The 144179-nt window shown below is 33.8% G+C and overlaps 1 protein-coding gene and 1 pseudogene across 1 annotated transcript; one reads left to right on the top strand and one right to left on the bottom strand.

The window, feature by feature from the left end:
* Positions 1-18689: 18689 nt before the first annotated feature.
* Positions 18690-80610, bottom strand: LOC128558111 (probable methyltransferase-like protein 24). Its single transcript, XM_053546957.1, has 6 exons — positions 80356-80610; positions 67909-68027; positions 43391-43519; positions 41520-41594; positions 21689-21827; positions 18690-18971 (listed from the first exon to the last, which is right to left on the bottom strand). The coding sequence occupies exons 1-6, from the start codon at positions 80482-80484 to the stop codon at positions 18690-18692; spliced, it is 873 nt and encodes a 290-aa protein (XP_053402932.1). The 5' UTR covers positions 80485-80610.
* Positions 80611-127100: 46490 nt separating this feature from the next.
* Positions 127101-128605, top strand: LOC128558160 (uncharacterized; annotated as a pseudogene).
* The last annotated feature ends 15574 nt before the right edge of the window (positions 128606-144179 follow it).

Raw genomic sequence — 144179 nt, forward strand, 5'->3', positions numbered from 1 at the left:
GTTTTTCCCCTATTTCTTCCCCTTTACGGGTAAATTCGGGATCCCGTAACCTCCCTTTATTAACTCTTTTTTTGGGAGTGAATTTTTGCTTACCTTTTGGTATAAACCCGGTATTTTTTTTGTCATTTTTTTTTGGGGGTTTTTTAACAAGCTTTTTTGGGCTTCAATAGCTTTTTTTGATGGAAAATGCCTTAATAGGCCGTTAAATATTGTTTTTGGGGGGGAAATTTAAATTCAATTTCACAAGCCGGGGCCTTTAAAATTACATAGTAAATATGAAAAGGGGAATTTTTTAAAACAGGGTGGAAAGTTATCGTTTTTTGTGGGAAAGGGGGTTGCAATTTAAGAAGTGTTACAAAAAAAAAACTGAAGTCCCTTTCGGGCCGGGAAAATTTAAAATGCTTATAATTCAAAAAGCATTTTAGCTAGAATCACCAAATATTAATTAGCACATGATCTTTACTGACAAATAGTATTATGCCCCTTGACTCAGTAAAAGCATACTTTTCCTCCTAACTTGGTAAAAATAGGGATTTTGACTGTATCTAAGTAACATATTGATGGATCCTCATAAAACTTTACACACATGTGGATCACTCGAAGATGGTGGTGCACATGCAGCATGCAGCTTTTGTCAGGCATCTTCAGTAACTGCACAATTATTGCACTTTGTTTTAAAATTCACACATTCCCACTAAACAAAGGAGCCCGTTGATGGATCTTCACGAAACTAAGTACAAATACAGACCACTATAGGGCAGAGGCTTCCTTCTTGAATAAAAATAGAGATTTTTTGACTATCTAATGACCTATTGATGGACCTCCTTTAAACTTTACATAAAGGTAGATCAGTATAGGGCGGTGGGGTACTTTCCAGTTTCGATATGATCTCTTCCCAAGCAATATTTGCACAGGTTGAGGTGTGAGGCAAACATTTTTGCCAAACAGCCCTTTTAGTTTTTATTTTCTATTACCTTAAGGCTAAAGTTAAAATTTAGACCTAGATTGTACGTTTGTCCTTTACCTACCGACCCAAGTTCATAACCCCAACTCAATTTGTATTGCCTTGTCAGAAAAAGAAACGTTTTCTAGCGTGTAACAATTGTGATGCGTATTATTCAAAACAAGGTTGGTTACAATAAAAATTCATATTATGTAGAATTTGATTATTAATCTGAAAGTTTTAAGAATTTTATAGTGACCTAAAAATACATACATACTACAGATCTTTTGCATTACCAACTTTAAGTAACATCTTTAAAACCGATAGAGCGGGAGAGCTTTACCTAAGAACAAATAATCCAATATGTCGATTTCCGTACTAAGTGTTGTTGTTGTAGTAACATGGGGGTTGGGGTGGGGTGAATCGATAACTAATAGGGAATCGATCTTACCGATTTTCGTCGCGAAGCGACGAAAAGGGGGGGACCCGAATCCAAAAAAAGGGGGTAAAATACGGGGGTTTTATCCAACAACACAACTACCAAATAAAAAAAAAATGGGATTCCGGGTTTGACCATGGCGTGCGAACGCCCCCGTTTAAATTGGGGGAATCCACGTTTCTTTTAATGTTAATAAGCGCCCGTCAGATCATAGGCGAAAGGGGCCCAATATCCGCACAATAAATTTTTGGGCAAACTCAAAAGAAAAAAAAAGTAAGCTTTTAAATTTTTGTTGGGGCCAAAGCTAATCACCCGGTAAGGACTACACTGATTTTAATTTGTGATACAAACATGCTTTAAATTCAAAACTGATAGCTTTTTAAAACCCCGGCGACATTTTGAACTTTTTTAAATTTTTAGATTTAGAGGGGAAATACACTACACTACCCGCCAAACATTTTGAAAATTTTGGAAACAAAAAAAAATTCCCCAACGATTCTTCACCCGGGGGAATGAGAAAATGATCACCCTTTTTGTTGCTTTCAATCTTTTTAATTCCTTCCCGGAAATTAAAGTTTCTTTAAAACTTCTTTTTAAAAGCCAAATTTTGATTTTTTAAAAAAAATTAAAGAAATCCCGTGATTTTATTTGGCGGGGCCAAGACTAATTAAGGGAAATTTAAAATTTTTTTTTTTATATAAAATGGAGGGCACCCCTTTTCCCCCAGCCAAATGTGGCATGGCTGGACCTTTTACTTTTTTGGGGAAACGGAAAAAGTAACTAATTTCCCAATTGTTTTAATAAAAAGTAAAAAAACACCCCCCCCCCAATAAAAAGTTTAAAAATTCCTTATTTTTTTATTTTTTTTTATTTATAAAATTTGAAAAATGGGCCTTTTAGTTTAATTTTTTTTTAAGGGCTTACTGCATGTAAAACCCCAGATTTAAAAGTTCACTTATGATTTGGAAAACCGGGTGCCCCGGCCCCGAAAATAACTTTAATGGGGAAAATCAGATGGGTTTTTGGGAAAAAAATAAATTTTTAAACGGGGCGGGGAACATTTCCCCGGATCGAGCTTTCGAAATAAAAAACGAAAAATTTTTTTAAAAATAGAAAAAGGATATTTCTTTCAAACTTGGTTTCATCTTTTTATGACAAAAATTAAATAAAAAAAACTTGGTTCCCTTTAAAATTTTTCTGTTTGTGGTAAAATTTTAAATTTTTCCCCTTTTCAGATTTTAGGATGCATTTTTTTAAAGTCCTAAAAATTGTTTAATCCCAAAACATTGGCTTTTGGGGGTTTTTTGGATTTCCCACCCCTCTTTTGGACACCGTCCCAAATTGTCAGCAGTGAGATAGCAACTTTGATAAAAACAACTTGGCGCGACATGAAATTTCGGTTTCAACTTTTTGGAATATATGAAATACTTTTTAAAGTGCCCTATTGATAAAAAACCCCCCAATTTTAAAAAATTAAATTTTTTTTAAAACCATTAAACTTTTTAAAAAAATTAAAGTCATATCTGACCCCTAAAAAATTCGAAATTAACCAAATACACCCCTTAGGGTTTTTTGAAGCGGCCCCGATTATTTGGGTCAAAAATTATAAAGGAAGGGAATTTAAAACCTGTTCCATAAATGAAAGATTTTAAAAGTTAGTAAAACCCAAAATCAGAAAGGGATTGTAATTACTTTCACAAATCACGGGGTTTAAATTTTTTTGGGACTCGCTAAAAGCAATCAGTTTCAAAGGAAAAAGTTAAAAAAAAAATTTCCCATAATTTTTTTTGTAAATTTACGAAAATAATATAAAATTGTTGCCTTTTTTTGTTAATTTTTTTTAATTCGTTTTAAATTTGGGGGATAACAAAAACACAACTTTTTTTTTTTGGTTTAGCCATTTTTTTTTTGGGAATTTAATTAAATTGTTTATAAAAAAAAAATGTAGAGGTCTACTTAAATTAAATCTAAAACCCCAGGCTATTTTAAATTAATTCTTTAAGTAATTGTATACATTTGGAATCGCATTTAAAAATTTTAGGTATGAAAAAATTTGCCTTCCCGTAGTTTCACCCAGTATTTTAATTTTACCCCATAAATGATTGCATTCCGAATTACTTTGAAGGTCATTTGATTTAACGCACAAATTGAACCAAGGAAAACCGGAAAAAACAATATTGAGTTCTAGCATGATTTTAGGATATTCTAACTTTTCTTAATTGAAAGCTAAATTGCAAGTAGTTTTTCAGATTAACCAAAAAAAAAAAAAAAGCTAAAAGCAAAAATTTGCAGTACGTTGGTAAAAAAATTTTTAAATTGACCCTCTGCATTGAAAACTGAACCCCGTAAACATTATTTTTGGTCCGATGCATTCAGTTCCTTTTCCCCCTTTAGGAATCCCAAGTCGGGGTTTTCCCAAAACCCTCTAAATGAAGTATTTTGGGGGTAGGGAGAAAGACCAGTTTTTTTATGATTCAAAATTCAGCTTTAAGTTGGGCAGGGAAAAATTGGTGTAAAGGCTTGGGAAAATTTTCTATCGGGTTGCCAGCAGGTTATTTGAAATCTAAATGTTGCCCTGCCCACATACTCAAATACTTTTAAAATTAAAAACGTTTTTTGAATCATGACCGTCAGATACCAAAAAAACCATTGTACCTTTTTTGGCCCGGCCCCTTTTGTTCATACAAATTGAGGAAGACAAAAACAGATTCTTCGGCTTTTTTTACCACGTTTTTTCCCTTTTCATGATACGCCAGCAAAGTGAAGGTCAAAGACCACCAATCAAAAATACCTTGGAATTCACTGGGTTAAATTAATGTTCATACCGTCAAGACACCCCGCTTTGGGGCCATGTCCCGGGGTCAAAACTGGGAATTTTTTCTTGAGCCACTCCCCTTTTTTTTTCCGGGAAGTTTAAAAATGACCCCAAAAAAAAACCGGTGATAGGGGCCCCCTTCCCTTTTTCAGCCTTAATCACGCTCACACGCCTAAAATTCCCAAGTTTCAAAACCCGCATTTTTAAAGAAATAAAGCAATCAATTGTTTTTTTTTGTAGAAAATTATTGAAAAAAAAACATCAAAGTGCCTTTGAAACCTGTTTTTTATCCCGTATAATACACCCTTTTACATTCACCGGTCGACATTTTATTTCTCCCCGGCATGAAAAAACATCAAAAAAAGTAAACAGGGAGGGGGGGATATTCAAAACCAGATTTTTGGGGTTTTAAAAAGCCTAAATTTTTCTAGTGAGGGCTTTTAGGGCTTTTAAGGACCCCCCCGCCTTCAACCCTCACGGGGGAAACCTTCCCTTGGGAATTTCCAAACAACCGGGCCTTTGTGGACCTTTTGGGCCAGCTTGAATTTTTTGGTGTTCGGGGTGGCCCAATTGGTAAAAAAACCCTTATTTCATACAGTGACTTTTCATTTTTCAAAACTGAATTTTTTAAACCCGAAATTTACTTTTTTTAAATTATACTTTTGACAAAATTTGCTTTCTTTTTTTATTTTCAAAAAAAAAGGGTTTTATTTAAAAAATTTTCTCCCCCCCATCCCAAAAAAATAATTGGGGTAAATTCCTTGTTTGGGCCCATGAAAAGATAAAGCAGAAAAGGATTTAGCCTTAGCCCTTTTAAAAATTTCAAAACAGCGGGTTTGTCCATTTTTCTTAATTTGCTCACCTTTCACAAATTTCGGGCATCTTGGTCTTTTATACAGAAAATTGTGTACTGCCCAAAAGTGCTTTTTGACAGACGAAACCATTGTTTCCCGGCTCATAAGGTTTTTTCTTTTCTTTCTGTTCTTTTTTATATATTCCCGAGTGCACCAGGGGAAAGCTTTTTAAACCCTTAAAAAGGGCCATGATATCCTGTATAAAAATTAGTATTTTGTGGTGAACAAAATTTTTGAGATTGATTTCAGGGGCCTAAAAAACAAATCCCAAAGGGAAACTTTAGGCGAAACCAAAATTTTGTATTTTTCCTAAATCCTGACCTAAAAAAATTTTTTGGGGCCCCAAACCCTAAATGGACGGCCCGTCCGCCTTTGTCTTTGAGAAATTTTTTTAAATTTGCAAAATTTATCCCTTTTAAAAGGGGGAAAGTGATGTTATAAAAAAATTAAATGATCCCAATGGGGCCCTAACCCCCTTTTTGAATTTTTTTTGGGCCCACAAAAAAAATTTTCCCAAAAAAGTCTCCCTAAAAAAATTTTTAAAATAAAAAGAAAAATTTTTTCCCCCAAACCCTACCCAAATTTTTTTTTAAGCATTTAAACCAGAAAAAAAAATTTTTTTTTAGCCCTTAGAAAAAGACCCCCTTTTAAAAATTTTTCTTAAATGATAAACCTTTTCGGGGAACAAACCCTAAAATTTAAAAAAACATGAAAGGAAAATTTTTTAAAAAATTAAATTAAGTAAAGCACCTTTTCCGGGTACAAAGAGAAAAATTTCCTATTTTCCAAAAATTTTAAAAAACCCTTCTTCAAAAACCACTTCGGGGTTTTACACCAAACCCCACAGAATGATAGGGGGTTTGGTCCTTTTTAAAAATTTCCCCAAAAAATTTAAATTTCCCAAATATGAACCACCAAAAAGAAAAATTTTTGAAAATGATTTTTGTAAAAAATTGTTTTACCCGGGCAGGCTTTTCACCCTTTAAAGGGACGGGCCTATATTCAGCCATTTCCCAAAACCCAAAAAATATTGCATTTTTTTCCCCCAACACCCAAAAAAAAAATTAACATTTCCCAAAAATCAATCAAAAATTTTTTAAATTAAATTTACTTTTTTAGTTTTTAACCGGGGGAAACGGTTTTTCCCCAGATTTTGATTTTTCAGCTCCCCTGTAAAAAAAAGTACCAAGGGAGCTTTTGTGAAAGGCGGGGGCCCGTCGCTGTCAGTGGGTCGATAAATTTTTGGGGGGGCCTTTTGACCACTTTTTTGGTACTTTTTTTAAAGGGGTTCTTTTGAAATTTGGGTTTGGGGTCTTTTTCCCCCAAATTTTAAAAATTTTTTGATTTCTTTTTTACAGGTTCACTTTTGAGAGCAGGCGCTAAAAAGGAAGGCAAAAAATCCAGAAAACCCGAAAAGCAAGAAAAAAACACAAAAAATATAAAAAAGACAGAAGAAACAAAGGGAAACTTTAATAAAAAACTTTTTAAGGATGGAATTCAGGATTTATTTAGAACAAATTTAATTTTGAAACAGCAGTGTTGACTAAGCCTGTTACTTTAAGAGATAAAGTATTATAATTGGGTTTTTTTTGTCGAGCCCGCTTGCCAAAAAAGCAAAGTATAGTTGGCCAAAAATCTATTTTTGGGTAAAGGCGTGCCCTGCTCCGTCCGGGTTTTTTTGTCCGGACCATAATTTTGGGCATGCATGGGGCCAATTTTTGTTTAAATGGGGAGGGAAAGTTAACCCCAGTGAACGGAGTGTTTCGCAAAACCCCCGGTTCCTTTTCTCAAAGGCAAGACAAAACTTAAGGTCAAAGGGAAAAATTTAAAAATGCCCGTCCGGGGCATTTCTTTTTCATGCATGGAGGGGGTTTTTATGTAACTTGGGACAATTGTTTACCATCATGAATGGAGTGTCTTGCGCAAAACCAGGCCCTAGGTTTAAGGTCAAAAGGGCACACTTTGAGGGCAAAGGATAAAAAAGAAGGGCAACTTTTTCTGGAGCATTTTTTTTCCCCGGAGGGGCTTTGATGTAAAATTGGAAAAATGTTCACCACCAAAAGGGGGACCAGTGTCATGAGGAAGAAACAAGGTTAAAAGGGCAAAAGGGCACACTTAAAGGTCAAAAAAACAGGTACAAGAATGACTTTTTTTGGGGCATTTTTTTTTATGCATAGAGGGGTTTTTATGGGAAATTGGCCCAATTGTTCATCATCATGGGGGACGGGGGGGTTTGCATAAGGAATTTCCCCGAATTTCTTTTCCCCTTTGGGTTTTTTACTAAAAATAGCTTAAAAATTTTTTAAATTTTTTATTACTGGTCTAGGGAAAAAAAACAAAACCACTTTCTGTAGAAAACAGCAGTTTTCATCCAGTTTCCCGGTTTTTTTGACCTTCTCTGCTCTTGTGGATTTATATGGCCTTTTGAAAATTTTTTTTAAAAATATTTTTTTTATTTTTTTTTTTTTAAATTTTTCTTTCCCCCTTTTTGTAAAAGTAAATAATTTTTTGTAAAAAATTTTTCAATCTCTTTTTTTTGGCCCTAAATGTTAACCTCAATGAAAAAGGAGTGTCATGCACAAATCCCCGTCCTTTTGACAGCTGGGGGGAAATTTAAATTTGCCCGTTGGGGATCATTTTCCTATTTTTCATGAGATTTTAAAAAAGGAATTTTTTCTGTTTTTACCCCCGGGTAAGCTTTTCGTCTTTCATTTATAGGTTTTCATGGTTCCAAATATAACTCATGAAAAAATTGACCGATTTAAATATTTTTTGGTTACATAGAAAAGGGGCAAGTTCGGGCTTTGGGGGAAATAGGCAAAAGGTTCCCCGATTTAATTTTTCAAACACTTTGGGGCCCGGATCAAAGCTTGGTAAAACAGGTTAACATATAAAAAACAGGTTTTTTTGAAAAAGAGGTCAATAGATTTAAAATTTTACAGTGATTTTTAAAAGTTTAACCTTTCCCAATAAAACTTTAACCTTAGCCTAGGATGATAAAGTTTGGTACAAAAGGTGTAAAATCAAAATAAAGGGCCCAAATTTTACTTTGAGGTTAGTAGGTCAAGGGGCACATTAAGGCAAAACAGTAAAAAGTTTTTCAGATTTAATTGAAATCTTGAGCCTAGGGGGATGAAAAAGGGTTTTGGGGGGTTTATTATGACCAAAGGGGACCCCTAATGATGTTGAGGGCAAATAAGGGCACAAGGGAAGGTCACACGAAACCCGGGGGTTTTTTAGTGATGCAAAGGGGGGGCACCTGGGGTTTTTCCTCCACTATTTTTAAAAATTGGGGAAAATCGGGCCCTTGAAACCCCTTTCCCGTGGGGCGGTGTGATGTTAAATTCAACAAAAAAAAAACAGTTTTTTTAAAACGGGTTTTGGGCAATAACTTCAGGATGGGGATTTAGAAACACAAATTTTTTACAAGGTTTTGGGCCTTTAAACCCCAGATTTCCTGTAAATTTAAATTTTGAGTTCCAAAAAGTCAGGGATTTACCCCAAAAATTTTTTTTAAACCTTTTTCCCTACAACCCAAAATTTAGGAAAAAACTTGGGGGGAGGATCATGAAACTATGGAGATTTTAAATTTTAGGTCCTTTGGTCATAGCCCCAAGAAAATGCTGCTTTTTTTAAATTGGGTTAGTTTTTTGATAAAGGGCCCTATTTGGGGGGGGGGTATAATTCGTCACTCCCCGGACAGCTCTAGCATTTTGTCAAACCTTACCAAAGTGCTCAAGGTGATTTTGTGATCGCCCCGTTCCGTCCCTCGCAGCAATTTGGGCTCTTAAAAAACTCCCGAGGGCACCCAAATTTTTACCTTAATCTTTATGAAGGGTTGGTCAGAATTTACCCTCAATAAAAACTTTGGGGAACCCATTGATGTTTGGGGCATCTTGAATCCAAAAAAATAGGTCACAAAGCAAAAAACAAAAAGGAAAAAGTTGTTAAAAACTGTAGAGGTCACTTTTTGACTTTTTCTTCATGAAACTTGGTCCGAATGTTAATTTTGATGATTTCAAAATCAAATTTTGAAAACCCGGGGTATGTAGGATTAAAAACTACGTCACAATGAAATCAAAGGAAAAGCTAGTTTACCCCTCTAGAAGCCCAAATTTTTTACCAATTTTTTAATGAAAACCCTTTGGTTTAAAGTCTAATATTAAGATCCATGATCATTCCCAAATTAGGGCAATGGGGGCAAAAACTAAAAAACCCCACAAGGGTCCCAATCAAGGGAAAAGGTTGTTAAAACTCTAGAGGGCACCCAATTTTTGGGCCCAAACTTAAGAAAATGGTCTAATGTTAAACCCCCAATAAAAAAATTTGGGCAATTGAAATTGGGTCGTTTTTAGGGGCAAAAACAAAGGTAACCGGTTTAAATCAAAGGAAAAGCTTGGGTTTAAAATAGTGGCCACATTTAAAGACCATAACTTTAATTTAAACCCTTTTTTCAGAATTTTTTAAACTTGGTGATCTATAGGCCCAAGGTTTTAAAACTAGGGTCAGGGGGATTAAAAAAAAGGGCCTAGGGCAAATCAAAGGAACAGCTTGTTAACAAATCCAGAGGGCCCCATTTAGACTGCATCTTCCCTAAAATTTTCCAAATGTTAAACTTGATGATCTTTTTAGTCAAGTTTGAATCGGGGCCCTGGTGGGGTCCCAAAAAATAAGTAAACCCAAATCAAATCAAAGAAAAATTAGTTCCCCCTTTTAAAGGTACAATTTTTGATCATATCTTAATGTAACTTGGTCAAAAATGTTATTCTTGATGAAAATTTAAAGTCACATGCCCCGGGGGAGCGATACAGGGGCCCCCAGGCCCCTTTTTTTATTTGTTTTTTGTTGGGAAAGAAATTTACATTTTTAAAAATACCAAAATTAAAAGCAGAGTCACATTTTCTTTTTTTGGGGCAATATTTTTTTCAAAAGCCGACAAAAGCAACCCATACGTTATTAAAATTTTATTCAAAAGTTTAGGGTATATTTTATTTTATGGATAAAACAAATTATGTGATCGTTTAAACCTTTTAAAAAAGGGGATACAGAATTAAAAATTAAACATGGAACAGTTTAAACCCAAAAAAAAAGTGTAATGAAAAACCCTTTTGATGTTATATAAGCAAAAATTTGGATTTTTTTTTACGAGGTTTTTTTCAGGGAATTTTCAATTAACAAAAATAGAAAAAAAAAAAAGCCTGAAAAAGAAGGCAAAAAATGGTCCCCCAGACTGGCTCCTTTAAACCCCCGGGGGTCAAAAAAGATTGTTAATTTTGTGTCTGTTAAGTCTTTTTAAAAAGTGAGTTGCAACTGTAACCCTTTTAAAATTTGGGATGAAATTTTTGCTTTACCCGGGGGCCCCAGTTTTGAGCGGTTGTGATCACCTTTGTCTGTCAAAGTGTTCCAAAAAATTTGCCTGTTATTAAACACCCTAATTTGACAGTTTTTTTAAAAGTTTAAAAAGGGGTGGTTGAATCTAAAAAATTCCCCATTGAGGCAGTGCTTATTTTATATTAGCTTTGGGGCATTTTAATTTTTCTTATGCATTTTAAAAGGGGAACGGTTTACTAAAAAAGATTTTACGGAAAGAAGTTTAAATTAAAAAATTTAAAATAAATGCGGAACAAGTCGAATTGTATTTTACTTTATAAAAAGGGCAAATAAAAGTAAAATTTTTAAATGAATATGGATCTAAAAAATATTTAAAAAGCGTTACAAAATTTTACATCCTTTAAAAAAAATTTATTTTAGGACCATACATTAACAAACAATAAGTTAAATTTCTCACTTTGTCCTTTTTTTTTTAAAACGATTTAAAACGGACAAAAAATGAAAAATTTTTTAAAAAAATAAAGTTGACGATATTTCCGAAATTTACTGGGGATTTTTTTTAGTTTTTCTTTTTTACCCCCATTTTGCAGCTGGAAAAAACTTCAAATATGACCACAAAAATCTTTTTTTTTTAGCAGGGCGCCCAAAAGAATGTACTTAACCGGGGTTTTTTAAGTAGCGTTTCTATAAAACAAAAATTTCGGCAAAAAATTTGGGTTTTGGGTTAAAAAAATCTTCCCGATTAAATTTGTTTAATTTTTTTAAGTCATAAAGGAGGCAAAAAGATTTGAATGCAAAACACTAACGTCGAGTTTCCCCCCCCAAAATTTTTCGTTTAAAAACCCCCTGTATTTTTTGAAAAATGCCCCCATTGTTTTTAAAAAATTTTTAAAAAGGGTTCATGATTTAAACTATCATTCCAAAAATTAAAAAAAAGGAGGGGAAAAAAGGAGGGGGGGGGGGGGGGGGGGGGGGGGGGGGGCGGGGGGGGGGGGTCACAATTTTAAAAATTTGATTTTATTTACCATTGCGCTTTCCCCCTATTTTCCCGTAAAATAATTTATTAAACCCTTTAAAATTTTGGGGGAAAATTTTGGGGAAAGGGTCTTTACTATTCGGAATTTTAAATAATTTTATGCAAGTTTTTAAAGTGTCCAAGGGTGGTAATAAATTTTTTACTGATTCCCCCGTTCCCTTAAAAAGAAATTTTTGACCTGAAACCCCCAGAAGGGAAAAAAAAAAGACGATAAAAAGACAAAAACAAAAAGTATAAAATATATTTTTTTTTAAACCCTTTTGGGCAGAAGAAAAGGAAAATGAAGTAATTACAATGCAAAAAGCATAAAACCATAAAAAATCCTATCACTTGTGAAAAATTGGGGTTTTCAAATTTTTATGGGCCCGGTGAAAAAAAAACTGACCGGATATTTCTTATCCACAGGCAAAAATTGTAAAAACACAATTTAAAAATTTAAAAAGGGGGATTAAACATTTTACACAATTTTTAAATTTTAAATTTTTTTAGTGAAAAGTATGGGAATTTGGGGTTAAAATAAATTTTAAAAAATAACGCAAAGGGTTTTAAAAAAAATCTAAAAAAAAAAGGGAGGCCCCCCAGATTGGTTTGGGGCCAAAAACAAAAACATATATAATTTAAACCGTGCCATGAGAAACCAAAAATTTTTTGTGGGTTTTTTCCCAAACCCGCAAAGGTCGAGACCAAACCCGCGCATCCCGGGAGTCCCGCTCAGGGACCAAAGGGTTTTTGCTAACTTTTTCCCAATTCCAATACTTTGAAAACGAAAAAAGAAGGATTTCCCGGAACCCGGGCTGCACGGATGCGAGGTTGGTCTCAATCCTTTTGGGTCCCCAAACCCACTATGTTTGGTTTTCTAAAGGCCCCGGGATTATATTCTTTTTAGATATATGGGAAAAAATGGGGATTGCTAAGTTTTTACGGGCAGCAAAAATGTTGCCCGGGAAAAACAGGGGAATGAATTTTTTAATAGGGTTTTCGATAAAAAAATTTTTATATTTAAAACCCCATTTAAAAACAAAAACCCTCAATTTGGGGTTTTTGGGAACGAATTTTGGGCGAAAATATTTTTTTTTCCCCCCTGCGGTCAGGTTCATTTCCCGGGGGCGACCATCTTTTTTTCCCATATATGACAAATTTTTTAAAAATTTTTAGAAAAAAAATTCCCAATTTTAAAATTCAAAGGGGACCAAATTTCACAAAAAGGTTCATTGATGAACTGATAATTGCTTTTTTTTCGAACCCTCCTTTCAAAATTTTACTCCGGAGATGGTTTATTTGTAGAATTTTATCGTCAAGTAAACCTGTTTCAAATTTGGGGAAATTGATTAAGGAAAATTTTAAAGGGCCGGGTTTTCCCAGGGTCATATATTTCGAAAAAAAAAAAAGGAAAAAAAAAAACCAACTGTGAAAAATAAACCAAACTTTGCGGGGGAAAGGGCTATCTTTGCATTCTACCCCTTTTTTTTTACTTAGCCAGGCCTGTTCGCGAGCAGAATAGAAATCGCCTCGTGCCAAAAAACCCAAACAATTTTGAAAACAAAAGTGGGGGGCCTTTTTTAGGAATAAATCGGGGGTATGTCCGTAAGTCGACTTCAACATTCAATCAATCTAGTTTCCATTTTCTTTAATTTTTTAAAAAAACAGACAAGTATACACGGGAAAATTTGGCAACTCTAAAATGAAATAAATGTAAATTATATTTATACTCTGATTTATTTTTTAAAAAATTTTAGTTAGTTAATCTATGAGATTTGGGGTAATTTTAAACCCAGATTTACCGGAAGTTTTTTATTTTTATACTTTAAACAGGATTTCCCGAAATTTAAAAAAACCCAGATGGATATTACTTGAACATAAAGAATGAGGGGCGGTTTTTGATGGAAAATTTTCTTGGGGAGAATATTAAACTGACCGCCAGATTGGAAATTCCGGAAAATCTTAGGGTTTTTTAACCCCAAATATTAAAAAAAGTTTAGAGGCAAATAATCGTTCAGAACTTGTTTAGCACAACGTTTAAAGAGATTTTTTTGAAAAATTTTTAAAAAAAAAAAAGCTTTAAAAAACCCCGGGGCCGTTTTGTCACTCTGATACATTTTAAAAAAAACGTTAAAAAAAGATTTATTGTGCATTTTTTAATAAGTTCTAACACGGAGGATTGCGTAATGGCCCGGGCAGGTTTAAGGGGCCCCTAAATTTTTGCATAGTTTTCGTTAAAAGCTAAACGGGGTTTGGGTTTAAAATTTTACCGGGCTGTATTTTGGGCATTTTGGGAGGAATAAAATGGGGAAATGGTTTTTTGATCCCATTACCGCACCTTATGTGCTTTTTTAAGTTTTGTGGGCCCGGGAAAAAAAACTCTTAAAAAAATCTCTCCCGTACTTAAGTTATTACTGTAAACAGTTTTTAAAAACAATCCATCAAAATGAGGGAGGGATTGGGGCCCACAACCCTGTGACGGCACTATGAAAAACCAAAGCCCTTTTATATTAAAAAAAATTTGGGGATAGATTTTTAACGTTTAAAAAAAACTATTAAAGCAAAAATAAAACACTGTAGATTAAATTGTTTTTAAAATATTTAAACCGGGGGAATTCAATGATACTAATTTTTTTTTCGCGACGAAATGAGATGGTGCGTTCTGACACTTTTAAAAAAAGTCGTAAACCCTGCCCACATTTTCATTTTATTCATCATAAATTTTCCCAAACATTTTAAAAGATTTTTAAAAATCAGGGAGCATGAATTTTCAAGAGGGCCATTTTATAACTTTTAAAAATTTTTTTTTCCAGGGTGACACAAGGGTTGTTTACGGAAACAGAAAACGGGAAAGCTATTTTTTTTCACGGGTAAGAAAAGTTATGTGTGAAGTTTCTACTAGTTTTAAACAACCCGATGCCGACAGACACCCCGGAAAGAGCCATTCGTTCTCAGTGACATTCGTAACAAAAGATAAAAGCTTATATTATTGAGATAGGGAAAAAAAATATTTTCCATGGGGTTTTATCATTTGTAACCTCTTACATAAAAAGGTTCCCCGCACCCGAACCAACATGGGTCTTTTTAAAGCGCTCGTTTTTTAATACATTTTCGGGCATTTTTAAAGGGGGGTTAAACTGGGTCTTTTTACAGACGGCAAATCGAAAAGCCTATAAGGGGGGAATTCCCAAAATTCAGGGAATAACGAAACCATTAACAGAACCGTAAATAAAAAAAGTGATAAATAAAATGTTTGTTGAGTTAACGGCGCCCGAAAAAAAAGTGCGAAATTGTAGTTTTTTTTAATTGAAATAACATTATTAAAAATGCTTGATGTTTTGATTTACCCCATTTTTAAAGCTGTTATTTTCATTTTTGGGCAAGAAAAAGAAAATGGTTTAAAAAACGTTTTAAAAACGATTTAAAAAATATTTTTTTAAAAAAATGTTAAATTTTAAACTGACATGTCTCCAGTTAATAACAATAGGGAATTTTTTTTCAAAACCCTTTTTCTTTTTCTTGCTTTTTTTCTAACATTTCGTATTTTTACGGGAGGTATGACGACAATTTATTTTGTCAACTTTCAGTGTGGGCCCAAAATACAAAAACAGTTCCCTAAAAAAAAATACGGGTTTTTTTAAAACATAGAGCAAAAAAGTGAAAGTCTGGTTTAAAAGTATATTTTTGAAATACGGCCGGGGGAAATTTCCCGAAAACGAAAAAACCCCCTTTAGTCTAAATGTGGGCAAAATATGGAAAATTTTATACCCTCATATCCTTTCATAAAAAGGGAAAAACCTGGGCCCCTATATCAAAAACTACAGGTTGATATCCCCGTATATTCGGGGTTTTTATACATTCCGTTATACCCAAGACCGGGGTCCATATAGGGGGGTTAAAACCCTGCATTGGGAATAGTCCGACCCCCTTTATAGTAAAAAAAGAAAAATTTTGTATATTCCCCCCTATATGACACAATACGGGTTCCGTAAAGGGGTTACCCCTGCATATACGGGACTAGTCCGTAGCCCCTATAACAAAAATAAGTTTCGTAATGGCCCTTAAAATGCAAAAATACCGGGATCCCATACTTTGTTTTATCCAAAGCGTAAACGGGAAAAAGGGGGAAAACCCGTTTTATTTAAAAAAACAATCCCGGGATATGCCCCATATATTTGATCCATCACAGTCCCTAATGTACAAAAATTAGGGGGGCCGTTCTATAAAAACCCTTTTTTCGGAACACAGGCTGGAAACGTGTTCCGTATTTCTTAAAAAATTTCGGGGAAAAATACGGGAAAAAAAAATCTCAAAGACCCTTTGAATACATAAAAATTAAACTTATGTTAAACAGGCACCAAAAAAACTATTTTAAGGGATGTTTTTTTAAAAATTTTGTATATTGGGATATATACGGGGGAAAAAAACAATTTTTGGGATATTCGGCGTTTAACCGGGCCCTTTTATGGGTGACAAAATCCCGCTTCCCGTATATAGAGTTCCGAACGGAAACGTTTTTAGGTCCTATAATTTTAATATACATCCCCTACACTCCCCTATTTTCCCAAATATCGGGACCGTACACCCGTATATTGACCCCTTTTTGCAGGCTGCCCCCTTGGGACTATTAGGGCTATCAAATTTTAGAAGTTGGAATTTTCAGATATTTTGGGGGTTTTTATCCTCCCTTTGGGCTGGTAAAAAAATATTTGTAAATGATTAGAACGATAATCAGAAAGAAATTAAGGGAAAATATATAAAAAAAACGCCCATTTTTGTGGGGGTTTTAAGGGTTTATAGCTTATCAAAGGAGTTCTGACCCTTTTTTCTTCCCCTCAGTCCTACCTTTTTGTGAAATTCTAAAAGAAATTTAAAGGTTTTTAACTTTTTTGTAACCTTTTTTCAAAAACTCCGCCTCTTTTCACGATGGGTGGGTTTTCAAATAGACCCCGGTTTTTTATCTACTAAGTACTAGGGAAACCCCCAGGACCAAAACTCCCTTAGAAAAAAACGCTTACTTTTATGTTGTTTCATTAAAACCCCCTAATATTAAAAAAGTTAGGCATAGGAAAAAAGAGATCAAAAATAATTGACATTTTAAAAAATCCTACCCGCTCGGGCTTACCCCAAGTGCTTTTCCCTTGTGACATTTTTTTACAAGCAATACTGTAAAATTTTGGGACTAAAAATACATACGCATTTTTTATTTTTTATGGGTTTTAAAAAAGGGAAAATTTTTTTCCCCCAAGTAAACTGACAAAATCAAATTAAGGGAAACAAAGGTTTTTAAAAGGGGAAATCAAAAAACATAGAATAAAACCCAAAAAGTTTTGTTGCCCCAAAAAAAGGGTTTTAATTATTGGTCTTAAAAATGTTTTTTTATTTTCCCACTCAATTTAATTTTCAAGGATTTCAAACTATGGGTATCTCTGCTTTATAAGTACTGGGGCCCAAGGGAAAAATTTTCATTCTTTGGGGGAACAACAACCCAAAAGTTAAATATTAAAACTTCCCCGGGTTTTTGATTTTTACCAAAAATTTTCAAAAATTTTCATAAATGAAAAACCTGTTTTTTTATTTTAAGGGCCCCTAGAAATCAAATTTTAGATTTTTAAAGTATTCTATCGTCTAAAAAAGGGTCAATTTAGTCGATTTTGGGGCTTTAAAACCCTTTTTCCCCAAATTTTTTAAATTTTCCCCTTTGTATTTTAGTTTTTTCTTTCCCTACGAATAAGGGCCCTTTTACTGGTTTAAATTTCCTTTCCCGGGGGTCAAATTTTCAGGGGCCCCTTAACCATAAATTTCCCTTTGGGTAATATTTAAACCCTATTTTTTTATGCCAAACGTTTAAACCAAAGTTTTTCACCGCTGATTATCAAAAAAGCGTTTACAAGCCCTTTCCTGGTTTACGTATAAAATATTAAGAATATCAACCCTTGTATGGGAAAATTTAAGGTATGACCCAAAGAACTCCAGAATACAAAAAAATTTTGTTTTAATTTCGTTTTGTTTTTTAATAGTTTTAAAAAGCTGAAAATTGACCTTTTGCCCCAAAAGGGGTTTAATTTTAAAGAGGGAGGTAAAAGGGGGGGGTTTTGCCAAAATTTTATATTAAAGTCAAAGATTCGATAAATACAGTAATTACTTTTTTAAATTTTTAACCCCCATTTACAACCCTTTAAAAACCTGGGAAAATCGGCTTTTGGGTTTTAAAAATTTCCTTTTAACTACCCTAAAAAAGAGCAGTTTGGGTGCTAACCTTTTTAAGTTGATTATATCATTTGAGTAGGTTGGGGGATTATATAGTCTAATCAAATTCCCTCCCATGGGTTTTACCAAATTTTTAACAAAAATAAAGTTCTAAGAAATTGGGAGCCTTTAAATTATCCCCAAATGTTTTTGGGTGGCCCTCTCCCCCTGAATGCCAGGTGCTTTAAAAAAAACTGAAACAAAATTGGATAATTTTAAAGGGTTTTTTAAAACAGAAACCTTTTTTTTTTTTAGAATTTTAGAAGAGGTATAAAAAATATTCAAAAATGCATGAGTGTTTAAAATAGTTTGGGGCAAAAAAAGCAAGCAATTTTAATAAGGCCCAAAAACATTGCCTGAAACCTTTGAAAGGGAAAAGCGCCAAAAATGCTTTAATGAAAACAAAAGGGATTTTTTTTCCCCCTTTTTTCCGGACAAGGCCTTTTTTCAATATAAAAGGGGAAAAGCCCAAAGGAAAGCAAACAGTAATGACCGCACCCAGGGTGGCCCGAAAAGCGAAAAATTTTGGGCATAGGGACATTTAGAAATTAAAAAATGTTTAAAAAGGGGGCCCCAAAGTCTTTTTCTTGTTGGAAAGCAAATTTTTAAAAAAGATTCCCCTTTGGGTACGTCCCGAGTTTTTTACAAGGGGGCCGGGCTTTGACAATAATAAAATTTAGCCAAAATTAAAAAAAATAAAAACTGAAAAAACGACCCCATTTTTTTAAATGCAGTATTAAAAAATTTAAAAGAGTGAATAATAAAAAAATGGTGTTTTCTAAAGCACATGATTTAAAATTAATTATTTATCTTTAAGACCCGACCGAAAAAAATTAGAAAAATAAAAAGTACAGAAGACAAAAGAGGGGCATAATTTCCTTGTCACTTTTTTTTTTTTTTTTTTTTAAAAAGGCAAGGCCCAAACAAACCCGCTAAAAAAGGAATAAAAGGTTTTCTAGGGTTTTTATAAAAAATTTTGGCATGTGCCAAAAAGAATCAAAAGTTATTGCCCTTTTTTTACCCCAATTAACCCCCATTTTGGGTTAAAAATCATTGATTTTCATTGAAGTTTTCCCAAAATTAAAAAAAAATGGTTTTTCGTAAATGCCCCGGGGGCCTTTTGGATTATGTTCCTGCATAAATATACGGAATCCGGCTTCATATAATTTTCTCAGAGTCTTCATTTGATGTTTTCCCCGTGCTTTATCATAGTGTATTTCAATACTTAGTTGTTTCACTCTTTCAAGTACTCCTGATTCAAGCATTTCTGGTAATGTATCCCATTCTCCACTTTCTATATCAATTTTCAGTATATCAATAACTCTCTGTAACGAAAAGTTTTAGACTGTTTTTATAATAACATTGACCAATACTTTATTTGTAGAAAAACTTAAGTTCTTGGGCTAGGACTTATATTATTTAGCTTCCATGTAATGTGCATAGATAAGTATCAAATACCTTTTCGTACTTGTTATAATACCTATTCTTAAAGATACCTGCAAAATGATTAGGACACATGAATTTGTTGGTGAATGTGTTTTAGTAAGTAGGCAGGTAGGTATCCGGCCGTGGTCGTCAGATCTTATAAAGGTAAAAGTAAAGGTAAAAGGTAAATTTTATTTACCGTCGCTTTGTGAAAGAATTAACATATATAAGCTCTGCAGAGCTTTTGAGCGAGCCTTTTTAAGGACAGTTAAAACCATTTATACCTTACCCCCAGCAATTTGCTGGTACCCATTTACAATTTGGTCTACTGAGGCAATCGTGATAAAGTGACTTGCCCAAAGACACACCGCAAAGGGAGTAGCCAGGATTCGAACCAGGGGCCTTCACCTCCGTAGGAAAGCGTCTTAGCCCTCTCGACCAATGTGTCCACTTATAACATGCTTTTTCAGAGACTAATTGGAATGAACTTTTGATTTTATAAATTATCGTAACTGATAAAACCTTATAACGACAATATTAGCAAAACTTAAGGTCTATTTGAAAACCATTTTACCTGTAGCATAATATCCCAACGCTTATATTTAAACATCCCGTCTGTATGACAACTAATCAATCGTCATGAAAGGTCATGCAATGTACATTAACAACTGGATCTACACTGATTTCAGAATGATATTGCTGACATAGCTTGTCAAATTTCATACGAAAAAGGCTTTTACTAAGATAGGTCTATGTAAGCACATATTGGTGACTTCCTTAATTCAAACAAATTTCACAAACCTTTCAATTTGTTTCAAAGCCATTTCGGAGGTCATGGTAAACAGGATAATGATTAAATTGTCGGCAGGATGTAATAACGCCAACAATTTAATTATAATACTCTTCACTATAAACCTGAGCTGTTAACGACGTATTCAAACAATGGTTAATAATCACACTATATCATCAAATGACCTAATTTAAAAAAAAAAAAAAATTATATTTGTTCGTTCGGTAGCCAGTGAGCACTTTTGCGTAGTCAAACGCAATATGTAGACTTAGAACAAATAAACAGTACAGAAAAAAATTACATAATGTCAGTAGTTTTGTTTGTCTGACTAGGAACAATCGAAAATTAAAAGCACGCGTTACACTTTTAGCAGGTATGACTCGACAGAGAAACCAAAGTGTTGTACCGTAGGATAAACCCGATAAAGCAGTTTTAAAACGTTGAAACAGGCACAAATACTACAGGTCTTACACGATTTCACATGATAATAGTCGACAGGATAGGGGCTGTATCGGTCAATACAGTCATGTGGATTTATATAAGATAGCTTAGCATTTGGAAGTCAGAACGTCAATGCAGAATGAAAAATGATAAGTTTTAACCACTGGCATTCGACCGATACGCTGACACCCAAAGATTTTGCCATAGTCTAGTCGTCACGTGAGAAAGCAACCGAAGTGACTTGTGGTTCCACCTTTTATAGAAATAATGCCTGAATATGGTCGCTTGAGTTCTGCCCTAATCATTCAAAACCTAAAGGTTATTATGTGTGACTTAAACACCAAACAAAACAAGGAAACATCCAACAATCGACGATGAAAGCAATACAAAACCATAAACGATTCAACGGATCTGCACCCAAAGTTCTAGGCTATGTAGCAAAAACACTAATCTTAATATATGATCGTAATTACACAAACATGTTTAAAATATCATAAAGTTTACATTTGCTCAAGGAACTTAAATATAATCGTGAAAATACTATATATATATATATATATATGGATTTTGTGATCCGCAGAAAAGGCGTATCTTGATAGTTATGCCAAATAATGCCAAAAGATTTATTCAGAGGATGAATGACTACGATTCTGCACTCTTCGTAGCTAGCGTCAATAACGGTAATGTCAGAGAAATAAGCGTATTAACGTATTAAAAATATTTCTGTCTGCTAATATATTCTTTCACAGTTAGTCCATCATTGCACAATCTTATTTTTGCCTGTCATTATCTATTCCTTAAGGCGAGTTATCCATCGTTGCACAATGATCATTTCCATTCTTTATTATTTATTATCTAAGACAAAACATCTATTTTATATTCAATTGCAATTTTTAAAGTTAATGAGTAGATTGTCCACTGAAAGAGGTTTTGTCTCAAGCTGTAAATTGAAAGGACATCAATAGAAAACCGTGCGATTTAGTTCCAAAAAGTTATTTCGGCTAATTTCCGTACATTCCTATTGCCTTCCATGTATTTTGTCTAATGATTTTTGTAAATATTCAAACTGAGATCATATAAAATATTTGTTTGGACACTTTGATGACGTCTGAAAGATAGCACATTGGAAATTTAGGGAATTAATTCATATTTTGTAAAATAGAAAAAGTGTCAAAACACAGGTCGCTAGAAAACAAGAACAAAACTTCTTAGACAGATGCGATAATATTCTGTTTAAATGTCTTTTGTTACGAATATAATTTCATATTCATCTGATCCTACGGTTTAATTATCCTTTTCTATCACGAACACGGCTATTGATACTACAGTTACTTATGCAACCCTCAAATTATAATATCATTGAATAATTTCAAAAAGACAATTTACCTCAGTATGGTTTAGTAATTTCTTCAGGGTAGACAATGTCTTCATTTCCCAACCTTTGTTGTTAATACTGTTTTCACCAGCTAGTCCCAAAAGGTGAAAGTTTATCCCACTTGGAATGGTCCTCCCTTGTATTGGTTTACTGTAAGTGTGTAAAAAAGCTAGGTTTACACAAAATCACTGCAAAATAGAACTTTGTTTTTCATTTAATAAAGAAATAAATTTTGTACACATATATTCAATGTTTAAGGTATAATGGGCAAACCGATAAACGCACCTAAAAATCTGCCATTTATTTTGTTAGCATGACAATTGCACTCAACAATGTATATTCATTTATCTCGCCTCCTACAAGATTCTTGCATTTCTATTGGTCAATAGACGTCACGTGGAGACAGGATATATTTCATATCCTGCTAGTACATTACAGATATGAATTTTGATTAAAAACAAAATGGCTACCGCATCGCTAGGGTAATTAAAACAAGTCAGATTATAAGTTCCAGCTATAGATATCATTTCCGAGATAAAAAGTTTTAGTGTTTTCTTGCCGCGGTCATTTGTCCTATCTAATTTAGGTTCGTGAAGTTAGTGGAAATTATATATAAGAACAGTAACTCTGTATGGCACGGCCGCGATTGACAGGTGGAAATGTTTTTTTTAGTTAAATCATCGTAAAGCAAAGGAATTAACACATTTGTAAGACAGCCGTTTGTTGTAGGATCATTTAACCTACCATGTCTGTCTACTATAGTTTTTTTTGTTCAGAACAACAACCTGGAAGATTTTTTTGGCTTCTTTCATATCATACATCTCAATAAACAGTAAAGTATTATTATTTTAAACTTGGGATACTAAATCTTTGCAAGTAAATGCATACATATCCCGAAATAATGCATTTTTTTGCGATTGCATAAATTGACACTTATTGCACTCATTCAAGTAATTAATGTATTTTGCCTTTCATCTATGATCCCTAACTCCCCGTCCGGATTGTCATGCTATGCTTTTGATGGTCATCTATTCTACAAGGTGTCTGTACTTACGTTATACCCAGGTAGGCACCTTGTTATCATTTTCTTGTTAAAACCTAGAGCGTTATCACATGACACGATATATTCTGGTGTACCTTAAACCCGTTAGAAACAGATTTATTTTGGAAACCCCTTTATTTATTTGTTTCGCATTCGACACCTACAAAAATATGCATATGCTTATCATGTGAACTGGCTCGGTTTTTAATCAAAAATCCGTTTTAAAAAAATAATGGATGCAGAATGTAATTCAATAATATTATCTTATATGAGTTGTTTTTGGTGCGCGCCAATCTGTTGGCATAAATGTGAAGATATCAAAAGGCACATTAAACTTTTAATTCAGTGGAGAAATATTAATTATGGATTGTTTTGTAACCCCATTTGACTAACATTTGCCATTTTTGTTGATGAACATTTGGCCTCATTACAAAAGTGCAAGCAACTCGAAAACACTTGGACTAGAGAAAGGCAAATATTGAAACGCCCTCGAAGCTCACCATTACAAATTAAAGCAACAGGATTCAAGTACCTTTGAAAACATATCGGTTGGTTCAATTATTGAAGAATTGAAGAGATTTAAGTACATGGATATAAACCTTTACAAAATATATTGGCATTGCAGTCAGATGGAAATTGCTCAGCATTTGCTCTGAACAATTTATTTGCCATTTTAAGATAGAAATATTATTGTCAATTTCACAGAAATATTAGCCTTTTCATGCCATTTCTTTGTCTATCTTACACTTTAGTGGAGACATTATAGGTCCTTCTATATGTACAGACTTAGAACTGGTACAAGCCAAGTTAATGCGAATACTTTCACATGTTTTATCTTACACTTTAAAGGAGAGTGTGTACGTTCCTTTTCATGTACATACTTAGAAGTTTTACCAGATTTATGAAAAGAATAAGGAGTGTTAAGCGATCAACTAATTTGTCCGAATTATATGGAGAAATAGGCAGATTGCCATTATTTATTATCCGTAAAATTAAAATAAACAATGAATTGGTATCCCCCGCCGATAGGGTCTGTGGTGAGGAACAGCAAAAAAATATACCCAGCAAAAGGTTAAGAATGTTACAAAGAAGCAAATAATTTCATACGTCAAAATCAAATTAGCAGAAAATGAAAATGTTTATTTTTTTTTATTTTTTTTTTGGGTGGGGGCGGGGGGGGGGGGGTATGAGCTGGAAGGTTGGAGGGGTAAGGGTACAAAAGTTTACATGTTGATTATAAATATTGATGGAAAATTAAAAATGAAAAAAAAATTGGAGGGGGGGGGGAGGGGAGGGGGGAAGACAAGGTGGCGACAAGGTGTGGGTACACAACTTCACATGTTTATTATAATTGTTCATGGAAAAGAATGAAAGAAGTTTAATGAAATTCTTCAAATTGGTTGGTTTGTTATGTACAAATCTGTGCATTTTTAAACAATTAAAGGGCACTAACTGTATGGAAAATAGAGCGATAAAAAAAGAAAATGACGGGCATCATCAAAGTATGTTGGTTCATATTTATTTCAAGTTTGATGAAATTCTACCTGCTAGTAACTGAGAAATGGCTGCGGACGGGCATTTTTGTGAATTTTTCATTAAATCTAGGGCAATAATTCTAAGGGAAATTGACCAATCGGAAAAAAAAAAACTTGAAGGGCATCATCACAGTATCTTGGTTCATGTCTGTTTCAAGTTTTATGAAATTCTACCTGCTAATTACTGAGAAATGGCTGCGGACGGACATTTTTCATTTAATCAAGGGCAATAACTCTTACGGAAATTGACCAATCAAAAAAAAAAAAAAATGGCGGGCATCATCGCAGTATGTTGGTTCATGTTTATTTCAAGTTTCATAAAATTCTACCAGGTTGTTACTGAGAAATGGCTGCGGACGGACGGACTGACGGACTGACGGACGGACAAAGCCATTTCAATACCCCCCTCCCGATTTCATCGGCGGGGGATTATTAATACTGGATAAAACTTCTTACATTACCGGCGGACAATTTGATATGTACAATTTACAAAATGATCAAAGATGACATTGACAGTTGTGGAACTTTAAACATAAATGTAAAAAAAACAACTTAGACTTAATCAATTCTTGGCTTATCAGTATAAGTTAGAAACCCATTAATAAATTGTTAAAATAATTCAAAAGATAAAGATACGGGTAGATTTCCCGAAAGCACAGAGCACCCCAAAACACCGCTATAGAGCCATGCATCGCAAAGTAGGCCCACAATAAAAGAGAAGCTGTAACGGAAAAATATAGAAGAGGGGTTGTTTCAAAAATCCAACAACAAGTACATTATAAATATATGCAAAGTACAGAAAAAGGGGGCGGGGAGGAGAAAGTGGTAGATAAAAGGGACGGGTCGGGCACCGCCTAAGGACGGCCGGCGGACAAAATTATGGTGGGCATGATAACTTACTCATGGTTAAAGGAGAGAGGCAACAAATGCAAGGAAGCGTAAATGCAAGGGAAAGGAATTGGACGGGACGATGGAGGTAATAGGGGTAGTGAGGCGAAAGAGGAAAGAAATGCTAACAACAAACAAGACAACATACAAAACACAAAGTACGATATGGACGGAAAACAAGTTGAAATAAGCCAGCTTACCCCATATAGCTAATTCAGACATTATTATTGTTTCTAACAGAATATATATGGCACTGAAACAATGAAATACTAAACAGCTCTGTCGAAATTTATAATTTCCTTTCATGATTTCGCCATTGAAACTGGTCAATACGACAACGTATATCTTTATTTCTCATACTACCACCGCAAGAGAATATAATTTTCTCCTACTTTGCCCTTTTTACATCGAATTAAAACGAAAGTACATGAGTCAGTCTTAATGTCATTGGCCAATATAATGAAATCTTATGTCCACTCAATCACACAACGATTGCATATATCACTGGCAAAATATCTCGCTATGCTAAGAAGACAAATGTAAATTTGTAATTTTAACTGCCTTTGAAAACGAATAAGCAGTTTATAAATATTTTTTTTTTCAAATACATTGTGCCTATGACAAACTTTTGCAATTTGTACAATTTTTAACTGTTTCATTTGTCCATCTTTATTGTATCGCTGTTGACAACTTGCAGGCACTGATTTTAAGTATATATTTGCGTGTGCTTAGTTGTATATGCCGAAATAAACTATATATTGGTTAATGCCAAAATAAAACGCATTGTTCCGCATGTGACATTTTTGATTTTAGTAATCAACAATTTTCGCGGTGAATTTCCTAGACTCTAACTTCCTATTTACTTCTACTTTATACTGTTTTCACTTACAATAATTAAAAGACTTAGTACCATTTAATTAGATCACAAATGTCAATCCATAAAGGATAATTCGTGACAAATTCTACAATGATCAGTAGCTCATACGTAGGCATCGAAGCCTCGCTACTAAATAAAAGTGAGGTTTCACGCTCACATTTCAGCAGCGACAATAAGACGCTATCAAAATGAAATGGCAAGGACAACAGTGTCATTTAATGTTTTAAGATCTTTTCATACTGTGTGTATTTCCTAGTTCTGTGAACCTCACTGACATTGTTCAAGTGTACATGTACATCTCGGAGAGTTTTGATAGTATTTACGCATTTTGTCTTGCCACTATATATATCACTGCTATTAAACACTAGCTCCAACACCAAAATGTGGCGATAAAGAAAGGAGTTGTCGGCCTTTCCATGGTGCAGTTATCGCGGGTTTAAAAATGTAGATTTCATCTTAAATGTATTGATAGAACTTTCTTCGAAAATATAGAATGTAGTTCCGTGTAACATTGTAGCTATATGTTTTCTGTATTTTCATTGAAATAGTACATCAAAATGTTGTCATTGGTCATTGGATTTTCTCCTGATTCAGACGTTTGAACATTTTGACATCTGTCAGCTACATTGCGATGAATATCCACACATTTGAAACGTTATCGTACATGCAAATGATCAAAATGTGTGTGATATTTATACAGGCAAGTACTAAAATTAATAATATATTCCTTAAAAGAGATTGGACATCTCCTACAAACTCAGGGGAAGAATAATATCTTGCCAAGTCTTTTTCTCCAAGCTATGTCATAAAACTGAAATCGACTTCCTTCCAAACAAAAGAAAATATTTGACAAGTCATTCAGTAATAAATCAAGAAACACTTGAGGATATGAGACGATCCTAGTAATGATAATGACTTTAAAACATTCTTTAAAATGTTCGCGAAATGGAGAAATATGGCACTATTGTTATTAACATGTCATTCCCAATTATTTTCACTGTTTTATTTTTTGATTATATTTATATTGATGACTCATTCTATACCGGTAAAGCCTGTTCTAGCTTTGAGACATCAAGTATGCCAATAAGTTAATTATAGACTATGGCTTTCTAGAAGATTCTAAAAACTGAGAGTTTACAAAGTCTGGGTTATTCCGAATATTTCCAGAATCTTCTTTTTATTCTTTGTTATACAGGTAGGTGCTTGAACCTTCAATGATGCATTAAACACGAAGCTTTCTGAGGACAGGGCACAACCTACACTAAGATCTGATCGAAAAACTTTCATTTATTTCTTAATAACAAAATATTGCCAATTTGGCCATTCAAGGATTTAATTAATATTATGGATTTAAACATTTCCCTATGAATAGAGGATTTATATTCTATGGATACACTAAATTCCGTTTGGACTAATTGTGAAATATTTTGGAATTTATACTGATCGTATTAAAACTTGACAAGGATATGATTTTTAATATTATTGCCTATTAGATTGGACTGTACAGCTAGTTAACAATTTTAAGGTATTTGAATTGTTTCTTTTCTTAATGAATGTGTTATTGTTTATAGTTGCTGGTTTGTTAAGTATTCTAAGGAACAAGCAATTGATACCCTTATACGTAACAGAGAAAGGGGGCTCGTCCGGGATCAGCCATTGAATGCTATACGTTTTAATTCTTATTTTGAGACTTTTCAGCTGAATGTTACAAACTATTTTGTGTAAAAATCTTCTTAAATTCAATTTTGGTATGGTACTCATTCTAACTATCAATATGTCGTTTGATAATGATAAATTTGTGAATGAGCTACCCCAGGAGTAGTTCCAGTTAGCTAGGAAATCTGATTTACTCCTACTTGCCAAGCATTATAACATTTCTGAAGTTAAATCATCCTTGGTCAACCAAGAAGTAAGGAAAATATTGTTCAATACTTCTTGAGAGAGAGAGAGAGAGAGAGAGAGAGAGAGGAAATGCAATTTTAATAAGAATTAAAAAGCCAGAACTGGCAAGCAGATGACCAGAGCCTTCTCCAAGTTCTTCTTACTTTGATGCCACTGACCATATAACGTTAGTTTCACTTTTTCAAGTAAAACAGTTGATAAATATTTCATCCATTTTGAAAAAAAAAATAACAGAAAATCTTTAATGGCCTAGGAAAAATGACGTCTTGCTTTACAAAGTGCTCTAATTGGCATAGCCCATGAAATTTATATACATATGACTGTGGGACAAAGCTCAGTTTATGATGTTGTCAAAGAATTAATCTTGGAAGGTTCTTGAGGCATACAGACAACGATTCCGAAATTGCAGAAAAGATTCAGACAAGTACCATTTGAATTTGCCCGAATTAAAGAGCATTTATTAGATAGGTGGCGTAATTCAAAGAAGATAAGAACTAGTAACGATACGCTGAGGTAGCTAATTATAACTGAAGAATCTTAAAGGTGTCTTGGCACCGAGGTTAAATTTTTAGTGGATGAAAAAACGGTTGAAAGTTTAGACGAGGCTGCTACATTGGCTGATGATTGTACTTTAACTTATAACCTTTCAAATGTTTTCAATCAGAAACCCTCTTTAAAAAAGTACTTCTATGTTCTCATTTGGTAATAATTTTTATACAGGAAAATGTCAAAATTCAAAATGAACAGGTAATACAACCGAAAAGCCATTGCCTCAACATACTTGCAGCTATTGCTAGAAACCGGGACGCATTATATCTGAATGCATCACTCTAAAGAGGAAGCAGAAAAGAAATAAAGCAAAGCCGACAGGCCTTACCTCTCTGAGATCTAAACCCCACTCTTGCACTGACATGTATATATTGTTATATAGGTCACTGAGAACGATTTATCTCTAATAGTTCTGTATCACTTATTGTTAATTCAGCCCAGTCTACTCCTAATAATTCGTAAGGGATACCGGAGCTTCTTAATCTCTTATTCATGCAGATGTCCTGTCCCTTTTTCTGAGGAGACTTCGTCTATTACAAATATACTTATTCAACGGGAGGAGTGTTGCTTTCATCCCATACCCCACCAAAATATTTGCGTAAGCTTAGATTTAGATTCTGGCCCTGAGACTGTGGCTATTAGACCTGATTTACTATTTATAGGTGTCCATTTACTATTTAAAAATGACCTAGCTGGACAAAGCTTGTTTGGACCAAAAATTTGATTCAGCTGAACAGGAAATTTCTAACCTTTACCCTTATGTGCAGTTACCCCTTCTATGGCTTAGAAAGCCATTGAGAGTAATCTTGTATCAGACAGAGATTTGTCTGATATTATTATCAATGAAACATTTAATTCTGAGACAGAAAGGTATGTTTCTTCAAATCTGTCTCACTCAGACAACTTTTCTGATCATTGTCTTTCAATTACCAAGTCATACCTCGCTGTCAAGGGCAAAGCTTAATCAGAAGTACTCAATATATACGTTTTAGTACTAATTAGTTTTTTTTCCGTAAAACATTAATATAATGTAGGCGTCAAACGATTATAATATTAGCCGCCTTGTCTGCTGGAACTAAAACTTACTTAGAATGAAATTCTCAGATTTTCTTTTTCAGATGTTTAAAAGTAAACTTGGGTTTTGGTGGAAGTAGGTGCTCATTTGTTTTATAAAATTTAATACGAGAATCGACAATGTTAACGATATTACGTTTCTAAGACGATAATGCATTTGAATTAGCATTCTCACGACGGCACCATTTAACACAAAATTTCTCAGTGGATTCTGCAATCTGACCGCATCAATACAAAATCAATACTTGAATGAATTCTGTATTTAGGCCCTTTAAAAAATAAATTATCAATTCGCTTCTCTTTGATAATATTTTGATTTTTCATAATAACAGTAAGTCGGGGTATGTGTATGTCCATCTTAGTCAGAAACTTACAGGCGTTTTATATTTATAACATAAAATACGAACATCAGAGTTTCTGAAATATTAAGGCAAAGAATCATGCCGAAATGTACAAAGTATATCAATGAAGTCAATACCTTTATTCATAAAATATATCTTAAGGAAATGTCTGTCATGGTCAGATTGAGTGTTGATATGTGGACGGAGAATATGTTGTGTGTAACTTTAAATAAGATATGAAACAGTGTAAAAAGGACCCCTTGAATAACATACTGGTTCACTTCCTCGTCTAGTTGTCCAAGGGATTGAACAGATAACGATGAGAGACGAGCAAGCATTGGTGTTTACAAGAGTGTGAAAGAATAAGTCAAGGTCTGCAACAGACATGTTGACTTTAGATTTGCGCTTAATATTACCAATACGTCTTATTACATGAGACCTAGATGTACGTTTTCTAATGTTTAGATAAGAAACGATGTCAATATCGTTTTTTAGAGATATTACCTTCTTGACATATATTATTGGAATCGGTGTCTGATCAATCTTTCGGAATTACGTAGTGTTGGTATAAAGAGGTAGTAAACTTGTTCCGATCACGCAACGCGAAAACCATATTTTATCGATCGCTCAGTTTTACCAACATACTGCATACCACAAATGGGTGCGTTTCACGCCAGAACATAAATCATGCGTGATGTATTTCAATCAATTGCAGAATTTAGTTGAATATTAAAAGTTCTGCCATTAACTTGAAGTGATAGTAGACCTGTGCGATAAATGACGCAACAATCGCACCTCTTAGCATTTCATTAATAGAACGATACCCTCTATATCTCTGTGGAAAATTTGTATGTTTTATTTAATATTTTTTTAATACAGTAGAGGTTAAATATGAAAGACAACATCGCAGGTTATTACGAAATATAGCTGTAGAATTTAAATGTGTACGATGAATATATAGTGACAGAATGAAGCTTTAATGGAGAAAGGCTGATTAAAGGTATATGTCTTTAAAAAGTCCTATTGCCTTTAGGCAGATGCACAGAAGAGGCAGAGTGTAACCGTAGAGGTGAAGGAAGTAATTTCGGAACTCATTTGTTTGTTTTGGGTTTAACGCCGTTTTTAGCAGTATTTCTGTTATGTAACGGCGGGCAGTTAACCTAACCAGTGTTCCTGGATTCTGTACCAGTACAAACCTGCTCTCCGCAAGTAACTGCCAACTTTCCAACATAAATCAGAGGTGGAGAACAAATGATATTTCAGACACAATATCTTTTATAAAACCGTCACGGAGAACATACGGCTCGCCCGAGGATCGAACTCACGACCCCGCCATACCGGCATCTGATGAACCCTTCAGACTGTTTGTCCCTCGCATACAACTAAATGAAGAAACCTGTATTTGTTGACAATTATGTGTGCTTCAACAAACAACATTTTATGAGGAAACATAGAGTCAAGTCCATTGTTAAGGCCCTAATTATACTTTTTCACATTTGTTGGTTTCCAAAAGTCTGTACAATCTGACCGATGCTCTGATTTTATGTCTGAAATATTCCAACAAGTACTTAATAAGTTAGGCATAAAGCAGTACAAATGTTCAGCCTATCATCCGGAAAATCAAAGTGCCTTAGAAAATTGTTTATCAAGATTGAAAAATATTATTGGAACATATATGTTTTGATACAGAGAAGGATGGGGATATAGGCCAGAACGTCTATACAAGAATCACTTTGCTTTAGTCCATCTGAATTAATGTTTGGTCACTCAGCAGATAACACTTTGTTTCTGATTTCAGAGCTATGTTGACAAAAGTTTGTGAACTGGCACGTCCTAATTTCCAATCTCCTTAAAACAACAAAAAAAAAAAATCAAGACATGATCAATGTGCCGAAAACAGAAGTTTTTATCCAGGTGATAGAATTTTGGCACTTTTATTTGTTCATGGTTCATGATAAACGTGTCATTGATTCTGTGCCTAAATATTTCAGTAACTCCGAAGTTCCTATTATCTGTTATAAATATAAAACGCCTGTAAGAAATGTTATATTCAATAAAATTGTTTCCGACTTAGATGTTCAAACAAATACCCCTTCTTACTGCGAATGTAAAAAGTCAAAATTTTCCTGTTCAGATGCCGTCATGTCATCACTGGTAATTTCGATATTATTAAAGACGAACGTATTCGTAATTTATTCTTTAAAGGACCTAAATATAGAATTTCTTCAACTATTGATTTTGATGCTTGTCTTGGTCAGATTGCGGAATCCATCGAAACTTTTTGTGTTAAATGGCGTCGTCCTTTGTTTGTTCGTTTTGTCCTAATTTGTAGGTTTATGTGTGTGTGCGCGCGCGCGTGTGTGTGTGTGTGTGTGTGTGTGTGTGTGTGTGTGTTTGTGGTGTGCGCGTCTGCGTGCTGTGGGTTTCGTTTTGGGGAGGCTGCGTTTTTGGTACGTGGCATTCCCTGTTTGATAGTTGTTTTTTGTTGTTTTTTTACCATTACAAGCTATATAATATTGTCCTTATACTGTTGAAAAGAAATCACTAGATATTATTAATACTCCTGGAAGGCACAAGCAAAAACAGCTATGTCCTATAAATATGTTTAAAAAGTACATGGTTTCAGTGGCTTGTAGATTTCATTTTTTCATTCTTTCAGGACTCGAAGGACATGAGGAATATATTCACGATGCCATCATATACACTTGGCAAAGTCATTTGCAGATGATAAAGGATTTATTGAAAAGAGTCTGTGAGGCAAAACTGACAGTTTATCTTTCAAACAGTGAATCATGTAAAGCTTGTGTTATTTTCTGAGGTCATATTATTGGACAGGGTCAAGTAAAGCTCATCGATGCTACGGTTGAGTCAATCACTGATTTTCCAGTAAAAGACAATTTATGCATTTTATCGGTATTGTTTGATATTACTGAAAATTTTGTCAATTCCTTTCTTCAATTGCTATACCTTTAACAAGTTACTTACTAAAATGTTCAAATTTATCTTTAATGATAGAATGATCAATGTCAATATACATTTGAAAAAATGAAGGTCAGTTTTTTTGGCACCAAACAAAAAACATTTCAGGAAGCAGTAAATGTCAGTGATATTGGTGCTGGTGGGGTATTCTTACAAGAAAATAACTCTGGAAATAATTATCTTGTCTGTTACTTTCTGTTTAATAAACATTAGACAAATTACTTTATCATTGAAAATTAGTGTCTAGCACTTATTCACTTTTAAGTATATTTCAGTGATGCCATGTTTTCTATTGTTGCCTTCAATGACCATAATTCTCATTAACAAAATGGGGAAAAATCAGAGATTGTTGAGGTGAAGTCTTTTACTCCAAGAGTATAATTTGAATATTCAACTTATCGAGGGCAAATATAACGTTATAGCAGATGCCTTTTCCAGGATTTTAACCAAGTGTCTGCACTTCATACAAAATACTGTTTTTAATGTATGTGTTATAAATATGATATATTGAAGCATTCAGTTTCTCTTTCATGTTTCACGTGCGTGTCATTTATATAATGTATTAAGATTAAAAGAGAGTGTTATTACATACAACTCTCTTTTCCTTCAGGTCGGGAGGTTTTTTGTACATATCATTCCCAATTACAGGGGTTCACTGTATAATTTTATATTGATGCCCTATTATTAACTGATAAAGCCTAACCTAGTTTTGAGACAGCATGTATGTCAATAATGTATTTATAGACACTATTTCAAAGTTTTGGTTATTCTGGATTTATTCTAGAATCATCTTTTTCTTCTTGGTTATACAGGAAAGTGCTGGAACATTCCATGATGCTTGAAATACGAAGCTACCTGAGGACAGGGCAGAACCTTCAGTAAGATCTTTGATCATTTTCCTATATTTCTTAGTAACACTTTCTATATTTCTTAGTAACAAAATATTACAAATTTGGACACTAAATTTTTAAGGATTTACATTAACATTTGGGATTTAAACATTTATCTTTGAAGAGAGAATTTATATTCTTTGGATATACTAATTTCAATTAGGATTGTGTTTGAACTATTTTGGAATTTATACTGCTTGGATTTAAATTTGACCAGGACAGAATTTTGACTAATCTTGCGTATTAGATTGAACTTTGCGTTACGTAACACTTTAGGGGTATTTGAATTGTTACTTTTCTGAATAAATTTGTTAAAAACTTACAAAGATTTAAAAACTATCACCTGCTGTTAACGCATATAAAGCAATTACAATAAATAAATAAATAAATAAATAAATAAATAAATAAATAAGATAATAAAACAATGCCACGAAGTCTCTGAAATACAGTGTTTTCTTGAATACATCAAGTGATTTACTTTTGCGTAGTTCTAAAGGCTGTTCATTCCACAGTTTTGGGCTAATAGTACAGAAACTTTTATCATTAAATGTTTTGCACTTGTTGTATGGAACAGCATAACGGCATTCAGAACCTCTTGACGATCTCAAACCTTGTCTACTAGGAAGTTACTCTGTAAGCAATTCTGTAAAATACATAGGTGCTCTGCCAATGTGACAGCTATACTTTAAAGAAAATATCTAAAACTCAATCCTTGCTCTCACCGGCAACCATTGTAAGTCATACAATGCTTGTTTGGAACTGTCAAATTTCCTCTTGTTAAGGACATGTTTTGCGCACATGTTTTGAATACGTTGCATCTTACGCACCTCACCGTTAGCTACACCATACAGTATGACATTGCAGTTATCCAGATGTGAAATAATTAGAGACATAACTAAACTTTAAATGACTGCTATTTCGGATGTTCTTAATTCGTAGGTAATTCAACCTGTCTGTTCGACTTTTGCGATTTAAATGATCTCTAAAGTTCATGGTTTCATCATGAAATGCACTAAAATATCTAATTGTGCTTTCACGTTTGATAACATCACCAGCAATGTTAATCGAATTTGTAGAACATTTGTTCAATTGAGGTCTGCAACCAAACTTAATAAATTCAGTTTTTGAAGTTTTCATTTTCAGTTTGTTTTCACTGAGTGTGTTTCCTCGTTTTACGTTTGATTTCAAAATTGAATTCGTTTCTTACTGCTTTATACGACTCAAACTGTTCTGTTTAACCGTAACGCCTCCTAGTACGCACAGACTTTCTAACGTGTTGTTTTAGACGTTGCAAAATTTTATTGAACCATGGTTTGGGTGCTCTCAGAGTTATAATTTTCTCTTTTATAGGAGGTACTTATTCAGGACATCCTCCATTTCCGATTCAAACTCATTTAGAAACGTGTTGATATTCTGTGAATCATCGTTTATTGCACTTAGCTCTGATTCGTTCAAATTTTTGAAGTTTCTAAATGATACTCTCCTATTAGTAATATTCTCATTTTTAACATCTAAGTAAACCTTAACAATACAGTGATCAGATAAAAATGGTCCAGGCTTACATTTCTCAACATGAACACCATTAAGGGATTCAGGTATAACTAGATCCAAGCTATGTCCTCCTGTATGAATACTGAAATCGACATGTTGTTCCAGGCCCATTGCTATTAGGGAGTCATTGAAGTTAGTAATATCACTCGTGTCACTGTTTATTTGCAACTTGAAATCGCCGATTATAAGTAAATTTTCATAATGTGGTAAAATGTTTTCAATGGTGTCAAGTAATTCAACAACGAACTAGTTACCAGTCGATAGAGCGAGGGGTCTAAACACATCCACTACCTGTATGGTCAAGTTTTTGAAAATGAATTTCCAAATACCATATTCAAAGCTTCGAACAGTACCGTGTGTTACCTTTCGCATATTGATCGTGTTTCTACACCATCACCTTTTTGATTTTTTTCTATTATAAACACTTAATTTATATCCATTCTTTGCTGCAAGACAGTTACGTTAGATCTTATACTTGTATAATAGCGAGATGCAAATTTGACTGATTAATTAGAAGTTGAAAAGCAAACGGGAAAAGGGGAAGGCGGTGAAGTGATATAATGTTTTCTGTCTAAAATGTAAATACTTTGGTTGCTGAGGAAATTCAGTTCTGTCTAAAGTAGATGACCTGAATAAAATACAATAAGATTAAAACCAAAAATATGCGTCTTTTAATTGTAGCAAAATCGTCATGTCTGTCAAGGTAAAAGGAACATACTCTTCGGTATTACTTTGTTAAGCTAGAATAAACAGGGGTAGAACAGAGTCTGAAATATGTTGATTATTAACTTTCAGACGTTACAATTGAATCGCTATTTTAGATAGAAGTATCTGCGAAATGAATCTGTGTGTTAAAAGATAAGAAAGTTTATTTTTTCATTTTAAGCTATCTCTGTATGACGAATAATGTTGTAGCTTTCTGTTCGATGTATGTGTATGCATAAGGTGACAAACGAAGGTAATTTACTCACCCTTATTGATGTTATTGATGCCTATAGGTTGTAAGGTTCTGAGATGACGGATCCAGTTGGTTTCTTTTTGTTTTCGTTGCGTATATGTCCAACTGTCATTTAATTCAATGAAACAAAGCAGGATATCCGAAAAGGCGTGACCCTCCGTGTTAAAATGTTCAGCTACAGGCGACCGATTGAATTTGCGTGTTTTCCAGTCAGACCTGTGCAGATTAATTCGCTTATCATAGTCTGTTATGTTTCCCATACATACTTAATGGTGTACTTTTCGCATGTCATAAGGTATATATAATTTTCTATGTTGCAATTTAGCCATGGAAGCGTATGTTTGGCATCTTGGGGCAGCGCAGGGACCTGACTGACATTGCAGCTGATTTGAATTTGGCCCGAACAAGAAAATTCCGCAGACTTTTGATATTGGTTTTTGTCTGTGGGTTTCTATTAAGCACAAGTCAGCAATAATCTTATTTACTTCATGTTACGATAGGGTGTCCAGTAACACATACTTTTCATTTGAAACCTCGCTGGTGAAATTAATAGACGGATGAAAGTTATTTGCATGGTCAGAGAATGTTTGGAGAGCGTCCTGATCATGAATCTATTGCATATCTACATCGTCTATAAAGTGCAACCATAGGTGTGACCGTCGAATGTAATTGCCCTTTTCAGACGACCGGCCTATGATGGCGCCATTTGTGTTCCCATCGCTTTTCATTTAACTTGAAGGTAATGTTTGTCATTGTACACATAAGTGTTACTTTTAAGATCCAGTGAGCAATTCTAAACGCATTTCAGTAGATGGATTCTTAACGTTTCTATTGGCCCATACTTCTTTGCATGCTGCAATACCGTCCTCATTCGGTATGTTGATGTACAACGACGTGATATCCATTGAGACAAGTAATGTGCCGCTAGGGCCCTGCTGAGAATCTATTTTTCTCCAATAGTCAGTGTTGTCTTGTACGTAGGACGATAGGCTGTTTTAATTTGGTCTGAGATGCATATCAATAAATTCTGATATTTGTTCGTTATAGTGTCCATTGGCTGAATCGATTGGACAGACAGGATTTCACGCTTTATGAATTTTTGAACGAAGATAAATCCTACTTGCCTTGTGGTTTAGTACTGTTAGATCTTCTTCAATCGGACAGTTTATTAAGTGATTTGGAGACAGCTGTAGGAAATTCTTCTGTCGGATCGTGATTAAGTAATTTTTAGAATCTGCTGTCACTAAGATGGCGATCGGCCTCTGACAAATAATGATCTGTGTCTATAATAACTACTGCGGAGCCTATGTACGCTGGCTTGATAACAAAGTTGTGTCTTGTTCGCAATTTCAGGGTTTGTGTATCAGCTTTAGTGAGGTTATATTGACATTTCGAGTTTGGTTTAAATTCTAATATGTCAGATTCAAAATTTGAGATGAACTATCAGAATGACTCTCTGTTGGTCTTTTCCCGTATTACCGTTTAAAATGTCGATATCTGATGGACTGTTTAACAATAGCCTCGACATTAGTTTCATGAGTAGTATTTGAGGTTTCGAGACACAAGGCACGTAGCTCTTTTGTTTTGTTGTAAGTAAGTTTGCTGTAAGATTTTTTTTTTAACTATTCTGTATAGTTGCATTGTATGTCTGTCTCAGTTGTGTTGTGTAACTCTTGTGAGATGTCGTTGATTCTTATTTGAATTTGTTTTATATAAGGGTTCGGAACGGTTTACATTGAAAAATGGCCTTTCTCGCAAAGTGCTAAAATTGAATTGGCAAAAGTATAATACTTTTACAGGATAAAACTAGAGAGTATATTAAGAAATCTTTAATCTTGTTCCTTCTATAAGCCGATATTCAACCCCACTATCTAAACGAAAATATACCTTTATGCACCATTTTGACGTTACGTGAAACGTTATTCAACCTTTTGTATATTGGTGGATATATTCACGGCCGTGCATCATTGCCGTGCAATATCTATTTGCGGAGTCGATACGGCTCGCATGTATTTATGTGAAAGTATCAATATAAATTTACTATCTTAAAACAAAATAAAGTTGATGCTTGATATGTGTACGGGTACACGTACATGCAGGATATCATTCCTTATTTCTATAAGCATCTTAGGTATCAAAAGTTTTTCAACTTTTATATAATTAAGCCGTGCAATAAGTTATTTCAAAACATATTAACTTAAGCGTAGGGAGCAACCTAATTACATTTTTTTTTTCGGACAAAGATTAGCAGTCGTTTATTATGACGTATGGATGCTAAGGTACAACTATGAAATCTTATTATATCTATTGAAGAATGCTTGAACTTCTGTATGGAAAAGATCGCTTTAAGAACAAGAAAGAAACTCCATTAAATTTATATATGTTTCCTGAAGCAGTTTTCTTTGTTACTTATACAAATATAACTAATTTGAATTATTTTAACAAAATCCCAGTACGTCGATGTTTTTTTCCGTCTAGTGAATAATTTACTTTCTCTTTTACAAGTATACGTTTTATTATTGTTTTGAATTAACAAGGAACAAACATACATTTATCTGTAAACTGCCCAAGTTTACTTGCAGTTCGATCAATATTTCTGCATAAGTGTCTAAACCATTCGGGTAAGCTCTCCTTGTAAAGCACAACGCATTTAAGTTACAGCTCGCAGGTTTGATTCTCGGAAGAGGAATTGTTTTGCCGTGACATCATTACTAAAGATGTGATTCATTATTGGAAGCTGTCGGTTATTTTTGGAATAATTTCAACTGATAAAAATCTAGAAACTTCGTGCAAAACATTGGAAAACAAATATAGGCTGGTTATTTTAACTTTTGGGATTGAATTTATTCCAACATAAACTTTTCGGTGTGGGATAAGTAGCATGTAAGGAAATGAAACGAAAAAAGCGTCGGGGTGTCACGATTCAGAACATGTGTCAAAGTTCATAACAGAATTTCTAACCAAATTTATACAGACATATTTCTAAAACATATTCAACATGTGTATCTCAAAGTCGGAAACAAGAAAAAAAATCATAGTGAATTCAAGAAACAATGTATTCACAATGTTACTGCAGATGGGTTGGGTACTTGATAACATCAATTATTGCTCAAAATTTATAAATATTTACGACAATTATTTATGTTTCATGAACTGCTTTATTATGTAATGCATGCATGTGAATCAAGAAATAATACTAAAATTTTGCTTAATTGATTTTATTTTAGATAGATTTGCAGTACTGTGTAATTAATATCTAAAGGAATCTGCCCTTAAGTATTACCTAATTTTCAGAGTTTGGCTTGGATTTCTTTTGAGGACATTTTTCCTGTATTGTTTACTTAACTAAAGATTATAAATAAGCTATAAACTTCATGCTGGAATTAGTGTCAGGTTCTGTCATTTTTCTAGTGATATAATCGGCCTAATAAAGTAAATTTCATCAACTGTCATTATTTCATCCCTGAATGTCCGAAGAATGTCAAGTAAATAAAACAGTCATGTTACATTCCTGTAGATGATCGAGTCTGTCCGCTTTTTTGTCCATGAAATTGGTGAAGTTGCGGATTTTTTTGAACTCTTATTAAAATCTTCTTATCAACTTTTCTCAGATATTTTCAACGAATGTCCGGACTTTATGCCAACTCAGATATCAAACCATAGTACCGCCTCGGTAGCCTAGTGGTAGAGCGTCCGCTTCAAGTGCGGGAGGTCGTGGGTTCGATCCCTGGCCGCGTCATACCAAAGACGCAAATAATGGTACTAGCAGCTTCCTCGCTTGGCGCTCAGCATTAAGAGGATAGTACATGGACTGGTCAGTCTTGTGTCAGTATAATGTGACTGGGTGGGGTATTATGTCATGTGTCTACGGCGTGATATTCCAGTGAGACAGCACTATAAAGATGGGCATTGTGCTCACTGCTACAAGTAGACACCGTCGTTTATATGACTGAAAAAAATGTTGAAAAAGACGTTAAACCCGAACACTTACACACACACAGATATCAAACCATTATCACGTTCGAAAGGAAACCTAATAGTGATTGGGTGATGTTGCAAATTCTTAAAAATGATCTTCTCGTAGCCCCGTATACTATCATTATGTTTATGATGGGAGAAATTCACACAATCTAAATTTGTTTTCTCCTTCACTTAAACGTTTAGGTATATATTAAGAAATACACTGCAGACATACGTCTTTTCTCTATATTTTATTTAAGAATAACTCGGGCGGTAATACGTCGTCCGAAATAATTTCACTCTGGCTGCGCCCTCGTGAAATCATTATGCCCGACGTATAACCGCCCATTGTGTATAAATAGTGATAAAGCACTGTTTTGCTATAAACCATTTCGATTCTAATATGTTCTTTATCGTTAACTTTATATCAAATTTGATGGAACTGTTTCTTCGCGCAAGCATGGCGCCAATAGTAGGTCTTTGTTTATACACGCCAGGACCGGAAATGGTAACACGTCTTGTGGCAGAGTTCAGTTCGGGCGAAAATAATTGAGAATTATTCAGCAAAGCGAATAACTAACTCAGTATGTTTGTAAATTAATCAACACATTTGTGCAATGTGACATTTCGTTTAAATCAAGTTATTAAGTAAACTATTTCATGAAATTTAAAACCGCTATTTCTTGATGCGTACATGGCGCTATATATCACGTTGACATGACGTCAACATAATATCGTTGTGATGATTAAAGCATAGTTAGTCATATTAGAATTATATTAATGTATTTGTTTGCCAATAAATTAGATAAGAAGTTAAATATCATATTCGTGTACGTAGCAAAGTAAGCACATAATATACTAATTGAAAACATACACTTAAATGGTTGATTTAGGGACGATATTTATATAGACATAGACAAACCATTGATGTACCTGTTAACAATCTGAATATAATCAAACCATTTGCAATAAAATGCACTTGCATAAAATAGACAGATGATTTACTCTGACTTCTCGACATTGCGAAATAAATGTCCGATGCTTACGGAATGTAATACATGAAATTATTACATACCTAGAATTATTTTCCATTGAGTTTCAATGGACCGCGGTCGTGGAATATTTTTCCATATTGACGTGGAACGCTTTCATATCGAACATTGAATGTTTTCTAAAGTCGCGCAATATTACTGCTGCAGAACTCGCGCATATATCCACATACAAAGTAAATAACCTATAAACATTTTTAGGAAATATAATAAAAATTAAACATTGAAACTTAAATAATATTTTTACCTTGGATCGAATGTGTGAATTTCACAGTTGATGTGTCTAATAACTGCTTCTTCAAAATCAAACCTGAAATTTGATCTGAAATGAAAACGGTTTTTTACACGTTCATCTCCAAAGAAATGTTTACATTTGCATACAGATATATTTTTTTCAATATAAAACTAATTGAAATTCTGGCGTAGATGTTATACAATTATTTCTTGCATACCAGACGGGGATTTCCGGTATATTTACCGGTCCTTGAAAAATCCATCTTACACCCTGGGATGTAAGATGACTCTCGTGCTTTAAATGACGTATTACGAACTACATATATGTAGAAGATTTCTGTAGTTATTTATATTTTATTTCGAAAAACGGAATAAAAATCCAATACCTTGACAGTTCGTCTTTGTTCCTGATAGTATATTTCTCGATTCAAAACACGTTATTTTATCAAAAATTCATAACGTTACGCTGGAACTGATAAAACAAAACCGGAACTAAATATTGTTATTTGTCTTTGAAACGTCATGACGTCTTTCCTGTTTACGGACGTTGATTGCCTGCGCTTTGTTTAAATACGCTGCTATAAGAAATAGTTCTAAAAAGAAAGCCTTCGACTGATTTTATTTTTATTTTTATATCTTGATATCGTGTGCAAGAAAAAGATTCTGTCACTGGATATAGGTGCAGATGGGAATATCCGGCTCTCGAGTAACTGTTTAGGCGGTAACTCGTTAAGAACCTCATTACCGCCTAAACAGTCACCCTTGAGGCCGGAAATTCCCAACTGCACCTATAACCAGTGAAAGAATCTTATAAGATTTTTCCGCTGTGTAATATTATGAGTTATGCGCAAGGAAAACCGTTACTATTTTATATATGAATAAACTTATGTCTATTTGTCAGAACCACTACCATTCAAACCAAAAATGAATATTATATTACACGTTTTGAGTTCTTCCTTGTGGTATATAAAGCCTAGAAATAGAACTTTGAGTTTTCTTCATTATACACTTTCTAAATATTCTACTGGTTGGTTCCCAGTATAGTCCAAAAAGATGAAAAGTCCCATTCACAACGTATTGAGAATTTACTTTTTCAGAATTCCTCACAATAATGTTATAAAAATAACAGTACTAACGTCATAATCATGACGTTACATTTTACAGAACTATTCACATTTTGACATTTTTCTATCTAATAGCTCAAGAGTCCATAATTTTATAATACTATCCAAAGCATTAATACAGATATATCTTTCTGGTGCATATCAGATCATATTGCAAATCTAGAAAGTTCATAACAGTTTTATTTTACGAAGTATAAATATATTAATTATGAATGAATATTCTAGTAACTGGGCCATTTCGTTTCACTCAAACGAGGATGCGCCGGACACGTGAGCGGGAAGCAAAACGTTTCGCCGTTTTTATTTTAAAGCTATTTTCCGGCGTAGGTAAATTCCAATTTATTATGATTTTCTAATATGTCATGTTCCCAGCAAGTAAGCAAATCATTAAATCATTAAAGAATGTTTCTACCTTAACTGCCAGTAACCTGAAATTTCCAAATGCTTATCTGAATTTATATCGCAGCGGTAGCGGAACGGCGTACCCGCAAAAGAAAAATGAATTGGCCGATTGTTAATATCTCAATTTTAAGCACCATTTTTCAGTAACGTTTAACGTCATACTTAGTGAGTTCAGCGTCATGTTTGAAATTGACAGTTTATTTACAATAACTGTGCAATATTGTGATTTTATGCAGGTTTTTATCTTTAAATTCTGTTATTTAAACTGCAATATTGTGTGGAATTTTGCTCAGTAAGGAGAGGGTCCATCGGAATTTATTTATTAAAATTCATATGATTAATAATACATATTCTTTACCCAAAAGAATAGACGAGGCAATGTTGCTTTGGTATATACAATTCATCTAGACATATTTCTTTTCCTCCGTCTTCAACGTTACCAAATCTCATCTGGTTATGACAGAGCACTTGAATCGTATTAACATATCTACAGGAGAAGCATATTAGTTACCACATATTGATATGCATTTTCAGTTCGTATACCTTTTTAAACAGTTAATTTTATTTATATTATTTCCAAGGCAATAGTTTGTTAAAATTCTATAGAAATAATTTGATTGATCTTATTCTGTAACAACAGCAGCCGGGTATAATACACAGGTTCCTTTCTTCACAGTGAATCCAGTTCCTATATATGTATTATCAAGGTCGGTGAGCACGTGTTTATTATCACATTATGTCCACCTCAATGGCTGCCATCATGTCATAGAAGGTTTCCGTGATTTTTAAACAATGTCTTGTCATATTTAAATATAAAACTATAGAACATAATAGCAGAGATTTATCATACAGCGGACTCAATTATAGCTAACATTGGACACTAACACTTTTCTTTCTCATTTGTAAAATGAGTGATTCGTGTATAATGACCAGTTCTCTTTTAATAAGAGTATTGATCAAGTGTAGACTAAATGTTATAAATACCTTATAATGCAACCTGCTGAAAACATATCAGAAGCGTTCTTTTTCAATGATAAAACACATTTTTCATGTACATTGTTCATATTTGATGGTTGTCTTTGTAATTTGCCATTAAAATGAAAAGTACCACTTACACGAATACTTTTACAAACTAAATGTTTTGAAAGTTTCTTACAAAGATACTATATTAGGAAACATGAACAAGCAAAATGCAACCCATTTAAAGTACCATTATTCCTCTGAAATAGCATTATTTTCCTGAGAAAGAAGACCACGAAACACTGTCAAATTGTAGAGCTCCCTAAATGGTACAGAACAGCATATATTTCGTCTATGTTGACACTTTATCCTTCGAAAAATAATCGCCGCAAAACGCCATTTAGTATTTTGCATGGATGACAAAATACTGCTAGTGTTTACATATTTAATCGGCGGGTCTTTCTGTTTTTATCAGGGCCGCGGGTTCGCTCCCTTCTGAGGACAACCTTTTATTTCTTTTTTTTTGGAATGATTTTTAATCCTTGAGATTATATCATTAAAAGAATGTGAAAATAATTCAAAAATGAAAAAAAATAAATGGAATATTGCTTGGACGAACCCGCAGCCCTGACAAAAACAGAGTTTTTTGAAGCAGTGCCTTAGCTCTCTCGGCCACCGCGGCAGTTGACTTTTATAGTGAGTATTTTTATTATAACCACGGATGATATCGTCTGTATATTTGTTTACAAAATTGGATCGAGCACGAAATGTGTGCTCTGTCCGTTAAGTCAAACCCTTATGCGGCATGTTGTTAACTATTATGATGCAAGAATTGTAAATAGCCATTGAACAGTAATTACCTTAAATACCATTAGTTTTTCGTAAAAACACAACAAATTCGTAATTAACTTACTGAAGACATTTTCTTCAGTTTACGAGTGGTTATTACGTCTTCAATATTGGGTACGCACTTCTCATTTGCATAAATCAACGTTCGCGTCACGGAGGCAATCGGTACTTGACGGAAATCGGCTCGGCGAAAATAACAATAAACACAACTCTGTATGAAACTACCAGAATTCTTAGATAGTAGGTTGTCAACCTGTTGTTGCGAAGGTGAACAGGACTTCTAAAACCTTCATGTACACACGACAGGACATTAATTTTATGCACTAATTTTATGCTGATTTTAAGATTTAAAGGGACTTTAAGTAACACAACAAAGAATTTGCCATGAGGTTGTGTGACAGGAAAGGCCGTACCGGCGACAGTAACCATCAAAACAAATCAAAACCCTTTACAATATTTACAGATTTATTTACATAAGATGATTATTAACAATGAAAAGATGATATGAAAAAAAAAAACAACAACTGATTATAAGAAAGAAAGAAAAAAAATCAAAGTTCAGTATCACCAGATACAAAGTTCTTACAGTTCCATTTTAAAGTGACGTGACACAGTTCTTTAATTTAATTGCGAACTTTAAGTAGCACAAACAATATCAAAACGTATCTTGAAATAAAGTCCCTTTAAACCGTGATTACGTTGATTCCGTATTGGCTCCCTATGGTGGTAGGTGATTGCATCCCTGAGCTGACTTCAGAGGATAACAAAAATCAGCGTCTTTGCGGTTTACGGCACAACCATGGGACGAAAGCTCTGCTCTGGGAATATCACATCCAGGCGAGTGAAGACAAGTGAACCTCGGGCATTGTACTTCCGGGTTATGACATCACCAGGTAAAATCGTCTGGCGGAAGAAGCTAAAATATATAACATATCGTAAGCACCATAGCAAAAAAACAAATAAGTCAGGGCATATAACTGCTCCTTTGGGTACACCATACCTCCGTAGGCTCCCATAAATAATACGTGCTACTTATACAAAATATATGTGCTACAAAGTTCAGACGTCACGTGATTAAAATACGTCACTAATTACTTCCATTATTACAAAGATTACTTACTTAAAAGACTAAAGTTAAAGTATGAAAAAGATATGAAAAGTATATGATGAAAAATATAGATACGGAAATGATAAACTGCAGCTATTATTTACAACTACAAATTAACAAAATTCAATATAAATCAAACGTTATATCATAGTTGGTATCAATATAATATCTAATGCCATACACTACAACGGACATTAATTAGATGTGCTATAGACTGGCACACAATTACAAATTACAATAATATATTACATACATGGTACTAGACTTGCCATACAGATTTATACATTACAGTGCAATGCAGTGATGGCGTTCCATAACAACGAAATGTTTGACATAAAGTTTTGAAACAGAGTACAATTATCATGATACAAATTTCAGTATAAATCTTACATCTTATATAAACGAAACATTTTAGATTCCTCTTTCTAAATAATTTACAAAAGTCTGAAAAATTTAATAAATTATCCTGACATACCGAAACTAGCCAAAATCACATGCCGAAAAGTAAATGTTACAGAATTCTGTAGAATGCACAAAAATTTACCAAATAAAAATCGTAATGCAAAAATCATACAAAAATCTAACAAATAAATTTTTTACCTCGATCGAGCATAAATTTCTAACAAGAAAATAATTCAGACATAGATTCGTCTATAATGTCGGAATGTGGTGTGCGCAAGGCATATCTAGTCCAGTCTATTTAAAGGGTAATGTCCCGCCAAATACTAAATTTCATGGGATTCACGGCCTATGCGTAAACTCTTGACTATTTGTATTTCCACGGGATTCACGATATAGCCGGGAAATCTAACTACTTTGGCGCGGATTGAAATTGACAATTTGAGGCCCATTATAGTGGTTTTGGGGATAAAAACATGAATTACTGGAGTTTATAAAATATCAACTTTCTTAATACTGAACCGAATTTAATGAAATGTACATGGAAATTTAAGTTATGAAATACAGAAAAACATTAGAGGTATTTTATACGTGAAATCTGACATTTATCTCAATAACTCAAAAATTTACAAAAAGATGATGCAATACCTGCATTTACAATACAGATAAAATAAGGCCCGTATGTCAATTTGTGACAGGTTGTTCAACTTAAGCCAGTACCAGGTTGTTCATGCCAAGGCTGTATTTGACATTTCCATTACCATTATTGGTTTGTAGAAAATAAAGATTACATTTTGTTAAAAATTTGAGTTGCAAACATATCCAAAAGTGTTTAAGAGTGTACGAGCATTTTTTTCAGGATATCCGCCATTTTGAAAAATGTTTCTTCAAATATTTCTTTCTAACAATATTTTTATAACAAAAATAATCCTAAATAATTAAATTATGGCTAATTATGTACCATTCATGCAAACAGATTCTACTTGTTGCTAAATAAAAATGTTACACTCTCATATTTGACTGACATTTATCTAAAATTGATGTACAAAGGTGTAGTGGTCCGTAATTTCAAATATATATTAAAGTTGATCAGGTTTGGTTATGATTTTTCTGACTGACATATATAATGATAAGCTATAATTCAAATGAAAAGTTTTCAACATAGCTCTTTATATTATCTAGGAAATATAATTTATAACAAAACAAACTCAAAAACTAAAAAACTAAACACTCATTAGTTTTTCAACGTTTCATTTAAATAAATCTCTTAGATGCATCGTAACCCTAACTTTTTTCTTTCCCTTTTTTGAAGCATTTTTGTGTCATTAAACTCTTAACGGAAGAGTTAATTTTGTAGATTTAAATATGTTTTTCCATTGAAAATATAGTAGTTGGGGTTATTATGTCAACATGTAAAAATGAAAGAGACTTGTTTGTGACATTAAGCTTATATAATACTGATATCACCGTTTATTCGTGGTAACCTGTAAGACCTAAATCCCTATAAGATTAAGTGGGGTATTTTGTGTTTTATAAAGAACAACCATTTCTTCAATTGTGCAAAATGTCAGAAATGTTTAAACAGTTGGTGAATAAAATGCCCAATAAAATCAAAACAAGTTTTGTGACCTGTGCTTTTTCTTCTCTTGTTTGTCGTCTAAGAATATAATGTTCTTGAAGCTCACAGAGTATGAAAAGAATCCTAATGGTAGAAAAACGATCCTACATCCTTAAAAGGTAAAAAGGAGGAAAAAACAAGATTTAAAAATGCGGTTTCGGTTGGGTTTAAACGCATGACCTGAAAACGTGTAACCTTATTACTTCAAAGTCGTATCATCGATCTCGGCCAAAGAGACAAATGATATAATATTATGAAGGTCTAATAAATCACATTCTATTAATGGCAATCAATTAATGGAAATCTTTACAGCTATTTTATATTTTGTATACTGGCGTATGACGACATTTCCCACTTATGTACACAAAAAAAAAGAATGAGTTCTTCTCTCAAGTTATATTTAGAATATTTAAACCTCAAATCAAAAACTGCAAAATACACAATGCATTTATTAATATTATGTTCTAACAATCATATTTGTCTGTTCCATTTTCTAATTAACATCATTGAATAAATTAATAATATCTGGATTTATATTTTAAAAGTGCAACCAATAAAACTTGTATTAATCATATTAGAATTCTTTAATATCCACTATAGGGTGTACAATATTATGTGTCTTTTTTGTCTCGGCGTCTTACCAGATTAAAAAGTTTCAAATAACATTCAGAGTATATATTATAACACAAATACTTTTATGTAATTCAAGTGTTCACATTGTACTTTTATATCTCTTGTCATTTTGTTTATGTTACATTCAACCCAACTAGCACTGGTTAGCGCCAATTTAGGCGTGTGTTTAAAGCAGAGATACTGGGTATGTTTTATGAAAAAAAATCATAAACTATCAACGACGTCAAAGATAAGAAAAACGTATGAACTTAGGGGACATTATTTCCAGACTCTTCTTAGTCAATAATGCATCTATATAGGTTGTAGTAAGTAAAATAAAATGTTGTCTATTTCTGTTCTAGCCATGTGGTACCAATAAGATATTGGTTGACCCTTCAGTAATTAATATTCTCATAATCTTCTGATTATCATAATCTTCTCAGTACCATGAAATCAAAATCAAATGCTATAAAATATGTATATACCAAAAGGTTCATGCTATGAGATGCATTGAATATACGTATATTGATTTCAGCAGAAACGGAAACTGTTTTTATTTATTAATTTGTTTTTTGAATGGTTGTTGAAAGAAGTTCATGACAAATCTCTGCAGAGGTAACACAGAAATAATATTGAAATAACAGGACAGCTTTTCTCCTTTAGGATAACAAGACTATTTGTACACCGTCCACAGATGCAGGAATTGTAAGAGTTTGAATAGTCATTGTGTATAATTCTATAAACTGAACTTTTGCTACGACCTTTATTTAATCAGAAATAAGATAACATTCATAGGTGCTGCAAGTGTTGCGCTAACTGACACTATAAAAGTATATTACCTGTAAAGGGTTTTGATATATGTCCTTGTTTTTTAGGTATCACATTAGTAAAAAAATACTAGATATGTCACTCTTTTCTGATAGCTGTTACACATACCAAGGCCCGTTTAAAAAGAAAACTAAACTAGATCTAGCCTTATGGGCTTAAATGAACCATAAAAAATAATACGGGTAGATAGATAGATTTATTTCGGTAAGTAGTGCACATACATGGACAATTAACAACAACATGTATAGCAATTACAACATAATAACATAATGCATACATGAAATTAAAAATAGCCATGACAGGCACACCGTCACCAAGGATTACACAAAAAAGAGAAAACTTTTATTTCCATTGTGGTCCTTTGTGTTGGTTGCATGACATAGAGAGGCATAACAGAGTTTACAGAATTTTGTGACTAGATGGAAATTGAAGTATGTGTGACTAGATGGAACTTACACAGCTATATCAAATAAAGAATTATGTGACTAGATGGAAATTGCACAACTATATCAAAAAGTAAAATGCGAGCTTAAATTAAAATGTTCATACATTGAAGGACATAAGAATAGTTATTAAAACACATTAAATAGTTATTAAAACACATTAAAGTAATTATGCTAAACTGTCTAGTAAATAATTCTTTACTAACGTTTTAAAAACAGGTAATTTCTCAGTCTGTGCTATACTAGCAGGCAACTTATTCCATAGGGAAATACCAGAAAAGAAAAAGGACTTTAACCCAAAACCTTTGACCTTTGGAACAGCAAAAGCACCTTTGTGACTTAACTTTGTCCTATATGAATGAACAGTATCCTGTGGGATAAAATTGTCTCCCATGTAGTCCGGGGCTAACCCATTTTTTATCTTTAAAACATGACACAGGATAATCTAGTCTACAAGTTTGTTGACTGGTAACCAGTTGAGAGATTTAAAGTGCTCTGGGCCAATGTGCGACCTAGCATCAAGGTCCAGAACAAACCTCATTAACTTATTCCGTGTGGTTTGGAGATTGGATTTAAGTAACTGAGTCAGACTATGGTACCATATAGAACATGCGTAATCAAAATGATATTTTAAATGTATGTTGTTAAAGAGAATATTTGTCTAACACTATGGAACATCTTCCAAACTCACAGTTAAAATGTGGGTATGAACACATGTGTAGTAATGTGTGTTTTCAATTCTATATCAGCAAATTGCTTCTTGAAAATGCTACCAAAATGTCAAGTATAGGTCTACAATGAAATAAAACAGGTTCTGGCTTACAAAAGGCATGAAAATCGCACTTTAAATGGGAAACGATTGAGGATGTTTTATATTCACTATTATCTGACTAGCCCGAAAGTGCTGTTTGATTACCTGTTTATTATTATTACTCGTATACATTGAATGTATGTCAACACTAAACACTTGAAAAGACCTCATTATAGAAGACTGGAATCACCTGCTATATACACGATTTTCTAAATTTATTGGACACACTGTGACCATGACATTTCTCTTGAATTACTGCACATGTATGTGAAAATTGTCTTGAGTGTGTATTAGTTGCTTGTAAAGAGGTTGATCTAAATAGTTTTGTGAACTATTTGCACTTTGTTTGTATTTTATTTTTCAATTTATTAGTGTCTTTTTTTCAGAATTACGTTGAATTTCTCAATCGATTTCTCTTCACACGTGTCAACCACCAATACAATAGACGTGAACTACTTTATATTGGAAAGTATACCCGGAGGAAAATCCAGGCCTAATGTTACTCTTTTAACTACAATAAAACAGTAAGTTATTTTAAAATACAGAGGAACAAGAGGGGGTAAATATAGAATTAAGTCAATATGGGCTGTCAATGAAAGGTTCCATTTGTGTAATTGACAAGTACTGCCTCAAGCAATCACAATTATAGTTCGACCAAGAAATGCAATCTTTACAAATATTTCAAATTGTATGGATAGTCAAAATATTGAAACTTAGCAGTATAACATCAAAAATGTCACCAAAATTAAATATGAATCTATTACAACAGGAAGAAGTGAGAAGAAAATGCGTGTATGCAGTTTTAACCCGAATTCTGTCAAAAGTAAGACAATTTCCCTGTGTGATTATACAGTTTCAAATGATTTTGAATTGGAAGCACTCACTGAGAATTAGCTTGGAACAACCTTGATAAAACGTGTATTGGCGAACTTGTACAGTGTGGTTATTCATTTAACAATGTTGCACGGTGCAGCGACAGCCGTGGAGGAGGTGTGGCTATCATACATAAATCTGCATTTACTCTTCGTGTTATTGCATCTAGTCGTGACAAAGGTTTTAAACAAATTTGAAACCATGGATTTTAATTTAAATATCAAAGTATTATTTTCTGCACGAGGGACATTGATACATAGACCACCAACAACAAAACAAAACGGTTTAAAGATTGGTTTGTTTCCAGAGTAATAATTACCTACCTTCCTGATATGGTACAGTTGATAAAGACATAATTTTTGTGGGAGACATGAATTTCAATCTCGATATTCCATCAGACCGATATGCTGTCATATTTACCAGTGTACTTCAGTCATGTGGTCTGCATCAACATGTGACTGAACCTACCTCGTAGTCATACATTAGATGTTGTTATTACCAGGAACGACAGCAGAAATATATCAGGTGTCAAGGTCACCGATTCAGGTCTTTTTGTCAATACTGGTAATATGTCACAAGACCATTATGCAATTCACTTCAACGCCTGTGCCAAAAACCAGCTCTGGAGCGGAAGATGTTTTTTCCCCTGAAATTATGCTCTATTGACGTAAGTTCTTTGAAACAAGACATCTCAGCGTCCTTGCACTAAATACATTTCCAGAAGGCATAGACGAGGATCAGCTAGTTAGTGCATATACAAACCACTACTGATAGATAAACATACTCCCCTTAGCACAAAATCTGTCGTTCTACGACCTAGCTGTCCATGGTTTACAGACGAACTTCATCAGGCTAAACAATTTAAACGCAAGCTTGAGCGAAAATGGCGTAAATCTAAACTAATAATCGGCCATCAACTTTATAGGGACCAATGTGACACGGTAAATAACCTCCTAATTTTTGACCCGAAGCAACTACTTCTCTGTTAAGGTAAAGTCGTGTAGGCACTGACCACACAGGTTTAGCCAAAATAACGAAAAATCTATTAGAAAACAGTTATGATGCTGCCCTTCCCTCCAACTGATCCCCAAAAGAACTTGCGCAGAAGTTTAGTGAGTTTTTCATGGCAAAAATTGAAAACATTAGGAATGACATTATTCGCATGGCCAAACTGATTGTGATTCAAGAGACTTGAATTGTTCAGAACATCAGGAAGTAGCAAACGGTCTTGTTAATTTGGCTTCTGCAATGACAGAAGAGGTACAACAAGACATACAAAAATCTCCAAACAAATCATGTGAACTTGACATGGCTTTTGAAGAAATGCCTTGATGAGCTCTTGCCGTTGATAACAAATATCAAAAATACATCAATGGAATTAGATGTATCAAAAGAGTTTAAAAATGCGAGGATAAGACATCTGCTTATCAAACCAGGTCTTGAACAAAATATTAAAAAACAAAACAAAAAACAGGCCTGTGTCTAATCTCCCTTTCATTTCGAAGTAGATGCGCGTCATGAGCGGCACTTGAGTAAAAATAAGCTACACGAGGGACTGCATTCAGCGTACATAAAGTTTCAAATTGTCTTTGATAAAGGTACAGAATAATATCATCACATATCCTCCCTACCAGAACTATATAACGAGCTACTCGATCTGTCTGCAGCTTGCGACATGATTGACCACTAAACAGGGATCAGTACTTGGTCCAAAGAACTATATCATGTACACTTAACCCGTTTGTACCATATGCAAACGTCATGGACGTCTTATCATTATCATTTCTACGTCGATGACTCTCATTTATACCTGTCCTTTAAGCCGATAGAAGCTGTGACTAGAAGTGAGGCTTTGCTCGGCATTGCGAATTGTCCGACTGAAATTGTCTCTTGGACGCATTGTAACAAGCATGATGAAGCTCAATGCTGATAAAACGGAGGTAATGTTATTCACATCAAAGCATAACTCTAAGCACATTTAGGACGTCTCGGTGAAGGTCGGTGACTCTGTGATAAAATCAACAAAATATGTTAGGAATCTTGGTGCAGTATTTGACAACACTATGGATATGGAACAACAAGTCAACTCTGTGTGCCAGGCTGGATGTGCACAACTTCGCAGAATAGGTCACATCAAACGTTATCTTACCAGTTATGCCAGAAAGACCCTTGTCAACAGCCTGGTTGCCTCACGGTTAGACTACTGTAAAGCCTTGTTAAGTGGTATTCCAAACAGCACACTTAACAAATTGCAACATGTCCAGAACACGGAAGCTTGCGTTATCGCTAAGATGCCCCGTCGCTATCATATACAACTGGTATTGAAGGGTCTCCATTGATTGCCAGTGAAATACAGGGTGCAGTACAAGGGTTTGACCCAACCCTTTAAGGCTCTACACAATCAGCTCCCTGCCTATATAAGGGATATGATAGAAGTGTATAGACCGGTCAGAAACCTAAGATCACAAGACAAGCTCTTACTGGTTATGCCAAAAACTAAAACCGTGATGTATGGCAATTGCACCTCCTTTCGTTCACTGCTCCCAAGCTTTGGAACTCCCTCTCCGTCAAGATCAGGGAAGCTCATTTTAAAAGCCTGCAAAAACCCCATTTCCTTGTATAACATTTCGTTAACTGACCATTACATGTTTGTTCTTTACATAACACAGCGTAGAACGATATTTTATCCTAGGGTCACTTACATACCTTTTAATATGTATATGAAATGCATTTTTTGTCTGTGTTGAATGCGTTTTTTGTTTGTATTGTTTGCATTTTATTCTGTAAAGCACCTCTGAACGTGTATATGTGCAAAGAGTTCTTTATAAATATGGTATGATATAATATAATGTAATATATATGGCATAATGTGACCATTCAGACATGTATCACTGGAACATAATAGAAAACATGTATCAACACTTACAATTCGTGCGTGAAGCAAATACTTAATCGCACTGCATTTTCCAATAACTTATACCAATAACACACCTGTTGAAATACATAAAATGTCTTACTTTTAATTTTAGACTTCATGTGATTACACTTCTTATAGAATAAAAAATCACCGCTTCGAAAATATCTGCAAGGTAAATGGAAAAAGGGCAACAGCCATATTATAGAATTATACATTGATCGTGGCTAGAATATGATTGGTAAGATATATCTAAATACGAAAATATATAGTAGAAATAAAGCGAAATACCTTCAAGCCCATGGTAGAGTGAGCATAATGTGATGTCAAAACAATTGACATGAATTCACCCACCCTGATTATTGGAAGCAAGCATGTAATCAACATGTATCGCCTTCACTTTCTTCGTTTTCGAATATATACCAAACAAAATAAGTATCTTCTGCTGTGTTTAAGTGCAGATATACGTAAATATGAAATAAAGGGTTAAACTATTTCTTTATGTATTACAAGACTATTTCAATGTGAATTTGTGTGGAAAATGGTATCGATCTACGTTTACGGAAAACTGATTAAATGGTTGATTAAATGTCGTAGGGGTCGTACACCCAAATCACACATTAATACAAGGTATGGCCACCTTGAGCTTCGAGGACTACCTTGCGTCGGTGGCGCATAGAACCAACAAGTGCGTTGATTTCGGCCTGTGGAATGTTGTTCTACTCCTGAATTAAGGCTTGAGTTAGTTCATCGACGTCCGGCGGTGGAATAAGACAACGTTTAACACGCTGGTCCTAACATTTCACCAGGTGTTCAATGAGATTCAGATTTGGGCTTTTAGCGGGCCAGTCATTAATAAATGCAATGTAATTCGTCCTGCGAAAATTCACAGTATCTCTAGCTGTATGGCTTGTGGCATTATCCTGCTGAAACAGAGTGATATTGGCATTATTTTGAAACAAAGGAATGACGTGCCTAGAAGGAATCTCATCTCGGTAGTATTGGGCATTCAAGTTCCAACCGATCACGACGAGAGGTGTGCGATAACAATGCGCAATGCCTGCTAAGACCGAGACGAAACCTCCACATCGGTCTCGTTCAATTACATAGCAGCCCGCATACGTTCATTTCTTCTACGGTATACTTGAACCCTGTCATCACTTCGATGTATGGAAAATCTCGACTCGCCGGAAAAGAGAACGCTATTCCATTGTTGCCTTAAACAGCGATGGTGTGTGCGTATCCAATTAACACTATTTACGCGGTGAAGTCGCGTCATAACACAGCCAACGTAAGGACGACGTCCACGTAAACCACCCACGTGCAGACGAAGAAAAAAAATAAAATTCAAAGTATTTTTCTTATTGACAACACAATCTATAAAATCAGACTATAAGGTTTAATTTTATAAACACGGATTATACTGGTCAATGCATGAACGAGAAAATCGAGTTAAACGTTTTCTTTTTTCTGTAATGCGGACAATACAGTTTTAATTGGTTTTATTTGACACATAAGCGTTCGCCCTAACATATGTAGGTCATTTGACATGTTCGTTTTTCTTTATAAAATTCAAAATATGTATAAAAATCTGAAGTTTCTTTTTGTTCAGTATGTATAACAAAAATTAACCTTTAGCCTTCTAAATTTCTAAAATGGACTAGTCCATCATTCAATTAGGACAGTACAATTTGTTATTAGAAGGGGTGTTCACTGAAAATTTACTGACTGAATAGCAAACACTGCAGACCATAATCAGCCTGCACGGGTCTGCACTGGTCGCAAAGGCAGAATCACTGAACAATACGGATAATTTTGCGATAAAAAAGATTGAACGGGATGCCTTTAGGTAACATATAATTTAAACTTAAGTGTAAAATTATGACTTAAAAATGTCAAACACAATCGCCACTACCACTGATCTTCAGGAAAATGTTAATAATGACGTTGTCAGGAAACGACGTTACCAATAACGACGCCGTTTATGTAAATACTTAAAATGGGAAAACTGCCGTTTGCATCACTCGAAAAAACACTTAAATCTTTCGTAATTTATTGTTATTTTCTTTCGGTCTGTAAAATGGAATAATGTGGAATTTCGCTAAACGTTGATTTTTGTTTGTTTTTTGTTCACATCTTGCGTACTGGAAGTATCGCAGTATCTACTTGCATAAGATGCGTATCATTAGTATCATCCTGTTTCTTAGACTGATAGTTTTTTCTATATAATTTTCCTTACAACCAAACCAGCGTAACACATATACCTATGGAGACTGATCTCTGCCGACGTCGTCTTTTCGTTCTGTCATTCTTTCACGGGTGTTTTCGTCGTCATTTTATTTTTCGTCCTTTCATTCTGTTGTTGTTTCGGATGCAAAAACACGAAAAAACGACGATTTAGCGCGCCGTTAACGTCGCGGGAAACGCGAAATAACGAAATGACTACAGTGCTACGCGCCGTCTGTTGTCTCTTCGGGGCGAAACAACGAAATAAATAAAAGTCGAAAATAGAAGTGTTGTATTTTCGTTGTGTCGCCTTCCAGTAAATATGCCCAGTGCGAACTAGTACATGTAAATATAGGATGTTGACGAGAAGCAGAATTATAGTGCGGACACGAAAAATCACTGTTGGCATTTGATCTCAAATCTCGACCTCTGCCTTTGTGTTAAGGGTCTGTATCTTGCACGTAACAATATTTTCTTAGTACGATGACTGTCGGTGCATAGCTAGTCGAATATTAATCAATCATTTCATGGCAGAGTTATTTACAGGGCAGGGAAAATGACTAAATCTCTTTCACTAATAAGTGTGACCTTCACCTTTGAACTACGAGTCTGGGTTTTGCTCATGTCACATTGATTGTCTCTTCATGGTTATCATTTGTTTGAAGTATATTATACAATAGGGTTTTTATAATAATCGACCGATCTGGGATGCTGTATTCTAACAAAGTTGGTAGAGGACCATGACACAATGATACATGCCAAATATCTACGCTCAGGGCAGGATGTTTTTACACAAGAAGATATAAAGCAGGAGAACCCCGCATTATTTTACCTGTCTTAGTAAAGGACAGTTGTCCTTTGCTACGTGTCAAATATCTAAGCTCTGGGCCGTGTAGTTGTGATAACAATGACTGTGAATATCACGTGTGCCGTTTTGTCATTTGTCAAAACGTCGTTCTTTGGTTGTTTTGTCATTTGTCGTCCTCTCGTTGTTTAGTTGTTACATGGGCAGTTACGAAACAACGAAAAGATGACAAATTTAAAGCGCCGTTATAGGCACGTAGTATATATCCTCTTTCGTTCTTCAGCCCATAAGCGTTATTATTTCATGTTTTCTCGAGCGGAGAACGAGATAATAAAAAGTCGAAAAAACATAATGTCGACAAAAAATCATATTTTCGAAAAGACGACAGAACGAACAGACAATGTTTTCAAAAATCAGCCACCATATTTACCATGTTCTTAATTTCGCAAGTTGTTAAAAAACCTTGGTTTTCAAATGTTTGCCACTTTTAAATTCTTTTGTAGAAGATGAGGACATAACCCACAGTTCCCTACTCCACATTTCTTAATTCGGTAATCTTGTCTTGTCTCGTCAAATTTCGTGAGTGTTAATAATTTCTTTGGATTGGAGGGTTGCCTTTTACTTTCAATTTATTTTTGTTTGTCTACAATTAATTGGTAAATATTTTGTAACCCCAATACACACAAAAGAAAATATTTCGTTCCGTCTTGCAAGAAAGATAATTGTGTGCCATAGCTTAAAATACATTGTATCGTAATTACTGACTTTCACAACTTAGAAAATAACTTAAACTTCGCAGTTACCGTTTGTCATTAAAATTTTGTTGAAAAAGGCTTTAGGCTAAACACGAGAAAAAGTTAATTCAGTAAAAGAAAATCAACACTCAACTAGAGAAACACAGAGTTTTTAGCGTCATCAAAAAGATCTACCATTTTCTTAAAATGATGAGGAAATGAGAGATATTATAGAGGTAAGTAGTTAAACATCTCCATTGAGATTGTTTAAGAATTGTTCCAGAATTTCTGGGTCTTCAGTAGAAAGCGTCATAAAATTCAGAAGAAATATCATTATATAAATAAAATGTGTTTTCAAGCTAATAAGTAGTATAGCATAGACTGGTGCAAATTTTGTCCCCTATAGAATTTGCCGTAAACGTAGGATGTATTATTTATAATAAAATCTGTAAAAGAATCCTTTGGAAGCAAATAATGCAACCAAAAAGAGTAATAGCAGACTTCGTTTGATTGATTCTGTTCATGAGAGGTAATGAAATGTGCAACACATCTCACGCCCCCTAGCACCGGATTAAGCACACATTCACATATGCTGAATGGACCAGAAAATATAACAACACTGAATCCATAAGTTTTAGTTGATCGCTGTAATTCCTCTAGCCAGACCTAACCCGTGAGGTATATTAGGATACAGAGATTCAACATCAAAAGACGCTAGAATTGTTTCTGTTGTAATTCTTTCTGGAAGGGAGTTTAGACAATCTGTACTATCACGTAAATAGCTAGGATATTTTGTAAGTCGTCTTTGTAAAAATCTGAAACATTACTGAGTCTGTGGGATTGACACTCTTGGCCAGCAACAATCCATCTGATTTGAGAGTTCTGCATATTCCTTTTTTGGCCTTTGTACACAATTCTCCAACTTGGTTACTTTTATGGGCATTTTGTAGACCGTAAAAGTTACTTGTCTTTACTTTAAAGTTTCGAAGATACCCTTATCTGTAAGGCAGTTATGAAATTCGACGGTCAGTTTGTTGTGTTTTATTCTTTCAGGTTTTGAAGGATCACTACTAAGTTTCTCATAATAAGACGGATCATATAGTATAGTTATAACCGTTAGTTTATAATGTTCTTTGCCCAGTATTACAAAACCACCTTTATCAGCGTCTTTATTATTATAGTAGCATCATGTATTACTTCTTAAGAGCATTGCCCTCAAATGTTGATATCTAAGATTTCGCATTTTGTTGGAAATTTATCAATACTTTATATAAGTTGATCTAAAAATACATTTCTCTTTTTGGGCGGATCAGTCTGGTTCTGTTCCTTATATTTGATTCAGTATCATCCTTTAGTAAATTTCTGAATACCATTTTCGTTTTCTTCAGTAGTTTGTTTCTTTGGTATGGTAATGACTTTTAAACCTTTCTTTATCAGTCTATATTCATGTTCATTTTCAAATTTTTTTTGATATATTGATTACCTAAATACCTACGGACATTGGTTCTCATTTACGATTATCCTATTCTAACCTTTGAGGCCGGTCTTTGAAATAACTAGTGCGTGTATCATATCGAGGAGTGTAACAATTATCCAATTCTAGTTGAATTTGTCCTCTGCGGACCATTAGTCCGTGTTTTCAGATTGTAATCGTTACAAAGATGATAAACTTTATTCCTTGCATTTCTAGAATTGATTTGCAGTCGTTTTTGGTCGCGATTATTGTAAACTATTGCCGTGGCGAACAACGTATGCTGTGTTTCCATCAATTCAAAACGGAAGACCTTTGTTATATTCTTGCCTGGTTCCCTTCGTTTTTGGGTTATTAACAACAGAAACGTATGTTGGTCATTTGTTATATTGGTTGCAGTGAGCACATTCATCAGTCCTGATATTAGGAGTTTCAAATGTTGTATTAACAGTCCTTTTCATTTAACAATTAGCCTGCTGGCGGCAAGTGACTTTGCCTTTGCGACCAGTGCAGACCAAGATCAGGTTGATCATGGTCTACACTGTTCGCTATTCAATCAGTTTTAGTGAACACCCCTTCAAATAATAATTGGTATTGCCCAAATTGACTGTTGGACCAGTCCATTTTTTAAATTTAGCAGGGTAAAGGTTAATACTGGCTGGTTTTCAAAGCCAATCTTGTCAATTTTGATAAATTAATATTTTTTGTGTTCATACTCAATCTTTAACGAATTTTGATACATTTTAAACCGGGTCATTTCTGTCCTGCCATCTTTTAGACGATTTTTTTTTTCACGACTACATTCCTCTTTCCAAAGATGTTTTAGAAATTATTTTCTATATCCACCTTTCTTCTGACTTTTTAATGCAGTCATTTCTTCATCAATTTGTGTTTGATGGTTGTGCCGATAGTTGTTCTGTTTGTACATTTTTCGTCATGAATTTCACCACTCTCACTTTTGTCAATGTCTGTAATATCTTGCATAGAACTTTTGATATGTCCTCTATACTTTCTATACTAAATCTGTTCCTGAGAATAATATTAATACTTTGTTATCCTCGACGTCCATTATTTATTTCTTAAATGGCACCTGACGACAGAAAAACATTTTATTAAACCGTCTCAAAAGCTACATAAAAATTACCTTCGATATTATGTATTTGCAGAATCTACGATTCATTATTTCATATTTTTTTGCTTTTCCAATGATGCAAACGACAGTTTAACTTTTTTCGTTACATAAGAGACATATTTATTGATCCGTCGTTGACTGACGACGACGTCATTATAAACATTCTCCCGACGATTCATGTTTATGGTAAAACCGGTCGTAATTTTACACAAAAATTACTTCTTTTTCCGATGTATAAATATGAATGTAAAATATGAATGTAAAATATGAATGGGATTGACATTTGAAATAAACAAAAAATGCTTTCAAAGACTTATAGACGAAAAATATGTAGTTTCTTTTGTAAATTGTAAAATGGTGACAGAAAAGAAAGAATGTGCCAAGAAATATCTTATAATGTAAAACGGAGATAATTTTTATTTTCTATCAACAAACAATGTAAATACTGTATCGTGCACTTGTGTCGTTGACGTTTGAACTACTAACCCCAAAAACAAATGAGATATTTCTTTATATGTAGCTAGTTATGCTTCAGAGTTTGAAATTTGTAAGTGATACACATCCCCCAGGCCCTTCGGTACGTCTCTTAATGCTTTGTCCTCTTCAAAGGCATCGAACACTTACGTTTCGGTTCCTAAGGTATGCTTGATGTAAATTAACAAATACATTTTTTATGTTTTACAAGCAGTACCTTCTGGTGCCATCATGTTTGTTAGGGACCCATCTGGCGGGGATAACTTAAATTATTACTGTCCTTTGATTCTGGAACATGATTGGCGTCAGGGTGAGGTAAGGTGTACTATAAAACGGTTTATGCCCCAGAGTGGTGTTTTCTATTCGAAGGCATTACGTGATTGTAATCATTTATTCGTTTTGTCCGCGTACATTTACTGTCTGTCTGTCTCTCTCTCTTTCTCTCTCTCTCTCTTTTTCTCTATCTCTCTCTTTCTCTCTGAGTGTATATGAGTGAGTGTATGTGTATGAGTTTATGCGTGCGTATGTTCGTGCGTGCAAGCGTGCGTGCATGCGTGAGTGCGCGTATGTTCTGCTGTTTGCGATTTGGGCACGCTGCATTTTTGGAACGTGGTTTTCCCTATTTGATATTTAATTTACTACAGTCTGGATACAGGAAAGATATTTTGGCTGTTTGTGACCTTTAGGCCAAGTACCCAGACAATAGGGATATACGTCTAGCAATTCTGATTTATTTGTACAGTTTAAAAACCGTAGCTGTTTATCGATCTGAAACAGGGCAGCAATAGAATTCTTCACAAATGGGCCATTGACCTTTGCGCAAGTGGCGCAAAAACTAGTAAGAATCATTCCTTTGTCAGCTATAGGTAAACTTTGTCAAAAAAGGAAAAGAAAACGGATATACAGGCATCAATAATACCGTAACATACTGTTGTTTAAAAAATGCGATCATTTTCTACGCCTATTAGAGACAAAGAGCCAAACGAAATTAAACTATTCAGAATCATAATTCTAAAAGTATGAACCTAAATTAGTATTTCTCTCTCTCCTCTGTTCCAAGAAGCACGGTATCCTTTGTTCATAGATGTTTCTTTTACATCCAAGCAATAATTTTCCGCTTGAGTCTGCAAATGTTTTAAATATATCCTGACGAGATAAAGAAACGCCTTATCGAATGTTGGCGTTATTTTCGTTATATAGCTTAAGTTTGTTGGGCAGAAATGTACATGACCGACAAACACAGCCAATAGAAACTCGTACGATTTAATTCAGCCCATTGTTTAATTTATGTACATTCTCATGATTTCCTCGTGTAAACCTTGTGTGTCAACCATGTGGTGTAATTGAGCGAATTTTACACAGGTACATTTGTTAGTCGACATACCGCCATATTTTTAGAAAGTTTCTGAGAATTAATCAGTTTTTGATTGATAATGCCGAGGCTAAATTTCGCAGAGAGGGCCCAAGTTCTATGATCGAATGTGGGCGAACGCGAAAACAAGTCGCTAGACGTTTTAACGTGTCCACGTTCAACAATACTGCGTTCTGCTCGATGTGTCATAGACACGGAAACACTTATATAACCCGTATAGCGGGTTATTTCTGCAGGGGTAATATTTCTGCGTTTCTGCGGTCTCTCGGTAGAATCGCAAAAATATTTCCAGCAGAATATTCATCCAGCAACAATTTAAAACGCAAAAAAAATCTGCATTTTTTTTTCACCAACGTTGTTTCACGCTATGGTACCCAAGGTAATCCGAAGTTCACAATGACCTGGACTAATTATTGAAAATTACCGTTACCATCTAACAATTACCGATAATGGTATAATCATCATAATTAGGTCTGATAGTCAAACAAAGTCCTAACTGTTAATCCCTCAGAAAACGTTTTTCTTTTGTGAATGAAATAAACTGAGTGAATTTCACTTGTGTTGTTTATATTAATCCCTTGTGGCAATCTTCCGAACTAGGTATACTTTAGTAACCTTTATATAAGTGTAACCGTTATATTTATACCGTAGTTTGCAGTTGTTATGCAATAATTTATTGTTGATGGATTTACATTTTCTCATTTCGCAATTATTATATCCTACAATGTATTCATTAAATGCAAAGTTACCAGTAATTTAGTTTATTGATTTCATACGCTATCATTCTCACAACGTCCGACCATGCGAGGAATTACCTCCTCCTTGGCAGAAACGCAGAAATTTCTCTTCCGTTTAAGTGAAAACGCGGAAATTAAACACGCAGAAATTTGTTTCACATTTTTTGGGACCAAAACGCAGAATATTTTGACCGCAGAAATAACCCGCTATACGGTATAGGCCCCTTTCGGGTAGACCGCGTACAACGTCAGTACGGCAGGACAATTACACACTTCAACACCATTTGCATGACAGATTTGTGACTGCTGAATCCACGTCACGTTTAGTGGTAGGTAATCGTGGACAGCCCGTAAGTCGACATACAGTGAGAAATCGGCTTAGAGAACGGGAAATTATCTGCCACAGGCCCTACTGTGGTCTAGTCCGTACGCTACGTCACCGTCACCAACGTTTAATTTTGGCATGCAACCATTGCGGTCAGCGTTGGCAGAACGTTTTGTTAAGTGTTGAGTCACGTTTCAACTTGTAGAATGCTGACGGACGTAAATATATACGACGTCCTTACGGCTTGGGCGGAGTTATGGTCTGGGTAGCCATCAACCATAGGTTTAAGTCCAACTCGTCATGTGCCAATTTAAGTTCTTAGCCAGGCGTTACATCTACCAGATATTACGTCCTGTGGTTGTTCCTATATTCCGTCAACGTCAAGACTAGGTCTTCAGCATGACAACACGCGCCCTCACGTTACACGAATCACCAGGAACATTTTATAGTCGAGCAACATGGACGTTTTGGCTTGGTCGGCATGCTCACCGGATTTCAGTCTGATTAAACACGCCTTGGATAACTTTTGACGCAGCCTGCCAACCTCCAGGAACTGATAGCAGCGTCCAACAGGAGTGGGCCAGAATCCCATTGTATCTGCTTCGTAACCGGTGCGGGTCCGTTGGGGCGACGTCTTGCTGCTGAGGTTGCCAGTAGAGGTGGCCACGCGCGTTACTGATTGTGTCTGTGAAAAACCTCTGACTAATCTACTGAAATTCATTATTTGAAGAATAATGCGACCATGAAATGGTGTATGATTAACTATCAATTATTTTTAATCATCAGATTTGCGAATGGTATTGTTCTTTTCTAATTATTAATCAGTGTTAAAATATTATACAAAGAGTTTGAATGAGGCTTTTTTGTACTTGTGTATACTTGCCATATACATATGTACAACTGAAAATTGCAGTGCTTATTTTTTCAAGCATTTGGTTAGCACAAGAACAATAAATTACAAACAAGAGATTCATGATGACCATGGATCGAGCATTATGAGCTACATATCATCAAAAATAAGAAAGTAGGTAAAAAGGTAAAATATAGCATAGGTATTGAAATCTTTGTGAAAATTTCAAAAATCAAACTGATGCTAAAATATTTAAACAGTAGGTCAGTAGATCATATACATGGTCACTGAAAGTCAGTTTTAAGATATGTGTGCAAAACGGAAAATGTTATCCAAATTTCAAGGCTGTATTTAAAAAACAACAAGAAAGTAGGTCAATAGGTCAGGGTCACAGTCAAGAGACCCCTAATTACTTGGGATCATCAGGTAATTATAATTAAACAGTCTAAGAAATATGATCAGATAATTTTTGAAGTATTTTTTGTTTTATAACTCACATAAAAACTAAATGACCCCGGGGCGGGGCTTTAAATGGACCCTGGGTCATGATTTTAACAATCTTAGTAAAGGACCATTAGACAATGCCACAAGTAATATATCTTTGCTCTGTGCCTCTCGGTTTCAGAGAAGAATATTTATTATGCTTTTCCTATAAAACTCTATAGAAATTTAAAGGACCACGGGGCGGTACCAATATTGACCCTGGGATCGTAACTTGAACAGTCTTGGTAAAAGTCCACTATACAATGTCACATACCAAATATATAAGCTCTAGGTCTTAAGGTTTCAGGGAAGATTTTTGAAATTACAGTTAAGCCATATAGGGAAAAAATAAGCCCCGCCCCCTGGCGGTCATGCTCATTAACGAAATAGAATTAATGAAGCAATTTTGAAAGAAAGTCACATAGAGATAATTTCTACAAAATATGTTTGAAATCCGGTTAAAAGATTCCGGGAAGATTTTGTAATATTTACGTTTCGGTTGCCTTGGCAACCACAGTTCTGAATGGATTCTAATTGTTTGTGCAATTTTAAAAGGGGGCCAGTCAAGGAGCATTCCTGTGAATTTTGGTGTAAAACTGCCCAGAAATTTTGGAGAATATTTTTTAGAAATTGTTGACGGAAGTACGACGGACATCAAGCAGTCACAAAAGCTCGCATTGAACCTATGGCTCAGGTGAGCTAAAAAGAAGACAATGATATGAAAAATCATCCGAAAGGTGCAATACATTTCTGAACATTTTTTCAAGATAGAAAATAAACATTTACGTTATTCAATAAAAGCTGTGGTTAATGTTAAAAAAACGCAAGACAAGACATAAAATGACAAAAACTATTGTTTTACCTTTCACCTATATGCCATATTTAATATATTTCCGTAACATTGACTTCGTTATCCAGTAATAACGACCCAAATATTTTACGTACATAATATCATATCAACCTACACCTATAAAAGCAAAGGATGTCCTCAACACACCTTTTATAATTGTTAAAAATCAAAATGCGTATTTATTTATGTGTATTATAATGCTTTTTGTTACTTACGTCCCAACATTCGTTTGCATATTTGGTCACTAGAGCAATCAAACATCGGAAAGTGGCGTGCACTTGAATGACCTATTACCGCGTCAGCTTTCTAATTCATATTGCGATCATCTCTCTCTCTCTCAATATATATATAAAAAAATGTTACATTTGTGTACTAGTACACTGATGAGCCGATAGTCGAAAGTAGTTTATATTTTGTTGTTATTTATTTATTTATATAAACTAGTTTCGACTATCGGCTCATCAGTGTACTAGTACACAAATGTAACATTTTTTTTGTAATTGCATATTGTCAGAAAGGCAGTCTTTTTCTCTCTCTGAAAGTTAACTGGATCTTGAGGGTACACTGAATATATAGGGATAATTTGCATTAAGGGATATAATTAAATTCAGAACATATGTCAGATAGGATACAAGTTCGTATTATAAATTATTATATGATAGAGAGAATTTACTCGAACTAAATCACCGTCATAACAGAACAGCCTAATTACGGCAACGCGCCAAGCAGTAGAAACGAGCGCGCAAATGCTTCAGCAAATACACTAAACCAATAAGATTAATTTCGTTGCCGCTTTATATACACAACCGAATTGTACTTCACATTCGTACTGGTTCAACATTTGCATATATACTCAAATCTCTGTTTTCATGTCTCACAAATCAGCAGTGACAGTTTAGTCTTTTTAACTGATAAGGCCCAGAGCTTCTATATTTTCTCTCTCTGAAATTGAACTGGATCTCGATGATACACTGAATATATAGAGATAATTTGCATTAAGGGATATAATTAGATTCAGAACTGTTGACTTTCCAATTCGTGAGATCAGCTGGGATACAAGTTCGTATTATAAATTTATTTATGAAAGAGAGAATTTATACGAACTAAATCACCGCCACAATATACCAGACCAATTACGGGAAAGCGCCTAGCAGTACAAACGAGCGCGCACATGCCACAGCAAGTCGACTAACCCACTAAGATTAGTAGCGATGCCGCTTTATAGACACACCCGAATTGTACTACACATTTTTACTGGTTCAACATTTCCATATAAACTCAAATCTCTGTTTTCATGTCTCACAAATCAGTGGTGACATTTAAGTTTTTTTTACTGATTGGGACCAGTGAAGCTATATTTTCTCTCTTTGAAAGTTAACTGAACGAATGCAAATTGACTTAATTCATGAAATTATGTATATACTTCAATATATTTTAATAAACAATATTTCTAAACATTGTTATACTGAATATTACTTTTGTAAATTTCTTGACGAAGTTAAAATATAAGAGGAAAAAATTGTCCCTACAAAATGTTGTGAAATTTACCAAGGTTAACGCGTTTGTATTAATAAAGAAAAATATCAAGTAACCTTACAAAACCAAAATATAACTGAGTATGTGCTAATCCATACACAAATATTCAAAACATTTGCCTTAAAAATAAATATAAATATGTTGGATGCTGATTTAATCGCTACAATTATTGTACGCTATGTTATTTTGCTTATTTATGGAGAAATTCAAACTGCTAAATTACTAAAAAAATAACTTGACCTACTTTTAATCAACTTTAGGTTAAAGACTGTCCGACAAAATATTCAATGGTAGAATATTTTAATACAATTTTGAGCATCAGTTTATAATTCCGTATGCTTCGTTGTTCCAATATTAGTTCCAAATATTAAACAGCAATAAAGAGACACTCGGTTAATTGTTTCCAACAGTTGATTCAGTATCTCTGTAGGTTTTGAAATGTACTGTCATATTCTTTTTTACTTACTTCCAATAGACTACGTCGAGGTCATCAGCACTCATAGTATCAATCACTTTGTCGCATGGTATCAAGTACAAATCATTGTTGTGTTTCAAATCATCGTCACCACAGGTTTTTTTAATGAACTGTTGACCATAAAAGACAGCAAAATGTTACGAGTTTTTCAATCAAAAATTTATAACCGAAAATTGAACAGTTATTAACACTGGACGTTGAATTTAAGTATGTGTGTCGAATGTCATAATTTCATCATACGATGAAAACAGCTTTTTATTTTCATGACTATTTATGTGACTATTTATTTTCTATTAAACTGCAATAATAATAATCCAGCCGTCAGCTATTAAACTAATAATGTTTGATACTTTTTTTGTAAGTAAAATTATGATTTGTAGTTGTTTCTGCTATATGTTCAATTAAGATGCATAGATGTTGAGGCAGACTTAAAATGTTTATTGAGATCAAATAATCTGTAATTATGTTAATTTCTTTCTTCATACTGATCGACATTTTCTCAGAAATTCATTTTCTCTCTAGGCTCTTCTCAACAGACTTATAAAATGCGATTGTGAGGTTATATAAACTCATAAAGAGCAATTAGTACCACCTGTCAATAGCCACGCTAAACTGACCAACAACAAGATTAATTGAACTATTCCTAATTACCTGTTCAAGATGTTTAGTTTTTCTCTAGAATTGAAAGATAAAACATTGTAAATTTCCTGCAGTAATATGTTTAGGTACATTTATTGCTGCTGAATAGCTGAACACATTTTTTATTATTCACGTCCTTCAAAATGTTATTTTTAGTTGTTAACATTATTGCAGGCAATATCACAGGAGTTTATGTTTTTATTATAATATCACTAAAATTGTGTTTGAAATCACTAGGTTGATTTTATGAAATCGTTATAAATGAAAAGTACTTTTTTAAAAGAAGAAAATTGATGTATACAATCAGGGTTGCCCTAACAAAGTCTGCCTTTACCAGTTAGTAAAAAAATAATTAAAACTACTTATAGTTGCAAAATACTACTTACGATTGACTAATTTAATTTGCAAAAACACAATTTTATTTTTATACAATCAATTTCTTTTTTTTAGTTAGTAACATTGGCACAATCTATGTAGCAAGACGTTCTATGCAATTTATAAACTCAAATAGATATTCTGGTATAACCATTTCTGTTGTCAGTTAAACATGGAAATGTCTTTAGAAACTAGTACACTGAGACGTATTTGATGAAAAGACAAGTAATACGAAATTTTACCAGAAACAGTGTAGGTCATATTTTGGCATTAAATGGTAGAGGAAAACCCTAGGTGCACTTCCAGGCATTGTTTCAGGCATGGGCAGACATCAGAGTGTAATCATCAACATTCCATAAAATAGAAAAAGTGGAAACTCCACAGGTCGCTCAACACAACAAAAACGAAAATGTTGCAGGCTCGGTTTGATTGAGCCTGTTCATGGACGGTAGTTAAAATACATGCTACCTTCCACGCCCTCAAGCCCCGGGTTGAGCAGAAGCCGCCTAGACAGTTTAGTGCATGAGGAATTCAAACACCTTATGTGACGTTTTGAACCTTAGGTGGTGAAAGGCAAGTAATCTTAAGTCAACTACTGGGACACGGAGAAGTATTATGATTAAAGTATTTCATGAAAGTTACTAAATATACTGACCACCAGCTATTCTTTTCACTGTGTGATTTCATCAGTAATTTTCTCCTATTAAAGATGTTTCCGCAATTATTTCTAGTGAACAGATTTTTTTATAATTTTGCATATTTATAGATTGATGTACCACAAATTAAGATAGAAAAGAAAAATATGTTTTTGTTTTCAATAATCAAAGTTCATTAGGAGCACCAAAACTGGTACAGTATCTGTTTCTAAAGCATGTTTTTTACATAACAATAAACTTTTAATATGTTCCAGTTTAAAATAGTTTAACTCTATCATATTTTAGATTACTGATATCTATTGTATTTACATTTTAAAGATGATACAATTATGAAAGGTATTAAATGTTAAGCTGATTTACACCTCTCCTATTCATCTGGTAATATAAAGGACCCATTGACAAACACTTTGTTATTCAGACTATTCAGACTTTGAAGTCAATTAAGGATTCTCTGATTTGCACTTGAGTCAATCAAAGGTTATGTTACATCATGACTACATTTGCAGTGGTTTCGGATTTCAAGGTGATTTTTAGCCTGGCAGAATTCTGTCAGTGTTCAGATCGCATCTTTCTAGTCATTAGAGACAGAGATAAGAGATATTGTTTTGTTTTTCAAGGAAGAGCTATTAAAGAGGATTTTATGGTAGAGGTATTTGTTTTGAAGGACTCTGACCACGGATGCCAGTCTAATGCTGAGACAATAACTTTCTAAAAGTGTTCTCTTTCACTTGTTAGAATGAATATATTTCCAAAATAAAACATGCATTTGTTAAAGATATGTTAGACCCTTAATCATACTTGAAAGTATGTAAAATTACGTCATAGTATCTCTCCAAATATGAATTCACAAAATTGTGAAATAAACAATACAGGTTTAAAGTGGTACACACTTACTTAATACATATATAGCAAAGAATGGAATAAATGTGTACCACAACTGAAAATCGTGAAGTTATTTTAACACCAGACCTTGGCAGTTATACATGACATTAAACTATGACTGTATCACTACAAACACAGTTAAATAACATTTCAGTTTAGTTACATTCGTTTAAATTTCTTTATCAAATGTTAATATCTAAAAAATACTATTCTAGTTAAAGACGGAAATTGGATATGTGTAAGTAATATTTTACGTCTGTGCAAAAGACGCAGACATGAACTTAAAGCCACTGTTGTGTAGTCAAGTGCTGTCATAAACTGCTTAAGATGAATGCCGCTGTTAATACATTTAAAGATTTCTAAATATTAAACGTATCCAATTTCAACTAATCGTGAGCTCTGTGTACTTTACTCCGAATCAGATTTTGTTTGCTTTATATGTTTCAAATGAGCTGAAATGTGATATAGAAATAAAACAATGACATTGCACACATGTTCCTACAAATCAAATTAGAATTAGAATTAAAATTGCAACACTGTTTTTCAAACAAATATTTATTTTGATAACGCATGCGATATTTGGTCTATTGCACTATAACATTTATTGCAAAACAGTCTGATGTTTGTGCAAAAAAAACAAGGATGAATATCCAACAGGGAATGCCACATAGCCTCCCAAAATCGCAATTCATAACACGCAGATGTGCACACTACCAACACACACACACACACACACCCCCCCCCCCACACACACACACATACATGTAAACGCAACCAATCGGGGATGTAAGCTATAAACCTACCAACTGGGAACTTCTTTATTACTGTAGTTACAGTTATCATATTTCTATCAACTCTTATTCTTATGATCTTAAAATTATCCAAGGCTTTAGATTAAAGCTATCTTCAATTGTTAAGCAATGAGATTTTTCACATTCAGAGCGGGGAATTTTGTGTATAAACCAACTGAGGTGAGTGTGTAACAAACCGGGTGTTTGTGTATAGACGAAATGTGGAATTGTGTGTTTCAACAAAACGGGGAGTTAGTGTAAAGACTAAATGAGGTACAAGTGTATAACGAACCAGGTACGTGTGTAAAGTTGAAACGAGGATCTAGCTATTAAAATGGTGAATGCGGAAGCTCCTGTTACATATCATATATATGAGAAAAGACAACCGAGGGACTTAATTTGATTTGATGGGTTTTACGCCATTTTAAACACTATTTCAGTTATGTCAGGTGGGCAGTTTACCCAACAATCTTACATAAAGAGACCTGGTCGGTAGCAAGGATTGAACCCATGCTCCTTAATCAGTGAGTACTTACGAGTGATTTTAAGTCAGCGATTCTAACCACCCGAAAACAGAGGCGGTCAGACAATAGAGAACGTTTTATATTCTGTATGTAGGTACATGTAGCACGTCAATCATTCGACATTCAATCAAAAATTATCTATGTCAAATGTTAACATTAAAATAACTGTTTATGACAAGACATAGAATAATCGAAGAACAAACCAGACTCATGATGCAGAGACATAATAAAGCACAAAACAGTATCTGGTTTTATCAGTTGTGTGCTTAAATTACTTTCCATTGCCTACAGCAACTTTTGAACTTCGATATTATAAGATTCTTTTCACTATCAAATTTTTGATAAAATAACGTGATTTGAATCGAGAAATATACTATCAGGAACCAATAGGAACTGTCATGGTATTGAATTTTCATTCCGTTTTTTTTAAATAGAATATAAATTACTTCACAAAACGTTTACATATATGTAGTTCTTATACGTGATTTACAGCACAAGAGTCATCTTACACCACCCCGGGGTGTAAGATGGACTTTTCAGCTCCGGTAAAGATACCGGAAATCCCCGTCTGGTTTGCAAGAATAAGTAATATTGTATGTTTTAGTTCCTTCTTTATGTTTTAACTAAAAATTTTAATTAGGCATTCACAAATCTCAGGGCGGGTACAGGATTTGGTGTAAGGGGTGCAAAATATTTGTGGTAGAACAACTAGGAGGGTCCGTGGGCATGTCCCCATCTCCCCCTCCCCACCCCACCCCCATCGCAACGTTTCGAAAACAATAGATCCATCTTGTGCATTCTTAGCGTTCTGAGGTGCTTTTTTTGGTATTGAAAAATGACAGGTTTTATGATAAAATCAACCCAAATAACATGCTACGTATAGTCCATGTTTAATGACTCGTCAGACTTATTCTTGCTTAAGTATCTCGGAATGGAATTTCTAAGCCCGATTTCTAAGGATTTTTATGGGGAGGGGTTACTAAAGTTTTTTACCGTAAAATAAAAAGCTTTATAGAAGCTCATGCAAATTTGTCGGACTTTTATTGTGCGAGCGTAGCGAGAAAAAAATGCATTGTTTTACCCAAACAAAAGACAAATTGCCTATGCGAGCATAGCGAGCGAGAAAAAATGCATATTTATATTTTCACCCAGGACAAATGATGAATTAACTATGCAAGCGTAGCGAGCGAGAAAAAATGCCCCAATCCCTGGATCCGCCCTTGAATCTGTGCTAAGCAGACAATTTATTTTTCCTTCAATTCTACTCGTTCAAAAGACAGAATTAACAGTCAAACATATAAGTGTGGTTCCTTTAAAAACCATTCGGATTAACGAAATCATGCATACAGCAAAAACACAGACAATTTATTTGGATAATCTCCTAATCGGCGTAATATTCAGTGTATTTTTCAGTTGTTGTGTTCCTACATTTGAACTGTGTATTATTATATTTACATTGCATACATTATCATGATTTAAACTATAGTACCGTTTGCTATTTAATAATGATAAGTTTCAAAAAGTTAAGGCATTACAAAAATGACGTTCCCAGAGTAGGATATCAACTCATGATGACTCGGGCTTGAGACGAAAACAATAGTAGTAGGTAATTAATTTGAATAAGATAGAACTGAGGCAAACACTTTACTCTAAATCAGGCAGAATGACAGAAACAAAGCATTTATTTTTATTTGTGCTTTTCTCTCCGATAACAGGTTAACGAAAACTTGATTTTTTTTAGGAAAAAGAATTTTGCGCTTATTTAAATGCAAAGTAAAATCTTAGGTTCGATATGCGGCAACAGGAAATAAAAATCGGGGAATCTTAATTCAAACTCCGCAATGACTCGCAGTCCCTGACTTTGCATGAAAATCGTTATTTCTTGCCCGGTAAAATAACAATCAATATCAAAAAAGACTTAAACAAAGTTTACAACATTTCAAGTCATAGTTATTTTGTTTCCAAACTATTTTCCCATATAAAGGTTTTGTTTTTATCTTTTTTTTGTTTTTAGAAAACCAGGCTTCAGTAAAACGTTGACTTTACATAGTTAATCGTTCAAAATTTGTGAAGGTCGTGTGTTCGAATCCCACACTCGGAAAGTCTTGTTCCCAATTTTGTGAGGATTTTTCCTTTAGACTCTGAACATGATTTAATTGCAAACAAAACAATCTGGAGTTTCGATCATGAAAATGTATATAAAGTAAACATTACAAAGGTAGGAGAATGAAAACGGAAGCAACAGCTGAATTTACCGCAAAGTTTATCAGTACTCTTTCAAAAAAAAGTACATGCAGAAACGGAATAATCGTTCTGATCAAGGAAGATTAAAATGAAATCAGTCATAGGTATTTTAAATTCATGATATTGTTGTTCTAATCAGAACATTTATATCGTAAGTATTTTTATGATTATTATATATTTTTGTTTCCCTTAATGCTATTAATACCAGTAAATCATATGTATGCCACGGTCAAAACTAAAGATAAATATACTTGCACCCATAATAAATACTGTGTTAATGTGTCACCGAATAGGGAAATGTCTTATTTTGTGTCGGTCAGTTTCATGAGTGAAGTATGAAATAACCATATATGTAACAACGAATAATATCGTTATGTATTTAAAGGCTTTATATTCAATAAAATCCTTCAATCGCAATAAAATTTCTCTGTTTTCAAGTTTCAATCAAACGATTAGTACATGTATAATAAGTTGTGAATTCATACGATGCGTTACATATTGTATTTTCTAATACGTCGGGAACTCATCTGTCAGTCCAATCATCAATAATTTTCGTTCTTTTTTTCCCCAAAATACCACAGAAAATGCTACCGCAATAAACGCACGGTGTGATATATCACTGGATGAACAAAACTGATAAGCAGGTGAGTGAGGTCGTTCCAACCCCGTCCAACAAACAAAATTTCTTAAAACGTTGTTTTGATCAAATTGAACTTCTACGGACCTGACGTTGAAGAAAATATCATGTGCAGATGTAATTGTATGTCATATTCATACTTATTGTAGAATGATAGGAATGTTAGTGACAGAAAAAAACTCCTATTGGTTAATGAGCATATGCATTGTAAAAATTACCCTTTGTATGTCAGTAACGCACTGAGACTTTGAGCTTTCAAACTTTACACATCAATATTTTTTTTTGTGTAACAAGTTAATAACTTTTTTAATGCTAAAAGCGACAGTTTATAAAGATAAGACGCTTATTAAAATATAGCAAATTTATGACATAAGTTTTAAAATAGTGTGCTTCAGGTTGCAGAATCTGGGCACAATTTTTCTGTAGGATATATCTGTTCGTTATGTGAACATCAAATTTTATTTTATTTTATTTTTTTGCATGAGAATTGTTTTGCTGTGATTCCCATGTGTTTAATTGATGTCTCACGGTTTCTATATTTTCTTGCCAAATGATCCTAAACCCGTGCAGCCGCAGCATTATCATTTTTTTTAACCGTCGTAAACTACAATTATTTCGGACATGTACAACAAACTTTATAGCCTATGCTTTGTTGAAACATTTTTCTATCATGAATTTCTAGACTTGGCGATCGCTAAACAAAAATCGCGCAAAAATAGCATGAAATTCCTGTGTTAAGGTAAATGCACGAGTTAGCTATGATCTAGGCTTTAGAATTTCCAAGTGTTTAAACAGATTTAAGAATGTATTGGAGTCAGATCCTTGTGTCATTTTCTTTGATGTGTAGTAGATAAAATCAATCAGATAATGTACTAATGTTATGATTAATGTGGTCTCTAAATTTGACAAATACTTAATAAAATAAAACTGTATTAAACTATTTCGGCTTTGTAGTATCTACTACTCTTCAACACACGTAGATAATTGCGTAACAAGTTGACAGCTGCTTATACATGTATAAACATCGTAGGAGGTAATGACATAACAAATGCTGTTTCAAATGCAGCACAGGTTTTTGAGAGGTATTAGTATCTTTTTTACTTTTGGGACATTTTTACATCATAGATTTCAACACATTGCGATTGCTGAACAAAATCAGCGGGAAAATAGCATGAAAATCCTGTGTTAAGATAATTGCATAAGTTAGCTACTGTATGATATAGGTTTTATTATTTTCACGTGTTCTTAATCAGTATTTTAAACGTACTGGAGTCAGATCCTCATATGCATTTCTTTGATGTGTAGTAAATAATATCAATAAGTTAATGTACAAATGTTGTTGTTTTTTTTTTTTTTTACAAATAACGAAACTGTATTAAAATTCTCTCGCTTTGCTGTATTAATTACTGTTGAATTTACATAGGTAATTGCATTATGAGCTGAATATATGAACATCTTTGAAGGTAATACTACATTTATTTTTTCAAATGCAGCACGGTAATTCAAAAGGAATTAGTACATTTGTATATTTCAGCACCGCGCCTGAAGTTGAAAGTTTGTTAAATGCGATGAATATATATAGAATGTATATTCTGAATAGTGTTCCTGTGTATTATAATATTTTCAGTTTAACATTTGTATTGTCAAATCAAGTCATTAACTTAGCAATAAAAGCGCATAACACAATAAGCCGGAAAAGATATGCGGTAACATAAATATATAATACTGTCTTGTGAACGTAAAAAGATATTTAATTGGTAATTGATGAATTAATCAACATAATCTTTTCACTCATAAGCTTATAATAACGAAAGCATTATGTTAAATTAGTGAAAATAATTTAAACCTTTGTGTGTATGTACTACGAGTTGTATAAAGGTAAACTGGGGAACTGCGGTAAATGGCGAAAGATACACACCGTTGTAAAATTCTGATTGTGTGTGAGATATGTGTATGACCAGAACCGGCGTACCGGGGAATAAATTTCTATCGCTCAGAATCAGCTCAAATTTCGAGATATGACTAATTTGAAGGTCAGGAATAACGTGGTATTGTTAAAATGAACTGGGGAATTCCCCGGTTCGAGGCGTATCCCCAGTACGTTGGTGTGTATTCATACGAAATTACCCAGTTGGCAGCGTTTACAAACTCACACACACACACACACACACACACACACACACACACACACACACACGCGCGCACACACAACAAACACACGATAACAAAACGAACAAATAAAAGAACACGGTTGAGCACTGCCTTGTCACTGCAAATGGCAATAACACCAATAGGGAGCGTAACCGATTGATGAAGCGCACCTAACATCACTCTTATCTGCACCATGTTCCAAAGTCACGGAACAGAGTAAAAAAATAGTAATCTCCACCAGGTGAATCTCAAACACATGCAATGGAAACAGAAGGCATTGCATGTAAAACACATTGTCAAAAATGTTCTTGTATAATTATGTAAAAATCATTTATTAAAAACAAAAAATGCATGTACTAAATGCCTTTGCAAAATATAGAGCATCTAGAGAAACGCCTTTAAGGGCCCGACGAAACAGGCAAGAAGACAGAAATCAAAACATTTCAGTTCTGGTGGGATTTAATAACTGTTTGTAAGAGAGTCACCCCCTTTGAGAAAGCAAACATTTAGAACCAAAAGTACATGTACTCAAGGACGTTGCAGAAGAAAGAGCGCCAAGAGTAACACCCTCAAGGGCCTGACAAAACAGGCTGATAACAAATATCAAGACAGCTTAGTCACAGTTGGATTTAAAAGCTGCCTAAAATAGGATCTTCTGCCTGTTCGTCAGCTACAAATAAAGAGGAACGCGTAGCGTCCAATTTTAAAAGGATTGAACAGTAAACAATAGGGCATTCTAAAAATAGTTGAGTCATAGCCTTTTTTACTTTAACTTTATCAAATACTGTTTGAAAATAACCTTATGCATCCCCATCAAAATCAGATTTTGTTATACCTTCTCGCAGAGCTTTCCTAAAAATTCTAGCTAAATTTCAAAACCAAATCTGAGCAACGATTGTTATTCTTTTTAAAATTATTGCAATTTATAACAATAACGACTGAAGATACTTGTCTGAATTATTTTGGTTACGATTTTCTTAATCTTCAACATGACTACTCGCTTTAGTAAACCGAAATGATTCAGAGATATATATCCCATAAGATGTTGCCGAGGGTACACCATTTAAATAGTGGTATCCGAATTGTAAGTCGTATTCAACTGAAGCGCATGGGGACGTTATAGTATCCACCAATTGAGAAACAAAAAAATGGATGTTCCATATTAGGTATGTCGTCCATATAGCATGATGCATTGTTAAATGCAGAAATAATATCCACTTGTTGCAATAAAAAGGCGTACAATCTTTGGCATAACAAGATAAAAACAAATCTGAGACAGGGATGAACGATTCGTTCCCATGGGAATACCTATTACTTGTCTGGAGACTTTAATTCCAAACCTGATGCAAATATTCTTCAATGAAAGGGAAATGGCTTTACAAACGTCGCCACAAGTGCACATAATATATTTTGAAAACTGCAACCTTTTAGAAAGCTTTGAAATGATATGCGAGAAACAGTCTACTTGGCAAGTGTCTTTGAATTAGGGCGGTTACATGTAGTGTGACATTTTTAAAATGTGTTTAAGTGGTATATAAAGTAGAGAAACCATATCTTCTGACTGCTAAAACCTTGTAATTAATCATTTCGAACTGATGTAGGATTTCACCTACAAAGCAGTTTTCAAAAGGCCAAATTGTTTGCCCAGACATTTTCGTACATATTTCTTCGCAATTTCTGTTCACTTGCACTTTTACAGCAATAAGATTTGATGTAAATAACAAAGTTTTATTTGTTGTAGTAAAAGAGCCAGAATAAGCGATGACATATTTTTGGAACTAAGCATTGTTTCTGTTAAATTTTCATTCCTGTTTTTCATTCATGTACGTAAACAGAATGTTTCTATTTTTAATGATTTTAGTTATAAAATGCCAGTTATATACCTTCAAAATATAGATAACTTCAAATTGAATCAGATAGTCATTCGGTATGTAATAATATCTTTTGATATGCTCTACTTAACTTAATTTTAATTAACTTTCGATAAGTTCTTAAATAATCTATGAAATGCAAAATTTCTTTTGTTAAATATTTCTCATGTTTGTGTACTAACTAAAAAAAAAACTACTGTCACTATCTAATACCCGGGCTTTAACCCTGACTTTGAATCGCTTTTCCGTGACCGATGTGGGCTCGATCCTCTTGGCGTTGAATTCTTCATGTGAGAAAAACATTTAGCTGTCTGACGGAAGGACGATTTCGTCCGAGGTGCTGACTCGTGTTGAAATAATGCAGGACGGGGCACATGGTGTCTTTCTCCATCATCAAAGCTGGAAAGTCGGCAGATGACCTAAAATTGTGCCGGTACAACGTTAAATCCAACAAAAACAAAAATATCTAACGTCATTATTCAATTGGTAGTCTACAGAATATAAATGTTTTTGAAACATATTTTTGAAAATATACACAATTTTTCCATAATTTAAAACTCTTTTTAGTTATCTAAGCTAGCAATATGTAGCCTGATTGCAAATGAACGTAACTGTTGTCGTAGAACAAATATGGTACTGAATAAGTATTGCCTTAATTTGAATTAATGTTGCTGTTAAATTGCTTTTTTTTTGCTCTCGTAACACTCTCGTAACATATCTAGCGAGGGTTAATTATCATCCTAAAGCAGAACTTACAGACAACGGTACCATTATATATCACATGCAAAGCAAGGAAAAGGATCCAGTGCGAATAGTCCCATATGAGTGTTTATGTATAACTAAAACACAACAAGGTCAAATCAAGGTGAAAGCAAACACATTAAGGAAGACAATGGGTTACCACCTAGAAACAATCATGGGAAAAAAGACTGGAAGATTCAGCCGGTTAATTGCACGCAAAATAACTCTTTATCCCAACCCTGTTAAAAAGTTACATAAGAGTGTATATTAAAGGTATCCCGCCATGCGAATTCTTAACATACGTATTAGAAACTGTATTATTACATGTTAACCACAAAACATGCTTGTATTAAAAATATATTGTGGAAACCCTTAAATTAACATGCATGTGCAAAAGCTATAAAACTCTAGTAGTAATCTTTCAAACATCATTTCAGTCTAGTAGATCATATCAAGTGATCAAGGCAACTCCTAGTAACTCACTTATTTTTTAGAATATTATTTTTTTTTATATTTTTTTCTATATGTTTTCAAGGTTTGATATATATTATTTATATATATATATATATATATATATATATATATATATATATATCATGTATAGCTGATGTTCGAAAACATCATATGTATTCTTAACAACATGAATGATAAATTTTATTATCAAACACTATTACTATTGTATCCTCTTGATATTAAAACAGTTGTTTAATGCTTGTAAAGTTCGTTTATATGTATTTTATTGTTACATTATTTATTAACTGGTAGTGATTTGTTTATAAACGAATCTAGTAAAACTTGCTATTACAACTAAATGTGTAAACGAACTGATCTGTTAATAAGTTATCACATTAATCAAAGATATAAGTTTCATTACTTTGACAGTATATGTATTTCATCATTATGTTATTAAAAAAATGATTAACTTACCTTTTTATCGTCATCCTTCATATTATACACACAATTGTCTTTACCTTTTAATTTTTCACTTGTAAAGAAATAGACGAAAGAAAAAACTGAACAGAAAATACTAGGAAGGATTAATTGATGCTTTTTCATTGTTAGCAAAGCAGAAATTCCGTTCTTGGATTAATTACACAAATGTTTCATTAACTATTTATTGTAAGAAGCAGATGTTACGCGTACGAGGATATCAGTGTTACGAAAAAGTAAGATTAGAAGCAATATGTTGCAAACACGGACACTGTCTCGTAAAACACATTTCTTATTTAGATTGAACTAAAATTTGCAATATATATTGACGATTTTTTTCTTCTCAATATCAGCCAGAAAAGAAAAGAACACAACTTCCCCTTTTAAGTAACTGGTATCAGTCTAAAACATTAGAAGTTTGGGAAAAATAATAATGATGCAATGTTTTTATAGATAGGATGTGGAGATAAGATGTATATTTTTGTTGATTCACTTTTAATTTTGGTTTTCAATGTTACCTTAACGAGAAAGCCCTTTCAATCCAAAGTTGGAATGCTATCATGTCAATGACGAGAAATCTTTCGATGGTTTTAGTCTTTAGAACTTCTGTTGTACAGTTAACCCTAACTATATTGAAAAAAAAAAACAACACAGCTAACCCACTTTTTTTGCTATTTTGCTAATGCTTTATACATTACTAAACGTGCGTTTATGTAATTAAGAATTCATTTAGGTAAATATCTTGTCAATAATATATCAAAATTTCAAAATATCTAGTTAGGCAAAGATAAATTTTCATACAGTTTACTTCTACACTCCAGTTTGTTTTACTGTAACACAAATATTATTAAAGTCGTGTTTAAGAAAACGAATGAAAACATCCGTAAAAAGAGGTGTAGTGTATTACCTTTTACTAGAAAATGGTTTAATGTAGTACACATATCAATTTTTGTTTTCGATAGGGCACAAAAACGACGTTTCTTTTTTGTCGTTGTATGATTTCTTAACTACAAATGTATATTGAAATAGTATCAACAGTATAATGTTCTGCGGGTAGTACTCTTATTATACTTTAAACAAATGGTGGGCTAGTTGTTTTGTTCAGTATATATAAGTCATCTAATTAATTATCAATTTTTATTCGTTACATTACCAATTTGATTATGTAAAAAAAATCTAAAGCAAATTGCATGTGTACTTTTAGTGCTTGTACGTTTTAAAGATATGCTTCTTCAAAACTTAATTGACATATACCGTATCAAACATTTAATGCAAAATTATATATATTAAGTAAAAAACAGATTTTGTTTTTTTATGTAGTTTAAGGTCACTAAGTATTTCAAGCATTCAATTAAAGTTACACGAATATCCATTGGAAACATAGAACGCAACCAATTTAAGCAATATTAGACTCAGTTAAATTAATTAAGTTAAGGTGTCCGACCCACAAATAGCGCATATTATTTTAGTCTAGTAGATCATATCAAGGGATGAACGCAACACTGTAGTAACTCACTTATTCTTGTGAATGTTGTTTTTTCTATTTTTTCTGTTAAATCTTTAATCATAAATTAACGATATGAAAACAAATCTCAATGTTTGGTCAAAAAAATAAAAAAGAAGAAATAATGCAGCATAGCAGCCAAACTTATTTTTTTTTGTTCTCAATGTTAATACCTTGGCTTACAGAAAATTTGAAATATTAAAATGTAAAATGTATATCCAACAATGAGAAATGACAAAAACGTTAAATTTGAATCAAATTTTTATAACAACATAGGTAGACTGTTATTATATTCGCCATTTCAGTTAATCATTTTAAAAGTGTTTCTTATGCCTTACTCATTTTGAAGCATTTCTGTTCTGGAGTACTTTGATCAAATAATGTAACACAAAAAGTAACTGTCATCAAATGTAATCACAACATTTTAAGGTAATGTACAGGTGATGACTCTCTGCAATTTCCATGTAATTATGTATTGGTAAGCAATTCGATATTCTCTGGACGTAACTATAGCTTAACACAATCATTGATTACCATGTGTGTACTTGTTCAGTTGTTGTAGCATGTGAAGTGCTTACTTTAGTCCAAATAATTGTACTCCAGAGTTGAATATCTTTATATTGTTTTTGATTGGTCGATATCTGCCTCCTAGTACAAACCAGAAAAGGTAAAACATGTGGTAGAAAGGTTTTCTTCTTTGTGTATGTAATCCCCTACGAAATCCGCTGGGCGAGAATCACGTTAAAAAATAAAATACAGCGACGGATAAAATAAAGAAATACTTACATAGAAAGCGTTTATTTTTTCCTTTCCATAACAACAATCACAGGAAAGGTAACTCTTGCAAACACCTGAGTCACTATTTCCAAAAAATGTGACCTCCAAAAAATTTAAACGCTTGAAAACGCTTTTTAAACCTAGCTTATTGTGTTACATAGAAGGTATCCTAAAATACTGTATGATTTGTAAGACGGGAAAGTATGGAGATTGTAAATTATACACTGTTTTTTTTTTTTTCAAATTGAAAGCACCATGTATTTGAATGGAGCCAAAATTTTATTTTCATTTTTTTTACTGAATGGCTATATAAACTCTCTAAAGAAATTAGGAAAATCTTCCTTTGTTATAGATAAATAAGTCATATTAAAGTAAATCAATTACATATAGGACAAAATATGCAAATAGCTGCGGTCATTTTTGCTATAAACACTGAAAAAAATTGTAATGTGTCAAAATCTAGGACATGACTTTTAACACCTAATAAAACTTAATCAGTAAATCTTTTGTTCAAAAACACAATTGATTTGTCTTTCATACACATATAAGAGTCCAAAAACATAATTTTCATCTTGTAATCAAAACCAACAAAAAGTGGTGGTTGTTGCTACTTTCCAATTATGTATATATTATCTAGATTTTTAAAAAAAAACATTCAAACTATGGCAGTTAAAAAAATCAGAGGTTTAACACGCACGTACTACATATATACTGGAAAATGGCCGATCACAGGTAAACACATGCGCACGGTGTAGAATTATTGCGCTGTAATGGAACCAACTAAATTTCCATAAGCCCACATTATAATGTTTCCGATCATGGGACTTTCCTAACAATTAAACGTTTGATGACACCTACTCAGGTTGAAAGAACTATCCAAGAACTATCGTAAAACTGCAGTAAATATATATGTTGACCATCACTTTAGGGCACTTTTTTATTCTCTGAACTCGGTTACCTATAAACCGGCAATGATTTTATTTAATTTTTCATAAAAATGCCCTACTGATAGAACATGCATATTTCTTAAACAAAATGCACCATTTCATATTATTTTAGCCAGTAATCATGGATTACAGCTTTATTTAATGAAATAAGGTAGTTTTCAAACACATCCAACATATTTTGCACCAATGGGAGATCACTTCACATGGTAGATATATACTGCAGAATACCATATACTTTTTCAACCAGTCAGAGGCCTCGTTGGTTACTTCCCTTTTAACCACGTACTAAGCAGCGTAACTTGTGGGAAGCGGATAGCTATAAGCCTATATTTAATTTTTACACCCTGCTTACATGCCGCTTGTCTGCTTTATTATTTTTCAAAAAGATTTTGTTTTATGTTTGCGTTTTTTTTTTGTTTAACGCCTGTTTCAACTGTATTTCAGTCATTGACAGGCTGACTTTTTATTTAACCATTGGTTCTGGGAAAAACGAAATTATTTGAGATCAATAGGAGAATTAAGTAGATTTAACACGGTGGCGATACCCTGGGTATGCAGGGGTGCAAAATGGCGGCGGAATCTCTCGATTCAGGTAACATGTCTTAATACTTAACCAATTTTAATGAAATAAAGACGAGTGCCCGCTCATAAGAATACTACACCCTCGGCTATAAAGCTAGGGCTCCCGAGTTTCGTAGTTTTTGTGAAAAGTGCAACGGCGCATTCTGACGGAAAAAATGCAACTGCTATGTAGGGGGCATTTTCTGAAAATGACTAAATCAGCTATCCCCGTGTTTTCAAAAAACGGCTTGTGGGGCGGAACCGGGCTTGACATGTTCCAAAACTGTTGTAGAACTTTAGCGAGTGAAATCGCCAGTTTTCGGCAATTCCGGGCGATTGAAAGGAAATGCTATGTAGGGGAGGTGTTTTCATTATGTTATGTGGGGGTGCTTTTGAAATGTGGGGGTGAACTGCTTTGTGAGCGGTTTTATTACAGTATACATTTCAGTCATCTGAAGTTGGTATTTCATATTCATTTTAGCTGTACGTTTACGACGCTGGCTATTGGCATTTAACGTTACATTTGATGAGCACTTACTCTTCATCTTTTTTTCTATACTGTATCTGAAACATAAACCATTAATTCATCCAATTACTACAAGCTGCCTATTCTATTTTCATGAGGCGTTTATTTTTTTGCATAGTGAAGCTTCAATATATAGATCTACTGCAGATTTTATAGCTGATTTTTACAAAATAACCTTTAATTTCTAAATTCTCGAAATTCGCAAACCTCTAGTTTTTTAAAATCATAAAAAGAGAGGAAGGTTTAACTAGATATATTTATGTTTAATTTCTTCGTATTTTTTCCATCATACTAAATCGTTAAAAGGATTTGTACATTTTATAACCATGCCACCCCGAGTTTTACGTGCAATATAATTTGATTTTGATGAACGATCGGGCAGTTTGTCACGGGCATAAAAAATTATAAATCAACTTTGCAGAGTTTCTCGCAGAAAAATAATTTTCATTTACTTACTCTTTCATTTTTGTACGCACGATATATTATTGTTTCATTGTTATGGTTATCATGCATCCTCATAATAGCAAGTGCATCCTATACTGCTATTATACGACAAAGATTGTCTTCATTTAACGAAGAAAACGCTTTACGATCTCCTTTACCACCGGTGCAAATGTCATGTGAGAATAGTAAAATTTAATTTGAAAGTCAAATGCTGTTTCAATAAGACTAACCCGACGTATATTACTAAAAACATATTATATCTACGTTGCCACTGTTGGATTTTTTGCGAATTTTGCGGCCGGGGTTTATATCAGTTGATCGGCTGCATCTCCACAACCAGGAACAGCGATGCTGACATTCATAAAAACTCTTTTAAAGAAATTTGAAAAAGATATTAAAGGTGGCATTAGAAGTTGCATTGTACTGATATATAGTCATGGCAGTTGAAACATAAAATATTCTATGGTTCTAAGTGGTAAAGCAGTCGTCTAAATAACGATTTTAAACATTTTCAATATCACTATCTTCCTCCTTATTTTAAAAAGAAACTGCACGTAAAACATAATATTATTGAATAGAACCTTTCAATTCTTTTTTTTTTTTTCAATTGCAAGAACCATGTTGGCCCGTTTAAATTTACTGCTAGTACGAACAATATTTTGATGGGTCAAACTCTTTCACATACACAGGCTAAATTTATGTCCGGAACAATTTACAACAATTCGGTTTGAAATATCATGCTACGATTTTGACTTTCACTATATATTTCTGTTTACGTTATAATTAATAAATATACTAAAACGTTCTTCTTCATTTTTTCCAAAGTTAAAACGGTTAATCAGAAAATTAGATAAGGAAACATTGCTGCCACGGCACTCGTAGCACCGAAAACAAAATAAAATATTTGGTAGGTGGGGCATGGAGTACGCTAGCTGGCTATAAGTATATGAGAAAAGTAAGAAAAACAAGATGTGTTTTTGAAGCACAATGCCCCCGTTGAAATATGAGGCTGGAAAAAGAGCTATGTGCTTGACGTGTAAATATGGCAAAACGAAGACCAAGGTCAAATGTTTATTTACCAATGTAATGGGCATGTACAATGAATGGGATGTGTGAATATGGAAGGATTTCATAAAGAAATTTGCCTCGAAAAAAGTTATCTTGAATGCCGAGTTCATATTTTAAAAAGAGAGAGAGAGAGAGGGGAGAGAGAGAGACCAACAAAGATATTGTCCCCGATTTAACGGATACGGGGATAAAAACACAGGGAATATTATCAAAATACAAGTACGAATCTGAGCGGACGGAGTTGACAATCTGTTCCACATATATGTACCCTAATGTGTCCGTAGAAGGCATTAATATGTTTACTTCATATCCACCTTCAAAATAAAAAATCCTTGAAAAGGTTTTTTTTCCACTGAGATAATTTCTATCCATATTATATATACTTTATGTATCAAATGATCATATCACTGCGTGCCTGTAGCAGCCTAGCAGCCAGTTAAGTCACCCCCACATGTCAAAAGCTCCCCCACATAACATAATGAAAACACCTCCCCTACATAGCATTTCCTTTCAATCGCCTGGAATTGCCGAAAACTGGCGATTTCACTCGCTAAAGTTCTACAACAGCTTTGGAAAATGTCAAGCCCGGTTCCGCCCCACAAGCCGTTTTTCGAAACACACGGGGATAGCTGATTTAGTCATTTTCAGAAAAATGCCCCCCTACATAGCAGTTGCATTTTTTCCGTCAGAATGCGCCGTTGCACTTTTCACAAAAACTACGAAACCCAGGAGCCCTAGCTTTATAGCCGAGGATGTAGTATTCTTATGAGCGGGCACTCGTCTTTATTTCGTTAAAATTGGTTAAGTATTAAGACAGTAATAATGAAACATGTTACCTGAATCGAGAGATTCCGCCGCCATTTTGCTCCCCTGCATACCCAGGGTATCGCCACCGTGTTTAAGTGAAGTCAAGAATAAAAGGAATAAAGCAACAAACTGTTTTATACATATAGAATATGTTTAGTGAAACTGTATATATTTGCTTTTTTTGCTACAATTTGCTACTTTTGGATTGTGAACAAGATAGAGACCACATTTTGCAATCAACTTTAATCAAACTTGCACACAGCTTATATTGGCATAATATCTCGGTTCCTTTCGAAAACTGGCTAGATCCCATCATGGGTTCTAGAGTTATGGCCCATTAAATGGCCAAAATTTGTTATTTTGGGCATTTGCAGCCATATAGAGACTCCATTTATGGTCTGATTTGAAACTAACTTGCAAAATATCTTCAACAACAATAAACCTTGGATCCCATGATAAAACTGTCAGATCCAATCATAGGTTCTGGACTTACGGCCCCTGATTGACCACTGAAAGAGCCAAAATTTGTTAATTTTACCTTGTGAACACGATAGAAGTGGCATTTTATATTTGATTTTAACCGCACCTACACACAACTTAAGTCACAATAAGATCTCAGTTTCTTTCGAAAACCGGCTAGATTCTATCATGGATTCTAGAGTTACTTCCCCTGAAAGGGGCACAGTTTTCTATTTTGGCCCTTTCAGCCATACAGTCTATATTCAGACTCAATTTTCAAAAAAAAGAGACAAATTTCAAATAATTTTTTTACAAGTTATATCATGCCCTTGATGAAATTCGCATTTTTTGCCCGATTGCGAAAGTCGCGAAAAATGTTTCTAAGAATGGTGACTAGTTCTCTTCCTTCGATTACTGGATATCTTGCATATCTAGCAGCAAGTAAATCGCCCGAGGTAGTGATTTCGCGCTACGTCGTAAAGTGAAAGTTCCGTCAAATGTTTTGTGAGAATTAAGAAATTATTGAATGTTATTCGGTACTGAATTTGGACTACTACATTGCCTTTATTAAAAATATGTATCCCGGAGGAACACCAAGCTTTGAATAGTTGGTTTCCCTCACCAGAATTTGGGGTCCTTGGGATCCCAGTACACCGTTAGTGTCGAGGTCTTACTATCGTATATGGATATAAAAAATAGATCTACGTCAGTCATAATATTCAAATAATAAATTTTATTCATGTCTTTATTATTGTATGAAAAGTACGGAATTAATGGTAATCTAGGTATAACTGATATTACTGATAGCAGTAGAAAAGTCCATTCATCTTTATAATATTAATGAAAATATAATGTGTGCAACTGTTACATTGTTTAAGACAGGTTATGTGTATGCTCTTAACAGTGACGAGATGTTTCCCGTGTCATTAGATAAGGGGTTAATTAACAACTTTTGCCGATATATGGTCACGTTTTAGAAAACGATACACGTGGCAAAAAAGAACGTTTTCTAAATATTTTATTAGTTAAACATTTAAAGTATGTTTTTGAAGTTATCATCAACAATAATGACTTAAGCGGTTTATAAACTAGAAACTATTTATTAAAAGTGTGATAATCTTTTCCACTAAACTTAAAAGGTTATTTGGTGTTCAAATTTACTTTGATATAAAATATTCGTTACATTTCGTATAGTTGAGCTACAATGCCCAAATTCCTTGAATCCCTGCTCGACCAAACAAAATTTCATCAACTTTGAGTATACCCATCTTGTATAGGAGATAAACCAGACGTTCATATGCAGAAAATGATGAAAAAAAAAATCACGCTTTCTTTTGTGAGTGAGCAGTTATAAAAACATTTTAAAAACATTGAATTTTTATATTTTGGTGTGAGAATCAGACAAACAGAATATCAATTTAGTGTGGCCATAACATACCTACACACAATTAACAATCCATAAACAAATTGATATCTGTTTAAATATAAATTTTAATAATTTGTGTCCAAAATGGCTTAAATTTTGAAGATGGATGGCTACTATAATATATCTTTTTCACTTTTAATTAGTGTTCGTATGACATACACCGCTGCTATATAATGGTTATTATTTGCACAGGGTATAGAATATGTAGATCATATAATAAGCCATATCGATATAAATTTATGAGATATTGAGATTAGTGTCAGATTTCACGTTTAGAATCACGTGCATGATTTTCTGCATTTGATAACTTAGATGTCCATGTAAATTTCATTAAATTCGGTTCAGTATTGAGGAAATTGAAAATTTTGACACAGCAATTTATGTTTTTATCCCCTTAACCACTGTAACGGGCCTTAAATTGTACAATTTACTTTCGCGGATGAATAGTCAATTTCACGGCTCTGTCGTGATACACGTGCAAAAATCAATATTTTGGCGGGACGAAAACAATACATATTGACAAGTCTAGATATGTAGCGCACATCATATTACCGACTGACAGAATGTCACTCTAAACTATTCTTTGCAGATATTGTTTTCGCTCGATCGAGGTTAGACTTTTACCTGTTAGTTTTTGTATTATTCTTGAATTGTGGTTTCGTTTAGTATTTTTTTTTTACTATTCTAAAGGATTTTGTATTTTTTTTTTCTTTTCTGCAAGCTATTAGCTGGTTTCGAGTTGTCAGGCTAATTTTTTTCCTGACTTTTTATGAATAGTAAGTGCTTTTCACACAAACCGTATTTGTCAATATTTTTGTTGTACCCTATGGAACGCCAGTACTGCATTGTATTTTTCCATGTATCATTCTGTATCCCTGCACCGTATATAAACGTATGGTTTGACTACGTTGGTACCGTATATTCAATATTTAATTGCAATTTAAAGATATTGTGTGCGTGTGTGGTGCATGACCATCAGGTTGTCCGTTTTCTTCATGGTAGTCGATAATATAGAGCTATCGTACATACCGGCTATTGCATTACGTTGATTTGTTGTTGTGAATAATAGCTGCAATTAAAAATACTCTTGTCTTTAAAAGGAATTTGTACTTATATGATTTGTCATCATTATCATCTCACATCCTGATCATTCTTTAACTTTAGTTAGTCCAGTTAGTAATTAACTAGATAATTGATAGTAATACTAAGGGACGGATTGTATTCAAGTGACGTATGAACTTAATAGCACGTATACTTTGTTGTATTACTGACAAGTAATATTTATGCGAGCCTGCAGAGGTATGGTGTACCAAACATAGCAGTTTGTGCTTTTATTTGTATTTGCTTTGGTTCTTACCATATATTACATATTTCAGCTTCTTCCATCGGACGACATTTCGAGGTGATATAACGACCCGGAAGTTAAACACCCGTGGTCAACGTATCTCGCCTGGATGTGATTACTCAGAACTGAGGATCTTAGTTCCATGATTGTGCCTTAACCGCCAAGTTTTTGATCTTTTAACACGACTGACACCGCTCAGTGATACAAACACCAAGTATGATGAGCCAGGATGGTGTCGACGTCTTCGCAACTTGATGGGACAGTATTTAAGTTGTGTAATTCTTTAACGTGCTAGTTTATTGGAGACTGAAACATATGTAACGTCGCTGTGGTAACTTTATAAGATATCTCGGACTGAAACATCTGTAACTGTGAACTCCATCATAAGAAATGAGCTCGTTATTCATTTTTTTTTCCTTTCTTAATTAATTAATTTCCTCTTTTTTTCTTTAATCATTTGTAAATATTCATTCATGTAAATAAAATATTGTAACGAGTGTTGAATTGTTCAAGTAGGTTCTCTTCCCTGTTCGACCATCCTATCACAAGATAGTTTTCTGTCAAACTATTGACTTACTTCTTATTTGCTTTATTCCGTTTATTTATGGATATAAACGGAAAATGTAAACAAGTAATTTGACAACATGTTATATCACTATGAGATGCAATGATCTGCAACAATATTAAGGGAACATCTTGATAAATATGGACCCTTTCTGCAGGTGCGCCCTTTATGAGGTCCCTTCTTATTATGATACCGACACATATCACAGTGACAAAAGAGTCTGGTTTCTGTCATTCCAATGTTTTCTTGGAATATTACTTTTCAGTGTTTAATACATCTAAAGAAAATTTACATAAAATTAAATTGAGGTAATTTGTCATAAATTTAGTCAATATGTATCTTCAATAATTGTCCAAGTCCATCTGATGGCATTTCAGTTGCGGAGGATTTTAATTTGAAATAAAGGGAGTTAATTTGACATAAAATCAGTCCATAATTATCTACCATGATTGTCGAAAAAAACAAAGAAAAATATCAAACAGGGAATGCCACGTACCAAAAACGCAGCCTCCCCAAAAGGAAACCCAAGTCACGCAGACGTGCACACCACAAACACACACACACACACACACACGCGCGCAAACACAAAAAAGCCTACACATTAGGACAAAACGAACAAATAAAGGAACTCACTGGGGCACCGCCTTGGAACGGTCAGTGACTAAAACACCACAGGGGAACTTAAACCGGTTTATGGTGCGCACCCAACCTCACTCTTATCCCCACCATGTTCAAAAGACACGGGACAGTGTAAATAAAAGCAATCCCCTCCAGGTGAATCTCTAACACACGTAATGAAAACAAAACGGCTTGGCATGTAAAACACAAAAATGCTCGTGTACAAATATATAAAAAGCAAACCTTTAGAACCAAAAACGTATGTACTCGATGCCTTTTCAGAAGACAGGGCAACAAGAGAAACACCCATAAAGGCCCGACGAAACAGGCCAGAAGACAGATATCAAAACAGTTCAGTCCTGGTAGGATTTAGAAACTGCTTATCATAGAGTCCTCCCCCTCTTCCGTCAGACACAATCAAAGATGGGGGAAGCGTAGTGTCCAACTGTAAACGGGTTGAACACTAAACATGCGGTATGTCTCAAAACAGTTGGGTCGTAACCTCTTTTAATAAAACGTTTTATAATTTTACCAAATACATTTGAAAAATTACCATGACCCAAGATCTTACGAAATTTGTAAACCACATCCCCATAAAAAACGGGTTTAGAAATACCTTCTCGCAGAAGTGTTTTTAAATTACTATTGAATTTTAAAACTAAATCAGAATTACGATAGTAAAATTTAGCAAAATATTTACGCAATTTGTAATAACGGAAGCCTTGCTGAAGAAGTTTACTTGTAATATATTGATTACGTTCATTGAAATGCTTGACATGGCTACACGCTCTGGCAAACCGAATTAATTGAGAAATATATACCCCATAAGATGTAGCCTGAGGTACCACCATCCAAATGGGGAAAATTTACAATACTAAAATTAAAATCATCCCTCTTGTCATAAATTTTGGTTTGTATAATATTGTCATAAATAGAGAGATGTAAATCTAAAAATGGAACATCAGTATCCGAATTGTTAGTTTTAATTAACTGAAGCTCCCTAGGATAAATAGTACTCACCAATTGACTAAAAAACGGATTATCCATATCAAGAATATCATCCAGATAGCGTGATGTATTATTAAATGCAGTTATAATATCTGCCTGTGTATCTGGAGAAAGGTTCAACATAAAGTCCCTTTCATAACAATATAAAAACAAATTTGCGACAAGGGGTGCACAATTTGTTCCCATGGGAATACCAACTACTTGTCTAAAAACTGCATTCCCCAACCTGATGTAAATGTTGTTCAATAAAAAGGAAAGGGCTTTACAAACTTCGCAACAGGTCCACATTGTATAATGTTTAATAATATTGCTAGTAAAAAAGCTTTATCAAAATTGCAAGCGAGAAATGTAGCATTCTCTTTGGCAAAAGTCTTTTGAATTAGAGAAGTTCGTTTGTCATTTATTAAGTTATGTGGTAAAGTGGTATACAAAGTAGAAAAATCACTACGTGACAGATGAGCTAAAAATGAAATGAACTCACTAAAAAGCTTAGTTAAATAAGCTTAGAATTATATTTTCACTGAAAAATGTACCCTCTGATGTTTATGGGCCTGAAAATACTTATTTATTTATCATAGTAGTCATTTCCTGAAAGAAAATTGAAAAGTCGATTATCTAATCTGTTGTTTCTTTTGTTTCATATTGTTAAGGATCAGTTCAAGACCGGAATATATCTTTATCAATGGGAGTGGAGTATTTTTCTGTTCATATTTAGTGGATACTATAAATGTAACATTAATCTATTATTAGCGTGTAACCTCTAAATGTAACATGTATACACATATACACAAGTATTTATGCATGCATGCTAATTTCACTGTTCTCACGGGCTTTTAGCTTACTGGAATTGAATGAATAAAGTTAAACTTATACTTGATATAGATATGTATGTGAAACCGTACAGTATCATTAAAGATGTGAAAAATGTCATTTTTTTTTGATATTTCTTTTAAAAAGACAGCATGAAATATAACATTAAAACTCAATAATCAATATTATCTAAATTGACATTTTATGACAGACAGCAGTGATATTATACTTGCATCAAGTTACCATTTAGAGTAGACTATGGTGTATCTTTTTTACATTTTTATTATTCAATGTTGTGAACTCAGCCAGTCTATATCCTTTTTCAAATTAATTTTAAAATATGATCAAGTACTGCAGTGGCAATACAGAAGTCCCCTACCATTATAAAACACTTGCTTTTTAAAAGGTGACCTTTATCTTTGACTGACAACAAAATTAGTAATGTGTACGACACATAGTCTAATCATGGGGAACATTTCTGTGTAGTAAGAAGAGGGCCATGATGGCTCTAGGCCGCTCACCAGAGTAACACAACATAACAAACATGTTTGACCTAGTGTCCCAGTTTTTGAAACTACATGACCCAGTTTCAAACTTGTCCGAGTTTTTAAGGAGGAAAACATTCTGACCAAGTTTCAGGATTATGGGGCCGGCCCCTTAAAGGTCCAAAATTTGCCATTTCTGGCTTGTGAACATAATAGAGACCACATTTTGCAATCAACTTTAATCAAACTTGCACAGAACTTGTATTGGCATAATATCTCAGTTCCTTTCTAAAACTGGCCAGATCTCATCATGGGTTCAAGAGTAATGGCCCCTTAAAGGGGAAAATTTGCTATTTTTTGCTTGTGAACATGATTGAGACAACATTTTGAAATCAACTTTAATCAAACTTGCACACAACTTGTATGGGCATAATGTCTCGGTTTTTTTTTTTAAAACTGGCCAGATCCCATCATGGGTTCCTAAGTTATTGCCCCTTAAAGGTCTAAAATTTGCTGTTTTTGCTTTTGCAGCCATATAGAGACTTCATTTACGATTTGATTTGATACAAACTGGCAAAATATCTTCAACAACAATAAATCTTGGATTCAATGATGAATCTGTCAGATCCAATCATAGGTTCTGGAGTTATTTTATATCTTATTACCTCCCCTGATTTTAATCAAAATGGATTTATATCAGTTAGTACGTACTACTTATAGTACTTATTTCATTATTGACATAAGTTGGACTTGGTAGATAACTATGGGCTGATTTTATGTCAAATTACCTCCCTTTATTTCAAATTAAAATTATCCGCAACTGAAATGCCATCAGATGGACTTGGACAATTAGTGAAGATACATATTGACTGAATTTATGACAAATTAGCTCACTTCATTTTTATGTAAATGAATATACCTAGCAGCTTCTAATGAGATTGGTTTGAAACATTATTTATGTTTTCCATGGTAAGAAATTTCTACTTTTACTTACGTTTCTAATATATTGTTGTAAAGGCTTGTTGAAGATTGAATACTGCTTAAGCCGGTGCTAGGGGGCGTGGGCAGTGTTGCATTTTCCATTACTGCTCATAAACAGATTCAATCAAGCCGAGTCTGCAATTTTCACTGTTTGCCTTGTTTTCGGTGCTTCCAAGGGATCTACTTTTCAGATTTTATTTACTTCACAACAGCAGGTGTTAAGTGCTGTGTGGCGGCCGTAAAAAGTCGCCCCGACTTCATCTCGTTGTTGTTATATTTTCTGGTCCTTCGGGATCATTGATTTCAACTCATTTAGATTTGAAGATTGAATACTGCTTAAGCCGGTGCTAGGGGGCGTGGGCAGTGTTGCATTTTCCATTACTGCTCATGAACAGACTCAATTAAACCGAGTCTACAATTTTCACTGTTTGCCTTGTTTTCGGTGCTTCCGAGAGATCTACTTTTCAGATTTTTTTTTGTACTCTATATCGTCTGCATGCATATAATGATGCTAATTACCTTCCTTGATTTTATTAAAAATGGATTTATCTCAGTAATTATTTATAGGAATCATTTGAAATTTCATTGTTGTCATTAGTTAGACTAAGACAATCAGGATAGACAACTACGGACTGATTTTATGTCAAATTACCTCCCTTTGTTTCAAACTAAAATGGGTGTATCACAGTAACCAATAAAGATATTGATTTGAAATGTCATTTATGCCATCAGATGGAATCGGACAATCAGGGTAGATAACTTTTGACTGAATTTATGACAAATTACCGCCCTTTATTTTATGTAAATGAATATATCTCAGCAGCACCTAATGAGATCGGTTTTAAATTTTATTTAGGTCTTCCAGGGTAAGGAATAGTCGTGCTAATACAAAAAGCAGTATTTTAGCCGAGGACCCTCAAACTTTGTATAGCAATTGGCTATTACTAGTATGTGACCCATAGGTCAAAAGTAACTGTTACAAGAAAATATTTATCCTGATTATATTTGAAGTGTATGCCTATGTGATCTATGCCAAAACTTGATTTTATCATTAAGAGCAATGGTACTCAGGTGAGCGATATAGGGCCATCATGGCCCTCTTGTTAGATACTCGTCACCGAAACAAACGGTGAAACATATTTCATTTTGAAAGAAAAATATCTCTTTCTACACTAATAGACATCAATTATGGATTTCTTACTTTTCTTTGGGGATTAATATTTGAGATGAGATGTCATGTCTCCAGAAAAAAGCAAAATAAAAAAAAAAAAAAAAAAACACACACAAAAAAAAAACCAAAAAAAAAAAAAAAACGTTTTATAGTGACAGTATTTTATGATTTCATAGTATTTAATATTCTTACCATTTTTGTTTCAGGTATACTCCAGTAAAAGATTTACAGCAGTTTTCAGCATCCAAGGAAAACCAGTAGCCATTCTAAAACACGATCAGAAAAGTTGGCAAGATAACAGATCTTTGTAAAGTGTGGTGTTAAAGATTCAAGTCTGGAGATATCTGTGAAAGACCTTACACTCATTTATAGTTTTTTTTTAATTTGTAATTTACAAAATGATTGTGACATAATCATACATTTATAAAGTTTTCAGTAAAGACAAATTTCTTGACACTTGTATTTAATTCAATATATCAAGGTCTAGAAAGCAATAATATTAGAGAAAAGTTTCATTTCAAAATAGAAAAATTAGGTTTTTATTGTTCATAGATATAAATGTATAGATATGTCTTTTTGTCTGCAACACTGCAGTAACTTCATAATTTCTTCTTCTTCTTTGTTTTTTTTTTTTGAAAAGCTTTCATGAAGTTTAAAATCTGTCTTCTTTGTAAAGAAACAGCAAAATGATCCAAATATATGTTGGATCAACTTAACCCTTACGATGCTGGACACGATTGGTTCTGCCTTTGCGACCAGTGTAGATTATGGTCAGTCTTCACATCCGTGCAGTCTGATTTAAAATGATCGGATAAGTTCGCCATTCTCCCACTATCGTTTTCGGTGAGCATCCCTTTCAATGGTTAGCTGTCCACATTGGAAGATAGACAAATTCATTATAGAAATTTAGCATGGTAAGGGTAAGAGGACTTTACTAAAAGGTTCTTCATTTATGTGAAGAGGTACATGTATCTATACTAGTTGACTTACATTTACTTAACAGCTGTTTTGCATGACTTTGTAACATGACTCACTAAATATGTGTACTTTCAACTGTTTTTACAGGACTATGTTTTTATGTCCCCACCATAAAAAGGGTGGGGGGTGGGGGTAAGGGGGGGGGGCGGGGTGCATATAGTGTTACTCCTGTCTGTGTGTGTGCTGTGTTTGTGTGTGTGTGTTCGGGAAAGTGTGGTGTTTATGTCCGGGCCATAACTTTGACATGCATGGTCCGATTTCAAAATAATTTCTTACAGATGGGCGGCATATTAGTTTTCAACTGTCCGTCCGTTCGTTAGTTCGTTCGTTCGTTCGTCACAACGTTAACTTTTTGCATGAAGGCACTTTACTCGCGGATCACTGCACCCAGGACCTTCAAACTCCACATGCTGATAGTACTTATTGAGTAGGCAACCCCTACTGACTTTGGCGTCACCAGGTCAAAGATCAAGGCGCTGTGGGGGTATTTGTCACCATTAGTGACAACCCGGCTGTACAATTTCTAGGGTTTCCCTGGATATGAGGCTGGAATTCCATGGAAAATGAGTGATTTTCCAGGGATTTCGATAGACCCCGGAACCTAATACATGGAATCTTGAAAACCACGGAAAATAGACTCCAGCATAGCATGGAATTAGCCTGGAAACCCTGGAATTATACCCGGAAAATTGGAACTTAGTCTTTTTTATAGGCTGGAAACAGCACTGAAAATACTTAGAAAAATTACCACTTGAATAAAATAGGAATGGAATGAACTTAGAAAAAAAATTCTGTCATTTTGTTAGCTCTGCTGTATAACTTTCTGCAGTTATTTCTCAAACCAACATTAATGCTTGCAGCAAGGTAGTGACAATATATATACAGGCTGATCATGATTATTGCAAGCTTACACATGCTTGCAAGTATTTACATACAGAAATACCTCCCAAAATTCTAAGTCCACAATTTCCACCAATTCCCATCACAAAAATCTCTTATTGGGTAAGTATGTGTTATGACTTATAACTACCATTAACTAAATGAGATAGGTATCAAAAGAAATGGAATAAAAAGTTAAAAACATTTACTTTAATCCAACTGGTCATATTATTCACCTGCAGAAAGATTCATTCTAATTTTGATCGAACATTAAAATTTATTGAAATATCATGATTCCTTTCTTCTAGAATAACACCAAAAACAATAGCAGCAACAGTAATTGCATAAAATGATACAATTCTTTTCATCAATTCATTCAAAGTTACCTGCCGAAGGGAGTTTTTGATAAGTAAATCATTTGGGTCTATTGATCTAGACTGCAGAGTATGAATTGCTTGTCTCACAACAGGAGATTAACTCAGACTAATAAGATCTGGCATGCTTTATATATAGAAACTCATTGCAAGAGATCAACCGATGAAAATAAAGTCAGTGAACTACTTCTTGGGGCTGTACATGTACCCAAAAAAAGTAATCCCTATTTTTTTGTTTGTTTTATATCTAAGTAATCTTCAAAATTTATGAGTATGTAAATGGAATAAAATATTCCTCTAGTACAAAAATATTTTTAACTTCATAGATGTATCCCTCATTAGCTGACTGTAAATGGCACATCTGTTCAATAATATCATATTTCAAATCTACACAAGTTCATTGTATGAAAGCAGATTACGGAGTTATTTTGCTACATGTATGTACAGCTTATTTTAGCTTCGAAGTTAACAATAATGAACAGAATACACCAGGTGAGTTCATTTAATTGATTTATTTTCAAATAGTAATCTAGATTACCTTTAACAATGTCAAAACTAAAAAAGTGGATTAAACAGGAAGCAGGTGGTTTAGGTTTCACTGTGTTATTCAACAAATGATTTTTGCTTTCTGCATGCACTTTTGTTCCACTACAACTATTAAGCAGCCACATTTTCTAGTAAATCATGCTTTTAATTTACTAGAAGGAAAATAGGATATTTTTTTTAAATAAAGTTATTCAGTGGAGTCCAAAAAATTAAGCCAGGGCTGTATCAGAGGGTAAACAATGCCATTAGTCAGCTGACCACTGTACACAGTATATTCAGGGAATATTTGCTTTAAATCAATGTTTTTAACCTGTTATTATATGTAAATTATTTTTAACGGAAAGTGATATGTTTATGGATTATTTAGTTATCATAGATACTATACTCTTTCATGAAACGGCAGAACATTATATCGAAAATATTGCAAAATACACATATTATGCAGCTTTTTGTTATTTAAAGGTACTTTTACTTCCTTTTTATACGCCCGAAGGGACGTATTATGTTTTACCCCGGTGTCCGTCTGTCTGTCTGTCTGTCCGTCCGTTAGCAATTTCGTGTCCGCTCTGTAACTCTTGAACCCATTGAAGGATTTCAAAGAAACTTGACACAAATGTTCACCACACAGAAATGACGTACAGAGCGCATGTCTCGCTTCAATGTCAAGGTCACACTTAGGGGTCAAAGGTCATATCAATTTGTTTCGTGTCCGCTCTGTAACTCTTAAACTGCTTGAAGGATCTCAAAGAAACTTGGCACAAATGTTCACCACATTGGGACGACGTGCAAAGCGCATGTTTCGGATGACTCGTTTCAAGGTCAAGGTCACACTTAGGGGTCAAAGGTCATATATGACTTTGCTTTGTGTATATTGCTCTGCATTGCAGTGCTCTTGTTTTTGTTTGGCAGATCCCTTTTTCCACTTGTAATATTTTTTTTTGAATTACTTCCCTTTTATGTTACTATAAATATCTTGTTTTGAAACTTTTTTTATTATTGGCCGTAGAGAAAAAATGAGACCACTTTTCTATGGTACTACATGGACGATACCTTCAATTTTTAGATGCATTCTGACATACCTGTACCTGTAAGGATTTTTTGTGGACTTAGATTTTTTTTTTAATTTTCTTCCCTTTGTTGTTCCTGTTGTTGGGCTTCAACAGTCAAATTCTTTAAATTTTGCACCCATCCTCTGATATAAACCTTCGGGCGTATATTGCCCCGCTTATCGGCGCTCTTGTTTTCTGATATATTGAACTACATTTATTACTAATTCTTTTCAATATTAAGATATGATTTTCAAATTTTCAAAAAAAAAAAAAAAAAAGGAAATGGTAGCTCATTTAATAGGAACTGCATTTCCATAGTCCTAGACTAGCTCCTAGACTATGATATATATTTTTTAATCTTTATCTTTAAAATCATGAAAATAGCCAGTCTATATTTTAGGTCCAATATCATAGTCTGATAATATTTGAATCAGTTCTCTGAGAAATTAAAAAAAAATATTTCATGTAATCCTATTTTATAATTAAAGGGTTATTTTTAGTTAGAAATTTGTTAAATGTGCAGGTTATACTTGTAAAACACCTTTTACATACTGTTACATGCTAAATGCTTGACTATTTTATAAGCTTGGGGCAATTAAAACATTGTTTGATAATAACTTCTTCAGAATACTCAAAGTTATTAATATAATCATGTTCATTCAGATGTTGAACTAAGCAGCAAAAATAAAGACTGTTTAAACAATACCGTTGGCTGATTAATATTTACCTTCTATTTGCCACGTCTGGTAGAAGCTACATCAGAAACATTTTTTTTTGGCCTCATTCTTCATCACAATGTAAAGTTTCAAGTTTAGGTCATTGACATACCCAATAATAACCTAATTGTTTTGAACATCTAAGTGTTAAATCTAATTTTCAGGTATATCATCAAAAATGTGCATATAAAGTATCAGCACACATGAATGAACTGATACCTAATCTTTGTAGTGATAGTGTTCAAAGGCTCCATACAATAGTTCAAAGACATGTAACAATACTGGCAATATATAATACTATAGTAATATGTACACACTGCCATAGTTCTATATTTGAATGAATATGTGCAATTGGCAATTTCCCCCAAACATGACTGAACTGATAAACATTTCCAGCAGAACCCAGGTAGTTTTTATAATTATATCCCTCGTAAAGTCCAGACCAATATGATACATAATGATTAAAAGTACCATATTAAGTAATCACTTGGCAGTCAACACAACTTGGGATGTCAGTGACATTACAGACCATCGATTGTCACCGGAAAGAGGTAAAACTTAAGTTTATGTGCAACTGACAAACGTTGTATCTCTAAGCAGGATCATACTCAACTACAGTTTGTCTGGACTATATCTACATTAGCAATTGTGATATAAATGAAACTTCATAGGAATGATGGTAGATCAGTAGCAAGGCTATTTGTGCACACATAGGGTTGTAGGGTTGCCTGAATTTTCATTGAGTTTTGATCTTTGAATGTATACACAAAGTCTTCATGGCTCAATTCATAATTTCAGTATTCCTTTCTATGAATATGTTGACATTTACATCCACATTATAAATACTGAAGAAAAACTACTTTAACAAAATTAAATAATCCACCCATCTAGTATTATCAATTTTTTGTTGCTGTTGCAAATATCATGAAGGAAAAGTATAATGCGGAGCCCATGCAGGTCGGTGACAAGATTCGAGAGGTCCTGAAGCCATGAAGACTTGCCGGGACAGCCAGACCCAATAATACCTCGATTTCATGTTAAACACAATAAATAAAATATCAAAAATTATATTAAGTAAATGTTAGTATCTTTTTCCAGCCACAATGATAGTGAGAAAGTCATCCTACAGTCTTCTCTATATTTGCTGCGTTTTAGGTTCTGTCCAGTTTGCAGCCTCTACTAGAAAATATTCCAGGCTTTGCTTGAAATATTTCCCTGGAATAAGTTCCAGTCCAGCCCGGAAAACTGTAAGAATATTTCATGGCTTCCGGGCTACCCTGCAAAATTGTCTATGATGAAAGTTACAGGGTTTCTAGGCTGTGCAGGAAAATTTTCCGAGCTTTTCGTGAATTCTGTACCCTGAAAAGTTGCCTTTTTCCCCTTGGTTTCCTTGTAAAATGCGGAAAATCCGTCCGAATACTCCATGGACATTTGTACATGAAATTTTTAAGAAATTCCATAGAACCTTTACACCCGGGAGCTCTTGTTTAATATTAGTGGACGCATTAGTCGAGAGGGCTAAGACGCTTTCCTACAGAGGTGAAGGCCCCTTGTTCGAATCCTGGCTACTCTCATTGCGGTGTGTTCTTGGGCAAGGCACTTTATCACGATTGCCTCAGTCGACGCAGCTGTAAATGGGTACCAGCAAATTGCTGGGGTGAGGTATTATTGGTTGTAACTGTTCTTAATATAGGGTCGCAGAAAAGCTCTATAGAGCTTATGTTGATTGTTTCACCAAGCGATGGTAAATAAAACTTACCTTTACCTTTAATATTGTTACATGAATTAAAGATTTTTTTTTGTTGGGTTTAATGTCGCACCGACACAATTTTAGGTCATATGGCGACTTTCCAGCTTTAATGGTGGAGGAAGACCCCAGGTGCCCCTCCGTGCATAATTTCATCACGAGCGGGCACCTGGGTAGAACCACCGACCTTCCGTAAGCCAGCTGGATGGCTTCCTCACGTGAAGAATTCTACGACCCAAATGAGGTTTCGAACCCACATCGATGAGGGGCATGAATTAAAGAATCTGGAAACATCTTGATACAATATTTATTATTACATAACTCCTTGTATAAGTAGCCAGCCAAGAGTATGTTCTGTTGGCCAGTCTATAGTTTAGCTTGGCTTAAGTCATACTTTGAAGGAAAAAAATATTGATTTTTTTTTTAAGGTCCGGTAATAAAACATAATAATTATTTATTAAATGGCATGGCAGTCATTAGTTAACATTTTTACATGTCTCCCTGTATAAATTGTGGTCCATAGTTTGTGCTATATGAACAATATATATTCGACACATGTTAACTGTGCTAGTGAGACAAAACTTTAGAAATGAAACTGTATAAATTAAATTCTTTAGTCTGGGAACGAAAAAATTACTGAATGACTGTTGACCGTTAGTCCTTACTGCAACAATTAAACGTATCCGTATTTAAACACACACTGCATATCACCAGCAATTATCCATTTTCTCAGGAATGTACTACGTTGCAATATTGAATGCTGTTGCATTGCCTCAAAATAAGTTCTAAACTTAAATAATACAGGCCAAAATCGTTCATGGGCGCAGCCATTAGCCGTTCCGTAAATTGCGTATCAAGCATGCTGACTGGGCATAATACATATCCGAAATTTTAGTTGGTCGTGTACGTCACGCATAAGATACTGCAATATTCATTTAAAAATAAAATGACAGGAATTCCCTATTGTTTTAGAAGATTGACTCATTCGGGGCGGGTATTATTACAAAAAGAATATATACCAGAACGGACAATGACTGAAAACCTCGATGCAAGATTTTCGCTCAATTTAGTATAGTATGATATAGGTACGGTTTCTTTAATATTTTTGTGAGAACTCTCGGAAATCACGCCCAAAAATAGTCCCTGCGGTCATTAGTTCATATTTCAGAGGTCAATAATCAAGGAGTCAACTGCTCATTTTGTTGAACTCATTTATTCAGTTTTTAGTCATTCAGATTGCAGCATTCATAGTGATATATGATACTATAAATAAGCAAGCCACTCAGTAAGTGTATACTGTTAGCATTGTTACATTTTCTACACAAACCTGAATGCAGAAATTGAGTTTCTTTAAAGTGTTATAAATTACTCAGAATATGAGAGCCTGTTGACCACAGTATGCTGAACAATTACACAAACAAGTTTAGTATGAATCTTACCTAATAATACTGCTTTTTATTCTCTGTTAAATTACAGTGCAACTGGAAATTTCAATATAATTTTGATGTATAAATTTTGTCGGGTCCGTGCCATATACATGTAAATCTATGTCAGTATTGTCATTTGTATTTCGACATTTCGAAGAAGAAGTAGAGCTATTGCACTCGCCCAACCGTTGCCGTTGGTTAAGGTTTTAGATAAAGGCAAATATCTCTGTCACTTTTAAAGCTATTAATATGAAACTTATAATAGTTATATACTATCAAAGTCTACACCAGGAGAAACAATTTCCATAACTTTAATTTAAATTTTGACATACACATGTAGTTATGCCCCTTTTTAACATAGACGTTTTAGGTTAATGTTTTTGATAAAGAGAAATATCTCTGTTACTATCGAAGCTTTTTACATGAAGCCTAAAATAGTTATTTAATACCAAAGTCTTCACCAGAAGAAACAATCCCAATAACTCTGATTTGAATTTTGACAGAGTTATGCCACTTTTTAACTTAGATTGTTTTGGTTAAAGTTTTTAATAGTCAAATATCTTTGTTACTATCAAAGCTTTTGACTTGAAACTTAAGGGTTATTTACTGTCAAAGTCTGCATCAGAAGAAACAATCCCGATAACTGTGAATTGAATTTTGACAGAGTTATATCCCTTTTTAACTTTGAAACTTGTTGCTAAATTTTTATAAAAAAATTACTGGCAAAGCTCTTATTCATAGTAAAGCACTGAGAAAAGTCGAACTTGCTGTCTTACGGACAGCTCTTGTTATTCTTGGTATTGAACAAATTTATAAAATTTCAAAATCAAGATTTCCTTTCACTCAAAAATCGTGAATTCTTGAATTCTTGAAGTTCAATAATTCGCAATTTCAAAGTTAAATATTTCAATTTTTCAATAATTCAATATTTCAATAATTCACAATTTCAAGAATTCTCGATTTCAATCATTCAGGATTTCAATAATTTAGAATTTTACATATTCAACATTTCAATTATTTAATAATTCAATTATTTAATAATTCAAGATTTCAATTATTCAATAATTCATAACTTCATTAATTCACGATTTCCATATTTCATGTGAAAAATTCAAGAATTCAAATATATACGAGTGCATGATTTCACGAATACAACTTCAAGAATTCTGGACTTCATTTCAATTATTTATGTTTTCTACTTCCCGATTTTTAATACTCAGAAATCGTAAATTCTTGAAATTGATATTTCACCACCGGTCTTTTGAAGAAACCAGTTACAATAAACATACATGTATATTAAAATGATTTTCTACCTTCCTGATGTAAAAATAAACAAGGTAATTTCATGACCATTTAAGGTATTGGACCCCTAATAGTAATGTTTACAAAATGGCATTTGCTTGGCATATTCTTAAAGTTAACTATGTTTCACACTGTGTTGCAAATTTTAAACAACTTTTACCGTGCCTTTTTTTGTAAATTTTGTATAACTTATGGTATTTCCTCAATCTCAAGTAGAGACAAATTGCAATTTGATGGCCACTACCTAAAACGTTTGCAGAGAATTCATTACAGCATTAATTTTGATAAAAGAAACATCAAACTATTGTTAAACAATAATAAAACACAAAATGAAACTGTAATATCATTTTTTTTCTAGGGTACCTCAAGTAAACAGATTAAATGAGACAGAAGTCTAACTCCAACATTGAAAAATTAAGGTTGAATCCTGTGAGTCTCTTTTGAATTTTACTCACTTCATTCAAAAATAACCTTGGGGCAGAAGTAAAACCTACCTGCATTTCTTCCACAATATGTAATCTAAAGAATGAAGGCAAAATAGAGAAATTTTACCGCACGTAACTCAGTATTTTTAAAGATGTCTAACTCTATCCCTCCTGATTCAGAGGTAAATTCACTTTGAACAGCAAGAGATCGCTTATAAAATGATAAGTTTCCATTTTTGTACAATACATCCATAATTAGTCTTGAAAGAAGTAAAAACTAACTAGAAAAAAAAAAGAAATTATAGAAAAGCAAATTTTGGTCCCAGTGGGGTTTGAACCTACGCCCCCCTGAAAAGTAGGTTTATGGTAGGAATTGAATACTCTTCAAAAAGGAGGTACTCTATTACGGGTCCAATACCTTAACCACATTTTATGCTTGTTGATTCCTCCCATAACCGGTCATAAATACTTTTTCTGGAGTATATACATTTAGCCAAGTTTTGTTTGTTATAATTTTGTAATGTATTATGTTCTACTGAATTGTCAAGTCACACAGAAGTGTGCAGGTTAAAACATGTGGAAAACAAAGAGAAAAGGGAAGTAGATACCTTAATGACTCGATTAAAATAGTTATTTTTTTCGCTAGGTTGTTTAAATGCCAAATTTTCGTCATTTCAATAATTTAAATGATAGAATGATAATACATTTCAAACTCACTAGGTATATCTATACGAGTGATCTCACAAACATACAGAAAACAAGCATTGATTAACTTAGCTTGCATCCTTTTACCGATTATCAAATGTTATGATAAGAGCTGGCAAGCCTACTGGTGTCTGATTTTTGTTTACATATGCATGAATGCGAGCGATGCCTTTCAGACTAAAAGTCTATTGGAAAAAGTAGCATCATTTGGAGAATTTCGTGTGATGAAACAGCTTTTTAAACGGATAGCGTTGGCTTCTTTTAAATAGAGAATAATGCATGAGTGTCACATCATATTGAATTTGTTAAACAAAGTGAAAATTTACGATGTGGAAAGACACAAATTTAATATTCAATCTTTTCCTACGAAAACGTCACAATTTCTTCTTTCTTGACCTATTACAGACCTAGTCAATTTAACCAACGTCTCATGTTATTAAAACGACGTTATCATCAAAGCTTTATTACAGTAGTGTAATACCAATATTATGCAATGGCTTTATGTTACTCCCACGGCGTCAAACTTATGATAAAAAAATAAATGAGCTGCGCCATGTGAAAACCAACATAGTGAGTTAGCGACCAGCAGGGAGTGAACTGCATGCAGTTCACGCAATGTTGAGAGACATCAAACAGATTTTTAAGAAAATACTAAATTGTCTCCATTTATATATTAAGCTACCAAATGGACAAACCAGAAGTCTATAACCCTATCAGTCCCTCGATCGCCAGGTAAATAGAAACCTTTACATGTACGTAGCGATTAAATTGAGACTTGAGCAAACTATCGAATGTATTCGACGAGATTGCCATATTCCATTGCGTAATCCCAACTTCGGACCAAAGTTCAAACATGTGTTTATTGATTGACCAGTCAGTGTACACCATTAGTTACCTAATATCGTAAACATATGGCTGCGTATAAAAATAAACGTTGCGTTGGAAATTCTGTTCAAGGTAAATGGAGGATTTCGATATAGTAAGTTCCTTGGCTCGTTTCATATATTGATACTAGAATAAACATGCAGTCGTTATTTCGCGATAAGTCTTGGTTTAGGTCTGGCACCCATAGGTTTCCATTATAAGAAAAGATTCTGTCAAATGTTAGGTCTAAGGTTTACAATTGCTTGTTACTTAAAATTCAAAAGGTAACAAATAACAAATCAGCTACTGGTAACAATAACAACCTTTAATTTGAAAAGTAGCAATTCTTATACCTTGAAAATTTTAATTAGCCGTAAAATCAAATTATAATATACAAAAATAGTTATGTCCAGGTCAGCTTTATATCTGTAATGATTCCAAAGTCCTCATGAATTCGAAACTGAATGTTTTATATCCAAAGAGTATATATTCTCTCTTTAAAGATAAATCTATTTTTGTTAAATCCGCAATGATAATGTATATCCATCAAATGTTAAATGTGCTAATATTTTGATGTTAAGAAATACCGAAAAGTTTTTCAATAAGATCTCACTACCTTACTCTGTCCTGTCCTCAGACAGCTTCTTATTTAAAACATTAGACACCAAAAATAGTATTTTTCTGTAAGCTTTTAAAATCGATCCATTTATTCATTTTTTTTACATTTGTTCTTTAAACATTCCTGCCCTACTTGTTGAATGACATTTTGAGACCAAATACCCACTGACACCTACAATTCTAAAGTGACAAATAAAAAAGTCATGCATTAAGTCAGATACTTGTATTATATTCCAGAATTTACAGAAAATATGGTATATCTTGATTTTTACTCTAATTTTATGATTGTAAATATTACCTTTTTATGCAGTTAGCTATGTCTCATTGACTCTTAACAGTTTCCATATACCTTTCTTAACCAATCCAAAACCGCCTTCCAATAACATCAACTGATCTTTTGCTGCGATGTTCATGCATGTTTTTTTCAGTTTTCAAAGTTTAACCAGCATTTTATTCTGCAGAAGACAGGAATGTCTAACATTTTTATTTACAAAGACTACTAATACAAACTTTTTAGACATGTGTAATTTTCTTTGTCTAACTAAAATTCATTGGCATTAGGTCAGAAAAGTATTATAACGTACAGTGAATGTAGATGTATGCATATCCAACTGTAATTATTTTTTATTTCAGACGTACCCTGAAGATCCTTGAAAAGACAAATGACATTCAGTAATCCTCGCACAAAACTAATCTGTATATTTACGTTAATCGTAACTTGTCTGCTACTATTTTCCAAAGGTAAGATGAACAATATACCTATTAAAGGGTTCCTCTCATTCATGGTTCTTTTATTTGTTTATAATTTATTTCATACAGCACTGTTATACTTAACCATTGTTTCAAAAAATAACCAGGTAACCTCACAAAGAAATGCTATTGTATCCTGTGAAGTACTGACTGAAAATGATGCACATCGCACATTTGGAGGCAATTATCATCTGAAACAATGAGACAAATTATACAAAATACAATATTCGAAACCTCTACAGCGCCCTTGGTAGTTTGGCAATTAAAGTTATCAAAATTACATCAATAATAGAAACTTTTAAATATGTACGTTGTTTATAACATATTAGGACTTCGACAAGTTCAAATATATATCATACATATGATTTGGAGTGATCACGTGACATGATGTAATTGTCAATATCTTTTCTGTTCTGGTAAAAATAAAAAAATAGCAATTAAACGTCGGAAATGGACTAAATTTGTTTTTAAAAGAACTATGACTTAGGATAATAAGTGTGGAATATGAAAATTGGATTCTACGGGGAAAGGAAATAGGAATAGAGACAGTAAAAGGAAGAAAAGTGACGACAGCGTGAACAATGAGTGCAAGAATAAGGCGGGGAGATTTACTGCAATCCCTGAAGATGTAAATGTTAGTGATATTTTGAGCCAATCGAATCAGGTACTTTATGATCATGATAGCAGTGATAAAAGTTGTGTCCTAAATCTTACTGGTATCTTTGATAAAGAATCTAAATCTCAGACAGAATATACCCCCACCCACTCTCAGAGACCCAATATGGCCAGCAGTGGAGAAGAAAGTTAATCGCAGCCTACGAACTCAGATATAAAAGTATATTTGGAAAAGATAAACGGAAAGATACCAAGTCTAGATAAACGTTTGATTCCGCTTGAGAAAAGAAAGGTCGACAATTTTGATAAAGAAATGAAGAAACTATGGGTGTTTATAGAAGACAAAAGCAAAAAATCTGACAAAAGGATTGAGTAACTAGAAGATAGGACGGAAAGCACAAATTTTTCGTTTGGAATAGTAAACGATAGAATGGTTCCTTTTTTTTTTTTTTTTTGGATTTAACGTCGCACCGACACATGATAGGTTCAGCTTGAGAAAGAGAAGGAAAGTTTACACGAGAAGGTGATTTATTTACAATCGCAATCAATGCGTAACAATTTAGTATTTTGGAATATAGCAAAGGCCCCGACAGAGGGTAGCGATGAAACGGAGAAAAAACTGAGATACTTAATCCAGGAAAAGATGAAAGTAGCGAACAATTTTGCAGACTCAATGAAATTCCAGCGAGTACATAGGATGGGTCCAAAAATTGATTGAAAATGTCGGAAAACTGTGGCAAAATTCACACTCTTTAAAGGGAGGAAGTTGGTGCGAAAGCATTGGAAAACTTTGGAAAGCACACCATATTTTGTTCATGAACAGTTCCCAAAGGAAGTAACAGAAAAGAGAAAGAAATTACTACCTAGGAAGAAAGAAGCACGGAAGAACGGCAACTCAGCATGATTAGCATATGATACGCTCTATGTCGACGGAAGACCTGCGAAGGACTAGGGGTTCAGAGAGGATGAGCTTAAAATACTGTCATGGACTTACTTGAGCTAAGCGTGAATGTGACGATTTTACCACAAGCATTGTAAATTACGATAATGTGTTTTTGGTATGAATCTTGGACAAATAACTATAGCAATATTGAATTGTCAGGTTACCGTAGCTGTAACTTCTACAGAAAGTTTCAAAACCGCAATGCAAAGAGATGTAGCGGTGGCATAGTTGTGTATTATAAAGACTCTCTGGCAGCTGGTACTGAAATTGTTAGAAATCATTTTGACACTATAATTTGGTTAAGGTTGGACAAAAGCTTTTTCAATTTTGAAAATGATGTATACATCTGTTGGTCATATATTTGGGGAGAAGACTGTCCGATGTGAATGACTTCGACTCCCAATGATCCGTGTATATTTGTGGTGACTTAAATAATCGTGCTGGTGTAAAAAGTGTTTTTATTGTTTTGACCAAAGAAATGATTATACTTAAAATGATTACTATGTTCCCGGTACATCAAAAGCTCGAACTTGAACCATTTAACAAGTTATATAGATATTACTCAAAGGTCGTCAATAAATAACACTGTTAACCGTTTTACAAACATTTCAAGAGATGTTGCGATCCTATGTTTTTAAAACATATTAAGCGTAACACACATAGTTCCTTTTGTGATACGCCCTTGGGTAAAATGGCTGAATGGTTTGATACAGATTGTCAGAATGCAAGGGCACGTTATTGGAATCGTTGCGATTATTAAATAATTGTAAATGCCCTTCAAATAGAAAGTGTTTCTGTTTACGTAAAAAAAGAATATAAGCCATTTTCTTGCAAGAAAATGAAATGTTTCGAAGCGAGGAAATTAAAGGAAATTAAAGGAGATCGAACAATTAAAGCATTGTCAGCCCAAATTGTTTTGGAAATATTTTAGTAAGAAACAGAAAAGGAGCACAGATAGTGGGATTCCCTAAGAAGAGTTTTATGATTATTTTACAAATTTAGAAAATGATTTTTTTCAATGTAAAAATAAGGAGGCGGAAGATTTTTGTTCCACGCATAATTTTTTATAATACCGATTGTCCCTTTGAAGAATGAGATTGTGAAATCATAGTGAATGAAGCTGTAAATGTTGTTAAACAACTTAAAAGAAATAAAGCCATAGGTAGTGATCAACTGATGAACGAGAGCATAGATATTATTGCCTCTCATTTATGTGATATGTTCAACGCTGTATTAAATTCTGATGTTATTCCTGAAATATGGTACGATGGTGTTATTATACCGCTGCATAAAAAGGGCGACAGTGACGAAGTCAATAATTATCGCGGTATAAGTTTAGTAAGTTGCTTCTCAAAATGTTTTACTACAATACTTGATAATAGAATTGTTGCATTCTGTGATAACAATAATATAATACCTGACGCACAGTTCGGCTTTAGAAAAGGTCGTTTAACAATCGATGCGATTTTTGTTTTAATGTCTACTGTGCAGCATTTCTTAAATAATAATACATGACTTTATGCAGCATTTAGTATCTAAAAAGTGTTTTGATAGTATCTACAGAAACGCATTATGGTTGAAATCATATAGAAACGGAATACAGGGGAAACTATAACGAATGATTAGGAGTATGTATGATAATGTTAAGCCATGTGTAAAGAAATGTAACTCGTACTCTGATTATTTCTATTATGCATTAGGCCTGCGTCAAGAAGAGGTAATGTCTCTTCTGCTCTTTGCACTGTTTGTTGAGGACTTAGAATTGCAATTACAGTCACCCGAAAACCTCGGCCTATGTGTAGATGATATAGCGTTGATTTTACTTCTCTTTGCCGATGATATGGTAATTTTAGGGAAGACCCCGTCTGAATTACAGTTAAGTTTAAGCCTGTTTTACTTATACTGCAATAAATGGGGTCGGAGGTTAACTCAGATAAAACAAAAATCATAGTGTTTAGAAAGCGAGGACGTGTATTATCAAATGAGAGTTGGACCTAAAATAGCCATAACATTGAAAATGTAACTGACTTTAATTATCTGGGAACTGTGTTTAACTATACTGGCACTTTTGCATTGAATCAGGAACATTTGTCAGGAAAAGCCTTAAAAGCCTTAAATACTCATAATAAAATGTAATAAGTTAAAGTTAAAACCTAGAAATTTATGCCAGCTATTTGATGTTTTTGTTGGTGCTATACTAAACTACTCGTCAGAAATATGGGGTTATACAAAACTCAAATTTTGTAAACGTATTTTAAATGTTAGAACTTCAACATGCAGCGTAGGTGTTTACGGCGAGCTAGGGAGATATCCTCTATATATAACAAGATATGTTAGAATAATCAAATACTGGTTTAAATTATTACACTCAGATAATATCATATTGCAAAAAAAAACATATGAACAAGGTTTAAGAGATTGTAAAAATGGCCATACTAACTGGGTTTCAAATGTAAAAATGTTGCTAAGTGAATTTGGATTTGCAGATGTATTTTTAAACTCTAATATTGTTGATGTAAAACTGTTTCCAAGTAAGCAACGTGTCATTGTTATACTCAAGAATGGAATGCTGCTGTAGCCAACAGTGCAGTACTTGATCATTACAAACATTTAAAGCAAGATTTAGCTTTTGAACCATATTTGGACGTATTACCCTTTGGTCTTAGAATGGACTACATACGATTACTGTTATCTGCACATTCTCTTAGAATACAGACTGGTCGTTTTTCACGTAACAGAATACCTAGAAATGGAAGATACTGCTTAAACTGTAATTTGTTAGATTTAGAGGACGAGTTTCACTTTTTATTTAAATGCACGTCTTAAGGAAGAAATATATTGAAAGATATTTTTACTAAAGGTCTAGTATGTTTAAAATGATACAATTGTTTATTAACACTAAACATGCTGTTATAAAAAACCTAGCAAATTATGTTAAAGTTGCTATGTCTGTTAGACTCTCACTGTTAAATAATTGATACTGTTGTTCATCCTCTATTCTTTGTACCTTTAACTTTGTTATGCTGTATAAAATGTTGTGTGTGTGTTTTTTTTCCAACAAACACATGATCACGTGATACAAAATACTTGTATTTATGAACTGTTTGTATGACGATGTACTATGTTCAAGTCTTAAATAAAATTTCTGTTCTGTTCTGGTAATCATTTTAATCAATTTACCATCTACCTCAGTTCGTGACAATACTAGACACTGATGCCTTGCATTTATATGTATATTTGTGACTACCTAAAATGTACCTGTGGCAGTAAAATTAATAAAGTGATTTCATGGATATACTCGGTTTAAATCATTTTGAATAAATGATGTCTGGATCGCTAAACATTATACATACAGAAAAATGTTGTACAGGGTAATACTCGATTTGAATGAAGCTAGATACTTGCAAGGGTACTGTTGCTTTACAATTTAACATGCCTTGCTACTTTCCTCGCAAATTTCGGCACCATCTTAGATTGTGATGATTTTCGGTATAAATGAACAGAAATGCATTCTCTTTCAAATGTTGCATTTTTTTGAATAAATATATGATAGTTTTAACGCCGAAGCGCCGCCTAGCGGCAACAATAGATATACGCCTTTTTAGTGTAAAACGCTCATGATTTTGACAATTTTTATCCGATTTTGCCGGTAAAACGTTAGTTGTATTCTACAGACATACTATTTTATCATTGTATCTATTTTTCAATGAACTTTCTATAAATTGAAACGATTATTCGGAAAATTTTGCCTCGTTCGTCAGATAGAATAGCAAAAAAATGCAAGTTTTTTAACGGTGATTTTTTTATATATTACCGCATTTTGTTAACATTTTGTGAAACATTAATAAATAAAATCATAAACGAAAATAAAAAACCAAACGAAAAAGCTTAACGTCGTAATTTTACGACATTTTAACGTCGAAACGGAGGCAGATGAGCCTAATTTATTACATTTTTTATGTTTAGTCATTTATAAATATCATTTTGATATTAATGTAAACAAGTGGCTTGAGAAAAATAAAAATAATACTAAATAAGTAAATGTATTTTATTACAGTTTCTTTTCACATAGATTCATACTGTAATATTGTAGCCTTATGACTGTCCTGAACCTCTTCAAAACTTGTGCTGTCTTTTTCTTCGCGCAGACAATAACTTCCAAAATAAAACATGTAGGCCTTCACATCCCAATCTGCCATGAATGGTTTTGAGTGCTCTACAGAAACACAAGTGTCCAATATTTTTTTTGTATTTTTGTTTTTGTCTTCTTGTTCTGCTTGGTTGCATTCTATGCTTCTAAAGGATCTTTTTTCACATACTTCTTCTCATTTACAATCCTGTTTTGCCTTCTATACATGTAATTGAATATCTTCTTTTTCTTTTCTTTCGAAATTTGCAACAGTTTTCAAAAGCGCTCTCTGCGCTGCGAGCATTGTACAAAAGCCATAAGATATCTTTTACAAGATTCATCCATTTGTATTCGGTCTTACTCTTTTCTGTCGAGATGTTCTTGTTAGAATAAAGTAAGTATGTACCCAAATCCTTCGACAGTTATACGTTTTACAATAATTCATTTTAATCGAATGATAGGTTATGTGCAACTTTAATTAATTTTCCGAACGGTTTTAAAAAACGTCAGAAGTTAATTAAAGCTGATCGGGTATCCGTTGATAACACACATTCGTAGTTATTGAACTTAATTTCTCATGGATTTCAATATTTGTAATTATTGTTATTGCTCGTAGAATCACATCATTTGGCGGGTAGATGTAAATATCAAAAGTCTTCCTAGATCTGGTATCCATCGACTTCTGAAAATGATATTTTGAATTAAACTTCATCTTACTATTTTTATAATTGTTCACACATGAAGAAAATAGCTATTTGGTTATTGACTGCGATTTAGTTTTGAGGAGAAAGTAAAATGACATATTTTCACTTTCAAAAACCGAAGAACTTGTAGTCGCCATTTTATATAAATGTAAAGGAACTGGGAACATAGAAAAACGTCCTTGCCTCTTGACTACTCAATCAATCAAAACATTATTTCTTGTTCCGTTTTAATTTCTTACTAATGAATGTCAGCTTTAAAAAAGTAGGAAAATATAAAAGTACAATTCCAACATTTTATCGGTCCATTATTTTGAATTCATATTAATTATAAAATCTGTATTATTAACAATTCAAAAATAAACGTTTTAAAAATATCACATTTTCCCTCTGAAAATAAATAAATAAATAAATGAATAAAGGCTAATTACTTGATCATAATGCCACGATAAAGATGATATACGCCCGAATTAATCAAACATAGCTCCCAGATTTTGAATTTAATAAAGGGAGGTAATAATAAAAATATTTTTTATTATTATTTGTATTCTGTCGCTTTTAAAATACCTTTCACGGTAAATCGAGGAGATATAAATATGAGACTTTAAAATAGAAGAATTTAATAGTTTAAAGATTATATAAGACCACCCCATGTATCTGTATGAAATACGCTGTATAAATCCTTGAGAACTGTGAGGTAGTTCAGTTAACACAAAAGATGTGAAATGTAAAGTGAGATGCAATACGATATCCGTTTATTTCATATGATGTGTCAACTGGAGAAGCTTTATTAATGCGGAAATAATGTCACGTTTTGAAAAAATTGTATAGGTTTCTGAATTTACATTATCAGTTGATACATTATACCGAATCCATTTGTCTCCATATTGAATAGGATTACTTCTAAGAAGCTGGCGTTTTTTCTGGGCTCTTAAGGATGTACGAGCGTTTTTTTCAGAATATCCGCCATTTTGAAAAATGTCTCTTCGAATATTGCTTTATAACAAAAGTTTTGCCAAAAATTAATGCTAAATAATTAAAATATGGCTAATAATGTACCAATTAACCAAATAGATTCTGCTTTTTGCGAAAAAATTTTTTCATCCTTATGTTTGGCTGGCTTTTGCCTAAAATTGACGTAAGTTTTACAACGGGGTAGGGGTAGGTAATTTCAAATATCTATGAAAGTAGATCAGGTTTGGTTTTGATAGTTTCCTGACTGATACATATAATGATACGCTACAATTATAAAAAATAAAAAAAAATCAAGATAGCACTTTGTTTTATCTAGAAAATATAAATTAAATCAAAAAGAACAAAAAATATCAAAATTCACCAGTTTTTGATAGTTTTTTTCTTAATAAATCTCTTAGATGCACGGTGACTCCAACTTTTTTTCTTTCCATTTCAAAGCATTTTTGGGTGTCATTAATGCTGCAAAATATTTTCAAAATCTTAGTGTCAGAATTTGTTTGTAGATCTAAATACATTTTTTCCATTGGAAATAAAGTGGGTTGGGTAATTATGTCAACATGTCAAAATAAAAGAGATTTGTTAGTGACATTTATGCTTATATAATACTGACATCACCCTGTATTCATATTAACCTGTAAGACATTGAAATCCCTATAACATTAAATGGGATATTATGTTTTTTAAAGTACCACCATTTTTTTTCAATTTTACAAAATTTCAGAAATGCTTAAACAGTGGGTGAAGAAAATGCCCTATAAAATTAAAACGAGTTAGGTGACCTGTGTTTTTTCTTCTCTTGTTTGTCTTGGAAACTAATGTTCTTCAAGATCACAGAGTATGAAAAAATTCTTCACGTTAGAAAAAATTCGAGCCTGCATCCTTAAGCAACGGTTACAGGATTGCTTCTATTTTTCACTCATTTCCGCTGTTACAATAACTCCGGTTTTATACGAAACGCATTCTAAGTTTTCATGGAGCACGTGCTGTATTTTTCTGCAAGTCCTGTCTATGCCGTTTGAAATCACGAGATGCCTGGCGAGAATTTTAAGCCTTGGTCGCTCGATTTTTTTATCACGATTACCAAATAGGACAGTAGTTAATCTGTGTTCCTCTTCCACCTATATTGTGAGGAAACATAACACAATTGCAGACATAATTGTCTACCTACCCTGAAAAAGAACTGAGTTGCCGATAAACCTATTTGAAATCAAATAGACCGACTAACTGACCAAAGAAAGACTGAATTAATGTAACACAAAGAGAACACAGTTTTGTGTCTATTCTCCATAGATGATAATTAGACAATCAGTGCAAAACGTATTTACCAGTGATCATTAAACAAAAAAACTCGAGTCGCTAGAATTAATTGTCAGACACCTTTTTCGTTATGTTTTCCTTTTATGTAGGTTGACTGTAACTAATTTCGAATCAAATACATCTGAAAAACACAACATAATTATGTGTGCGATTTATAACGAATTCTACCTACAGGCAAACTTAAAGACCACATCCGAACAAAAACCACCCTATGAATAAAACCCAACTGGGATAAAAAAGTGCACTATTCATTTAAAGTAGAATCACCAATGAATAAAGACCACATGTAAAGAAAGGCCGCTTCAGTTTCTTCCGGATGGTGGTCTTTGTTTACAGGTTTTACTGAATTTGCAAAATAAAAAAAAAGACGAAAAAGAATGAAAGAAGACTATATATATATATATATATATATATATATATATATATATATATATATATATATATGGAGTAAGGATATATATGAGGACTCAGTTTTGAGGTTAAGTTCTCGTAATATTACGACGGTCAGTAATGCTAGGAAACGTTATAGCGAAAAATCTTATGCACTGTTTTTTTTTTGTTTTTGTTACTCTCTGGGAAGAAAAATGTTGACAGGAGGAGGGGAAAAATGCATTTAAAGTTACTAAAACACCAGACGATAAGTGATCACTTCAAATTTGTTGCCTGAAAGGATTTTAACACTACTTTAATACGCATTTAACTAGTAATACAAAGAAAATTACCATTCTTTGTTTAAGTTTCTTATTATCTTGAACACAAAATTGATGATTTCAAAAACTTTAACAAAATCACTCTTAGGGCATTGGTACTATTTGCCCTTGGTCATAACATCTCCGACGAGTATTACATTGATGTTTGAATAGCAAACCATCTGTCATTTTCAATGGTCTGATCGGTTAGTTTCATTTTTAATATGTACATACTTTTATTTTTAATTCACATACTTTTCTCACCAAGATCTTTACTTAATACATTTTAATATTCATTTGTTGTGTTTGAAGTAACACTGACACAAATTTATAGGTCATATGGTGACTTTCCAGATTTAAATGGTGCAGGAAGACCCCAGGTACCCCTCCGGGCATCATCTCAGGCAGAGTGGACATCTGTGTAGAACGGCCTACCTTCCGTCAGCCAGCTGGATATCTTTCTCACATTAGTTAGGGGCAAGTGATTCAAAGACGGACCACTCTTTGTTTTATATTCGATGGTCAGAAAATGACTGAAAGCATAAGGAGCTACATAGGTCCCTTGAAGGGATCTGTATACAATGGCATATAAAGATAAATACCTCCAATCAGGCAACTTGTCATATGTCTTCATAAGCATATCACAGGGTTTTTTCCCTTCATAGGGTCCTTCCCTCAGAAAATACCTTTTAAATTATGGAGTTTTCCCCGAAAATTGACTTTACATCAGGGTTTTATTCGCCTTTTCCCAAATACCGTGCTTTTTTTGCTGCAAATCACAGGTCTGGGTCCCTTTCCGTCCTGGCACGTCCACGCAAAATCTGAAACGAATGACTGCTTTATTTGGCAGCACTTTGTTCCTCCTATACCTCATCCCCATGTAATATATAACTGCCAAATCCATGTCAAATTCACATTCAATGTTACCGTTGTTATTTACGTCGGATAAATATATGTTTTTCTAGCATTGTGAGACACCGTTACTGACCGCAACCATTTCGTTATCTAAATTTCGCTGAAGTATTTTTCTAGATTTCATCTTCTTGGCCTTTACAGAACTTGTTTTTCGTTGTTTAATTGTCTATATACTAGATCACAAACCAAATATACCGCTTTTCCATCGCGCATAAATCGTTCAAAGACAATCTTAAATTTCACACAAGTTTTTGTTTACGTACGGGAGACGCTTCCGTTTGGGCGGAAATTGCGCCTATATGACACTGACAGATAATGCGCTGAAGAATATCGACGTTGTCGTCGTCAGAATGCAGTTAAATATCGATCGTCGCCCGAAAATAATTTTGAAAGTTTTGAAATTCCGATTTTTTTTCGAAAATGACGGAAAAAAGGGTCGGCGGGTTTGAGTAACGAAAAATCAACGAACTCTAGCCTTATAAATGTTGCACAAAAAGTGGAAATATGAAAAAAAAATCACCGTCTAAAACATGCTTTTATTGCTAATTTATGTGACGGACGAGGCAAAATTTTCCGACATTAAAATAGGTTTTGCGGTCCTTTGCTGTAAATAATCGTTTCAGTTTGTAAAAGTTCATTCAAATAAAGGTATTGTGATAAAATAAAATGTCTGTAGAATAAAATGAACGTTTTGCCGTCAAAATCGGATAAAAAATGTCAACATAATTAGCGTTTAACTCTAAAAAGGAGCAACTTTATTGTTGCCGCTAGGGGGCGCTTCGACCTCAAAACTATATCATACATTTATTTAAAAAATGCAACATTTGAAAGAGAATGCATTGCCGTTCACTTATACAGAAAATCATCACAATCTGAGATGGTGCCGGAATTCGTAAGGAAGTAGCGAGTCTTGTTAAATAATAATTGACATCTGGATATCTTTTCAGTATTAACATTGTCATTAATATGTCAGACCTGGTCCAGATTGCGTCTATAAAAAGCGGCACATTAATGAAAACCTTTTATGACGTTTGTAATTCGCGGATTTCAAAGGTGGGTCATTGCTAAAACCGATATCAGTAACATTCGATAAACGGCTATATTTCTTTTATTTTGATAGGTCATTTCCTTTCTGATGATTATTGTTTTTGTTTGTTTGTTTTGGGTTTAACGCTGTTTTTCAACAGTATTTCAGTCAGGTAACGACGGGCAGTTAACCTAACCAGTGTTCCTGGATTCTATACCAGTGCAAACCTGTTCTCCCACAAGTAACTGCCAACTTCCCCATATGAATCAGAGGTGGAGGACTAATGATTTCAGACACAATGTCGTTTATCAAATAGTCACGGAGAACATGCGCCCCGCCCGAGGATCGAACTCGCGACCCCGCGATCCATAGACCAACGCTCTACCTACTGAGCTAAGCGGGAGGACTAATGATTATTGTTGGTTTAAAATCTAATAAAAATTTATTTTCGAATGTTTTGATGCGAATAGTAAAATTTTCAAGAAACTGAAACTTTGCTATGGAATCATGTTTACAATGTTTGCAATTACAAGGATTAAATTCGTTTTCTCTTCTTCATGCATGTGTTGACCCTGTTTCAATGCAACCATATAAGATAAAGTCCCTTCTTGTCTTTATTCAATATGTTATTTTTCGCCAGGATTTACACATGCATAAACACCAGAAAAATAATTTAATTCAAGAAGATATCCTGTATTGATATCTCTAAAATATATATTGTACCAGCGCCACAACTGGACGTCAAAAAATGGTTTTCGATGTCAAGGAAAAATAGCACGGATCGTCAAATCGAAATGTTTGTGGACATGAACGTTAAAATACAGAAGAGTATGAAAGATAATATAAATTCATATTGCAGAGTCAATAATGTGACAAAGCCATGAACAAAATCGTCTGTAAAACTTTTGTACAATGACCAACTTAACCTCAGTTGCATTACTATTCCTAAGATAGGATATCTTTTCACTACACAAATGTTTGCCGTATTACATGGACCAACCTATGCAATATACAATCTAACTACACCTCGTCAGTTAGTTAAATACACGTATAGAAAAAGTGAACTATTTTTTCTGATCTAAATTCGAGAACACGTTGACTATCATTCCAGTTCGAAATCCGTTTTCCAGATTATATTCTGCATTTGTGGATAAGATATATTTGCCACACTGAATTCCGTTAGGATAAGATATAATTGTTCATCAACAAAGTAACAGCTTGCAAAAGCTCACAAGTCTTAGGAAATCTGGTCCTTCACATATGAGATTACTTTCTCTCAACTTTCAGGACTTCCTAGAATATGCGTCGGACCCTCTTATAAAGAGAAGGGTGATGTCTAATGATTATGGACCATGTTTCCCAAGATTAAAGATTTTTATATGCAATTCAAATCACTACGTTACAGTCAAACAGGAAAATGACATGAAGTACGTGCTGCAATCGGTGGGAAAAACAACCGAAAACATATGACGCTATAAGAAAATTACTGTATGAGTCACGTATTGAAAGCAGGATACCAGGAATAATAAAAGATGCATATTTTCGTGCACAACTTAATGCTAAAGTCTGGACTGGACCCATTATTGCCAAAGGCTTTAGCAGTCATTTCAAATTCAGGGATACATCAATAAGTACAGGCCGTTTCCAGTCCGTATTTCAATAATGAATTGGCATATTCCAATGTAAGCTTTATAGTGAACGTTTTCCTCCGTGAAATGAAAAATGACACGTTGAGTCGAACGGAAAGTAGGCAACAAAGACAGGAAGCAATGTCAGAAGCTTACAAAGGTGTCTCAAAAAGGGTTATTAGAAAAATACAAAATATGTATGATTGTGATTTTAAGGCTTTCGGGTATGATAAAACTTTACTATAACAAAGTGGCAAAAAAAAAAAATGGATACAAAAGAGATATATCTTCGTATTCCACAGAACAACTTCTTATCTACTGAACCTTAGAAAAGGCAAATTTAGAGAATCAATGTTTCAGGACAAACGGGACCCAATACTTTGAACACAACATCTTTAACTATAAAACAACACTGTCCAATCGGACCTGGCAGACATTTAAAGACTAGTGTGAAACTTTTGATAATATATCATTTACCAATTAAATATCTACCCTGTTAATAATATGTAGTTGTATACATATCTAAATATGTCGATTGTGACTTTGTATTATTACTATAAATACACACAATATTCACATTGGAAAGAAAAGGTGTCCTATTCTTCTGTGTTCTATAGTTGTTTCAGCTATTTATGAATTGTATCAATTAATACATAAGCTTGAAATGTGAATAATGCATTTATGAGACAAATAAAAGGTAAGTTGAAGATTCTATGAGCAAAGCTCAGGGTTGTGCATTATTAAGTATTGTTAAATATAAATGTTTAGATAGTGACTTATACAAATTATAGAAATAAACTGTATCGTGATAAATTTCAGATGACCTCTAACAGTTAATCATGAAATCTGCCTAACGTTTAGAAGTATGTAAAATTACGCATAACCATTTTAAGTAGATATGGAGGATATAACAGGAGTGTCTTTTCAGACTAAATTTATTAAACAGTTGAATGAAATGATTAAAGTGCGAGCCTCTGCCGAGCATTCTATCGATTTCATTCAACGTGTTTAATAAATGTATCAATGAGGAAAGTCACAAATGTAATATTCTTTTAATCACATGTTAGCTCCAAGTCAATTCGACCAACATCTCTTATACTTAAAACGACGTTGACGTCAAAGCTTACACTCGTGTAATCCCTTTTATACGTTAATAGCTTATATTGATTTTTTCTTATCATTGACCGTAGGGAAACCCGAGACCATTTTTTCATGGTACAACATGGATGGTACCTGCAAATTTTAGGTGTATTTTGATATTCGTGTACCTGGTAAGGATTTTCTGTGGACTTAAATTTTTATTCTTCTCTTTGTTTTTCCTGTCCTTTGGGCTTCAACAGAAAAGTTATTTAAATTTTTCTCCCATTTTCAGATGTAACCCTTCGGTCATATATTGCCCATCTTTGCAGAGCTCTTGTTTTAGGTGGGCATAGTGTCATGCCAAACTTGGACCATTTTTCCGTTGTATTCATCTTTTCTTTTAAGTTTGCACTTTTTTCAGGATTGTTATTGATTTATTGTAAAAAATGTGGACATGTTTCACCTGATGAGCAATTTCTTGCTGTTCAAAGCGAATTTACCTAGGAAACAGAAGGGGCCAAAGTCAGAGATCTTTATAAATACTGAGTTACATGCGGTAAAAGCTTTCTATTTCGCCTTACTCTTTAGATTACACCAGGAAGGTCTAACCGGTTTAAACTCCCCAGTGGTGGTTTTGCCACTGACCGTTCCAAGGCGGTGCCCAACTGTGTTCCTATATTTGTTTGTTTTGTCCTTTGGTGTTTCATTTTCTGTGTTGTGTGCGAGGGTTGTTCGTGTGTGTCTTTGGGGAGGCTGCGTGTTTTGAACGTGGCTTTCCCTGTTGGATATTCTTCCTTGTTTTTTTTTTCTAATACGGGGAGTGGAAACTCCCTATAAATCAAAACATTTATTTGTACTATGCTGTCGTCCATACCTGTAAATATTGATAAGCCGTTAGCGGTCGATATTTAGTTTCTACCGGTATCGATAAGCGTGTTTTTAGCGTAAGAGACGCCTAAAATATTTTACCACATAACTTCAAATATTTATCAAACGACTGATTTTGGTCGGATATGAAAACATAAAGTGTATGCAGAAAGCTTATACTTTTCTGTTTCGAAAGGTGTTAATTTCTTTGCCATAAATTGAAAAAAAAAGCGTTCGGCAACAAGTTAAACATTGGTTGGTTTTAGTTTCACGCGTTTTCCCGTAAACAATTTCGGTGAAAATCAAGCATAAAAACAAATACATTCTTAATTTAAATCCTCATTATATTAGTGTACATGGGCCAATTTTAACAAGAAAAATGTCTTTTGATTGCATATTTCTTTATCTTCAATATAATGTTATTTTTATGTTAATTTATTAAATCCGAATCGCTTGACGGCGCGTTAAAATACAGGTTTAGCGTTTATTTTCGTGCGTCATGCAAAATTTCAGCTCGCTTATTTCTTCAAGATCTTATTTATATACGTTTCTTCTTCTTTTTTTTTTAGAAAAAAGATCTTTTAATTGAAATTAAAGCAGTTTGTTAGATTTCGGTAATTATATATAAAAAAACCGACAAGGAATTAGGTGTCTTTGAAAAAAAAATCAGCCTTAACAATATAAAGGAAAGATCTTGTAATATTTTCGCAGTTTGGTTACTGCAATAAAATGGTAAAATATAAATTGCAGAAGCTCAATTCACTCAAGATAACTTATAAATATGCTTCTAATTCAATATTGTCACTTCATTTCATAAACTTAAGTGTTATGGCCTATGGAAAAGAGAATTTTGTTAATTTTTCCGACATAAATTTGAATGATCTACTGGGGGATTTTACCGAGAGTGAATTTGACATCTCTGACGATGACTTATTCAATGAAATTCAGACTGAACTTAGGACTAAATCCAAAGGCGATTCTACTTCAGAAAAGTCTAAAAAAATATATGATTGTAACGAGTGTTGCAAAACGTATGCCTCAATTTCGAGACTGAGAGGTCACTTTCGCACAAAACACGGGAAACAGAATGTGAGAGGTATGTTAAAAATTCATCATATTGTTGCTCTTGGCTTTGTATTGAAGTCTGGAATAAAGCTTGTCTTATAAAAGGAATGGAAACAGGCTGATTTGGACCATAAGGTAGATGATGACCATATATTTCGGCTGATTCGGATCACAAACTTTGATTCAAGTGTCAATAATGACCATATATTTTAGATAATTTAGCAATGTTCAAGAAATGTTGATTATATGGACAACGTACAAGCAGGTAAGAAGTTTTGACAAGCTAAATGCATCAATTATGCATCTAAATAAGTACTTATAATTTTTCTTTGGATCAGGAATTAAACTTGATACTCATAAATGTTATCTTTACTTGTGATATTTGTGTCAGGAAAACTTAAACAATTTGAGCCGAATAAGCAAAGTAAATTTCAGTCATGATCCGAGTCAGCCTGTATTCAAAGGAATCACCCATTTTTTTTAACGTTTGTATAATTTCCCGGACTTACATCATGTAATGTCTTCCCTATCATCTGTAAAATATTTTTTTCACTTGTGAATGGCACTGTCAATGGATATTTTTACACAATTTGCTTTTCGCTTTGCACAGTGCTTATTACTTTGACTGTTGATGTTAAGGTATAGAACATTTCTCAAGAAAGCAAGACAAACTTCTGTGATTTTTCTTTTAATAATCTGTTCTATATCATCATCATAACACATAGACAACATTCTACCATTATTTATCAACCAGCATAAAACGCATACATAATAAAGTATTAAAAAGAATGCACAAAACATTACTTTTGTCTATGTTCTAAAAAGCATATTTGTCTTAACTACATTCATACTTGCATATGTTTATGATCTAATGTTTAGTATGCAATAATATATGAGCCACGCCATAAGAAAACAAACACAGTGGCTTTGCGGCCAGCATGGAACCAGTTTGGTAAGACTGCCCTGGCTGCAAAGCCACTTTGTTTCTTTTCTCAAGGTGCGGCTCATATATAAATCAGAATCTAAAGCTTAATTAAACTGCTGGTTGTTTAATCATTAATACATGTATAACATTATTATTATTATCTTTATTTCCTCCGTAACTGAAGAGCATTTACATGATAACTATATAAGTACAGGAAAGGAACACATTATAAACACAATATAAATACGAACATTTGCCATAAATAACAATAAATGTAACGTAATATTATAGTTACAATATATTCAAGTTCATTTGTTATAAAGAACAACATGGATATCAATATAATATATATAACTGATTAAAACCAAACAGATGATAAACAAGAGCTGTCCGTAAGAGTTATGGATATTGTTTCTCCTGGTGTAGATATTGATGGTAAATAAGTATTTTAAGTTTCAAGTCAAAAGCTTTGATAGTAACAGAGATATTTGACTTTATCAAAAACTTTAACCAAATATTCTAAGTTAAAAAGGGGCATAATTCTGTCAAAATTCAAACCAGAGTTATGGGGATTGTTTCTCCTGGTGTAGACTTTGATAGTAGAAGTCGAGCTAAAAAAACATTTGTGTTGATTTTTTCCGTAGAACAAAGTAGCACACAGAATAAGATAGCCTTAATCGAAAAAACGAAACATTAAGACGACATGGATGTGCAATGAAATCTAATCTCAAAATAGTTGATGATAACATCCCAGTCTTACGTATGATACGAAAATGTAAGATCGCTAATGTTTCATGTCTGGTCTGGATCCATGCTGTTCACTAACAGTTTCTCTAATTCCAATAGGCTTTGAAAGCAAACAGCATGGATCCTGACCAGACTGCGTTGGTCGCAAAGCCACTATGTTGGTTTTCTCATGACATGGCTCATATGTAATAATTGATCTGTACTTTAAGTTCGAAATTGAATCACTGACAAAATACATACACACTTCTGACTTATTCGATACTTTGTTTAGTATATCTATTTCTTGTTTTTTTTTGTTTTTTTTTTTTTTTTTTTTAATATTCGTATCTACATATAAATACATTACAACAATAATATATAAGCCATGCCATGAGAAAACCAACACAGTGTGCTTTCAAAAGCCTAATTAGCGAACAGCATGGATCCAGACCAGACTGCGCGGACGTGCTGGCTTATCTGGATCAAGTCTGGTTTCTAAACGCACTATCTTGGTTCTCTCATGGCACGGCTCATATATGCATAAAGCAATTCTATAATAGAATTAATTATAAGATGTATCAATACTGTACAGATTAAAACAACAATATATTACAGGATATTACATCAATAATATATGAACCATGCCATGAGAAAACCAACACAGTGCGCTTTCAAAAGCCTAATTAGCGAACAGCATGGATCCAGACAAGACTGCGCGAATGTGCAGGCTAATCTGGATCAATTCTGGTTTCTAAACGCACTATATTGGTTCTCTCATGGCATGGCTCATATATGGATAAACCAATTCTATAACAGAATTAGTTATAAGATATATCAATAGTGTGCAGATTAAAACTACAATATATTACAGGATATTACATCAATAACATATGAGCCACGCCATGAAAAAACCAACACAGTGGGCTTTCAAAGCCTATTGCAATTAGGGAAACTAGCAATTAGCAAACAACATGGATCCATACACCAGACTGCACGGATGTGCAGGCTGGTCTGGATCAATTCTGGTTTCTGAATGCACTATGTTGGTTTTCTTAAGGCGCGGCTCCTATATGCATATAGCAATTCTATAACAGAATTAATTATATGATATATCAATACTGTACAGATTAATACAACAGTATATTACAGGATAAGATCGATGGCTGGAAAAACATGCTTTTATCAGGTCACTAATACAGGTTTAAAATTAAATGAAGTACTTTTACCTTTTTCAGCTTCTGAATACAGAAAAGATGCCAGTAAAATCAAGAGCCAAATTTTAATACTCTGTTTAGTCAAATGTTTACCATCTCTCTAAAAAATATGCAAGAAAACAAATTCAGGAATCTGAAGTCCTCTGTCCATGGCAAAGGAATCATTACTTTGGCTAGGTCTATCGCGGAAAATGTCGAAGTACGTGAGCAACTGGTCGAAAACCTTCAACCACTGTATTTTAAGATCTTAAGCACTGCAGCAGAGGCAGACAAAAACACAAACGAGGCGCTTTTACAATAGTTTCACGAGTCATTGTACAACGAAGATGTTACAAACAGTTTTATACAAGTTCTGAAACAGCTACATACTGAAAATCAGAAACTTAGACAATTTGTCTCTGAAGCCCGCCCGCTTAGCTCAGTAGGTAAGAGCGTTGGTCTACGGATCGCGGGGTCGCGAGTTCGATCCTCGGGCGGGGCGAATGTTCTCCGTGACTATTTGATACACGACATTGTGTCTGAAATCATTAGTCCTCCACCTCTGATAATTCATGTGGGGAAGTTGGCAGTTACTTGCGGAGAACAGGTTTGTACTGGTACAGAATCCAGGAACACTGGTTAGGTTAACTGTCCGCCGTTACATGACTGAAATACTGTTGAAAAATGGCGTTAAACCCAAAACAAACAAACAAACAAAATGTGTCTCTGTGCTTAATAGACAACTAATGGAAGATTTAGTAAGAAACCGGACAGATGTATACAAACAAATAACTAAGACAAAGAGTGAACCATTAACACATACAGATCAATCAGTGATTTTCTATATTAGTGGGTATATACTTAAACAACTACAGAAAAGATTAGAAAATAACAAAACAAAGTGTGGCGACATTCTTGCAAACTTGTTCAAAAATGAAACAGACTCCGAGAAAACATTTGTTAGCAAATTTTCGGAGTCGACAAATGTAGTCAATCGTGGGTGGTGGTCTTAAAGTACCAAGTGACAGTTTCTTCTTGTTTGTTCGGGAATGTGAAATCTGCTTAAGGAACAGTGTTGACGAAAAAGACGTTTGTCCCAAAACTTACGTAGCTTTGAAAGAAGTAATCATGGAGGACCATATGGTGAAGTATTATGCAGAGAAGGTTATTACGGGAAATTTCTCTTATTTTATCATTGAACAAAGTGTAGTTATTTTTCTTAATGTAAGAGGTCCAGCTGCAGCCAAGAAAAAGAAGTTTGAACTCTTAAAAACTTCAAATGAATCTTCAAAGTCCATGAGAAAAGTGCTAAAGGATAAATCAAATACCAAATAGACACATTAAACCAGATGTAGATTGTCCAGTACAAAAAAGATAAATTCTTGTTAAATGAATCAGAATAAAAAGGAATGCAAAACTATTATGAAACAAGTCTTCCATTAACCATATTGTTTTTTTTTTTGTCAAGGATTTTATCTCATAGTTGTGTTTGCAACATTATATGCCATGCTACAGTATATCCAATTTCTTATATGTTGCAATACATTTTGTAATAATAAAACAAGATAAATAAAAACATTCCACATGAACAGACTTAAAGATTCCATTATATCCCTTGCTGCATCAATATCCAGTCATAGCGCATAAATAAGAATTTGTGAAAAAATTATCCATTGAACCTGACAAATTATTTCTGATTATTCTAACTTGCCATTGTTCAAAATTGAAATTTCACAATGCAGAAATGCTAGCGCATTTATTTTCAGGATAATTTTACAAAACACAATTTAGTATCTATTAACTCTATTTCTCTTTGGTAATGAAGCAGTGTCTACTGCAGGGAAGTTCATATGTCGTTTAGTATTTCCAGTGAATGGCGCAATAGCCTGCCCTCCAACTGTTCGTATCTTAACCATCGCGTTACTGAAGTCATTTAAGTTTGGGTTCGTGTTGCAGCCCTGACTAGAGCGGTGAATCCCGAAATGCTGTTCAATAGGGTCCTGATTGAACTATTCAGTTAAGACGAACTCCATTCCCTTTCTTAGACAGTCTTTAATACAACTAACTACGGAGTTTACTGTAATCTCTAACCCTTCTATAGTTTGATAACTAAGGAGCATTCCGTTCCTTTCAGATTTAGTGAACTGACCTGGTTTGTTCATTACACTTAACTTCCAGGATTGAAACTATCCTAAAAATTCAGTCTGTAATAATCCAGACGATGATCATCAACTGATGTGAAAGGTAGGATGTTGTCGATCCTTTTTTTACGACCTTCTCCAAGGTTTCGAACATTCAAACAATCGAAGAATTTATCCATGTTTCGAATAAATTTTACGGTTTCTGTGACACGATTATTGTAATTCAATTCTAACGCATTAGCCACAGTTGAAGAGAGGACTTGGGCTGCTAGTCTCACTTTCATAGCCCCAAAAGCAGTTATATCGATATGCTGTTTGGTCAGTTTGGGACAAAGTCTGTAAATGCCTGAACAATGATCATTGTACAGATCTACAATGTGTAGCCAAGACATGTCATATCCATCCTTCCACATCCTCCGTGTTTATTGTTTGAATATGAATTGGAAAAACAATTTCTCGCCGTTTTCAGAAGATGCGGTGGGTCACTGATAAAATATATACATCTAGGTTCTTGGGCGAAAATATTTCTGGCCTTAAAAACAGTTTCATTCCCTCCATCGTTATGTAAGCGTATAAACCTACGATTAGGCGAAGCTCCATCACTGGTGATAAACATAACTTCTAGTCCGACATCAAGTTCTAGAATTTCTACTGCTTCCCAAAGTATACAAAAAGTTGGTCTGAGGTAACCCCATTGGTAGCAAAATGGGCTAAGGGAACCTTTAAGTTACTAGAAATACCCCTGCTCATTAGAACTAAAACATATCTTGCTATTGGTTTTACAGTGCTGTTATTTTCATTTAATGTCGTCAGGTCATTACTCACATTTCCTAAATCAACAAATCCAACAAGTTCACCGGAATGGCTGTTATAGACGAGATCACTCTTTATTCTTACTTCATCCTGAATGACTCCAACTATTCTCTGGTGACCGTCAAATTTTGAAGTCTCATCCATTAATATATTGACAATGTCTGTCTGAAAACCAGTACCTTTCTTAACCAAACTTGTATAATCGAACAATGTTTTTACGGAGGGTAGTTGAATAAATCCAGATTGACGAAGAGCATCATATGTTGTCGACGACTTACTTTTCGAAAAGATACACCACTTTATTATCATAGGATGCCACTTCATTCCTCTCTTATTCTTTAGCTTTGAATATTTTTGCTTCTGTGACCAGAATATTCTTTGATAAGAAGTTTCATCCGGATAGCTCTCTTTGATATCTTTGTCAGACATTTCCATAATGTTATTCAAATCCTCAGATTCTGTATTACTTAAAACAACACCTTCCTTTTGTATTAGACTGTTCACTTTTCTGGTTAATCTAGCAACCTCTATCTCCAAGTGTTCTGTGTACGTCCGCATTTGCTTTAATTTTAGACCTTCTGGCTGTTAGTCAAGTTAAAGTTTGATACACGGCTCTTAGTCCATTTTTTTTCGGGGGTGGCCAACATTTCAGAACTTTGTCTTCGGTACCATGTCTTCTTGAGCGTTCTCCGATACACCTTGCAATGCTGACATTTCTTTCTAATCTGATTAATGAGCATACAACAACTTGTAGAGCGTATTGTTGATCCAATGTAGTATGCCTCTCTATTACCTTGATACCGATAACCTTCTGATACATCCAAGAAAGCACCAACTGGTATAAGTTCCTGTAAGTCTTTGTCCTGATTACCTTCACAAACACTGTATTTATTCAGTTCACACAAAGCTTTTTGAACACTAGCAAGTGTGTTACATGTCCTGCCTATATCTTTCCAAATGGTATGAGTATCAGGTAGGCTTCTCCCATGAACGCTTATACTAATGCAGAAATCACTATCAACACATAAACACATCTGAACTCTGGGTGAACTATATGCACTGTCACTGTTATATAACCTTACAAACTTAATCTCTTTAGATGACTTCACTAGCACGAAATCTTGTTAGTCTATAATTGGACTTTTAAACTCCTCTCGGAATGCAATGTACATTCTACATTTATGACTAGAAACAAATTCTTCTAGGTCAGCCTCTGCACAATATCTATACGGCTTGTCCAAAATAACATAAAATTCATCAGCATGATAACCATCACTATCAACAATTTCAAAGTTCTCGTCATCATGTTTTGGATGCGGTATGCTTGAATCTGATGTACAGGTACTGTTGGTGTGTGTGTGTGTGTGTTCGGGTTTAACGTCTTTTTCAACAATTTTTCAGTCATATAAACCATATAAACGACGGTGTCTACTTGTAGCAGTGAGCACAATGCCCAACTTTATAGTGCTGCCTCACTAGAATATCACGCCGTAGACACGTGGCATGATACCCCACCCAGTCACATTATACTGACACCGGGCTGACCAGTCCTAGCACTATCCCCTTAATGCTGAGCGCCAAGCGAAGAAGCTGCTAGTACCGTTTTTACGTCTTTGGTATGACGCGGCCGGGGATCGAACCAACGACCTCCCGCACTCACAGGTACTGTTGGAGAACATGTTTGAGAAGAACTGATCGGATTCATCTGAACATGAAGAGCCTGAAAAGATATAAATAAAGAGTAAAGTGTTGATGATGATAATGATTTCTTACACAATAGTAATGCAAATGTGTACATTTCAGAATAAATAGCTCAGTATATGATACATAAAGGTTATGTTCCTTTCTCGGTTAAGAAATGTATACAAAATGAATGACTACCTTTCTATTATCATCAAAAATAAATACAAGAGGGCCAAGATGGCCCTATGTCGCTTACCTGAGAAACGCACCATAACAGTGTAAACATGACCTTGTGATTTCATGGAAACAAATATTCTGGCAAATTTTCACTAAAATTAGACCAAAAATGTGGTCTCTTGTGTTTAAACATGTATTTGCATAGATATGACCTAGTGACCTACTTTTTGAACCACATGCCCGATAAATAACTCGACCTAGATTTCATCAAGGCAATTTTTCTAAAAAAAAATTTCATGAAGATCAGTTGAAAAATACAGACTCTATCGCATACTATGGCTAAATGTTGACAGACAGACGACAGACAGATGGACGCCGGACATCCAGCAATCAAAAAACTAATAATATCCAAATGCTGATCAAAGTGTAAAATATATAATGGGACGAGATAAGATTTTCTAGATTTATCATACATGGTATTGGTTCTAGTAAATGTGATTTTTCTTTGACCTAATCTACAAATACATGTACATACAGTCAAAACTAGATATTTTTACAGAGCCTGTACATGTATCATACAACAGTAATATTAAACTTCATGTAAATTAAAGGTTTACTATTCAAATAAAAATACCCCTGAAAGCATGCCAAAGTATGCTAAAAGTGTCCAAGGAAAATAAATAAAAGTAATGACCTTGACCCAAGAAATCTGGGTCATTGACACACATACCCTTGAGATTAGATGAACATAAGTATGAGACCCCAGGTTAACATTTTCTGTCAAACAATTTTCAATCTCCCCCCCCCCCCCGACACACACAGACACACACACACACACCAGCTGTGAATATTAAGTTACAACCAGGACATCAATTTACACCGATGCACGCACGTGGACAGACAGTGCAAATTCAAAATGCATCCTTAATCTTTAATAGCACAACAACTGCTGACAGTTATAAATTTACATAATTATAAAACAATATTAAAAATTACCATTGATATTTTGACAGTCCTTCGGCTTATCATGATTCTTCTTCCATGTATATTTTCTTACAACACGAAGCCTAGACTACTTCTTGCGGGGCATTTTGATACGATACAATCACCCAAACCTTTTTCTGAAACAAGAAAGGAGTTGTTATTATTATATCATTTTGAAAACAACATGAATGTTTGCAATTAATAGGATGAATACACAACTAATTGCTTCTGATTCAGTTACTACAGAAAAGTAGTCATGCCTTTTCCATAAGGCCAATAAAGTTTAAAAAAGTTAAAAAATAAGCTATTTATAGGAACTTAAAGGGAAGTAATTTCATAAAACAAAAATCATTGTAAGAGAATTACAGCGATATGCCAAATAAAAACAAATGCACTGCAATGTAAAGCAATATACACACAAAAGAAGTCATATGACCTCTGACATTTGTGTGAAGTTTCATCGAAATCCTTCATGGCGTTGGAGAGTTAAAGAGCAGACACAAAATTCCCAATGAACAGACGGAGTCCGGACACCGTGGTAGAACAGAATAAGTCGATCCCACTGGTTTATAACTGTTACAATTGATGTGGTACATGATACTATGTACATACTGCTATTGAAAAGGATCTAAATGCACACTATATGATGGTCCAAGTGTTTTAATATCTGGACTGTTTTTCTATTTGTAAAGTATCGATTTTTAAAAATGGGAATCGATAATCGATCAACCAAAAAATACCGTTGATACATCTATATTGTTTCTATCAATGACAACCCTATTTATAACATGCCCGGTTTACACGAGATGCCATCATGCCAGGATTGTCTGCAATTTTTTTAATAATGAAAATAAATCCATATCTGTCCATATCTATTCACAGGGCTGGCTGAATCTTATCTTGACTTACTTGTCCATTTTGGTCAATTGTTATTTTGTACTTGTCCATATGATAGTTATAAGTCAAAAAGGCAATATTGTTCTTATTGTTGTTTAATTAAATACTGGTCAAATATCTCTTGTGCAACTTGGGCAAGTGCAAATTGTACATACAATTTAATTTACCACCCGTCATCATGTTACACATGGGTCGAACCCTCTCATATAAGAATGGTCAAACGTTTTGACCACGATGTTTTGGCATAAGATGTTTTGGCAAAGAAAATTTTCTCGATAGGATGTTTTGTCCAAAAATAAATTGCAAATATGGTCTGGAGATTTTTCTAAAGAATCCCGAGAACCTGTTAAGTGTCGAGGCCTGGCATGTTACTAGATTTTAATTTTTATATATTAATATTTATGCCATGAAAATGATTATTACAGCACAAGATACACGTGCATAGCCGGCAACATTCACGCTTCAAGCCATTTTGCTGCACAATGATTTTTTTGTGAAACTAGGAAGAAGCTTAAGCTATTTCATGTACAAATTTAATGCTGGTCATTTCTTCAATAAGTAAAAATGTGGACATTATAATTGCTAAAATAATTTTTTAAAGAAAAAATATTGTGAAGTTTGGAATTTTCAATATTTTCAATAGGGAAAGTTGGTGATAATTGGTCTCTGTCATACAATGTGAAAACTCTTGTAAAAAAATTTTTTTTTCAAGGCCAACATTTTTCTGAAACTGATTCTGTTTCTAAACTTTTCAGTAGACCTGAGGTAAAAATACCCCAGATTTAAATCAAAATTAAATAATGAAGAACAAATCAAAATGATTAAAAAAATCTTTCCAGGCAAAAGTTTGCAACTCAAAGTTTCTATTTTTATCAAAAAATATCAGAAATGATGTGATCTAAATACTCTGAATCGACGAGGCAATAAGCATATAAAAAAAAAAAATCTTTTCCGAATGGCAAAACGAGCCTAGATTTGGACATTTTCACACTGCGAAAAATGATATTAACATAGATATTTTCCGTTAAAAACCATTTGCAGGCAATAATTTCACATTAGAACTTTTGTTTTCAACAACTTACATAACAAATGGTTTTCGACATTTTCACTGAAAAGACGAGTTAAACCGCATATAAAGCAAGATGGTGCCGCCATTTTGAAAAATCACACGACGGCTTGAAATGTGGAAACAGGTGAATGTGACGATATTTCTTTAAGATTTTTTAAAAAAATGCCCAGTTAAATACAAAGGCAAAGTCTAATATATAAAACATTCTTTTAAATAACTAATTGGAAACTGATCAGTAAGAAACTACAAGAAATGCCGAAAATTACCCACGATGCTTGTTTTTAGCATCCGACCGAGTAAGTGCAAACTTTGCAAACAAAATTCGTAAAGACAATCATGCGTGAAAACAAAATTAAATAAGTTATAAAAATATCACACTTACTGTAACTTTCTTCCACCAAAATCAGCACGTTTTCATAACGTTTACAATTATAAATCGGCAAAAATAACAACAGAGTGTGTGGTTCTTTCTCGAAGCGGTAGTAATGGCGGACTGACCTATGACCTAGCGCTCCGATTGGACGACAGCATAATCTAAGGTAAATGCCGGTTTCCAGTTCCCGTTTCAGTTGTTCCAGATTATATATTGTGGAAGTAGTGTAGGTAGTTTTCCTTCTACCTCAAGGTTTTTTTTTTAAATGAAGTGAGCAAAATTTAAAACAGTCTCGTAGAACTCGACCTTAATTTTTCAATTTTCGACATAAATTCTGATACTGTCTCAATAATACTTTTACTTGTGGCACCCAAGAAAAAATGTACTGACAGTTTTATTTATGCGTTTTATAATTGTTTGTCAACTGTTTGATGTTTCTTGTTTCAAGTGAATGGTATAATGAATTATTTGCAAACCTTTTGGAGAGTGACCATAATTTTGAAATTTGCCTCTACTTGAGCTTAAAGAATATCATTTACTGTTTATTTACAAAATTTCTAAACAACGGCACGTTAAAGTTGGTTAACAGAGTTTGCCACAAGGTCCATTTTAAGAATGTCATTCTTTAAACATTTCTAAACTAATAATGACAGTAGGTCAATAGTAGGTCAATAGGTCAATATCATTGTTATTTTTCAAGATAGTAAGGGTCTCTGATAACGAATCTGCAACTATCATTGACCTGTGCTATTCAAATGAGCTGTAACTTTTAATCGGAAGTCAGGGTTGGTGATTACGAATCTGCGATTTTTTTTCTCTCATCTAAAGTCGTTTAAGATGTCAAATCCAGGTTCAGAATTTGAAATTATGAAAGTAGTTCAATAGGCAATGGCAGATAATAGTTGGTTAACTTTCCATGCCAACCGATAGATGACGCCACTGTTCCCGGTCCATCAGAATCCTTTATCGATTAGAATCATTCTGAGACAAATCAAAACAAACGTTCTTTGTTTTTAAAAATGGAATCTAAATTCGGATCACTTACAATTCCACAACTGAAGGCAGAACTGAATAAAAGGGGTGCTAGACTTTTTGGACATAATAATGAATTGGTTGAAAGGTACGTAAATTTCCCGTAATTTTAGAGAGAAAACAGTTATTTTGAAAACGAAAGTAGAATGCCGCCGCGGCGAAAATGAACGCCGTCTACATTTATTTCGCGTATAATTTGCTATTGTTTGAAGAGTAAATTGTAGCTTTATTTTTATATTAGTCTAAATAAATGTACAGAAAATATATTTTCCTTTGTTTCTTGATATTTCTTTATTTCCAGACATTTTTATTTTACGTTGTTGTTCATACATCTGTGAGTGGGTGGGGTTTGTTTTCAAAGTTTTCATTACGAATTTATTTGTTCTGCCGTGTAATACATCTTATTTGAAGTAGTTCCCTATTCTATTTACAGATTAGTGTCTTACGAGAGAAATCAAAACTTTGGAAATGTAGAGACTTTAGAGCCTGAATACAACCTGATATTACCAGATCCCACAAAATATGCGGATGTCAACTCGGATTCAAAATTTCCGAGAACAGAACTAGACAAAACGGAAGAAACATGCACCCAAAAATTGCAAAGTTTTCATGAGTGTAAAAAATATTTAGGAAGTCCATAAATGCTGATACACTTGATATGCCTGGTGCAGCTGAATTAACAAACATTGACTTTGACCCAAGACCAGAGCAGTTTAGATATTCTGTTAGCTATCAAGACCATTTCAGAAAAGCATGCTTAAATTTTCCTGGCATATCCAAAATGCCAATATTTCAAACTTTTGACCAGCAAACACTTAAGCTGTTGCATTAGATCATGACTTTTTAAAACTTTCGCCAGAAGAGAACTTCCTTGATATCTCTCCTGTCACAGTGCCTTATTTAAGTTGTAACGACCGTGGACAATACTCTCTTAATATGAATCATAATTACTATTATCAAATCCAAGGCCAGCTATTGTGCACTGGAGCTAAAAATGTTCACTGATTATCTGTTCAGCAGATAACCTAAAGATAAGGGACATCAAATATTTTGATATTGAAAGAAATGGCACTTTCATATCAGGAATGGTTGGCCAGTTAGAAACTTTCTTTGAAAGCCATTTCAAAATGGTCCTGCTGGAAAAAACATTTTTACAAGCCTTATATAGACTGAGTTCATTGTCATATATATATTAAGAAAACTGACACCTCTCAGATGTTTTTATTTGCGGTAACCTGACCTATCCGTAAACATCACTGCGACTAGTCCGTTAGATGAATTTTTCCCTTATATGATATTATGCAAAAATACTACCTACATAACAACAAAAATGTTTGGATTGTAATACTACAACCTAACATTTTTTTTAATTAAGGCCTCAACATGACATACAGAAGTGACTGATGGTATGATGTACCACTTTCCTAGTTATTTAGTTTCTTGAGAAATTGAAGAATACTGGCATATTAGATGCAATAATAAAATATTTGCTGGTACAAAATGTTTCAGTTTTAAGAATCAGACTTTATTCTTTCAAGAATATCTTCAGTCAAATAGAATACCTGTATCTTAAAATTACACTAATGGTATATTTTTTTTCATATCAAGAAATGTTTCCATTTTCATGACATCTTTAATTAATTCTATCATTGATATGGAAAAACCATTTTGTGATGTAAAATTATTGATATAATTTGATTTTATTAAACGAGTTATATATATCACTGATATCATTAAATTGTTTTAAAGATATCAATAAGACTGATTTAGAATTAATAATGGTACAATGATTATCTAATTAAAAAAAATGTTTCTGATATCTTTGAATACATTTGATATCATTTTTAAATGCCAGTGATGTAAACGATATCACCGTATCAAATGGTGAGTAGTTAGTAAAATGGTCCGTCATAAATATTTCAAATCTGTACTGATGCTACATCAAGTATTCATTTTCCAAGTTGAACTTCAGGAATAAACACAAAAAGAAGTTTTGAAATTGATTTATTTAACTTGCTTCTAATCTCTTGTTTGATAATTTGCAGAAAGTATTCAATATATACATATTTATTATATCAAAGTGTTGTTATTTCTTTGACATCAACAACTGTCAACAGAAACTATGTTGTACTCAATGTGCTAAGCATATTTTGAAACTATACATGTTTTGAAGGTACACAACATAAAACAGACATAAGCTATATGAGACGACAACTTTGTTTCCATGCCCGTTAAAGGACATGACTTTTGTCAAGGTCTTGTAAGTTTTTCCTAGTCCAATAATTCTTTCAATATGTATCCTTTTACTGGATATTTTTTCTGTCATTAAGAACTATTTTCCCAGACATTCTATTTTTCTTTTAGAAGAACGTTGGTACATTAACTCATACATTTGCTGTCGCAAACAAATCCTGAACGTCAAAACCTTTATCGGTCATTACACTATCCCCGGGGTGACAGGCATTTACAATTTTACACATTTCAGCAATTTGTCTGTCACTGGTAGACCCTCCATAAGCTTCAGAAATATAGTTTACTAATCCACCAGGTGTTGTGCCAACAAGAACTTTAATAGTGTTCCTGTTCTTGTATGTTGAATATGTAGACTGCTGAGCTCTAGGTGCTTTAGGTTTTTTAATCGGGCATTCAGTTCCATCAATTATGATTCTTGTCTTTGGGAATTTTAATTAAAAATCCGACGGCATAAAATACCTCACCAGATTCTGACTTGGCCATATATTGGCTTCCCTCCACTGTTTTGACATAGATATAGTCCATGTGTAAACAATTTTTTTTCACACTTGATTCAGAAACTGAGAAAAAAGTTGAATGTTCAAAGTTTGTTGAATATCGCCTTTACTTCGTCAAAGTCATAAACAGTTGATTTTCAACAGATATACCACTTATTTGAAAATATATGTATTTCAAACAGTATGCTGCAGGTCCCAAATATAAATTTAGCATATGACTCCAGACCTGTATAAAAACGTATCAGTTTTTAATCGAAGAAAATCTCTCAGTTGAGAACATTGGTGTCTCATCAGTCTGGGTGATACAGTTTTTTTTTTACAGTGAATTCATTTTCAAATAGAGGAGTTGCTGTGAATGTCTCAGTCTCTATTACTTCTTCTGCGAAATCAACATGTTCAGTAAAACTTCTCTCAAAGTCCTGTTTACAAGACCTATCTAATTCACTTTTTCCATAATCTCTCTTCAAAGCTCTTTCTTTCCTATTTTTTGCTGTCTCCCCTCCCGCTGTTGTCCAAGGAAAAATACTAGGTACTGCTCTTGCCAGAAGCCGTTCATATCTAGGTTTCAATCCTTAAAATAAAGAAATAAAAGACATGTTTAATGATTTTATTTTAATTTATAAGCAATATCGCATTTCAATATAGATACAAGGGACCCGTTTCAAGGGCGTTTGTCATATCCTAGATCTGTCGGTATTTTAACTTATAAGGTACAAAACAAGGATAAACACGAGGAACTGTCTAGCCTTGTGAGAACCCGAACACCTAGCCTATCTGCTATGGTTTTTCTAGCCGTCCGGTAATCTATTTATTTGATAGTGTAATAAATAGAATCTAATTTATCATTTTAATATTACCTTGTTTGCAAAAAAATGGCAATATAAACCTGTACACAAATACCAGGCTTAACTCAGACCAAAATTCAATATTTTTGTCCTTTGTTTACATCTGCATTTTAGCACAACTATTCATTGATTGTATGATGATTAGCAATTTATCAACTAAAGAACAAGCACAATATTTTGACAAAAAATACAACAGATAAATCATGAAAGAACGCATTTGATTAACGCACAGCTAAAATAACGGCCAGAAAGGTAACACGTCTAGTTACCGGACTGCTAGAACACAGGCTAGGCATGCAGTTACCGGACAGCTAGGCACTACCTAAATACAAAGCCGTCCTTTCAATGTCTGACAAATATGGAAACAAAAGCAGGGTTGAAGACACCCTAGTCCAACAAATTTGACGCTATCCTAGAAAATATTGAGATTATTTTTTCATTTAAGCAATATCCCACTCCCTTTAAACACTCGAAATACAATAAATAGTTGAAGCAATTTCTGATAAAATTTTCATCGCTGTTCATGCTTTACATGGTGTAAGTTTAAATGAAAATTCTGGTGATTTAAACGTAAGTATTTACTGTACACGATTAAAAGTTTACTGTGTGTATACACGCGATAGATCCAATAACTTTACATGACTGTGTACTGTGATTCATTCTCCATTATTTGGGTCCTCCGCAGTTTTGACATTTAGAATGCCAGTCACAAATATAAAACAATCTAACGTCACATTATTTTGACTAATGACACCTAAGACCAGAATTGTAGTCCTTGTCAGATTGAAAGACAGTCAAACATGTTACGTACCCAATAAATAACCCATTATGTATGATGAAATAAATTAAGAAAGTATATTGAAACAATACCCCTTCCACTCCCAAATAATTGTGAGTTGGTACTTTCGTTTTGAAATAAATCAAATCGCAATACGAAAACATGCTACAGGCGAGAAATTATACAGTTTGTATCATATTATCATACCAAAAATAGTCTCCTTTATTTGGTCATCCGGTGTAAAGTGTTTCTTGCATACGACGGACGATTTTGTTGGCGTCCACATTTTCATTGTGTTTTCATCAAGTCGTCGAACGGCCTGTACCCATATCGCCCTTCTTATAGGATTACTAGTGTATTCATGTCCTCCCCTTTCATGACAACCCGGTACGGAACAACAAGTTTTGGCATTTTAAGACGTTTAAATTGAATTTATAGAACACGGAAGTAAACTTTCTTCGTTTTTGTGTGAGATAAATCTCGAAGTAATCCGAATGATGGACCGGGACACGTTGCACCACCTAGTAAGTAACGATAACTCGCCGCTATCAACCATTACTATCATGAATATCAATTTGGAGTAAGGGTCGCTGAATATGAATCTGCAATTATTTTTTGACATATAACAACTCGTTTTAGATGTCAAATTCATGCTCTGAATACGAAATTATGAAAATAAGCATATAGGTCAAATTTATTATAACTTTTAATAAAAAGTCATTGTCGCTGATATCAAACCTGCAATATTTTTTGCCTATCTAAAGTCGTTTTAGATGTCAAATCCAGGCTTACAAGTCGAAAGCATCAAAGAAGGTCCATAAGTCAAAATTAGAATAACTTACAATAGGACGTCATTGTTGCTATTTTACCATTTTGCAATTATTTATGACCAATATCATGTCTTTTAAAATGTCAAATCTGGACTTGAAACTCGAACTCACGAAAACAGGCCAAAATATCAAACGTTTCGTATAACTCAAGGTCTCTGATTTTGAAAATGCAATTATTATTACCCTTTTTTATTATCAAATGTTTTTATTTCATAATATAACTATGTTCACAAAGAAATATTTTCATCTTCCACACACACACACACACATACACACACACACATGTATACCTGAACAAAAACAACAGCAACATAAAAAGCATACACACATCCATACATATATGCATATGCACACACCCACACACTCACACACGACTGTATTTACAAAAAATATGCATATGCAAGTATCAGCAGATATAATAAAAAAAAATTATTAAAAAACAGAGAAAAGAAGATACATCTACGGCAACTCTTGCAAGTTTTGTTGTTGATTTTTTGTATTTCATTTAAATCGACCGCATAGGAAAGGATTTGTTTCCATTTCAGATAATGTTTTTTTTTTCTATTTTGTCGTGCTGCAGTGCTATACAGCTTTCGATTTCAAGTCTTCTCCAAAGATATTTTAGAAAGAAATTTAAGCTTGGTGTACATTTTCTTACTTTACAACTATAAATATGATATTTTGCTACTAGAAGAATAAAATGTTGTGCAACTTTTTGTTGGTCTTTTTCTGTGGTTAAGAAAGAAATAGTAGAGCAATTAAGATCTAAATGGAAGCTTCGTTCATGAAAGTAACTTTTAAGCTCCCAAAATAAGCGTTCGATAGATTCAACATTCATTGAACAGAAGTCACATATATTCGATACGACCCTTTTTTTTTTTGTTTTACTAAAAAGCATACTTTTATTTGTCGCGATTATTCTGTGCAGATATTTAGATTAAAAGTTCCTATATTTACTATCTATACTTGATGTTAGTATATTTTTATATCCCGTACGAAGTGTGCCGCCTGGCCACCACACGGAAACCAGGGGTAAACTTTACAAGAACCAGGCGTAACTGCAGTATCAAAGGAAACATATAAACCAAGCTTAAACCAAGCGTAAACCAGGCGTAAATTGAGGCGTAATATGCAAATGAGTACGCCAGGCGTAAAAAAATTAATGGCGTAAACCAGACCAGGCATAAAATATTACGCGCGTAAAACAGACCAGACGTAAAAAAGACAAGGCGGATCTTGAATCCTGGCAAAGGGAAGTTACTAATGTTTGCTGGATAGTTCTAGTTGGCATCTGTTTGCTGCTTGTGGCTGTAAAGAAATAAGGACAACATTTTCTATCAATTGTAACACGATCCGTAGCAATTGCCATATAAATATATAGATTAATCACCTAAACATCAATCTACGATGAAATATAGCTGTTCTATGCCAGTAGTGGTGTTTTTATTTAATGCCGTTTTAAAAACGAATTCGTGACCATGCCACGTGATTTCAGTTTGCAAATCAGACTACTCGGTAACGCATTATAGATAATTTATCAAAATGAACGAGTTATGCAACACTCTGCCTGATTGGACGAGAGTGTCTATTTGTTTCACTCTGCTGATTGTGCTACGCTGGGTGAAATGTAGACAAAGCATTTATGCTAAATGACGCTGTTCACAGTTTTAAAGCTAAGTTTCGCTCAGTATATTTAGCAATAATATTGGTATATCTTAAATGATAAGTAGGTTTAATAAATATGATAAAAACCTGATCAAATACCAACATATATCAATTTACAGAAAGAGCTGAATACGGTCTGCGTATCACATGAATAAGGGTGTGATTAGAGTCCTCAATGTAGGGAAGTGCCTTCCAAGCCGCTGCTGTAATTATTTGTCGTAGAATAAACGAAACAAAATTGCAAATCTAGGAAACCTTTGTGAACATTTTAAAGAGAACCGTTTAAATTGCTATTTGCAAATTGTTAGATAGATGATAGAATGACACGATTTGTAAACCTCATATACTTCTTGTCTTACTACAATTAGCTGACAATCTTTTTTAAAGATTGTTCTTGTTTTTCACTCTCCTAATTGTGCAACGCTAAGTGAAATGTCAGACAAGGAGTGTTTAATGACGCTGTTTACAGTTTTAAAGCTACGCTTCGCTCAGTATATTTAGCAAGAATATTGATATATCTAAAATGATAAGTAAGTTTAATAAATATAAAAGAAACCTGTTCAAATACCAATATGTATCAATTTACAGGGAGAGCGGAATAGGGTCTGCGTATCACATGTATAAGGGTGTGATTAGCCGATCGATTAATGTCTTCTAGGTAGAGAAGTGACTTCAAGACCACTGCTGTAATTATTCGACATAGAAAAAGAAACGAAACAATATTGCACCGTTACGAGACCTTTGTGAAAAATGCAAAGAGAACCATAAAAATTGTTTAAGTGTTGTGTTTAGTTTTGCTATTTTCCAAATGTTAGATAGATGATAGAATAACACAAATGGATGAAAACCTCATAAACTTTTTGTCTTAATACAATTCGCCGACCATCTTTTTTAAAGATATTTCTTGTTTTATATTCAATGTCTCTCCAAAAAATATGATTAAGTTGGGTTTTACAGCAACCAACACGAAAAGGTCATATATCACCGAAAAATAAAAAAAATGATCAAAGTTAACTGAAAAGTATATCTAAAAATATCTAAAACCATAAAAGTAAAAAGGTGTATACATTATTGTATTGTTAAATACCAGTCGCATTGGTAACATTG

Source organism: Mercenaria mercenaria, chromosome 6 (genome assembly GCF_021730395.1).
Source record: "Mercenaria mercenaria strain notata chromosome 6, MADL_Memer_1, whole genome shotgun sequence".
Taxonomy (NCBI): domain Eukaryota; kingdom Metazoa; phylum Mollusca; class Bivalvia; order Venerida; family Veneridae; genus Mercenaria; species Mercenaria mercenaria.

Bases quoted from the DNA above. Each gene is read 5' to 3' on its own strand.
- LOC128558111 (XM_053546957.1), bottom strand. From the start codon at position 80,484: ATGAAAAAGCATCAATTAATCCTTCCTAGTATTTTCTGTTCAGTTTTT. The intron at 68,028-80,355 runs GTAAGTTAATCA...TATGGTCAACAG, and splicing joins TGAAGGATGACGATAAAAAG to TTCATTAAAAAAACCTGTGG. The intron at 21,828-41,519 runs GTAAAAATATTA...ACACACTTACAG, and splicing joins ATTCACACATTCGATCCAAG to TAAACCAATACAAGGGAGGA.